The sequence below is a fragment of the Paracoccidioides lutzii genome (assembly GCF_000150705.2).
Source record: "Paracoccidioides lutzii Pb01 unplaced genomic scaffold supercont2.11, whole genome shotgun sequence".
Lineage (NCBI taxonomy): Eukaryota > Fungi > Ascomycota > Eurotiomycetes > Onygenales > Ajellomycetaceae > Paracoccidioides > Paracoccidioides lutzii.
This window is the reverse complement of record NW_015440957.1, coordinates 1-119,662: the sequence shown is the minus strand read 5'-3', so window position 1 is coordinate 119,662 and position 119,662 is coordinate 1. Positions and strand designations below refer to the sequence as shown.

General features: G+C 38.7%; 27 protein-coding genes across 27 annotated transcripts; 15 read left to right on the top strand and 12 right to left on the bottom strand.

Moving 5' to 3' along the window:
• Positions 1-2,169: 2,169 nt before the first annotated feature.
• On the top strand, positions 2,170-3,774 carry PAAG_04370 (hypothetical protein; the record flags this gene model as incomplete). Its single annotated transcript, XM_015845258.1, has 1 exon — positions 2,170-3,774. One exon carries the CDS (start codon positions 2,170-2,172, stop codon positions 3,772-3,774), a length of 1,605 nt encoding a protein of 534 aa, XP_015699484.1.
• A 441-nt stretch (positions 3,775-4,215) lies between these two features.
• Positions 4,216-5,736, bottom strand: PAAG_04369 (hypothetical protein; the record flags this gene model as incomplete). Its single annotated transcript, XM_015845257.1, has 6 exons — positions 4,216-4,368; positions 4,464-4,593; positions 4,674-4,912; positions 4,985-5,047; positions 5,120-5,285; positions 5,360-5,736. 6 exons carry the CDS (start codon positions 5,734-5,736, stop codon positions 4,216-4,218), a joined length of 1,128 nt encoding a protein of 375 aa, XP_015699483.1.
• A 1,593-nt stretch (positions 5,737-7,329) lies between these two features.
• On the top strand, positions 7,330-8,678 carry PAAG_04367 (DUF974 domain-containing protein; the record flags this gene model as incomplete). The annotated part of the gene is made up of 5 exons (XM_015845256.1): positions 7,330-7,396; positions 7,471-7,477; positions 7,561-7,684; positions 7,750-8,292; positions 8,388-8,678. 5 exons carry the CDS (start codon positions 7,330-7,332, stop codon positions 8,676-8,678), a joined length of 1,032 nt encoding a protein of 343 aa, XP_015699482.1.
• A 1,142-nt stretch (positions 8,679-9,820) lies between these two features.
• PAAG_04366 (UDP-glucoronosyl and UDP-glucosyl transferase family protein) lies at positions 9,821-11,562 on the top strand (the record flags this gene model as incomplete). The annotated part of the gene is made up of 3 exons (XM_002793410.2): positions 9,821-10,389; positions 10,505-11,122; positions 11,220-11,562. 3 exons carry the CDS (start codon positions 9,821-9,823, stop codon positions 11,560-11,562), a joined length of 1,530 nt encoding a protein of 509 aa, XP_002793456.1.
• Positions 11,563-21,248: 9,686 nt separating this feature from the next.
• Positions 21,249-22,421, bottom strand: PAAG_04364 (hypothetical protein; the record flags this gene model as incomplete). The annotated part of the gene is made up of 1 exon (XM_002793408.1): positions 21,249-22,421. The coding sequence occupies one exon, from the start codon at positions 22,419-22,421 to the stop codon at positions 21,249-21,251; it is 1,173 nt and encodes a 390-aa protein (XP_002793454.1).
• Positions 22,422-28,438: 6,017 nt separating this feature from the next.
• On the bottom strand, positions 28,439-28,946 carry PAAG_11855 (hypothetical protein; the record flags this gene model as incomplete). Its single annotated transcript, XM_015847431.1, has 2 exons — positions 28,439-28,625; positions 28,678-28,946. The coding sequence occupies 2 exons, from the start codon at positions 28,944-28,946 to the stop codon at positions 28,439-28,441; spliced, it is 456 nt and encodes a 151-aa protein (XP_015702919.1).
• Positions 28,947-28,988: 42 nt separating this feature from the next.
• PAAG_11854 (hypothetical protein) lies at positions 28,989-29,292 on the bottom strand (the record flags this gene model as incomplete). Its single annotated transcript, XM_002793407.2, has 2 exons — positions 28,989-29,162; positions 29,221-29,292. 2 exons carry the CDS (start codon positions 29,290-29,292, stop codon positions 28,989-28,991), a joined length of 246 nt encoding a protein of 81 aa, XP_002793453.2.
• Positions 29,293-37,034: 7,742 nt separating this feature from the next.
• On the top strand, positions 37,035-40,700 carry PAAG_04361 (dDENN domain-containing protein; the record flags this gene model as incomplete). Its single annotated transcript, XM_002793405.1, has 6 exons — positions 37,035-37,641; positions 37,726-38,639; positions 38,701-38,760; positions 38,829-40,164; positions 40,256-40,507; positions 40,579-40,700. The coding sequence occupies 6 exons, from the start codon at positions 37,035-37,037 to the stop codon at positions 40,698-40,700; spliced, it is 3,291 nt and encodes a 1,096-aa protein (XP_002793451.1).
• A 1,622-nt stretch (positions 40,701-42,322) lies between these two features.
• On the bottom strand, positions 42,323-42,788 carry PAAG_04360 (hypothetical protein; the record flags this gene model as incomplete). Its single annotated transcript, XM_015845255.1, has 2 exons — positions 42,323-42,494; positions 42,676-42,788. The coding sequence occupies 2 exons, from the start codon at positions 42,786-42,788 to the stop codon at positions 42,323-42,325; spliced, it is 285 nt and encodes a 94-aa protein (XP_015699481.1).
• Positions 42,789-43,831: 1,043 nt separating this feature from the next.
• On the bottom strand, positions 43,832-44,352 carry PAAG_04359 (hypothetical protein; the record flags this gene model as incomplete). Its single annotated transcript, XM_015845254.1, has 2 exons — positions 43,832-44,132; positions 44,252-44,352. 2 exons carry the CDS (start codon positions 44,350-44,352, stop codon positions 43,832-43,834), a joined length of 402 nt encoding a protein of 133 aa, XP_015699480.1.
• Positions 44,353-45,748: 1,396 nt separating this feature from the next.
• Positions 45,749-47,125, bottom strand: PAAG_04358 (hypothetical protein; the record flags this gene model as incomplete). Its single annotated transcript, XM_002793402.1, has 2 exons — positions 45,749-46,992; positions 47,092-47,125. 2 exons carry the CDS (start codon positions 47,123-47,125, stop codon positions 45,749-45,751), a joined length of 1,278 nt encoding a protein of 425 aa, XP_002793448.1.
• A 1,007-nt stretch (positions 47,126-48,132) lies between these two features.
• Positions 48,133-51,248, top strand: PAAG_04357 (DNA mismatch repair protein; the record flags this gene model as incomplete). Its single annotated transcript, XM_002793401.1, has 2 exons — positions 48,133-48,379; positions 48,457-51,248. The coding sequence occupies 2 exons, from the start codon at positions 48,133-48,135 to the stop codon at positions 51,246-51,248; spliced, it is 3,039 nt and encodes a 1,012-aa protein (XP_002793447.1).
• A 932-nt stretch (positions 51,249-52,180) lies between these two features.
• Positions 52,181-52,413, bottom strand: PAAG_11853 (hypothetical protein; the record flags this gene model as incomplete). The annotated part of the gene is made up of 2 exons (XM_015847430.1): positions 52,181-52,227; positions 52,296-52,413. 2 exons carry the CDS (start codon positions 52,411-52,413, stop codon positions 52,181-52,183), a joined length of 165 nt encoding a protein of 54 aa, XP_015702918.1.
• Positions 52,414-52,520: 107 nt separating this feature from the next.
• On the top strand, positions 52,521-53,337 carry PAAG_04356 (hypothetical protein; the record flags this gene model as incomplete). The annotated part of the gene is made up of 3 exons (XM_015845253.1): positions 52,521-52,829; positions 52,937-53,102; positions 53,159-53,337. 3 exons carry the CDS (start codon positions 52,521-52,523, stop codon positions 53,335-53,337), a joined length of 654 nt encoding a protein of 217 aa, XP_015699479.1.
• A 2,960-nt stretch (positions 53,338-56,297) lies between these two features.
• Positions 56,298-59,938, bottom strand: PAAG_11852 (hypothetical protein; the record flags this gene model as incomplete). The annotated part of the gene is made up of 2 exons (XM_015847429.1): positions 56,298-59,342; positions 59,399-59,938. 2 exons carry the CDS (start codon positions 59,936-59,938, stop codon positions 56,298-56,300), a joined length of 3,585 nt encoding a protein of 1,194 aa, XP_015702917.1.
• Positions 59,939-60,024: 86 nt separating this feature from the next.
• PAAG_11851 (hypothetical protein) lies at positions 60,025-61,236 on the bottom strand (the record flags this gene model as incomplete). The annotated part of the gene is made up of 3 exons (XM_015847428.1): positions 60,025-60,111; positions 60,273-60,426; positions 61,142-61,236. The coding sequence occupies 3 exons, from the start codon at positions 61,234-61,236 to the stop codon at positions 60,025-60,027; spliced, it is 336 nt and encodes a 111-aa protein (XP_015702916.1).
• Positions 61,237-67,921: 6,685 nt separating this feature from the next.
• PAAG_11850 (hypothetical protein) lies at positions 67,922-68,256 on the top strand (the record flags this gene model as incomplete). The annotated part of the gene is made up of 2 exons (XM_015847427.1): positions 67,922-68,068; positions 68,095-68,256. 2 exons carry the CDS (start codon positions 67,922-67,924, stop codon positions 68,254-68,256), a joined length of 309 nt encoding a protein of 102 aa, XP_015702915.1.
• A 386-nt stretch (positions 68,257-68,642) lies between these two features.
• Positions 68,643-68,909, top strand: PAAG_11849 (hypothetical protein; the record flags this gene model as incomplete). The annotated part of the gene is made up of 1 exon (XM_015847426.1): positions 68,643-68,909. One exon carries the CDS (start codon positions 68,643-68,645, stop codon positions 68,907-68,909), a length of 267 nt encoding a protein of 88 aa, XP_015702914.1.
• Positions 68,910-71,684: 2,775 nt separating this feature from the next.
• On the top strand, positions 71,685-71,954 carry PAAG_04351 (hypothetical protein; the record flags this gene model as incomplete). Its single annotated transcript, XM_002793395.1, has 1 exon — positions 71,685-71,954. One exon carries the CDS (start codon positions 71,685-71,687, stop codon positions 71,952-71,954), a length of 270 nt encoding a protein of 89 aa, XP_002793441.1.
• A 1,298-nt stretch (positions 71,955-73,252) lies between these two features.
• PAAG_04350 (hypothetical protein) lies at positions 73,253-75,354 on the top strand (the record flags this gene model as incomplete). The annotated part of the gene is made up of 3 exons (XM_015845252.1): positions 73,253-73,916; positions 73,994-74,535; positions 74,635-75,354. 3 exons carry the CDS (start codon positions 73,253-73,255, stop codon positions 75,352-75,354), a joined length of 1,926 nt encoding a protein of 641 aa, XP_015699478.1.
• A 2,539-nt stretch (positions 75,355-77,893) lies between these two features.
• On the top strand, positions 77,894-79,031 carry PAAG_04349 (hypothetical protein; the record flags this gene model as incomplete). Its single annotated transcript, XM_015845251.1, has 4 exons — positions 77,894-77,988; positions 78,046-78,332; positions 78,461-78,603; positions 78,690-79,031. The coding sequence occupies 4 exons, from the start codon at positions 77,894-77,896 to the stop codon at positions 79,029-79,031; spliced, it is 867 nt and encodes a 288-aa protein (XP_015699477.1).
• Positions 79,032-87,815: 8,784 nt separating this feature from the next.
• PAAG_04348 (homoserine kinase) lies at positions 87,816-89,205 on the top strand (the record flags this gene model as incomplete). The annotated part of the gene is made up of 4 exons (XM_015845250.1): positions 87,816-87,879; positions 88,016-88,294; positions 88,425-88,723; positions 88,816-89,205. 4 exons carry the CDS (start codon positions 87,816-87,818, stop codon positions 89,203-89,205), a joined length of 1,032 nt encoding a protein of 343 aa, XP_015699476.1.
• A 722-nt stretch (positions 89,206-89,927) lies between these two features.
• PAAG_04347 (mediator of RNA polymerase II transcription subunit 5) lies at positions 89,928-93,402 on the bottom strand (the record flags this gene model as incomplete). Its single annotated transcript, XM_015845249.1, has 7 exons — positions 89,928-91,045; positions 91,132-91,491; positions 91,544-91,715; positions 91,773-92,279; positions 92,335-92,397; positions 92,451-92,701; positions 92,775-93,402. 7 exons carry the CDS (start codon positions 93,400-93,402, stop codon positions 89,928-89,930), a joined length of 3,099 nt encoding a protein of 1,032 aa, XP_015699475.1.
• An 11,634-nt stretch (positions 93,403-105,036) lies between these two features.
• On the top strand, positions 105,037-105,564 carry PAAG_04346 (hypothetical protein; the record flags this gene model as incomplete). The annotated part of the gene is made up of 2 exons (XM_002793390.2): positions 105,037-105,336; positions 105,502-105,564. 2 exons carry the CDS (start codon positions 105,037-105,039, stop codon positions 105,562-105,564), a joined length of 363 nt encoding a protein of 120 aa, XP_002793436.2.
• A 519-nt stretch (positions 105,565-106,083) lies between these two features.
• On the top strand, positions 106,084-106,290 carry PAAG_11848 (hypothetical protein; the record flags this gene model as incomplete). The annotated part of the gene is made up of 1 exon (XM_015847425.1): positions 106,084-106,290. One exon carries the CDS (start codon positions 106,084-106,086, stop codon positions 106,288-106,290), a length of 207 nt encoding a protein of 68 aa, XP_015702913.1.
• Positions 106,291-107,927: 1,637 nt separating this feature from the next.
• Positions 107,928-108,362, top strand: PAAG_11847 (hypothetical protein; the record flags this gene model as incomplete). Its single annotated transcript, XM_015847424.1, has 2 exons — positions 107,928-108,110; positions 108,186-108,362. The coding sequence occupies 2 exons, from the start codon at positions 107,928-107,930 to the stop codon at positions 108,360-108,362; spliced, it is 360 nt and encodes a 119-aa protein (XP_015702912.1).
• Positions 108,363-111,769: 3,407 nt separating this feature from the next.
• PAAG_04344 (hypothetical protein) lies at positions 111,770-112,342 on the bottom strand (the record flags this gene model as incomplete). The annotated part of the gene is made up of 2 exons (XM_002793388.2): positions 111,770-112,117; positions 112,250-112,342. Coding segments are annotated over 2 exons (441 nt in total), but the record flags the coding sequence as incomplete, so codon positions are not given.
• Between the last annotated feature and the right edge of the window lie 7,320 nt (positions 112,343-119,662).

The window sequence follows — 119,662 nt, the reverse complement described above, 5'->3', positions numbered from 1 at the left end:
TTAAAATAATATTTAATAATATATTTACTATAAAAATTATAAAAATTTAATATTTATATAATTTTTATAATTTTTTAAAAGTAATATTTTAAAAAAAATTATTTATTATTTTAATATTAAATAAAAAGTTTTTAAATTATTTAATTATTAATTTATTATTAATTTTTTATATTTAAAATTTATTAAATATTTAGTAAATTAATTAATAATATTAATAATTTTAATTAAAACTTAATTTTTATTTTTTAAAGTTTTTATAAAAATCAATTTTTTTTTAAATTAATACTTTAATATTTAAATAGATTTTTTATACTATTTTATACTTATTCATATTTTATATAGTTTTTGTATAAATATTATACTAAGTTTATATCTTATTAAATAGAGAATTTACTCTTAAGTTCTTTTAATTTTTTTTGACATTTATTCTTCTGTTAACCCAAAAAAAAATTCTAGAATTACACTCATTTCTCATAAATGTGAGCGAGAGGGAGGATTAGCTTTGAAATCTTCAATCAGCATTCAGACAACTAGACATTTCTCTTGTTCAGAGCTTAGTCTCTGCTGTTGCGGATGAAATTGTGGTCAGACTGGGCTTTTCCGCCAGTCAATCATTGTAGGATAGAGGTTGGCGAGCTGGGGATTTTCCCATTTGGGGCACGCTAGCCTCATTTAGACCTAGCTCATAAGTCGGGTATTACGCTTGCGCTCTCTCAATTTCATACGAATAATCTAGCTAATTAATTAATCAATTCGCTCGTACGCACTCAAACTATTACAAAATGATACAGCCAAGGTTTACTAGCACAGGAAAGAGGTGGCCGGAACTTGGACCCACACCCTTGTATGGAAACGCGAATACCCCATATGAAAAATGATGATGAGCATTGAGTCGGTTAAAACTTACCGCGTGCGCTGATACTTTGTAAGCCAATCCTTTCAAATGCAGGGGAGGACGGCTGATGAGTTGCACAAGGGATTATTGTGGGATGAAGTTGTTGCGTCTTTTGTGCAGGTTTGCATGAATAGCTCGGTGTACAAGATTGTGAGGTTGCATCTGTGCGGTGCTTTCGCTGTGTAAATGCGTAAACCATACATAACCTTGGAGTGATATGAGCGTGAGCGAAACTGCCCGTATCAGTTTCTGTCCAATTCCCTCCTACTCGAGCTGTGGGGTGCGGACGAACCGGACATCCGCCGCAAAGACAGAATTGGTTTGTCAGCCAGCTGCTCCGCAAGCTTTAACTATTGCATTAGCTTCACCCATGTCTAGCTCCTATTCGATGCGAAGATTGAAACACTTCAGTTCTTTCCCTTCAAATCACCCCACGCTGTTCTTTTTCTCCGCCCTTGGCGCGCCGAATATTCATGGTTTCATTATGACAACAACATTGGTAGCTGTCAAAACATTTACCTACCAAGAGAGCCTCGTTGATGGTGATCTTGTTAAGCCAGTCAAGTAACTTTGGAGGAACAAAAGAGCTCCCGCTGAATTACAGCCTGAATGACGGCGGATGGTTCACACACGAATTTGGCCCGCGTTCAAAACGCAAAATTCAAAACCCATTGTTGTTATCTGATCTGATGTTCCTTCAATTCGAGAGCGAATGACTGAGATACTGCACGTATTATTAGCGGCATTCAACGACTGGAGAATGGATTGTCCAGAGGTAACATAAGTGTACGGTAACAACTAGTGCTCCATCCCTTCCTCAAAGGGGGATGGGGGTACAGTAGGAGTTGAAATACCACTAAGCTGGGGCTTGAATCTTGAGTCTGAGGCCCGAGTCCCGAGTACCTTATCTTTAACGACTAGGATCGGTGGAAGCGGCAGCAGTTGTAAAGAGTCAATGGATGTTCTCGGAGTCCGTACGGAGTATTCCGAGGGTTTGAAAAGCAGAACTCAGCTCAGCTCAGCTCCGATGCTGCACTCATGATCTATCACGGAAGAAATTGTTCATTATGTTAGATTAAAGACAATGATAACGGCACGTGACCTTATCTGATCGCCGACAAACAAAAACAAACTCGGGCTTCCGCTTCAATCGCGTTGAGTATGGAAAGTATGGGACAATGAATATTCAATAGAGGCATTACTCACTACATGGCATCCAGTCTCCCAATAACTCTCCTCTGGATGTGTATATATAGGTAGTATAACTACACCAGATGGCCCGACGCGCAGCCGTTCGCGCCCCAACTGCTGCAAGCCTCCACGACAGTCTCCTTATTCCCTCCACAACCCTTTCGCTCGTAAAGACACTTGGAAGGCTATCCCGATCCTCGTTGCTCGACCTGGTCCTCCAATGGCTACATGACAAGAATGTCAAGTCATTTCCCCCGTACCTTGGCCCACACAGCGTGGCCAATTTCCAAGTGCACGAGGAAGAGTTCAACTCCTACCCTCCAGCCAACTCTGTTGAGGAATTGAGGGGTATATATGAGGATCTTCGGGACCGAAAGGGCGGGAAGAGGGAAGTGATTGACCGCATACTTGAGGGGGATTGGAGACATGGTATATCGCTCCGTCAGCTTGCTATGGTGGACATGCGATATATTGAGGATCACCCTGTCGGACAACGATGGACAGCCCTGCAATTAGTCCCCGTCAATGCTGAATCTCCTCAGTCAATACCAGGTGGAGATATTTCAACATCTCTCCCCCAATTCCACGCGTCGACGTTCCTCAGATCCATACAGCGCGAAATATCCCCGCTAGTAAAAGCTCATTACCATCTATACCGTTCAAAGACACTTCCATTGACATTCGTGCGCATTTTCGTCATCGACTCCCCATACCAACGACCACGACAGTCCCCATATGTCTTCACGGACTCGTCGAGAATAATATATCTCGCGTTCCCTGATAGTACTCCGTATATATATTCTTCCCATCTCTCCTACTCATCCCTTGCGGACACCAAGACTCCTTCCGCGACATTATCTAATACCTTGACTACGGATACACGCACCCTTCGCAGATTCGTCAAGGATGCGATACCAAATGCACTCTCTCGACCCCAGCAACGGTATAACCTCAAACCAACTTCCCTGACCTCCAAGAGCCTTCACACCCTTCTCTCCCTGCGTGGGCCAGGTAGAACGAACGCTGCCAACGGCGCATTTACCGTCTTTGCCGATGCGGTGATTGAGGGCCGTCCGCTTGATCCACGTCTGCCGCAATCTCTTGCTCCAGGAAACTATGACAATGTCCAAGAATACGCTGAAAGCAGGAAGGAAAATATACCGTTTCCACAGCTTGGTAAATTGGATAATGCACATACTCCCCCCGGAAAGAAAAAGACACCATTCCAAGAATCAACAACAACAGATCCAGAGGCCGAACAGATAGCAAAGAAGAGGAAATTGGCTGTCAATTCTCGATTCGGGACCGCTGGTAAACAACAAATGACAATACTCCCCATCCCCCAAATTACGAAACCAAATAGCGAACCTCAAATACCTGTTTCTGTCCTACTCCCAGTCCCAGCTCTTGACCGTCTAGAAATTCATCTCCAAGATCCTCCCGTCCCTTCCAACTCGCATGACGAGGATGGCGAAGGAGACGACGAGGAAGACGGCGGCATTGAGGATAAGCCGTCAACCCTCTCTCTGACCTTTTCTGGTTCCAATGTCATCGCCGGCCTCCGTCAACTGGCGGAGCTAGACGTGGTTGACCCCGCGCGAATGCCGAGTTGGATGACGGGTGAGGACGCTGTGAGCGTGGCGGTTGTGAAGGCGGGTAGGAGGTGTAGGAGTAGGGAAGGGGGTTAGGGGTATTTTGAGGGGTGGGGTTTTGTGAACTATAAAACTGTACAATATGGGTTGCCTTTTCTCTTTAATTTTGGGGGTTGGCAATATGATTCCTATGCCCGGAGTCTGGTTGGGGATGGGTTTTCTAATTACAAGTGGGTGCGGGGTGATATTTTTATGTTTGTTTTTAAGACTTATTTATTGAGGAGTTTTTTTTTACGGGCGTGGGGAAGGGTTTATATATGTCCTTAACTTTGCGAAGGACGGCTTTGATTGGCACTGAGGATCGCACTTGTAATACTTAAGGTGATCAAAACTTATTACAGGTATGTCTTTGTGTATAAGAACTTTGAACATTGTTTGTGAAACGGTCGATATTGAGAAGAGCTCAGGTATGTTCTCCTTATAATGTGGCAAGAATAGAGCCAGTTTGATATTCATAGCCTTTGGCCATCATTTTCTTCACGGGTCGTGGTGTGGATCCTGCCAGATGATGGCGTGGCAGATCTTTGCATGTATCGTCTTAGTAGTCGTCGTCATAGTTGTAATCGTAGTTTTAGTTGTAGTTGGATGAATAGCGCCGTCGGCGAGACCAGTGATATGACGGATAATAATCTAACAAAGCATAGACTAGTCAGAATATCTATTCAACAGATAAACTGTAGGGCAAGAGATGAAACCAATATTTATAAAAAAAGTGGCAAAAGAACGAGAAGAGTATTCATACCCCGAACACCCGACAATCCAACTTGCCGAGCCACATTGACATATCCCTCGTCGTTGACTGTGCCTTGGCTTAAAAGCTGCTCTAATGAAGTATCAGCTGCCCACGCGGAGCGGCTGGAGGTTCGGAACAAGGAATCGTCAGATAGGCTGCGGACAAGCTTGAACAGTCCTTGGAAGGTAAACCCGTAACATACCAATAAACGCAGCGAACTCCATTGCCCTGCTGAGTCGCTGCCCACTTCTCGAAACAAGACTTGTGAATATTGTTTCCGCACGCAGCTTTACACCAAACGACCTCCTCAGTCGAGTGCTCAAATTCCATAAAACAGATTGGACAATCTCCATCGACTGGTTTTCTTTTGCCAGGCTTATTTTCCCCTGACGAGTTGTCTTGAGGGTTCAGTGGAGCATTCGCAAAAATCACACGGAGTTCCTTGGATGATTCGAAGTTAGAGATGGTTAATAAATTCCCCCCTCGAAGACCTTAGATCGACCGATTTCTCACCGATGATAGGAATGCCCTTTGATATGCAAGGTAACCTGTCATTTTAAGGACATTGCATAGGACCTGTAGTTCCAATTAGACGAGTCCCTGTTATCTAATAGGAAATAATATACAAATTCGCCAGTGAAAGCGTACATAAATTATATGCTTGCATTGGTTTCCCTTCTCCGCGTCAGGACACGTACACGAAGGCTCCAAGGCGATCTCGACTTGATAGATGTTACCGGTTGTCCCTACAATATGGACCCTCTCCGTAGGCACATCTTCCGTTGCTTCTCTCGTGCGACTAACGACAAACATCCTGGCAAGATAGATATCGTTAGAAAACAATACCACGATGCGCACGCTGCAGACATGCCAAAATATGCCACGTACCTCTGCGTCCTCGCTCTCTCTAGCTTCTGCAAATAGCTCTGGGGTGCATGGTTTCGGAACATGCGTAGCCTGCGCTCCTCTTTCTCAACCACGGGGGATTTTTCAACCTTCTTCCGCTTGTTGGGGTTTGGAGGTTGAGCTTGAGGGGTGGTGCCTCGACATGTTAAATCGATGACGGGCCTATTCCCACTCGCGATTGCATTTTGGACTTGCTTCCGTCTCACTGAACGTGGTGTAGGAGATGCATACTCATCGTCTTGGGTCTCCTCATGGCGGCGTTTCCTACCAGACCTCTGCTGAGTACTAGGAGCTCGGGATATAGCAGCGTATAGTGGCTGGCATCCGGGGTTGCTTGCCATATTGTTGGGTGTGGTCATTGAGGGGAAGAAGTCAGAGTCCGAATCTCGTTAAGTTAAAACTCGGAAGCTTTTATGCAGAATTGTGATTCAAAGGTTTTAGGAGAGTGTCTGGTTTTGATAGAACTATACGGAGTGGATGTATAACTAGTTGAATAGTTCAACATTTACGGATGTTAGTTAACTACCCTTAAAATTTGATAATGACACAACCCCTCAAAATTCAACTTGGTCAGAGTCTAGCATGCTTTTGTTCTGCACATGCGCAAACTTATGTAACAAAATAAAGCTCAATTCGAAAATTCAAATAAATAGCAGTTCTCCTATTATTTTCTTGAAGATCATTCCTGGCTATAGCCTTCAGAATATAGAAGCTAGCTGAGTAGAGTTGAATGTAGGGATCTCGTAGACCTGCTGATATTTTTGTTTGACTGCTGCGACCGATTAAGATTGAAATGATTCCATGCTTTGGCTATGTAAAAACGTCGAAACCCACTCCTGATCTTCTGGCTTATATAGCATATTTTGATTTTAAGCATGGGTAAGCTCCATTTGAGCATCCTTCTCCGTTCCTTTCAGAAAACCCATGATCAACGGCCACTTACCGCCACTTGTAGGTATTTGTATATAACAAGAAGCACTTCCCCATTTCATAAGACCTTACTGGGAGACCGGTTTCTTCACCGACGGGGTGGTGTCAGCGGCTGGGAGGCCGGTGGAGGAGGAGCAGAAGCAGCAGCAGGAGCAGCAGATGTATCGAATCACTCTTTTCCGCACCTCATGCATTCCCCGTCAAAAGCCCGGTTTGGAAGATACCGGCGTTTGCTCGTCAAGAGGACACGGCTCAAGAAGTTCCGTTATCCGGACAACCTTGTGTTTTCAGAAATTATATATTGGTCATTTGGGGAGTTGAGAAACACCCTCATCCCGGCACACTCCTACTGTGTCAACCACTTTAGCAGTATCCATGCGTCTGTGTAGTATGCAAACTCATCGATGAAATGCCGATTGCTGACTGTTGTTAGAAATTGAAGAAACCCTTGACCTATTTCTTCTCATTGGCGCGGTCATTAAAATAATATTAATTTAGAAAAACAAAGCTCAATCCACTGAAGCACACAGATTAAAACACAAGTGTCCTGGAGGTGGGTAATTGGAGTATTTTCTTCCCTATATTTCCCCACTCCCAGTTCGTTCGGGGTGGCCTGGCTCCCCGACCGGGCCCTGACCAATAAAAAGAAAATCATTTCAGTGTAGAGTTCTTTGAGATGGCTGCAAAACTATGCATGTTGTGGTTACAGCCCATAGTTTCAGCAAATCCTTGTGAAAATTCAGATTATTTAACTTGCTCAGGGTTTAGTTATGTTTTAACGATTTACTGAAATATTTCAAAAAGCCAAGACCATACATAGTTTTCGTAGTTTGTAGGGTCAGCGGCGGGGACCAACGTTACCTCCGCTGCTCTGTCTGAACATCCGTAGGTAACCAACAACCTCCGCCCAACAACTGGTAGAGCTTGATGGTTAATGTGCAAAATAGTTATCTGGTGGTTTCTTTGATCTTACCTCTTAATCCAGAATCTATTTCCCAGGCCGATTGGCATGAATACTCCGCATGGCTCGCCCTCGCGCTCTCTCCGGGGCTGATATGGCCAAGGAGCCCCATTCAGTTTCATTAAAAGGTGTGTGCATACATGCACTTTGATTATGCATGCTTGTCGGGTTTGCGCAATTACTGGCTGATATGATAACCTAGTTCTACGGTGAGGTCTTTTGGCCCTGTCCTGTGCAACCAAAACAGCCATTTTCTCGATGCTTATACCACCTCCATTCCCAATTCAAACAGACTGTCACGACCATCCCTATCCTTCCAATATCCACTTCCAAGTGAAAACGAAAATATCCCCGTCAAAGCCTCGCTCAGTTTCCCATCCGATAGTTCAGACAATCAATTCATCCTCAGCCCAAATGTAAGCTGCACAATGCTGCGATATCTTGTCTATTCAGAACCTCCAACCCTAATATCAGATTAAAGGTCACCCTCCCTCCAGCATTCGGCTCTGCCTACGTCGGCGAAACGTTCTCCTGCTCATTATGTGCAAATAGTGAGCTTCTTCCCGACTCCGAAAACCGGATCGTCAGCTCCGTTCGCATCATTGCAGAAATGCAAACACCCTCTCAGAACGTCGTGTTGGAGCTCTTCCCTTCCGGAGAAGATTCGAATTCTGGCGGGTTAACAAAATCACAATCGTTGCAGAAGATAGTCCGGTTTGATTTGAAGGAGGAAGGAAACCATGTTCTTGCTGTCAGTGTCAGTTATACGGAAACGATCATGGCGCAGGCTAGGGAAATGCCAAGTAGTGGCGACACACAGGCAGCAAGTTGGCGAGTACGGACGTTCCGGAAACTCTACCAATTCATTGCCCAGCCATGTTTGAATGTGCGGACAAAGGTGACGGAACTGGCCCCTCTCGAAGCGGATAATAGGGCTTTTGATCCTTATGGAAAGACACGGTTGCTGAGATACGTGCTTGAGGCCCAGCTGGAGAACATTGGAGACGGTGCGATATCTCTTGGAGTATGTTTTCATAACGTTCTGTTTTACCCATATTTAACTCCGTTCTTTCCATACATACTTCCTTTTCAATATCAGTTAACGGTTTGCACGTTTAGTCCACCACACTCAATCCAAAACCACCCTTCCAGTCAAGGTCGCTGAACTGGGACTTGGAACAGCCCAATTCCTTGGAAATGCGTCCACTCACCCTAAGCCCCCGCGATGTTCTCCAGGTTGCTTTTCTTGTAGAACGGGAGCCAGGACAACAAGAAGGCCTTGAAGGCTTGCAGAAGGATATGAGTCGGGATGGGCGGACAACCCTTGGACAGCTATCTATTGAATGGCGAGGTAGTATGGGGGATAGAGGATTTTTAACCACCGGAAATTTAATGACGAAGAGACGGTGATTTCATCATATTGATAGGAATATTCAACGGAATAGAACATACGCGAGCGGATATACCGCCGAAGCTATCCATTGTTTGTTTGTATCTCTATTGACAGAACGTCGCTGTGTTTCGTGGACCAGATTTCATGGCGATTTTTTGGAGTTAGAGAACCCGAGGAGTCAGTTCTTATATTGCTGAGCACAGCCTGGCGATGCATTGAGAATTTTAATCTATCGTTTACTCCGCATTTCGGGTTTCAACTATTGCTTGTCATCCCGTCTGGAAAAGTCATGAACCCGGTACGATTTATGTAACAGCTTCTCTCGTTGGGTTAGGTGTTCCGAAACCGGATGACCTGCTATTTGGTCGCTTCTCCAGATAATAGTCAATGCCGAATATTCCTATCTCGGCATCTCAAGCAGCAGGGCCGAATGAGCAAATGCCACAACCCGGGTTGACGGCTTCGATGATATTCATAGACGGCAATGGTTCTAACTCTAGGCGATATTTTATCTTCAGTCACGATATGCAAATTCTCAGCCGAACATGTTACCATGCCTTCTTAATTTTATTTACATTACGGAGCATTTCTAGCCCTACGATCTCTCTACGGCACAATATTTTCTCGCTGATCGACAAGAGTAACTTAGATAAATTTTAAACTAATCAAATGACCTCAGGACTGGCCTCCAACTGAATCTTTTTGAGTTCTCTCCACAGCGGGGAGATTCAGGGGGATTTATCGCAGCCATTACCAGCCACCACAAGCAGCTCCAAGCCTCTAACTGGGAATAGTGGATGGAGATCGCAGATTTTTGAGATCACGCAAGCGCAAGTCTGAGACATTTTCAAGCTTCTGCGATCATAATTAATTAGCATCTAGTCACTCCCCGCTCAGTCGATTCCTATTGCAATGCAGATCCATCACCTAACTATCGTGGATGGACGCGGTTTGTCCGCAGCTAAGGACTTTTGTTTTCAGGAGTGCTGTGTCCCACTGCTACTTTTGAGAAGGCTGCTGAGAAGCCAGATGCTGCAAAGAAAATCTATTTATTAAGGATGTTATTAAATAAATGTCTGAGGTCATTCCTTTACTATAAGATTTTGACATGCATTTTCATATCTCACGCGGATGGTGTCCCGTCCCCCAGTACGGCAACATGAAAATAAATAACCGGGTCCTGTTCCTCACAAACTGCGAGTCCGGCCTGGCAAACGTTCATTTGGCAACTGCCCACTCTATTCTGACAAGTTATCCAGACATCGAAGTCCACTTCGTATCTTTCCCCAGAATCGCGCCGTTCGTGGAGAATGTCAATAAATATGCGACACGGCAGTCCCCATCAACCGGCCTTAACAATGTCAATCATATAATTCTCCATGAGCTTTCCGGTCCATCATACGGGAAAGCTCTCGTTTCAGGGTGGACGAAAACCCATGACGATGTGATACATGGTCCGGGGCTCTCGGGCTTGTCACATTTGACTCGGTTTGTGGAGAGAGCTGCTGTACCCTGGAATGGGTCTGAATATGTCGGGCTGTACCGTGAAATTTTTCAGTTGATTAACGAGATAGACCCAGCCGTCACCGTTATTGACACGCTTTTTGCTCCTGGCGCGGATGCTGTCACGTCTTTGACACGGAAATATATTCTTATGTCCGCGAATGCTTTGTCGGACAATTTTGCAGGGAGTCAGCCTAGAGCTGCAATGCTTTGGAAGTTTCCCGCGTGAGAAATACCTGATCCTCTTTCCCCTCTTCACAACTTTTGCTTTTAGTACAAAACTTATGGAAGATTCCCCAATTGTTGTAAATGGTACTGAGAAGCTATTAAAACCATGTAGATTTTCCTCAGGTTACCCCTTTCCCGTTCCATGGTATCTCATTCCAGCAAATATCCTCTACAACCTTCGGCTCTTGAAAACTATAGCGTTCGGACCTCTGCAGCGGGAATTGACTGCCCATACCAAAAGCCAAGGTCTTGGTAAACCTCGAGATGTCTTCAACATATATGACAAAAACGTCCCATGGCTTAGCCCGTCCCTGGTGGAGAGTGACTACCCACTTGTAATTCCATCAAACGTAACTCCATGCGGACCTATATTCCTTTCTCTGGGCTCGATACCTGAAAGGGACCCTGAATTGGCAGCATGGCTAGAACGCGCACCCACCGTTCTAGTAAATCTTGGTAGCATGACCACATACAGCCAAACGGATGCCGAGGAGATGGTTGGCGCCATCCGGATTCTCCTTGACAACACCGGAGTGCAGGTGCTGTGGAAATTTTTTAAACGACACGAGTACGGTGACGACTTTTTAATGCCTCTTGCTGACGATCTAGCTTCGGGCCGTGTGAGGATTGAAGGGTGGATTAGCGTAGAGCCAGCATCTTTATTGGAAAGCGGGCATATAGTGCTTTCGGTCCATCATGGTGGATCGAACTCATTCCATGAGGCTATTGGGTAAGTTACATACACCTCTCTCTTCTCTGCATCCATGGCCCTTCATATTTGGGTATTTTCTGCATGTACTGCACGTTCCTGGCTAATTGAGATCAAGTACTGGAATACCACAGATAGCTTTGCCTTTATGGGTTGATTGCTATGGGTATGCGGTTCGGGCTGAGTGGCTGGAAGTAGGGATTTGGGGGAGCCGCAAGACGGCTCCAAGCTGGACAGCGAAAGAGCTGGGCCAGGCGTTTTTGACTGCAGTCGGTGATAGTGCAGAAGCCAAATTCATGGCCGAGAAGGCAAGGAAGCTGGGTGAATTGGCGAAAAAAGCGCCTGGTCGTGTGGTGGCTGCGAGAAAGATCGTCGAGTACATGAAAATGAAGCTAGGAGAGAATGAAGAGAGTGAGGTTCCTTCACATAACGGGACTGGCCATGTTGTAAAGGAACTGTAGGCAATTATTATCCTGCCTCCATTTGATATCTGCTAATATAGAAAAATAGATTACTAATAATTAATGTAGCAACTACAAATTATAGAGAGAGGTGTTCTTAAGATCTTGTGCTCATTCATGATTCATGAAAGATCAAGCTCTTTATGCAAGTTCTTCGTGGCCATTTGAGAAGAACATACTCAATATGCGCTTTTCGTATGGGCATCTCTATCAGGCGTCCTGTATGTAATGCACATGCTCACCTTGCCTACCTCAACATTTGATAAATCAGAGAACTGATTGGGTTTCTATGGACCGTGAATCGAATATGGAACCGCTGTCTAGCTAAATCTTTGTTGCACTTGGGCAAATTCTGAGTGCATCTGACTAGAAGCCCATCAGCATATTGGCAGCATCCGCTTTGCTTGTAGTGGTGCTAGTCCAATTAATGTCGTCAAATCGAGGGGACAATATTTGAATGTTAGGAGGTTGCAGTTTGAATCCTTCCAGTTCCGAAATACTTAGGCATAGCCCCAATCACGGAGAGATGGAGGTTCAGCCCCAGGGCTTACAGGGCGCAGCGACTTGTCAAGCTATATATATATATGTCATAATTGCAATCCAGATGATAATTTCCCTCAACCATTGGGGCCTTCGATGATGGATATTGGCACACCAAGAACTTCCTGCGACGACAGTTGCTGTAACTAAAAGATCTCGGCTGCTTTGGTAAAGGACGGAAAATGCTGCCGCCAACAACCCTGGGAGCAATTTCAAGAAAACGCTTTGAAACAGGATTCTTCCTGAATAAACCACGTTCCTTCTTGCATTGCGGGAGATAGAGGTACATATACTCGCGCCACGCCCTTACTGAAGTTGTATGGGTTTTGGCAAACCCTTTGTCGTTACCTCTCGCTGAAGATACCACTCAGCTAGATGTTTCCCATGAAGGAGGTCAAACATGTTATACCCTCTCATCATGCTATTCGAAAATAGATGTTAGAAATAATGGTCCTTGACATAAACCCTGCGGACATAGCCCCTAACAGTAAATCCGCTTGAATTCCAAATTTATTAGTGCAAAGCGACGATGAAGGCTACCCTGCCTAGCAAGGGGGTTAGGCGAGGACAGGGAGGAGGACAAAAGGCAGGCAGGGAAGGGGAAAAAGATATGTTGGGAGCACGGAAGATTAGAAGCTTTCTGCTTCTAGAACATTTCATCCTGATATTATTCAGGATTATATGACATGAACCAGCTGGTTTCGGAACATGGGGGTTTGGAAGGCACTCTATCTCAGGATAGTGCTGTCCCACGAACTATACTCATAGAATAGATTGAATTCCTGTCGAGAAATATTGTCCATCAGTGAGATGCGGGGACATATGGAGCTGTTAAGTTTAGTTTGCTGCTTGGGAGTAATACTCCCACGATGAGTTGGGATGAGATGCTGAGTCTCACAGGGTTTGTCAGCCTCCCATTTACGCTTGTGATTTAATGAGGTGAGAATATAGTTATTCAACCAATTGATGATTCCATCCATCCATACATAGTTACATCTAAAGTTCTGGAAACCTTACTATTGCACCAAATCTTAAAGTAGCACACAGGACATCCCGGTATTACAAACTCCTAGTTAACTGGTTAGTTAACTTAGTTTGGTTTATTTTATGTCAACCAAACACTCACAAGAAGTCGTTATATAGGGTGTACAGTTGAAGATGGCTTTAAAAGAGTTGAATGTGATTCAGGCCACAAATCATGATACCTCCTCATTAAAACTACATACACTAGACATATCTCAACATATATCTCGCCTCATCTCTATTTGCTCTTGATAATAGTGATTTTTATCATATTTCTCAGACTCTTATCATTATCTTTAAATTCTCTTAATATATCTCTAACTTTGATGTTCAGGAAAAGTGAGCTTTATTTTTAAATTATATTAAATTTTTAAAATTTATGTTCAATTATAACTACTATATAATAAATTAATATGAGAAAATTTGCTAATTACTTAAAAGATCTTGTAATAACTTATAAAATTCTGCAATGTAAATTTCAATCTGAAGTTTATTAATAGTATTCATTATATTTGATAAGAGTTAAATAATATGAGTTAATATGAGATAACTATATAAGTTGTTGCTTACAATAAGACAGATTAATCAGCAGATAAAATAAATTTATTCTGTATTTTTACTATTTAAATATATTACTTATAATATTTAATATATATATATATATATATAATTTTTTTATCTAAATACTTTTATTTTAACAATAACTTATAAATTGTTTAAAATTTTCTTTTTATTTTATTTATAGTAAGATAAAATTATTTATTTTTATAAAATTTTCTTTTATAAAAATTTTTTTTTAAAAAATTTATCAAATAAAAATTATAATTAAAAAAGTTAAAATATCTATATATTAATATATTGAATATTTTTATTTAATAATTTAAAAACTCTAATTGTATCTATATAACTCTTCAGTATTAAATTATTAAATTTTATATTTAACAAAATTTAAAAAATAACTAAAAGAGCTTGATATTGATAAAATAAAAAAACTGAATTACTCTATTCAGAAATTGAAATAATCTTTCTTTTAAAAATTTATTCAATCTCTCTTTTTAATCTGAGTTGTAAAAAATTAATATAAAAGTTGATATGAAAGGATATATTATATCAGAAGTCAATATTATTTTGTCAGTTCAAAGAAAAGTTAAGTTTAATTTGAGATGTCATTCATATGTTTTAATAAAAATTCAGAATATATTAAAGAGTAAATTTGAAAGTATGAATATCAAGTGATGGAGGATTAAGCTGTCAAACTCATTATTATTATATACAGAAAGCTTCATCTCAATGAAAAAGCAGTTTATTATACCTAGCAATTATTATATCTAGAGAACATCTTGTGAAGGGCTACGGCCTAGCCGCAGCCGACCGTAGCTCATTATATAAGCACGTAGCTTGCAGCTAATGTAATTTCACATTAAGTGGACCATTAAAATCAGCACATTTTAACTGATTAAATTTTAATTCCAATATCTCTATACCACAACACTCAATTAAATTAAATTAAATTATATGTAATTGAAAACATCTTAATCTTGTATGTCTGAGAGTATTGCAATTGCTGCAGTGTGATGAAGCTCATATATATGATATAGACTTAGAAAATAATTATTTATAGAGTTAAATAACTTTTTATTCAATAGGTATAGCAGAGAGAATAATAAAATTCTGAGCTTTATTTCTAGTTTGATTCTCTGCATGTTGAATTTGATGTCAAGATCTATTTTATTTTTCATTCTCTATTTTATTTACATTAAATATATTCTAATATTATTTTTTTATAATAGTGATACTAATTATATCATATTCATAAGTTTTAATAATTTAATTAAAACTTTTTATTAAGTTTTAAAGCTGTTAACATTTCTTTATAAGACTTTTAATCTTATTTATCTACTTCTGCAGTTGTTGCAGATTACTAGATATTTAAAGCACTCAGAATGATATATTATATCTGCTAGATAATGATATAAAGTTATGAAGTTAAAAATTCAACTGCTGAATAATATAATCAGACTGAAATAATACTATTCTAGTAGTTCTGAAGTCACTTTAAATAGTCTAAGCTTTAAAGACTTCTATATATATTATAGAATAAATATATAAAAAGTTAAACTTTTTAATAATATTAATTTTAATCTATATTTATTGTTAAATTAAACTTTTATATACTAACTTTAAAACTGCAAAAACACTCACATCTAGTGATTGTAAAAAATATAATAAGTGAAATTATAAGGGGCTAAACCCTTAGATTCACTCTGGCTGGCTGACTCAGCCTAGTCATTGTTTGTATGTACGCATATAATCATGCTACGCAAGCTTGCTTAAGCTTGTGTTCTCATCTTATTCTTTTCTTCCCTTTCTCAAGCAATTTATTCTTGTTATATAGGAGGACTAGCCTCTAGTTCTTAGAGCTTAATCCTCTACATTACAAATTACTTCACTCCTTTCATTGATAGGTCACTGGGAGTCTTAATTCTGTATCATGAAGCTCAGCAAACATGCTAACATATGATAGACTATTGAAAGCCTTAAATCCTGCATTACAAAGTTCAGTGATAGCACTGATATATGAATAGACTGGGTTAGCAATCATGCTAACAAATAAACAAGCAATATTGAAAATGTCTAGCTGAATAAGATAAAGTAGCAGACTTGTACAATAAATACACAAATGAATCAATGTGAAGCAATGAGCAGAGATGCTCTCAGCAGCTTTGAACAATAATGAATGATCTTTCTTTAACAGCAGAAACAGGTTCAGTGTGAGAACAGAAATTTAATAGCAGCTCAGCAAGCTGAAATAGCTAATATATAACAAGTTTTGAACATTTCAACATCAATTCTCTCTCAATTGAACTCACAACTACTCATTGCAGTCAGAAGACCAAAGATCAAGCTATTAGACTGTGAGAAATATGATGATTCTAATCTGAAGCACTACTCTCAGTGAGAGCTAAAGCTTCAATCAAAACTTAAGATCAATAGAAAAGCTTTAGATAATAATGAGGAATATGCTTGATATATGTACTCAAGACTGAAAGAAATGACAGCAGTTTGAGTTTATCTCTGAATTGAGAATAATAAGAACAAGATCAAATTCACAATAGAGAGCTTACTAAAGCAGACACACATGCTCTTTAGTGATTCTGCATGACAGGAAAAGACTATGCAAAAGCTCAACAATCTACAACAGAGTAGAAGAGCTCTCTTTGACTTTCTGCCTGAATTTAATCAGCTACTGCTGGAAGCTGGTGGTCACAGATGAGATGATCATATTAAAAAGAGGTATTTGAAATTCACTCTAAGCATGGAGCTGAGAAAAGACATAGTGGGTGTAAGAGAACTGTCTCTCTATGAGAATTACTGCAGGGAGCTTAGATTAGTTGATTATCAACTCTCTGAGCTTAAGACTTTAAGACAGTGATCTAAACATTGTGAGAACAGATCTTCTTCAGATCATATGACATCTAATTCACACTTTCTACTTTGTCATGCTATTCTTGACTGATGAAACTAGTCTTAAGCTTTCACTGATGATCTGATGAATCTCTCTCCTGGTGCTGTGACTCCAAGTGCCTGCCACATCAAATTGATAAATCAAACAGAGATTAATTGATGAAGAGAGCAAGGCCTGTGCTTGAGATGCAGAGCTGAAGGTCATATGATTAAGAGCTGTCTGTTCAAATCTCTCAGACACTCTGTCATTCTCATGATAGCTAAGGTGATCCCCAAGCTGGTACTGGACAACAATGATGTGAATATGAGTAAGGATTTGAGAAAAGAGTAGCTCCAATCAAAAGACACTGAAAGAAGTGAAATAAGAAGCTTATGAGAAAGCAATGAAGAAGATTTAAATCTAAGATGATATTCAAACCCTTCACTGTCAATGCTCTAGTAGATAATGCCTTTTCAACTAGAGCAATGATAGACAGTGAATGTAATGTCTATGATTGTTAGGGAGCGAATGCGAGCTGCATAAGAAGAAAGACTCTCTGCGTTGCTAACTGCTATATAACGAAATACTAAGCTTGATGGGATGAAAGGGGGTGCTGGGGGCCTGCGTGGATTATAACCACCTGCATGGTCGTGTGGTCACGTGATATGGATTAGGCCTAATCGGGCGCCGAGCTTAATCCGACGTCGAGTCTAACCGGGCACCGGCCTTCGGTCGGGCTCGGTCGGACGCTGAGCCTAACATCACCCCCCGGTCTAGGGGCAGGCATGTCCTCATGCCGGTAGGTCGTCATCAACCTCGTCCTTCAGGTAGCTGTCTGTCTCCCATGCCTTCAGCCACTCATCTAGTCGCCTTGGGGGTCCAGCTTTTGTAGGGTTAGCCTCATGGAAGTCGCGTATGGCGTGTGGTGATCCTTTGAAGTCGCGAGCGGGGTACCATGAAGAATCCTCATCAAACCCCTTCCAGCGCACCCGATACTGCAGCTTGCTCCGGCTTATTCTACTGGCCAGTATACGATCTATTTCCCATTCATTCTCACCATCTATTTCAATTGGGTCTGGTGGTCTGATAGTCTGGCCAGGTAGAGGGTCTCTGGAGTCCTTGCGTAGCTTGTCTGGGGAGAAGATTGAATGAATTTTCATTGTTATGGGGAGGTCCAGTTTGTAGGCATTGCCCACCTTTTCCAGGATTCTGAAGGGGCCGGCATTCTGCTCTGCCAGTTTACGGCTTGGTTGATCCATCTTGTATGATTTCAATGTTAGATAAACAAAATCTCCTACTGCAAAGTCAGGCTCTCGATGGTGCTTGTCAGTCTGCCTCTTCATCTGTTCCTGTGCTGTCTTTATGCCTTTACTCGCCTGGTTCCAGATCTCTCTCATTCGGTGAATGAAGCTCCTTGCTGCTTCTCGATTTCTTTTCTCATTCATGTCCAATTTCTCCGCCAGTGGTTGCCAGTCAAATGACATTCGGGGTTCATATCCATTTGCTGCGAGGAAGGGGGAGATCCCTGTGGAAGCGTTTGGGGTAGCTGCGGAGGCATGGTCTATAATGGGCAGCCACTCATCCCAGTCGTCTTGGTAGTAACTGACATAGGGGCGAAGACGGGTGGCAATGTATTGATTCACCACTTCTGTCTGTCCATCAGTTTGTGCATGATGCGCCGTTGAGAGTTTCAGTTTTATGCCCAGGATCTGTGTAAACTCATCCCAAAAGCTTGATATGAACTGGGGGCCTCGGTCAGAGACAATTGAGTCAGGCGCCCCATTGTATGAATAGTAGAATCAAATGAATAGTCGGGCCAGCTCCTGGGCTGTAACTCCCCGGGTGGTTGGAATGGAGATTGTCTTCTTGCTTAGCCGGCATACTATGACCAAAATGGCATCATAACCTGTTTTGCTTTTCGGCACGTCCATGAAGTCCATTGCAATATGCTGCCATGCCCGTTCTGGTATTGGTAATGGCTTTAGCAAACCAGGAGTCTTATCTCTTGGAATTTTACTGATCCGGCACACATGGCAGTTCCGAATATAGCGTAGGACGTCTGTCCGCCAGGTGGCCCACCAATAGCGTGATTGCACCAGGGCCAGGGTCTTTCGTCCTCCAGGGTGTGCTGTTGAAGCTTGATCATGAATTTCCTGCAGTAGCTTGGCTATCAGGGTTTCCTTTTCCTGAACAGGCACCACTAGTCTTCCATTGTACCGTAGCACATTGTCCTCCATTGTATAGGGACTATTCTCATCATCTGCCTGCTGCCGCAGGGGCTCAATTGAGGTGGCTGTCTTGTTTAGAGACACTATGCATTCAGCAATGCTCTCTTTCTCTGAGGAGTTGATGCTAGCAATGTCTGTAGAGGGAGTGATCTGGGGGTCGAGGGTCTCTGGTCCTAGGAGGATCTGCATACGGCCGTCCTGTTGCCTTCTAACCTGCTCAGGCCTGCTCAGTGCGTCTGCTAGCAGGTTGGCCTTGCCTGGTCGATACTTGATCTCAAAGTAGAAACGGGAGAGGAACTCTGCCCAGCGGGCTTGACGTGCATTCAGCTTCTTGGTAGTCATGAAGTATTCCAGTGCACGATGATCAGTGAGGATCTTGAATCGTTCCTCCCGTTGTAGTCCCTCAAGCTCTGCCCGCCATTCTTGTAAGGCCCAGACTACTGCCAGCATTTCCTTATCATGAACTTCATAATTAAGCTCTGCACCATTCATTGTCTTTGAATAGAAGGCTACTGGGTGCCAAAGGTCATTTTCAAATCTTTGACTTAGTACCCCAGCCACTACTCCGTCAGAGGCGTCAGTCTCAATACGAGTCTCCCGCTCAGGGTCATAGTAACGCAGTGTTGGAGCCTCCACCAGCTGCCTCTTCAGTTTTTCAAAGGCTGATTTGCATTCTGATGTCCACACAAATGGGGTAGTCTTCTTTGTCAATTGGTACAGTGGCTTTGCGATTCGGCTGTAGTTCCTTATGAATCGTCGGTAGAAATTGCCAAATCCTAGGAATGACTGGACTCCTTTGACTGTGGTGGGGGCCTGCCATCTCACAATGGCAGCTGTCTTCTCTGGGTCTGCCTCAATCCCTTCTGTACTGATGATGAACCCTAGGTATTTTGTCCTCTGGACTGCAAACTCACATTTCTGGATGCTGGCTTGCAAACCCGCTGTCTTTAGTCGGTCTAGCACTGAGTTTACCTGCTGCTTGTGCTCCTCCAGATTCTTGCTATAGATTAGAAGATCATCCATGAATGCTGTCATAAACTTGTCCAGGTAGTCAAAGAAGATACTGTTAACAAACCGTTGAAAGCAGGCAGGGGCGTTTGTAAGGCCAAAGGGGACCACCCGATATTTATAGGTCCCGTAGCGGGTTCTAAAGGTGGTCAGGTCCTCAGACTCAGGGTCCATTCGGATGCAATGGAACCCCTGCCGAATGTCCAACTTTGTAAAGTATTTCGCCCCATTGAGTCGGTCCATCAGCTCATCTATCAGGGGCAAGGGATACTGATCTCGTTTGGTTATAGCATTCAGCTTGCGAAAGTCAACACAGAATCGTAGCTTCTTCCCACTACGGGCAATCAGGATTGGGGAGGCGTAGGGGGCTGAACTTGGGGTGATGAAACCCTTTGCTAGGTTGGCTTCAAGGTAGGTCTTCACTGCCTCTAGTTCCTCTAGATTCATCTTATATAGAGGCGCATGTCCAATGCCCTGGGTGAGGTCAACATCAGGCTGGAGCTCTATTTTAAAATCAACATTCTTCCGTAGGGGGGGCAGTTCATCTGATGCTTTCTTTGAGAAGCAGTCCTCCCGGCCTTTCAACCATTCTGGTAAGTTGCTGATCAGCTCCTCATCAGACTCATCCTCAGCTCCCACTAAACCCCGCTTCTCCTCAAGCTGTTTATCAATTTCATACAGACTGGTTATGAAGACTGTTGACTTCTTGTTCTTCATATAACCATGGAAGGAAGCAGCCCCAATGAAGTTCATATCCATCATCTGTGGTGCTGTCTCCTCCCAGGTCAGCCCCTGCCTCGTCTCAGGCATCACGACTGAGCTGGTCCCTTTCAATCTGCGGAGCTGAGCCTGATGCTCCTGTCTGATCTCCTCATCCAGCTTGATCTCTCTTCGTTCCACATCCGCCTGATGCTCAGGCTTGGGGTCTGGGCGCTTCAGTACTGACCAGGGTACTATCTTCAACATCAGCTCCGCCACCTGTTCAGGGATAGACCGTTCACTCGGCCAAACCAGGCGTTGGTTTTTAACATCAAGCCATATATCCTGTGCTGCCAACCACTTCCGTCCCAGGATGACAGGGTGCTGGCCTAGGTCTGTTACCAGCAGAGGGACATTCTGAAATCTCCGGCCATCCACCCAGAGGTTTAGGGTCAATGTGCGGTCTATCACCCCGCCGGGGGCGCCATTGTATCCCTTCATGCGGCATTTGAATGGGAGTTCTTGAAACTTCCTATCAAAGAATCTTGCCAATTCTATGGCATATCGGGTATCAATAAAATTCGCTCCATTTGCTCCAGTATCAGCAAGAGAATTTGTAGAAGTAGCAATTCCATTGTAGGCTAATTTGATTGGCACATTAAAGCTTTTCCCCCCAATCAAGTCCTTCATCTCAAACCTCTCACAGACTATTGAACTACCTGAGGTGGAGTCTTCTCTCAGGCTCACTCTTTTCCCGAATCTGCTGAAGGCTCAGGGGCATCATTCCCTGTGAGCTCAGCAATCACCTGCTGGGACTTCTGCTTTGCGGGGCAGTTCCTGGCAATGTGGCCTTTTTCCTTACAGTAGTAGCACTGAATATCCGGACGAGAGCTCAAGGCCTCCTTCACAGTAGGGGATTTTGTTGTAGAGATGCTGGGGGGTGTTTGACTGTTGGCGGTCCGCAGGGTGTTCTGCTTGAAGGTATTAGGCCCATTTCCCCGCGAGCTCTTTGATTTCTGGGTGGCATTGATTGTCTGGAGGGTGTGAGCTGCCTGCGCACAGATTTTCTGAAACTCAGCATATGTATCAGTGGTCGCATTGGCTACTGCTACCATCTTCTGGAGGTCAAAGGACAGCTTGTCATTGAAGTCTGTCTTGTAGTCCCCCCTGGCAATCTTGGCCTCACCTGCCAGGTGTAAGAATTTTGTGACAAATTCATGATAATTGTCCCCATTGCGCATAATCAGCTTGCGATAATCACTCTTGGCATTTTGCAGCTTGTTAGCATCCTCATATATTGACTTGAGGTGCTCAAATATCTCTTCTGCAGTCTGATATCGCTCGGGGTGGTCCTCTTCCATACGGGGCGCAATGTGACGTGCCGCGTCCCCATCAGTCCGGTTTTCGATGTATGCAATCCTCATGCGTTCAGTAGGGTAGTGGTCAGCGTTCTCCCGGAGCTTGTTCTTCATCCGGGAGAGCCAGTGTTCAAATTTTGGCTCCTTGCCGTCAGTGAGGTGTTTTGGGTCATCAATCTTGACAGACCTCCGGGTAGTCTCAGAGGGGGTGACACCTCGACTTGCTGCTTGGTTGCTGACTGTCATGCGGACCAGGGTGTGGCTAAGTTCATCGCGTTCAGCAATTAGCTCATCAATCTGGCTTTGCTTGACAGCGGCCTGGTCAGTGGCGTTGTTCCGTTCCATCCTCAGACGTGTGATTGTATCCCTTAGTGTTTTTTCATCGTCAAAGATGCCATCGAAGATCGCCGCCAACTCATTATAAACACGGTCGCTGTCCGAGTGGATTGCCTCTCTGAATTCCTCAATTGAGACGCGTGGTTGGTCAGTTGGTCTTGTTAGGAGGTATCGCCAGTCCTTTCGGCCCCTTCCAGGGGGTTGGGAGCCTGTGGTGGCCATCTGATGTTGGATTGAGCCGTTGTCTTCAACAGTGCTGTTGTCTTAGCAGTTGATCTGACGCGTTGTCAGGCTCTGAACTAGCAGGTTCTAATTCAACTGAGGCACTCAAGTTTTCTGCTGAAACCTGAGTGAGAAGGTAGAAGGGAAGCTTAGTATTGTGTTAGGGAGCGAATGCGAGCTGCATAAGAAGAAAGACTCTCTGCGTTGCTAACTGCTATATAACGAAATACTAAGCTTGATGGGATGAAAGGGGGTGCTGGGGGCCTGCGTGGATTATAACCACCTGCATGGTCGTGTGGTCACGTGATATGGATTAGGCCTAATCGGGCGCCGAGCTTAATCCGACGTCGAGTCTAACCGGGCACCGGCCTTCGGTCGGGCTCGGTCGGACGCTGAGCCTAACAATGATCTTATTTCTCAATTCTATATTAATAAGCATAAGCTTCCATGCATTAAAATTCCTTCTGTTAAAATGATCAGCTTTGAAGACTCCATGAGACTCTCTACAAGTATAGTGACTAGCATTTGAATTGATATAGATGATCACATAACTGAATGAGTCTTTCTCTACATAGTGAATGAGTTACATGATCATGATATGTATCTAGGCAACCCCTGACTGGCCCAGCAAAAGGTGACTGTGATCCCTCATCAAAGAATTGTGAGATTTGAAGAGAGTAGCATAGAGATAGAGTCTAGTTCAAATGCAAAAGCTGATGTGATTTCCATCTTTGCTGTAAGCTTCTCTAGACTTGCAAGCACTTGAGAGAAGTGAAACATTGAGATCTTCACTGTCAGTTTAACTGACATTCAAAAGACTTTAGAAGTGAAATCAAAGATTGACTCTAGAGAAAAGCTGCCTGAACATTATCATGAGTTTTTGGATGTATTTGATAAGGAAGCTGCTGACACTCTACCCCTACTTCATGACTCAGATAGAGATCATGAGATTGAACTGATTAAAAAGGCTGATGGTAGTACAGAACAATCTCCTTAAGGCTCATTATATAATATGTCTTGAGAGGAACTACTGACTTTGTGAAAGACTCTTACAGATTATCTGGATAAGAGTTTTATTAAAGTGAGCAACTCACCTGTGGCTGCCTCTGTACTATTCACAAAGAAGTCTGAGAGTGGATTAAGATTCTGTGTAGACTATTAAGCTCTTAACAAAATCATCTGAAAGGATTGATATTCTCTATCATTAATCAGTGAGACTCTACAGTGAATTAGACAGGCTAAATGATTCACTAAGCTGAACATTATTGCAGCTTTTCACAAGATTCAAATCACAGAAGATGATGAGTGGATGATAGTCTTTAGAATCAGATACAGGCTATTTGAGTGGCTGATTACACTCTTTGATTTGGTCAATGCTCTGAGCACATTTCAAAAATATATCAACTGAGCATTACATGAATATCTGGACAACTTCTGCTCAGTCTATTTAGATGACATCTTGATATTTTCTTCAAGAAGCTTACAGAAGCATCACAAGCATGTACAAAAGATGCTTATGCATCTATGAGAAGCAGGCCTGCAGGCAGACATCAGAAAGAGTGAGTTTGAGATGAACAGCACAAAATATCTTGAATTTATCATTGAAGCAGGCAAGGGTATACAAATGAATTCAAAGAAGATTAAAGCTGTTTTGAAATGAGCAACACCTACTACTCTTAAAGGTGTATGAGGATTTTTAGACTTTGTCAATTTCTATAGACAATTTATCAGAGATTTCTAAAAGATTGTGATCTCACTGACAATTCTTACATGCAAGAATGTTCCTTTTTTGTGAATAAGCAAAACTGAGAAAGCTTTTAAGTATCTAAAATCAATGTTTATCTCTGCTTCAATTCTGCTTCAATTTGACTCTGACTGTGAGACTATATTGAAAATGGACTTCTCAGATTACATCTTAGGAGAAGTGCTGCTACAATATGATGAGCAGAGCATTCTACACTCATATACCTTCTTCTCTTGCAAGCATTCACCTGCAGAATGCAACTATAAGATTCATAATAAGAAGTTATTAGTAATAATTGAGTGTTTAAAGAAATAAGATGCTGAGCTATGAAGTGTAAAGGAATTCAAGATTCTCACAGATCATAAGAATCTAGAATACTTCATGACTACACACAGACTAAATGAAAGACAGCTACATTGAATGGATATTCTCTATTGATTCAACTTCAGAATTGATTATCAGTCAGAAAAGTTGAACACTGAACTAAACACTCTATTGTGAAGAGAGCAGAACATGTCACAGAGTGCTGATGATGAGAGAATCAAGCAGAGACAAGCTCAACTACTTAAGTTTAATGTACTAGCATCTGAAATAGAATCAAGAGTGACTGCTGCCAGTGTGAAACCTGAGATGTCTTTTCAAGCTCAGTGAAATGAGGCTCACAAAAATGACAAGATTCTGCAGTGTCTGGAGCAGACTCTTCATGAGAAAAAATTCAGATTTTCTTCTGAACTCAGCATTAAGACCTCTGTCTCTGAGTGCTCTTTAAATGAGAATAAGAAGCTTCTCTTTTGAAATTGTAAGTGAGTGTCAGACTTCAGACCTCTTCAAATCAGATTAGTATATGAGACTTATAACTCATCTCTTACTGATCATTCTGGGTGATAGCAAACAGCAGAAGTTCTAAAACATGAGTTCTACTGACCAGGCTATGTCACCAATGTGAGAAGAATGATCAGGAACTGCTATCTTTACAGATTAAACATCACATAAAGAGATCAACATCAGAAACTGCTTAAGCCTCTTCTCATTCCTGAACACATGTGACAGGAGCTTTTCATGAACTTTATTATAAACTTATCAAGCTCTAAAGAATATATAAACATCATGATTATAACAGATAGACTGATCAAAAGAGTTATATTAAAAGCAGTTAAGAAAACTGATGCAGAGATAGTGACTAGAGTATTTCTTCATAACATTATTCTTTGATATAGCATTTCTAAGGTGATAGTATCAGATCAAGAGTCAGCTTTTACAAGCATGTTTTGAACTTGAGTGTGTGAGAAATTAGACATTAAGAGATGACTCTTCACAGTCTATCACTCAGAGATTGACAGAGCTACAGAGTGAATGAATTAGACTCTGAAAATCTACCTATGCAAGTACATTAGCTTTCAACAGAATGACTGATGTAAATGACTCTCTCTGACAGAGCTGATTATCAATAATAGAGATACTGCCTCAACAGACATGAGCTCATTTTTTTTAACACATCTTTTTCATGTCTTCTTTATTGATATAGCTGATGCACCTTCTGTTGAAATGCCACATAATTTCATTGAGTTTGCAGATGATTATATGAGAAAGATCTGTGAAATATTGAAGTGAACTCAAGTAAAAATGACAGATGCTCAGCAATTTCAAGAGAACTATGTGAATAGATGAAGAGACCCAGCTTCAAGCTTTTAACCTGAAGATAAGATCTGGTTGAGCTTAGAGAACATGAGAACTAATCACCTGTGCAAGAAGCTGAATGTGAAATACAATCAATATACTGTGCTAGAAAAGATAGAATTTCATGCTTACTGACTGAATGTCTTATCTGACATTCATAATGTCTTTAATGTAAAGCTTCTATATGCTGTAGTGATGAATCTCCTGCCTAGTCAGAGGTAAACTGACTGATAGTCATCCACTATAAAGACCCTGGAAGAACCTGAGTTTGAGATTGAGGAAATTTGAGGTGAACAAATCTATTAGAGGAAAAAGTAATACTTTGTTAAATGAATAGGTTGAGCTAAGCCTACATGAAATGATGTGAGTTTCCTACAAGAAGTGAAGACTTTGAACACTTGGGAGGCCTCTCAGCAGGCAAAATTAGATGTAAAGAGAGCTTTAAATAGTCATAAAGGCCTACAACAAAGAGAGAGAAGGGGGGTATTACAAGGAGCTGAACCTCTAGATTCACTCTGACTGGCTGAATCAGCTTAACTATCATTTGCATATGCGCACATGATCATGCTATGTGAGCTTGCTTAAGCTCATGTTCTCATCTCATTCTTTTCTTCCCTTTCTCAAACAATTCATCCTTGTTATATAGAAGGACTAGTCTCTAGTTCTTAAAGCTTAATCCTCTACAGAAATAATATATAAAATATAATAATTTTATTATTTTTATAGATTTAATCAAATTTTGAGATAAAATTACTATTATATCCGTTTAAAATAAGAAGAATATGAGAGTTAATTTGATACAATTTTACTTCTGAAATAAATATCTATATAAATTATTTAAAATATATTTTATCTGTAGTTCAGTTATTAAAACTAATATCAAGTTTTCAATCTGCAAAAAGATCTTCAAATCACTTTTTCAGCAGATTCTAATCTTTAAAAATGATGTATGATAATAGAGCTTATTTTGATATATTGATTGACTTTATCACAATAATTTATTTTTAATTTTCAGATTATAGCAGCTTAGCTCAGTCATAACAGTTACTACTAGTAATAATGTTAATAGTAGTACAAACTCTTATAGCAAATTGAGTCTTATCAAAGTTGTATATATCTTTTGACAGAATATTATATTCAGCAATTATATTTCTTAAGATTTTAAATCAATCATTTATAATTTACTAATCTTCATACTTGATTCATTCATGATTATAGTGTCTGAAATAACAACTTTGAAAATCTAGACAATGTGTCACTAGATTTAACACTTAGTTCTTGTCAATATAGAGAGGGGAAGTGATAGTGATGATTGAATTCTGCATAGTAAGAAGATAATTAACTGTATCCTCAATTAATACTGATTGTGAGAGAAATTCTTATTTAGCCTGGTTCAGCACTTATTCAACTAGCTTATATTCTTCAGCAGGAGATAATTTATATGAATTTGCATATAAATTCATCCACGATTGCTGGTCATTCAGTCAATAGATTAAAGTAGAATAAAAGATATTAAATAAATGAGCAGCTTCGTGAATTGAAGCAATTTCTTGATTTTTAAAAGCTTTTATTGTGAGTTCAAGTCTTCCCTCTCTTTCTAGAGAATCTGAAGCATTTTTATTGTGAATTGATGACATAATTGCACGTTGAAGTGGAAAGGTAGTTGAATTAAAAGATATTTTGAATTGGTGTTGCGCTCACTTGGAAAATACATTAGTTAGTAGGTGATTAATCACGTAAGCGCGCAGCTCACAGCTTACTACAAAAGCCCACGAAAGCACCGTTGCCCGTTCTCTTCCTCTTTCCTTTTCCCCTCAACGAAACCTTTTGCATTTAACGATATTCAATATAATCTTATATTCTCAGGGATATGGGCCTAGCCTATTACACATCTTTATCATTCATGGTGCTTATTGAAATAGAGGAATTCTAATAGATTGCTTCAGCATCAAGGTCAACTGCAGATATACCTGTTTATTTTTTAATCATATTTTAGCAGCTCCCTTTCTGCTACCATTTTATTTCCATTTCTTGAAGGAAAACCACCCCTGGCATTATTAGAATGACACCCAATATAAGATAGTGCCCTCCACAATGCAAAAAACAAACGGTAGAGCCGCAATCAGCCTGGGAAAATGGAACCATACAAAGATCCAGACTATGGCAAGCCATATGATGCTTAGAGTAGTCCTGTTGATCTATTGCAGCCACAGAAAACAGTCAGAAAGCGTCCCAATGCTAAGGAAAACTTCAATGCCAATCAACCAACCAAAGCACCAGCAACCCATCTGAGCCGACCAATCAATGTTGGTGAAGATTTAGGCACAAAATAAATGCTTGTTTTCTCTTGCTCTTACAGCTCGCTGAAATTGAGATATGTATACTGTACATGCAAGGTCGTATGACTATTTAGTGGTAGCTGAGAGCTCCTGGCCTGTAATTTAAGAGGGCAGGTTAAACATTTGTGGTAGACCAGTGTGACTTTATTCTTATTCGATAACTGTGATGATGTTCAGATCGTCATCCACAAAGATATTAGGAGGTTGAAGATCCCATGCATGAGAATGAACGGGCCCTGTTTGTCTTTTTGGTCTTCTCATTCCATCACAATGCCCCGGGACGCAGAAATGTTATTTAGATAGTTCCATGCATCCTTCTCATTGAAATCACTATCCTTCCCGCGGTAAAAGTCGTTGAAAATCAATATCAGGGCGGCGTAGTTGTAACCAACAGTGGAGCCGTAGGTCTGGTGAACAGATATAATCTTAGAGCTCTTTATCCCACTGAGTTCCTGGTCATTTAGCTTAATGGTGAGCGGCCGTTATGTTTAAACACCCAGTTTTCATTATAGCTGTCGAGCGTGAGAGCGCCGACATGGCCGAACTGCTGGCGGCAGAGTTGAATATAGATATCGAACAGATATGACCACTACTCGTCGTGAAGGCGCGGCACATCAGTTCCATGGAGAGTTTTGCCTGTAACGTACTCCAGGACCACAAAGGGAAGGCCAAGAAGATTATCTCAGCTGATAGAGTATCCGAGTTGACGTGGGATAGGAATGGTGGTCTTTTCAGCAATGTACCTACAGCATGGTAATGTGGCATTGTTAGAGAGTTTAACTACAAAGTAGAACTCTCTGGAGCTTCTTACTTCATCGTTGCAATCTCGCCGCGCGTCTTCTCCTCAGGAAATGCGAGACGCCGTAGTAAAGGGATCCGAACCATCCATTGTTCAACTCTCTCAGTTGACTCGACATCGGGGCTCTCGCCAGATGCGCTCGTAAAGAGGGAAACAGATATTGTAGCTGCCCTATTTTGGGTCTGAGAAGACCTGGCACGGCTTCTTCCCAGGGTGTAAGGAGGAGGCCAATTTACAAACCAAAGCCGACTCATTCAAGTCAATGAACTCCTTGGCTTCTTTGTCTAGCAGATGACGGGCGAGTTGGTCCATTCCAGCAAAGCAAATTCAAAGCTTCCCGGAACCAACTGCTGTCTCTCAAGATCTGTTTGCTCTCAAGAGCGGTCAGTGCTGGGCAGATTCCAAAGACACTGCATTTCTCATTATGAGAAATCAGTGCAACAACACGGTGAAGGTCGTCTCGATGGCTACCTGTCAGCCGCCGGTTGCTCAACGCAGGGGTGCTATAGGCCAAGTTTCTGTGGTAGTTGGGAGCAAGGGGGAGCTTGCGACGATAGGGCTGAATTAGACAAAGCTGATTATCATTGTCAAACACAGCATAAAATTTGTTACTTTTGCCTTGTTGCATCATGAAGCAATGATGATATCCCCCATTCTGATTTTTTCCAATTACTGATGATCCTTTTTCCAGAGGAGTTTATACAGAGACTTTAATCAGTGGCTGTTCACGATGAGGGGAAGTCAGGGTTGAAATAGTGGGTATGGGTTTATTTCTCGGCCTGCACCAGGCAACGGGAAAACAATTAAACAAATAACTAGACACGGTATTCTGCTTTGGTTTGAGGTGGGCCCGCTCTCAAAAGCTAAACCAGCTTGTGGGTTCAAAACGGCTCCACTATGATAGTATTGGGGTGAAGTTATCATCAGAATGGGAGAAAAGCTACCAACTAACCGTGTCACACGCACTCACTACCTCCCATTAGTGAGTGCGCCCCACTGTAAAGAAAATATCACCATAATGAAAATCTTCTAGGATCACCAATTTTCAAAAAATTAATTAATGGTCAACACCATGCCTATCTATAATATAAAGATTATCTATATACTCATTAGACTATGTAGAATCTCCAAAAGATTGAGATTCATTGATAACATCATATTGTGATTAGTTGGCATTTAATTTGAGAACTTTAATCCCAACTGACTATAGAGCTCTTTTCCTCTCTTTTATTGATTCCTCTTTCTTACAATGCTTGATCTTGTGATTGACATCCTTGATAGTGAGGACCTCCTCTACCTGCATTTGTCTGTGGCTGTTTTTGACAATTCAATATCTATTCATCAAATAATAAGCAGATAACTCATTCTCTTAATACATATTCAATTTTATTTGTATCAGACTTTCCTTGAAGATTTTATCCAATTACTGAGTCAAATCAAATATCATAGTATTTTTTATATATTGTATAATTTTATCTATTGCCTTAATTTGACAATGTAGTTTTATGACTGTATCTGAAGATGTCAACTAAGAAGATATAGTGAAGAATCAAATCTCAAAAATGAAGTAAAACTGAAGTATTCATCATCATCATCATCATTATAAATAAGTAACTTTAGACTATCATCTATATTATGTTATCTCAAGTATTAAAGGATTATTTTTTGTTTGATTGAATAGATTCTATAGTCAGCAAATTCAGCTTTAATAATAGCAGATTTGAAGATTTAATAATGAACACTTTTTAAATTAGTAAGAAATTATCTCTCATCATATTATTCATATTCATATTAAGTAGCCTCATTAAATGCTTTTGTATAATAATTCTTATATTACTGAAAAGATATATTATCAAAAGATTATAGTAGATAACTTGTTATAAAAGTCAAAATATAGAAAAAATTTTTCAGTAAAATGAAATTTATGATTGTCAAGTAGTAATAATTGATAACTGTCAATCTGACATTTATTAGTGATAATATTAAAATATTTTATTTATTCAAATTTAATTTTATCATTTGTAAAGCCAGTAGCAGATATGATAATAATATAATCATCAGATAAATTGAAGTGTATATATCAATCATTTAAAAAAAATTTTAATTTTATTATAATTAACAGCTTTAATATTATATCATATGTACTAATACATTTTATCACTATTATTAATCTGTAAGAATATAATGATTATATAATAGAATTGATACTTTGATAGACAGTTATAACTCATTATTCATACTCATCTTCTTAAAATTCAATCTCATTGAAATTATAAATATCACTAGTATAAAACTTATACTGATTGAAAATAAATTTATAGCAGTTGAATCAGTTGATAACAATGCTTATATTCTCATTTGACACTTATTTTAAATTTATAGATTTCTGCTTAATCCTCTTATAATCTGACAGATGTTTGATGAATTGATATACTCACATCTTGCCTACAATAGAAGGAGAAGTGTTTGAATTGATATTATAATAACTCAGTATTTGATTTGCAGCAGCTTTGATATGTTCAACTGTAGAAAAGCAAAGATTTTTATTCAGTTGATGAATTCACTTCTTGATTGCTTTCTCCTGACTGTCACTCAACATTCAATTGATTGAAGTCCTCATATTTCTTGATCTCTTTCTTTAACATGTTTATATAAAATTTTATATGAAATTTTGAATTCTCACATCACATTCATGATTTTTAAATTTGAATTTGATTTTATAATATCTAATGCCATCTGAATCTGATATTCCGAATATTTAATATTTTTAGGCATGGTGGTGGTGGTTATTAAATTTTGAAGATTGGTGATATATATACAAAAAAGAGATTTTCATTACAGTGATATTTTCTTTACGGTGGGGCGCAATCACTAATGGTGAGTGCGTGTGGCACTGTTAGTTACGTTAACTAGTTAGTTATTAGGATAAGACGGATAAAAAAGAGTCCATAATCTTAGTCATCATCAACGAAAACCGTGAACATTACAAGAATCAGCATGAGACTTTCAATTCATCAGCTTTGAAACTACTGCACTGTGGGAAGATTATCTTTCTTTTACACACCAATTGTGCTGTTTTGTACCAGTAAGGCAGAATCATCCAGATGAAATGGCTATCATCAAGAAAAATCTGTTGACCAACTTATCAATGACTTACGTGACTTGCTTCAAAAAGGCAGAGAAAAATCCATGAATCACATTGCATTTCTTATGGTGCTTTTGATAGCCTTTATCAAGTTTATTAAAATCTATCAAAATTCCTCTCTGTTTTACAGGGAACGGACACAGCAGTCAGTCTTCACTCACGAATGAGTGATGGGGATGTGGCATCTGATCTGGCTCGTTTGTTTAAGCTTCTCTGACAGGGCAACTTTAGGTACAGCCAATATTGGTGCTGGTTCGCCTAGTCATCAACAGCCCTCCCGCAGTCGAAATCCAGGACATTGAGATCTGGAAAGTTGTCCTTAATCTTACCACCATCATCTCATGAGCAACCCTGCCACACTGCCCTGTATTGTCAATTCAACAGACTCCCTGCCTGCGCAATACAAGCAGCTTTGCCAACTCAACAGAGTACCGGAAACACATCGACAGAGTACTGAAAGAGGGGCTGAAAAGGCTACATATCAACATTTCCAGTTACTTCAACACGTATTTTGAAGAACATCACAACTCAACTTGAGGTGTGAGTGATGTTTGAAGAGTGCAAGAAGACTGACAACTCTCTTCACAATGATAAAGACAGCTAGCGGGACTGGTCAGAACACACACAGTAAAAAAAAGGACTTTGAAATGATTGACTGAGATTTTCAAAAGTTTATATAACTGGTAAAGATATAGAATTCAATTTAAAAGATTAATCAGGGATTTTTCATACAATTAAATCAGATATTGCAAAGATTATATATAGAAAATAATAAATATTAATATTATTAAAAGTTGTATATATTATTAATTATAAAATAAAATAAAAAAATAAAAAAATTTAATAATATTTAATTTTATATAATTTATATAATTTAATTTATTACTTTTTATTTATTTAATTAAAATTTTAAATTAATTTTTATTTTAATAATTTAATTTTATAATTAAATTAAAATATTATATATATATTAATTAATAAATTTATTAATTTTTTTAATATTAATATTTAAAAAATAAATTTATTAATTTTTTAAAATTAATATTTAAAAAATAAATTATTAAAATTTTAATTAAATTATAAACTTTTTTATTTTTTAATATTTTAAAATTTAAATATTAATAATTTTTTAATTTTAAATTTATTTAATATTTTTATTTTTTATTTTAAATTTTTTATTTATATTTTAAATTAATTTAAAATTAATTTAATTTTTATAAATTTTATAATTTAAAGTTTTTTAATATTATTTAACTATTTTATATAATTAATTAATTAATTAATTATATAATATATATAATATTAATTTTTATATACTTATTATATTTTTTATAATAATAATTTATAAAATCAAATTTTATTATATAAAAATAAAATAAATTTATAAAAAAATATATTAATTAATTAATTAGTTATTATTACTATTACTATTATTATTATTTATTTTAAATGTATATAGTTATAATTATAATATTTATCTAATTAAATTAAAATTTAAATATTATAAATTTAATTTATAAATATAAAATAATATATATAATTATAAAATTTTATTTTAGAATAAAATAGAATTTAAATATTTAATTAATTATGAAAGAAAATATTTATTATTTAAATATTATTTAAATATGATTTTAAATATTTAATTATCTGATATAGATTTTCTAGTTTAATTTATTATTAATTAAAATAAATAACTGCTTATAGTTTTTAAAATAAAATTTAAAAAAATCTTTATTTTAAACTTAATTTAAAATAAATAATTTATTTAAATTATATATTCATAAATTAAGAAAATAAAGTATTCTTTATTTTATAATTATAATAAAATTTTTATAAATTTAAAATATAGATTTTAAAGTTTTATATTTTAGAAATTTCTTTTTTTGTTATTTTAAACTTTGATTTTAAATTTTAAAATAAACTTTATATAAATTTCTTAGCACTTAATATATGAATTAAGTTTATATTAATTATTTTAAATGTTATTGATTTTTCTTCTAGATTAGGCTAGTGAAACTATATAAATACTTTAAAGTATTAACTTTTAGTTTAATTATTTATTAGATTTAAAAATTAAACTATATATTTTAAAAAAATCTTGTAAAGTAATTTTGATTTTTAAAATAAATTAAAAATTTTTATATATTTTTTTTATAAATTACAGTAAAGAGAAGAAAATTAATTTTTAATAAATATAAAAATTCAAATGAAATAATAAATTTATAAAAAAAATTAATAAAGTAATTAAATATTATATATATTAAGTTTTATATATATAATAAGTATATATTTTAATTATTAATTTTTTTAATTAATAAAATATTTTCAACTATTTAATAAGATTTAAATAATGTAAATTTATATATAATTTTTAAGAAAAATTAATAACTTAAAGTTAAATTAAGAAAAATATTTTATTTTTTTAAAATCTTGCTTTTTAAAAAGCTTCTTAAGATCTCTACTTAATCTAGATCTTATTTACTTTTAGATGATATTTGTGAATATCAAAAAGTTTAATTTTAAATAAATATTTTTATTCAATTAAATTTTTTATTTTTTTAAATAAATCTTAAAAATTTGTATTATATATATATAAATATAACAATTTAAATTTTTAATATTTTTTATAAAATATATATAAATGAGAGAAGTAAAAAGAAAGATAAAGAGAGAGAAATTTCATTTCATTTAAAGAAGATTTATATGCAATGAATATTATATATAATTCAATTTAAAAAACTTTTTATCACTTTATGCCTAAACGCGAACTTGGTTTGAATAGTGGTACGTGTGTGAGACTTGATGCATATAATTATAAACACTAAAATTAATAAAGTTTTCTCTTCAATTTGAAGGAATAAGTAACAGTAAAATAATATTTAAAAAGGTATTAAATAAAGTCAATTAATTTTAACAATTAGATAGAGCTTGCAGATAACTTTTATATGATTTATAGTAAGTTATAAATAAAATATTGTTTTTTCATAATTCTTAAAGATTTTGATCAAATTTTCTTGAATAACTAAATTATTATTTGTTTAAATTTATTGAAAATTGAATAATATGCTTAGTTATCTATTAGCTTTTAATTATATATATATTTATTCTTTAATTAAAGAGCTTATTTAAGATTTAATTACTTAGAAATATAAATCATATATAGAAAGAAAATAAATGAAAAAAGAAATAATTTTATAATTCAATAAATATTTATAAAAGTAAATCATATTATAACATAATAAATATGATATTAAAGAGTATATATATATTTAATATATAGAAAATAATTTATAATATAATTTAATAAAATAATTTTATAAATTACATAATTTAGATTATATTGTAATTATATAATAATAAATTAATTGATAAAATACATTTAATATTTTTTATTAAAGAATTTTTACTTTAAAGTGTTTATTTTCAAACTTATATTATTGTTTAATTAAGTTAATATATAAGATCTCATATAAGATTTAATATTATATCAAATACATAGAAATTAGCTTTAGCTAAAAGAGTGTTTGATAAGTATGTACATTTCAGCTGGCGCCTCGGCAATTGAGTAGATCTATATAGTAGCTTAGATAACTTTTAAAAATTGACTTTTTTCAATGTTTAAACGACTAATTATATTTTTTCTTTTAGATAGGTAAAAGGTATAGTTAACTAATTGTCTTTTAGTATTAATATTTTAAAATTTAAAATGATAAATGTGTTGAATGATGAATAGATGTACAAGTAAATATTTTATGCAAATAAATATTTGACTATATTATTACAGTCAATCAAGCTTTCAGACCAGCACATTAAAGATTGTCAAATAATCATCCGTAAAATGACACGTTTAAAGAAGGAAAACAACGGATTAAGGGCTGCAAAGCAAAATAAAAAAGAAAGCAGGAAAAAGACTGTACATATGTAGCCCAGAAAGGAGTTTTAAAGCTAAGGAGGAGGTGAATCATCTAACTATGAAGTGTGATTCAATGAGAAAAGGGCAGCTGGTGAAGACAAAGTGTTCAGCACCACAATGCAGCATATGTTGGGATTATTGGACATACTGTCCATACATGCCCCTCAGCGTACAGGAAATTACTTCTATAATATAATATGATAATTTTCCCTAATAGTTGGGGTTTAAAGGCAAGGCATATCTAATCTCAACTCAAGTCGAAAAAAGTGGCCGACTGGCTTATGTGGCCAACTCACTTCTGGATTAAGTTACGTTCTGCTGTAAGCGCCTGTAAGAAAATACCACCTTAACTGTTATTGTCTAGAGAGGAAAGGTCCCAGAGGCGAGACTAAACAAACAAAACATTAGTCTCCTGCGTCTCCCTTCTTTTTACTCTTCCATATTTCGCCTTTGAGTTTTTTACTTTTTCAAGACAACAACCATCCTCCAGCTTGTTTGAATCATTCGGCAGGCTACTATTTGATAGCAGCTGCTAGTGTCTTTGGTGCGCGTGGTTAGTTGGCGGGACAGCCTGCCCTCTTAACTAACTGTTGGCAGGCCGTTCAATTTTCTTGGGGCTGAACCAACCTGCAGCGACAACCAAAACCAAACGACACTCACCCCCAAGGGAGATACTAACCCAAACACTCACTGTTCTCCCGACTCTCCTCTCTTCTATCTACCCGCCCTGTCGTTTCCTTCTTGTTTGTTATTTTATTTCCTTCTCTTTCCTCGTCGGCACGGTTGCTTCGTTGGCTTCATATTTCACCTGCTCAAATGACTCCAGACCCATCCGTTCATTCAGTAAGGTTATGATCTCGCGGTGCGGGGGCTCGATCGACTGAGAACACTACCTCTTCGAAAGCGAAAGGAATATTAAAAATAAAAATAAATAGACCACAAGAGCAATTAGGGGGGAGAAGCATCGGGAACGACATTGATACTGTACGAATCATGGCTCCATTACCTGCTGCAGAACTGCACGCGAGTCCTCTGGCCGACTTTTTCTGGATCGCTGGTGTCGATGGAGCGGAGATATTCGACATCTTCTCGAAATTGGGGGAGGAATACCACGCCAGTCATGCCCAGCCATTGCCGGTAACGGACACAATCCAGGAAGATGCAGATGCGGAGGAGGAAAGCCTCCCGTCTGGGGAATTCTCACAACCAACCTCGAAGCGGAATTCGTGCCTTTGGCTCCCAAAACCCTCGGATGAGGCGAGATTGTCCTTACGCTCCGTGTCTTCGGAAACACCGAGTAATTGGAGCAGCATGACTATCAAGGGCTCGCAATCTCCGAATGGCGTGTCCTTACTCAGTGATGGTGACTTTGATAGAGCATTGTTGAAGTTTGCTGCTGAGAGAGACTCCTTTTTGTCAGATCTGTCACTCAGTGCAGGCGCTTCTGTATCCAACAATCGGCCAAAACCTAGACCAAAGACGCAAAGGATTGTGGCAGAGGAGATCAATACTTTGAAATCAGGCATTGGTAGTGTTCGCAGACACATGTCCTTCAGAGACATGAACAGCATGAAAAGGCAGCCCTCCATTGCGCGTCAAGGTAAGTGTTGCAATGATCTGTGAACGCTCTGTTTAATCTAAATTTATTTTGTTTTGTGCTTCTAACTATATTATATTATTGCAGCTTCTATTCGCACTTCTAGACGACTAAGCAACTATAATTCAGTTATCCCAGTGCCTCAGCCGCTTGACGTATCTCCTAATATGCACCCGCTGAAGCGGAAGTTCGAACCTGTCCTCCTCGATAGATACCCGCCGAAAGGGGTCCCTGATGACACCAAACGGAGAGGCAGTTTCCCTGATTACGTCCCTATGTTCGCATTTCCTAACGATATCAATATTGTATCTTCGGACCAGAGACCCCGCTCGAGCTGGCATGGTTTCGCAATGACATCAGGAGATGGATCTAAACTGTATGGTGTCTGCGTTACGATTTGGATCCCTCTCAGCCACAAAGCTGCAGAGGAATTGGAGAAACGGTGTGAGGAGTGGAGACGGGACAACATGACAGATGAGGAGCGGGAGCTAGCCGCTAGCCTTGGTGAGCGTCTTGCGATGGAAAGAGCAAGGCTGTCCAGGTTACTTGCTCAACTCCCTTCGGTCCCGTCAGGCTCAGCTTCCAGAGACCAACTTGAAGATGAGATAAGTTCGGTGGAGGAGAAGATTGGGTTGATGGCCGACCTCCTTCGCCCAGTTCGACTGGGTGCTGCAACCAAAATCGACGGTCTAACCGACGGGGATACCGGGTTTTGGATACCCAGAGCATACGGGATATTAGGAAAGGATGGATCCATGACAAGTTTCTGGAAGGAATGGCTACGAGCCGTTGTCGTCCCCATGACAGATGGTGCGATCCAAAGGGTCCCTGCCAGTTCTCCTCGGGTTGGTAGGTGGCAACCGTTGGAGCGTTATATTGTCAACCTGTGCACAGAAGCCTTCAGCCCTCTATCTTCGAAAACTCAGGTTGAGCTTTCAGTGCGGGAACTACGACTTTTCGCAAGGAAAGAAGCCGATAATGAATTGCCCGGCTCTCGAAATGTATGTGAAACTGCCTCCCCTCCAGCTTGTACCGAAAGCTTTAATTAACTGAGAAGAATAGACCGACCTATATGCGCTCTTCCGGTGTCTTTCAATCTCGAACATAATTATTTTGTTTGAAGTAAGTCTGTATTTGCAGCTTTAATATACCCATCCTAAACAGCTAGCTAATGTAACAACCATTATCAGTACGTTCTTGCTGAATCTCGAATCATTCTTCTGTCATCCCATGCTGCTATGTTGCACCTTGCTAGTAAAGCTCTCGTTGATCTCCTATTCCCATTCCAGTGGACAGGTGTTTTTATCCCCATTCTCCCTGCTCGGCTTATCCAAGTCCTTGAGGCACCTTGCCCCTATATTGTGGGAATTGAACGCAGATACGAAAAGGCCGAACTTCCTTCTGATGACTTTGTGCTCGTGGACCTCGACCAGAACGAGATCGAGAGCACCGCACGACCCACTCCACTACCCCGCCATCATCGTCGAAAACTCCAGTCGCTTCTCCAACTAGCAGCGCCTCTGCATCATCGATACGGAATTCATCCTGGGCCACCGTGTTACGCAATTGAAACATATCCGTTCGACTCGTTTCCTGGAGAAAACCAATCGATATTTTCACCCAGAGCGATGTCCACTCAACTCGATAAATACGTCAGCCTTAATTCCACGGCGTTCGGACAAGACGCTACCGTCATTCCGCCTCCACCAAATTTTAATGTGTTTTTGAACGCCCGCAATGATGTGGCCCTCTCCAGGGGTCAAGGCCGATCAATGACAAGCTCAACCTCCAAAGTTTGCACTCCACCCTCCCCTAAGAACTCAGGTGGTTCTCCGACCTCGACTAAATTTTCCCCATTACCCCCAACCCCTGTATCTCGCAACGACTCGGGATTTGCTCTTCAATCCTCCTTGCGGGAGAAAAGGTCTGGCCATTTCGATGCCGTCTCCCGAAGAAGCTATTCTTTTGGAGACAGAAGGCCAGGATTACCCAGAAGACCTAGCGCTCCATTCCTCGGGCACACCTCCAATTTATCTGTCTCAACACTAAATACTGACACGGGAACTTCTGTTTATGCAGCATCCATATATGCCCAGTCCACGTTAGCTGCGTCGACTATAATGCCACAATCGTCTCAACAAGCGCTGCGAAATCCAGTGGGCAGTACTCTGGTCGAAGGGCACTGTCTACAGCTACAACCATGGGATGACAAAACTTCCTGTTCGATATGCGATGAGAAAGCAGAAGAAGGCATGTACAAATGTTCAGCTTGTGGGACAATTGTTCATACTCGTTGCGCATCCCAGATTTCATTGGTGTGTCCTGTCGCATTCTACCCTGAACAAGTTCGGGCAGCATTTGTTCGGTGCTTCGCGAGCCTGTTGTATACATATAAGAAGTTTCTCCAACCTGCATCTGGTGATAAGAAGAAGGCCGGCTTGACTTACGATTTCAACATGGATGCATTTCTCAAAAGCTTGCCTCACGAGCACGCAGAATACATGACAGTACTACAGCAGACGCAAGGTATGTTCTATGCAATTTGCTTACCACCAATATATTATATCCCTTGAAGCAAGTAGAAGCTGCTGAAATTTACAATACTAATCTCTTGTAGCCTTTAACGAGTTTATCAGTGAACGGGAGCGAGCAACCCCTTCATCCAAAGATCCCCGAATTACCCTGTTCGACGAGATTATCCTATCGAAGCGCAATCGGGGGCGGACATCAGTATTCTCGGGGCGCATGACGACAAATTTCTTATCGGACACGTCAGATCATCTCTGGTGGTCAGCAAGTGCAACTGCTCCACCCAGCAGCCGACATCAACCCACCTATCCAAGCGATTGGAAGAACATCGTTACAAGAAGTTAGCACAAACCCCTCTAACTCTCAATTTTTTCCTTGTTTGAAAGAGCATATTTTAATCGTTCTCAATAGCTCCTGCAAAACTAGATCCGAACTACATGAAAGAACCGCGCATGATCCAAGGAGAGCCTCGAATAAATAAAACCGCAAACAATGCGAGAAGAAAACCAGTCGCTACGGTTCCAAATGCGTAGCTATTCAGCTAATTGCTCACATATGGAATTCGCCTGATCAGTCCTTCTGTTTCTTATTGCTTTGAAGTTCTCCATTTGATACCACCCCTCTTTTTTGCCCTACTTTCATTTTCAGATTTGACGATATCCAAATACCCTCTTTTCCTAGTTTGCGCTTGCATTTACCCTTGGCCTTTTAGTGCTTCAGCGCATATATGACAACAATTTGCTTCCAATCTCCATGTCCATCTGTTTTCATTGGTTGGAGGATTACTGATTCTTCAAACCAGCAGTGTCTGTATTATGTGTGCTCTCATTTATTTGCTTCGGTTTTTGATTGGGGTGGTGGATCGGAAATGTTGTTTTGCTTTTAGCCCTTTTATGCACTTGGTCTTTTTGTTCTGTTATTTTGAATCCCTCTCTTGATTTCTTATGGACTGTCCTGGCCTGATGTTGGTTAATATCAGCATATCCAGATTGGCTTTACTATATCTCTCACTACTTTGTTTCCCATCCTTTTTGCTCTCTTTATTGATTTACATCTTCTAATGGATAAATCTTTTTCTTCTCCCCACTTTGCTCTCTTCCCTCAACCTTCTTCACCTCACCCAATACACGTGTGACCGGGCACTTTTGTATATACACTTTTCCTCACTTTATCCATCACTATTCTAGTGCTATTATCTTTCATGTTCCTCTCATTTTCAACATGATGTTTGTAGAAATATATATACCTCCATACGATGTATGATGTAATACACATGATGTGTATGTAACTAACTAGTTCATGAATCTTATGATTTTGTGATGAGAAATAATGAGAGAAGATTTTTTGTTTCTGAAAGAATTTGAATGACTGGCTGGTATGCATGACAGCTGCTGAATAATTAGGATTCTTCATATTTCAATACAATAATGAAAAACTCACACTGATATGAAGTATCAGTGATCATTATGTATTAATTTCCTTCAATTTTCTTGCTTTTTTATTTTCTCTTTCATTTACTATCTATTTGTATATTATATGAAAATCATGTGCAATATCATTTCCTTGTTTATACAGCCATCTATTTATCAATTCTGCAGAGAGAAAAATGAAACTACAACCACAAAAAAAAAAAAAAAAAAAAAAAGGAAGAATGAAAGAAAAATTGGGGAGTAAAGGGAAAAACTTAGCTATACAATATGAAAACAACCCCAGCTGTATTCTCCAGATAGCATGATGGCATCATTTTCCCCTCCTGGTTATTTCACCGTCCGGGAGCATATATAAAGGTCGAGCACAGCATTGAACCATGTTTGTCAACGCTGTCAATCAATGATATCGTCGGAAATGACTTGGAGAAATTGGTTCTCCGTAGGGCAAACCCCCAAATTAACCGACCCTCCCTTGAAAGACTGCCATAGACTATCATCATTTCCGGCAATTAAATAAAATGGAAATTGCGAAGCACTTGCGTGTGGTATGTAGCGACTCTAACACCAGTCATCCTCCCGAACTCTCGGAATAGGGGTATCTTTGCGGCAGAAGAGGAGCAGACTATCTTTAAATCTTCCCTTGTGATAGAAATCACTGTATGCGAGAATCGCTAGGTTTGGTAGAACCACCGGGTCCAAACGCCCAACTTGTAAATTTGATTGAGCTAGAGTGAGGAAATTTTCACCAATGGCCAGGTAAGGCGATAGTCTCCTTGAATGTGGGCTTCGTCGGAATCAGGTAAAGACCGATCACCCTCGCCAGCATCCACGCCACCATCGTTGTCGTCGTTCCCATCCTGAACATCGGTACCAGCAACCCCAGAATCAAACTCGCAACTGAGACCACGTTTTAATACACAGAATCTCCTGCTTTAGCGTCTCTTCAAACGTCAGCTTTGATGTTGACGTTTATTTCGTCCACCCTGAAACCAGAGACGCAGGGGTTTCCATCTCATGCGCGTAGAGATATGCTTCAATTGCTCCTTCTGTTGGATGCCAAATGTTTGTTAGCAATTACTTTTCTCTTAGAATATCGCACAGGCTACATGCCAAATCCGCGGGCTGAACACGGAGTCCAATTGTTTCAAGATCGCAATATGCACGGACATCGACGTGGCCAGTTCCCGGCATCAATGAAAAATCGCGCTCCTAGCTGAAATAGTCACTGGAATTGTCATGAACTAATGTATCTTTCGTGCTGCACCAATCACATAAGCGTTGCTTTATAATGGACGATCGCTCCTAGAAATGGGATGAGCGCGTTTCAAAGATATATGCCCAGTTTTTCCAGACCAGCGAAAGACATTAAAACCCTTTGAAAGAGAGGGGGTGGGGGGGGGGGGGGGGGGGGGGCCTCCGTCCTTGACTGGTTTCAGGTTTGGCAGCCCACCAAGCACTATCTCAAAAGTTTTGATTTTGATTTCCTTTTAGAATCGACAGCTGCTTGGATGAATGGTACCACAAATGTGTATGCATTGTATGAGCTTCAATGAAAGCAACTGCGAGAAATTGAAAGCTTTAGCTAGTTCCTCATAGGCCAACCGAAATGATATATGGCACAGCGATTGACTTCGAAGAGATCGAGACAGGTTAGGGAATCGGGTAGTTACTCCTTTAAGAACGTGTGATATAAACCTGTTCTACCTATTGACAAGTTCGACTTCATCCTTGAGCTGTTCCCTCATGTTCCTCCTTTTGCACAGAATAAAGCTCCAATGCCCCCAGATGCCAGAGGTTACTTCGTAGAACTCTGCTAAGAACATCGCAATCACCTTTTATGTTTATGCCCTTCCAGGAGAATCTCTTGATCCGTTGAAGCAGGGGAAGAGGGCAGAGGCCATACCCGCCTCGAATACAGGTGCCATTGGTAATAAGTGGTAGATCTTCGAGGAAAGGTTTGATGGTTTGCAATATATCCCGCTGGTCCAAACACACGGGAGGGAATGCATGTTCCTAGCTGCCAGCTGAAAGCAATTTAATAAAGACATTCCACAAAATCCAAAATATGGGCGAACATACCTGAATCTTCTTAACTTGTTCTCTTCAAGCCGTAAAAATACCTCCCGGACATTATCCTCTACTGCCTTTAAACTCTTTTTCCGGGAGGCTGATAGTTGGATACTTGCATCTACTGTGGAAGATTTTAAGGATGGGAGCACGGAACCGAAGGCCTCTCACGAGTTTAAACGGTTCCATGTTGCTAGAATGCCCAACCGAATAAAATCAGGTGTAACGGCACGAAGGCATTCGTAAAGGGCACAATCTATTTTCCGCCAGCGAAGGGAGACAACAGTGTTTGTATATCCCCGGGATTCCCGCGCGCTGAAATAGCTTCGACACTCGGGACAAGTTCGACCTCTCTCTTGAATCAGAGACCTAGCGGGAGAACCGTTAGGTGCCGATGATAATTTTTGGCTTGGAAGCAGTTGTGGACAAACCTCATTGATGGTCATTTGGAATATTTCTGGTGGGACCCTGTCCAACATAGTGGTTATAATTATACCGTGATTAACAATGCAGAGTTAAATCTTAGAAAAGGGGGAGTAAACACCAAAATATCCACCAAGAAAGACGTTAAAAATAATGACGCATACGAAGAGAGGATGGAAATACTTTTCATCATGTCATGAAGAGGAATTAATATCTTGTGCATGTTTGTCCACTGATAGTTATCAGACTCTCCTTCCAGAGTCATAATCAGAAAAAGTCATTCTTTCATTGTACAAATACAAGCGGATTCGGTAGTTATCCTCCTTCGTGAATCAAAAACTATATACGAATGTCACTTTCCACTTCAGCCATGCGATGTTCTCATTCTCAGTTTTGCGCAGACGATTTACGCGACATCATATTGAGCGCCATGACGATCCGCTCGCTCTATTCCCTCCCAACTCCCGGGCGCATCAAGAAGTCATGCATAGGAAAACGAATCATAAGAATCAAAGAATGCACAATCCCGTGGGGAATGTTATACAGACAAGGAAAATCAAAAAGGGAGATTTGCTGCGGAGTAACAGCCCGGTGGTTTCTCCGCCTCCCAAGACAGTTGCGAGATGTTTACAAGCACCGAGGACACAGCGTTTCTGATATGCGTGATGAACCATGGCAACATTCTAAAACCAATTTAAACTATGAATAAAGTTAGGTTGAGTCCGTGCTCCGGCCTAACAATGCAGAGATGTTGATTGGCTGCAGGGGAGATACTCTCAACCTTGGATGGACATTTCTTTCAAGCAACCTTGGGTAGAGTTCTTCGGATCTAGGATTCTCACCAGACGTTGAGACATGGATGAATGCCTCCGCCCATCATGTGGTGCGCAGATATTGTCCTTGTCGAGGTGGCTCGGTTTGCCTAGGATAATCCCCCCCCAACAACTCGAATCCCCCGTTTGGGGTATCAGATATCACGGTTGTGAGGTAAAGGCATTCAGGAGAGAAAATAGGTTTATCCAACTAAATGGATAGTTGGTCTCCGCATAATGGTCATTCTTTTAACTTCTGACTTCGTTAATTAAATAATTTAATTAATCAAGTAATTAATGAAAAACTAAAAATTAAAAAGTAGATACAAAAAGCAGAGCAATGGGAAAATGGCGGTAGGGGCAGCCATCCTGTAACGGTAAAATCAATCTAAAGAGCAAGTTCGTTGATGTGTAAAGATATTCAGAGGAAAAGAAACACAGAAAAGGTCTTGTCATAAGAGAAATGCAACTGGAAAATATAAAATAAGAAAAGAATTGGGGTATGAAGTGCCGAAAGGATTAGCAAACGGAACAGAACTGGGATAAAATCAAGTAAAATAAATACGTTGTACAAAAGGGGGTAAGAGCAAAAAAGACAGAAGAAGCATATAACTAAGCATGCAAACGAAAATGGAGCCAAGATGGGAGAAATTGGCGAAAATCGGAGGCCGTATACTTGACAAAGAAAACCAGTCGTCAGGTAAAGGAGGAGAACCAATGGGGAATGGTATGGGATACAAAACATGTTCATCTGGGGTAAAATAGAAAAAAAAAAAAAAAAAAAAATTCCTGGCAAAAACGGTCGATGGCTTAAAATAGGCGAAGAATAAGCTCAATTTCCAACTCATGCTAATTCGCTTTTGCCTTCCCCTTATTGCTAACATTTCTATTTAGTTCGTCTGCTCCGGTTGACAGGGCCTCATCCTCACTATCGTCGGCCCCTGGGACTTCTGCCCACCCAGAACTCCGCCGGCTTACTCGCCCAGGAGCGCCGGAGACAGAATGGTTGCCTACAACGTTGCCGATAATGCTGCCAGCTGTACTATCATTCCTCCCGTGGTGCGAGTTGTTCCCACTTCTAACACTGCCAGTATCACCAAGCTGCAGTCTGCCCGGCTGATAGCTGCTCCGTTCCCCCGAAGTAACTCCAGCATATGAGTATATACTGCCTCGTTCGGTGTTGGCTAGGCTCGGACGATTTAGAACACCCGGCGCATTGGTGATTGAAGCATTGGATGGCTCTCCGGCAGCTCCCGGATATCCCATATTGCCACTGAGAACGCTTAAGGGCAAACTTTCGCGGCTTCCGCTGAAGATTGATGAAGGAGCCAAAGCGCGAACCGAAGCATTGGTGTCCAGAGAGTTACGGCGCCGGCGTTTGGAGGAAGATGCTAACGTCAGCACAGACGCGTTATCAGTCAGGAGGTTATTTGCCGTTGCTGAGATGTAATTGGTTGGGTTAGGAGAGAGATGGGCAGGAACCGCGGTAGCAGGAGATATGGGATATTGATGACTGAATTGAAGGCCAGTTTGCTGACTAGCACTGTGAGAAACGTGATGACCGAAAAGCCCTCCATGGATCTGGTTCGACGGAGCAGTGGATTGGACAGTTGTAAGTGTTGTCGTAAGTGAACGCACAGACGGTGCTGGTGAGGAAAATGTACTACCTTCCCCACCTCCTTGCGAACCAAGTGCACCACCAGTGGTTATGGCAGTTCCGGCTTTGGAATTCGCAGCGTCTGATAAGGTAGTATCCGCATTTGTAGAGAGCGTGGGCGCAGCAGATTTTGTGCCCACTGCTGATGCATTCTGGTCCAAACCTGATTCTGACAATGACGGTACTGAGCGGGACAGTTGGCTGGGTCGCTCACTAGCAGGGGGTTCAGAGAAAGAGAGGTGGCCATTTCCCAAATTGCTGATATTACCTGACAGGGCGTATGGGTTGTTTTTGATATTGGCGCCCTTTTTGCTCTTTGAAGAGCTAGGAGAACCATTCTGCTTGTTCGAAGAGCCAGGGTGGGAGACAGAAGTGTTCTTGAGATTGGCAAGGCGCTTCATCCAATTCGAGAAAGGAAGTCGACGACCGTGTCGATCTTACAAAGGCTTTTAGTAAGCAGATATATTCAAATAGTCATCTGCAATGCAGCTGACGGGTAGAGAACAAATGGAGGGGGAGGATGAGTAAAACATACCGTGGGGTCGAGCTGTGACTTCAGTCGAAGCCATCTTTGCGAAAACTGCACCTCAGCGCACCCAAGGCCCCGTCTAAACAAACCGTGACGCCAGACAAGCGAAGAAAGAGTGGCTAAATAATAATAAAGCACTTGGCCTGAGTTGACTGGCTATGGTGGCGGTAAGTCCCGCGTCGCGGTATCGCTGAAGTCCTCTAGGAGTATTCGGCAGGGCTGGCAGGACCCGAATTGCGCCAAATAACAGATGCTCCAACGCAGGTCAAATTCAGCTATCAAATCCTTGTCCGTGAGCCGCCCCAAGAATCAATCACCTCTTGCCTAGTTATCGCGGAGTGACGTTGTATGCTTTGCGTAAACTACGGTTGTTGAAGTCATTCGACGATGCTGTAAGATGATAGCAGCCTGTCGTCATGGAAGTGACCACATCTGTCCACGTTTTACTAACGTAATTTATCGACGGGTGCTTAGCATATTGTGAAACGTTTCAATCTAATTGGCCAAAGACGCCAAAACATTTGTTCCAAGCTTCAGCCACAGCACCCAAAAGGGGATAAATTACGGATACTTTGGCTTAAATTCTTGTTTCTACATAAAAAAAAAAAAGGAAGTCTGCTTGGTCAGGTGAACACGAGGGGATGAAAACAGTCACGTGATTCGAGGTTGGCCGATGTTGCCTCAACGTCCACACTAATTCATCCAAAAATGCTCCGTCCCCCAAGGCAAGGCAATGCATACCCCGTACATGAGAAGAAGAATGAAACGTCTCGTCGATGTCAATGCCGGATCATAACTGATTTCGGCAATTTTGAACTCTTTGGAGTTGTGTTTGTAAGGCTCTATAAAACAATGGGAGACAGATGCCCGGACGAACTTGCAGCTTCCAACGCTGCTCCCAGGGCAGGTTCTATCTAGCAACGGCAGCAGAAAGCTTGCAGTCTTTGTCATATATATATATACACCTTGAGTCATTGTTGAGAGAGCCCTGCAATCGCGTCAAAGGCCTGTACGCTGTTTCTTCGGCGTATTTACTGTCTTGTTGTCATGGACGTGCAGATTCCATCCATCCAACCCCTGCCCCTGGACGTGGTCGCGCAATTGAAGTCTTCAATATCGATATCACATCTCAACGGGGTAGTTTTGGAACTTCTCAAAAATTCATTAGATGCCGGTGCGGGAACCGTATCAATCAATGTGGACTTCCGAAAGGGCGGCTGTGTGGTGGAAGACGACGGGCACGGGATAATGCCGATTGAGTTCCTCGATGGAGGCAAGCTTGCGAAACTGCATCGTATGTCGTTCATTTGATGGAGGCTTTGGACATATTTTATTTTATTTTATTTTATTTTGGCTGACTGGGATGTGTAGATACGTCGAAATTCAACAGTTTGGGTGAAGTTTATGGCCGGAAGGGCTTGTTTCTTGCTTCCCTTGTGTCGCTGGCTTTGGTGACTATCACTTCCCGTCACAAGTCTGACCCAACAACCAATACCTTGATATATCACCGCTCAAAGCCGATTTCCAGACTGACGCCTGCTCCATTACACCACGAGCTGGACTCTCGTGATCATGGGACTAGAGTTACTGTGACTGATCTATTTGGGAATCTGCCTGTTCGTGTTAAACATCGGGCGCTGTCCCTACGAACTACCCAGGATCTCGATAGGGAATGGGACGACTTGAAAAGTATTCTAACCGCTATACTTCTCGCTTTCCAGAAGCAGGTGAAGGTTGTGATGTCGGATGCGACAAAGACAAGAAAACTAGTTATTCGAGCTGGTTCTCCGAATGATGAAAGATCCTCTGGCACTCTTCAAATGAGTCGAATTCGCCCTATCCTTATGCAGGCTGGGTATCTATACCCAGGCGACTTCGATTATTGGGTCACCGCTTCCGCACGTACCTCCGGAATTGAGGTTCAAGCTGCACTATCCCTTCAACCCTCTCCCACGAAACAGGTCCAGTTTATTTCATTTGGAATAAATCCTGTTTTTTCCCAGTCGAATGCGAATGTGCTATATTGCGAGGTTAATAGCTTATTCTCTTTATCGAGCTTTGGTGTTATTGACGGCCCTCCAGCTATTACGGATGAACTAGGAGAACTTAATTTGAAAGATAATGATCAACCAGTTGAGAAGGACGGATCTAGCCGGCGAAAGCGATGTTTAGGTAAAGGTATTAACAAATGGCCAATGTTTTACATTAGAATAGACCTGCAAGGACATAGCAAAAGTGTCAGCGACGAAGATGGTTCTCTCGAATCTAGAAAGACCCTTCAATCAGTTGTGGACGTTTTGGTTACCATGATACGGCAGTTTCTGGAGGATTACCATTTTCGACCTCGATCAAGACCAAATTTCAAAAGAAACATCCGATCAAAGTCTCCTGAGAATCTGGCAGAGAGACGACTTGTTAAGCGTCCGAAGAACTCTGCACACCCATTAGCCACATCCATTGCTTCTTCTGGGGTTTCTAGAGATATGGAGGGTACGGAAGAGTTATTGAACCCTCAAATCAAGCTTCCGAACTTTACCCAATCTCCTAGTGCTCAGTCACATCCCAAGTTGAGAGATTTCGGACGTTGGTCACGGATCAAAAGCGGTCACCAAACTGGATTTGAGGATATTTGGTCTGGCTTACCCCGCGGAAAAGTCGCATCCATCGCAAATAACCCTAAAGACGGTCAACTAGGGCATGACGAAATATGCTCCCACTCGTCTCCCGCAACCCCCGCACCAGATGTTCAATACCATGGAACCCCGAGTAACCTCAGAACCGGCGAAAATTCTACGAAATCTGCTAGTCTAGTTGGCATTGGAGATCAGGGCCTACAAGATGTAGGAGCGAAAAATCAAGATGAGCAGACAGAAGAGATTATCCAGTGGACGGATCCGATTACCAAAAATTCTGTGCTAATCAACGGCAGGACGGGCCAGACTCTTCCCCCGACAAACAAAATGTCTACCGCTTTACGAGGAAAAAATGATTGGACAAAGCTAGCGTTCGCCGGTCGCCACTTGTATTCCAGAAACCTAGAGTCCCATCGGAATTTTTGGATCGATACATTTCTCAAAGACTGGGAAAATCCAACATTCCAACAGTCGGAACAGCCAGTTGTGACAAAGTTTAATACTTCAGGGCTTTCTTTCGGCGGTGCAGTCAAATCATCCCTATCGGGAACCGGAGATAGCGGGTTTATACCGTCTTCTTCTAGATTCAGTGGTCGGTTAACAAAGCAAGGTTTGCAGAGTGCCCAACTGATAGCTCAAGTGGACAACAAATTTCTATTGTTGAAACTGCCAACGTTAGGCGAACCGAGAAATGGCAATCAGCAAAATTTGGTTCTTGTGGATCAGCATGCCGCTGATGAAAGATGTCGGGTTGAGCAACTCTTCGACGATCTATTCGCCCCGTCTGCGGAATCGGATTCATTTCCAACCTGTGGAGTCAATGTGTCGACCCTATCCAAGCCAATTGTTTTCAAGGTATCGCTGCAAGAGGGTGAATTGCTCCAATCTCATTCCGACTATTTTGCAACTTGGGGTTGTTGCTATACGCTGTCGCGTGGCGAAAGAAACTATCGTACAGTTACGGTAAACAAGCTTCCTACACTTATTGCGGAGCGTTGTAGATTAGAGCCAAAACTTGTCAAAGACCTTCTTCGCGGCGAAATCTGGGACCGAAAAGACCACGGGAGAAGATGTTGTACAGCCGGCTCTCAAATGCTGTCGAAAGTCCCATCAGAGGCTGGTGATCCAAAAGAGCCACCAAAAGAGAATGTCCAGCCTGCTGCTGCCCGTCATTCTTGGCTAGAGCGCATTGGCGATTGCCCCAAGGCTATTATTGATCTCCTCAACTCACGTGCATGCAGAAGCTCTGTAATGTTCAACGACGCTTTGAGTCGGGATGAATGCGAAAACTTGGTCTCGAGACTTGCACGCTGTGCTTTTCCATTTCAGTGTGCTCATGGACGCCCTTCCATGATTCCAATCGTGAGTTTTGGTTCTATGTCACCTACGGGCGATGGATGTGCGTTAGAAACCCAGTCAGGGTTTGATTATGTTGGCCTCAACGGAGACCATAGTGATAAATCTACAGCAACCGACAACGATTTGCTCTTCATGCAAGCTTTCAAAGCGTGGAAGCCTTATATTATATGAGAGATAGATCTTTTTGATCCATTATGTTTTTCTTATATTTTGGGGCATTGGTGTTGCCTTGTATCCAGGTGCTTTTATTGGTATAATTTGTACCTTTGTTTTCATTGTTTTTGGGATATCTTCGGAATCCAAACTGGGTAATCTGTGATTAGGGTCTTATAGTTACATTCTAACTCCTGTTAAATTGTCATTACAGATATCGATAAACTGCTACAATATGCTCAGAGACATTCGGGAAATGCCAACACCTATTAGCTGGTGATATGCACTAAGCTTTTGCTTAAATCCTGAGGGGGCCTAACATCCACATGTTCAAAACCAACCCTGTCTGTGCCAAAAAGTGATATCTATTTCCTTGGGCTATATACGTCCAGCCCTGAGGTCTCCTCATCCAATTTTCTCAAAACATTTGAACCCGCTGGGCTTCAGGGAGGCGTGGATGTCAGCAATTCTTATGTCCGGTAGAAATGAAAATTGCAGAGAGGATTGAAGTATGGTGAATGAAGGATGAGATAGGAGGCACATACAAGAACATATTCGCACTTAAGATTTTGGCAACAGGGGACTTTATCGCAATCTTCCCCAACCTGTGTACAACCTCCTCCACGTGGGAAAACTCTCAAGTTCCTGAGGAAAGGAGAGCTGTAGGAATGAGTCTCTAGCCAGGGTTTTGAAAGCGCGAGCGCGTTCGGGGTATTGGCGATGAGGAGAACGAGCACAAGGTACCCAAATTTCACTTTCGTTGGAATTTTCATAGGGTTAGAAGGTGTCCAGGATTGAATGGTAATCAGCGGTGTCATTTAAGCTTTTTCACGTCCTTCGTCTACGTTCTGGAACAATTTCCAGTATAAAGCACGGAGGAGGGAACGAAAATAAACAAGGAGATTGATCTAGAGACGAAGGAATATCCCAAGACTATTTTAGTTACCCCCTTACTCGTACGAAGGTATGCGGAAGCGGGTTTTGATGAACGACGGCCCTTTATACATATGGATATACTAAGAGTGGTACAGGGATCATTCAATGGACCATCGGGCATGTGCTTACGTGCAGGGCCGGAGAGGTGGGCAAGACCCTGGTAATTGCCGTCAATTCTGGGCTTCGTACATGGCGAGGGAGGCGAGGAGATGAATAGCACGCCATTGAATCTTAGTCCGAGTTTCATAGTGATTCATATAAATTTTCCACTCTCTCCAGTGGATGCCCAGGTGGGCTTCACCGAGAGACATAGAGCGAATATGTCCAAGCAACTGCATATCTTTGAAGAGCGGAATGGGCGGTAATGCTCAGTGTAACCTTAACAACAAGAATTTAGGGTTCCCCTCGCCTCCCCTCCCCTCTACTGGTTCACGAGGAAAGGGAATTTTGAAGCTTGAACGGGATAATGCGAGGCATCCACAAAAAATCGAGCACGTTGCATCTCCATATCACGCGCTGGGCTGTGGTGGGATGTTCAAAGCCAACAGAAGCCTACCTTTGCCCGGGCTGAATGGTGTGGACGTTTACCGCTGTGGTAGGAGTCCAACATCCGATTGTAGCGAAACAGGCGGATTGGGCTCCCATAATTCGAAAACCAATACCGTCTATCCAAGGATATGCACAGCGATTCATGAGAATCTATGGCACCCATATGACATTCTGGATCAAAATAATGGTCTTGTTGCAATACCGTCTCTCTATTGTCGTAGATTATCGAGATCAACCTCAGGGTTGATAGCCCCACGGGGAATACCAAACATACCCTTGCAAATGGAGACCCCCTGTGCTACACTCCGAACAATGACAAGATGGATATCCTCTATATTCAAACCTGGAAATCTGCGGTTTCCAATAACATGAAAATATGCATATGTTGTGCGCTTCGACGCTACCAAGCCTATGGATAGGAGGAAACGCATTTCTTTCTGAAGGCTTATTCCAACTCTTATTGGTGGAGGTGGGGGTTCCGGTATTGGTGATACTGCTACAACGGGGTCACTATGGAACTCTTACGGAGTCGTCGGGCCCCCTGGCTTTAAGGCAACCTCATGTCCCTTCTTATCGACCAAGTGGAGCCCTCAAGACGCATGCTTCTTCGAATTCTGCTTAGCAGGGGGCACTCGAGGTTTGGTCTTTGCTTGCCGGTCCTTATTATTAAGCCTCAAATCCATAATTCGGCATCCCAGATGTGACGGGAACCACTCTCTATGACTTGTCATCTGTGATCACTGTAGCCGCACGAAACCCAATATCAACCATTCCTTGGTACGTCCTATGAGAATGCGAAAGGTATTTGGATGGTGCGGTCTTGCTATGCAATGGTGTCGCAACAGCAGAAAGGTAGGGTTCATTTCTACATTTCCTATTTCCAAACCCCTGAATGTAACTTACTTGCGGGGTCTAGTTTTCCTAGGTCTTTGAACCTTGCGGGAGTAAACTGAAACAGGAGAAGTTACTAGTGGACTGAGATATGAATTTTTTAAAAAAAAGAAAAGACATCCCATGGGCAGTCACTTGGTCACTGGTCACATTGCTTTGACGTGCTGGGTGGACAAATAAATGGCGGTCTTTCGCTCAGGTTGCACCAATTCCTTTGGGACTTTTCTGTTGGGCGTCACGGATTAACCGTTGCCCCTATATAACTAGCTAGTTGAGCCAGCCTCTCATCCAATAAGACATTAACCATCCCACATTTTAACTCTCACCGGGTTCTCAAACAAGATATATTGAATTTTCAACTTCATTAAGATATAACAGCCTCTACCCTGGCTGCCTTGGGTTAGAGAGTAAATGCACATCATGCTAGAACTTGCAACAAACCGGGGCATGATCTGGTTATATCCAGAATCCTTTTGAGTGCCAGCTTTATAGGGATGTGTATATTAGCACTTTCTGTGGGCTTGAGAATCTACAGTGAATGAGTTAAAAAGCTCTGTTGATACATGAATTGATGAATTCTGAAAATATTATCTACTTCTGTGACAAAAGAGTATAAACTAATAATTTACAACTTATGGTAATGACAGTTAGATCAATCATGATTTCAAGAGAGTCATAAGTGAGGGAAAAGAGGTGAACATCAGCTCTGCTTCTGGCAGACAAAACATAAAAGAACAGTTTCTTGAGTTTTCAGTATTACTCTTTTCTCAGCCTATTCCTCATCAACTGACCCTTAAACGCCTCAAATTCAATGACATTTTTGTATGTATTATTCTGCTGTCTCCTGAATACCTTCACTATCAATGATATAGTTGCCTCTGCTCATCATGAAAGTGAAAAAGCAGACAGTTCTGATCACCTTTGCACCCATGAAAATGTGAGTTACTTGACCTACCTTGCCTGCTAGCATGCATCAACCAAAGGTTGTAACAGTTAAAGGTTCTCAGTCAGCATTAAATTTGATGCTTTTCAACTCAGTCTAACTGTGGAGACATTATAGAGACCTAGTTTGAAGGGCTCACAGCTCTTGGAATCAAAACTAATCATTTGTCAAACCACACCCCCTGTACTGGGACTGTGCAGTTTCAGGTTTGCAGAGAACTCCATGGCATTGTCTGTCATGCGTAGAAGCGGGGTTGTGAGCTTTAGTTGACCTTCCATGAGGGAAAAGTGTCTGTGTGTCTGCCAGCACCCTTGCTGGAAAGAGCCCGCCATGTTTATGTTGAAAATGATGCGTCCTCTTCAACTTTAATGATGGACCAGATCATTCAGTGAGGCCCACAACTAAGAATTATTGGAAATATTTAAGGGATAATTAGCGACCAAAGTGAGGTCATCATGGCACCGAAACCGTAGTAGGTATTTGGATTTGGAATTGGAACTCAGTCGATTCCTTGCTGATCGCGTAGTTAGCTGCTAACTCCAGGCATTGTGGAGTTCCGCTGCGGGCCAAATTGCAACGGTCCATAAGCAACAGCCCCTGTTGACTACCTACCTAGGAATCTACCGCGGCAGGCAGACATTCTGGTATGCAGTTTAATCCCGATACAAGTAGTTGAAATCCGGGGAAATAAGGCCCCCCCTGTTCCCAAAGGCGAGCCGAAAGCCTCCCATCAATCTTAAAGAATAATAAAAATAAAAGTGGACACTACCAGGAGCAAGAAAGGGCTGAACGCTTCTCACAGGATATGGTTGATGAGATAACACTTAAAAAAAGGGCAGACAGTTCAAAGCATTTATACTTCAGAGAGCCAATTCAATACGTTGCAAACATATCAAAGTACTAACTGATTAATGTGTATGTATAACTGAATCTATTCCAGAGATTCAAACCTGAAACAGTGTATACCAAATCACGCACGCTAGCAGGATATTATGTCAACTCTAATCCCCAGAAAGGTCATCTTTTAACCTAGTGTTTGACTGGACGAAAAGTAAAACGAGGCATGATGGTTACAGAGGACACTGGCGCACCAGGTGAGGAACAGGAGAAAAATAAATTGGAAATCCAAAGAGACACAAAGCTAGAATATTAATTGCAGGAATTAAAAATTCAGCGTAAAATACCCGCATCGTTGAAAACTTCAAGAATAAGCCTAACAAGACTACAAACAAAATTTGTTCTACAACATTTCTTCTTATCCAGGTTGGCGTGAGAAACGTCTTAAATGGTAAAATGAAAATATATATAAAAAGCCAAGAAGCGCACTCGCATGCTGGGTTTCTCTCTTAAGTTATTCTGTATGATTTCCCAAACTCAAGTTGTACACATTTTTTCTCCTAGATTTACATCCCTAAACCAAAACAAAGATGTTACAGCCACTAGTGCAAAGAACAAAGAGAAGATTACTTATTGCATCTAGGGGACATCCGAAACGAACAAAACATACGACACAGGGGGTACACATTTAAAAATCAAACAAAAATGTATAAGGACAGTACCTTTTTTTTTTTTTTAAAAAAAAAAAAAAAAAAAAAAAAAAAAAAAAAAAAAAAAAAAAACAAAAGAGAGTATCATGATCGTCAAATCGTAGCACGTAAGAGGCTGGTTGGAAAGCTTAGGATATCGAAAATGCTGATGCGGCTCAGCTGCCCCATTTATATCGAGTTAAGACGTTTCCGGCCAAGATATTATCCATGAGAAGACACTGCTTTGAATTTGGAACTGTGAGTCCACGAAAGGAAATCAAACTTCTCTCTGGAAGTTTCACGAGTTAACGACGGACTGGTCTCTGGGGGATTGCCGCGCTGTAGGTGTCGTTCTCTGGGCTCCAAAATTAAGGAACGTCGATAGTAATTATGAAAGCTTTTCTCTCCTGCAGAACGGACACGAATGAGTTGATCCTGTATCCATGTCTGTAGCTCCGAGACTTCAGCAAGCCGGTAAGGTATCTGAAAGCGTTGGAGCTCACTGATGATTTTCGCTGTTTTCATGTGCTTATCGAAATTGATAACCGATTTGCTACCATCTCCAGTTGGTAGGGATCGTGTGTCTTGATTACCATGATCGACGAAAGTGAGGTCGGTTAAATAGGTTCCCACAAATGGTAGACATGGAGGTACATGGCCCTGCAACCGTTGACGAAGTACAGCGTAGTTTTTTGAAACGTCAACGATTTTCCTCAATTGTTCCAGCAAATTTTTCATCCTCTGCGAAACCAGCTCCCAAGTACGTCTCAAACGGGAAATGGTAGAGGAGTTAAGAGAACAAATAATGGCCATCAGAGAATCGTAGTTATTCAATTCCAGGCATTTAGACGCGACCTTGATCCATTGTTTGATAATCACAGCTCTCTTTTTTGGTTCCTCTTGTTGCAAGATACAATCAGCCACAAGATTAGCCAGATCCGTTGATAACGTCGACATGGCTCGGACGTTTACAGCTAGTGAGCCGGTTTTTTTCATCCATTCAGTGGCTAATAGCTCCTCGGGCAGGATAGAGCAAAATATCCTAGACTCTTTGAGCGTGAACTGCCGTGCCAATTCCAGGGAATCGAAGTCCAGTATGCTAACAGATTGACCTCCAGCTTTCCATTGTTTCAATAAGTTTAGCTGGCTTTTGGATATTATTGGGCTTGGGAGGGGAACATCAGGGCTAACGTATTGGGATACAGCAGTATTGGTCTTTCCCATGGAAGACACAAGTCTTGGAACCACCGGTCCATGCATTGTCGATACCTTCTCTGCAAGTTCCACAAGGCGATTTCCAGCAGAGGGCAGGGCAATCATTAGCTTTGTTCGAGCAAACTTCAGTATTGACGGGAGAGCAACGTCATCGCAGTCATGTCGCCAATGAGACTCTAGCCACCCCTTGAAGATGTTATAGACTCGCAGACGGACGGGGCCAGCAGCTTCAGTGTGGTCTCCAATGTAATCATAACGATCCATCAGTGTTACCGCAAAGTCAATAGGTGTTGCAAAGTGCCGGAAGGTGAGATAAAATGTAGAAACGAAAAGGGCATCGGGGGTGGATTGGTGGGCGGTAAGTTTCTCGATGAGAGCCCGAAGGCTTCCTCCAATTACTTGACCATCCTTTAACATAAGCTCCTGAGCATATGTCTTCTCTAACAAATTCTCACCCTCATCAGCTTCCTCAATCAGAGTAGTCTGTGAGCCTTGGAAGCTGCTGTGGGCAACGACATGGGGAAAGGGCTTGTTGAAGTCAGGAGTGGTAGCACGAGTTGATGCCTGTGAAACGGCACTTGTCTCTGAGTTTCGAATACTATTCACGAACGTGGTTTCGCTCGTTGCCCTTGTCAAATCGGTAGTCGATTCTACATGGTATATGTCAGTGGGATGATCGTCTTCCGACGAAGTAGCATGGTACGTTTCATTGGTATCGCACTGTTCAGATGGGGTAGGGTGTTCGACAACGTCATGATATGAAGAAAAGTTTAGGTTTAGATGGATGTCTAGGGTTGAGGTTGGCGTTGAGACCATTGCACTTGTGCACTCGGAGGATGGGGTAGCACCATCAGTTAGATCTGGCGTGAACGGTAACTGCTTATTTGGTATTAAGATGGGTGGTAGGGGTGATCGCACAATCGACGTCTCGTTTCCACTGTCTACCTTTTCGAACTGGTCATCTGGACTTTCTTGCACTTCAGACTCGTCAATATACTGATTATTGTTAGGGGTTTCGTGCTCGTCTGTGTCCAAGCCCGCTATCCCAAGCCCGATACCTTCCAACTCAAAATCACCACTCTGTTCAAATATATATCTGGCTTTGGCAACGCAGTCGCCAGCCCCCCTAACACATCCAGTAGCCGCATCAACTAACCTTTTACCCTCACCTGGCATGAACACCACTTCGTCATCAGTTGCATGTGCCGGCCGAAAGACATCACGGGTGGCATGGACAAGTTCAGTGATCCTATCATATAACATATTTTTAGACTGCTCCAGAAGGTCAGAACGATGAAGATCACGCTCGCATATCGTTCCAACTATCGTAAGCAAAGCTCGACAAGACTGCGCAGCTTTTTGTGTAGTTAGGAGGAGTTCAGTCGACGAACGAGATTGTAGATGCAGTCCAATAAATGAGCCTAGAACACCAAGAAACTCGTCGTAGGCTGATGTAAGGAGTGCGGACGCAAGATTTGGATTATGTGTTGAGGAAGGGCCGTTGTAAGATATGCGGTGCGAAATAGATATCCTCTTAGGTTGAATGGATTGCCGCCTGAGCTGATTATGAGGATTATAGAGTTCTGCTTGCCCAATGGAAGTATGGGCATAACCCGAATAGTCTCCCTGACATGCCTGATTGCGGCTCGAGCCACTTATACTGAAGGATGGAGTAGAGGAAATAGTAGATCCAAAGACCGGTCCAGAGAATGAGGCGTCCACAGGGGGTGTTAGAGGGGTGTCATAGATATCATGTCTGGGGCTCATGGGAGAGACGTCAAGCTCTGCCATCGCTCTACTCAGGCCGACTTCCTCGTTCCAGACGTCTAAAAACCTCACACCTCGAATAACAATCTTAAATGCTTTAAAAAGCATCTGGTCGAAAATGGTGTCCAGCGATCCATCAAGCTCTCCCCCATTGACAACATCCTGCAAGCGCTTTGCTAGCTTCACTAAAGACGAGAGATCTGAAAGAAGCGCTTTTCTGTTTCTCCTTAAGGCATCAAATTTCTGGACCAGGTGGCAATCTCGCGTGAGGCATTCAGATTTTTCCTTGTGGTTCGAGTCAGCGTGCGTTAATGTGAGTTTTGTGACAAAAGATTACGAACCAGCAAAAATCTCACACCAGCAATAAGACCTCTCATGTAATCCTGATTGCTAAACTGATAAAGGGTGGATGCTGATCCTCCACGGATGGTATCCCAAAAGTCAGTTAATGATTTAAGTATCGGTCGCATAGGCAATTGGTCGTATGCTTCACAATAGTTTGTCGGCAGCCAACCCCGAGCACCCGTTTCCAGCAAAGTACCATCAGCCCAGCCATTGGTGTGAATAGAATGAACCAGGATTATATCCCCTTGGTCCAAAGGCAACGTAACAGTAGAAGACGAGACGCCCGCATTAGGTTGAAAGGGGTAAAAGGCCCGCAGGTAATTGTGAAATATGGCTACTTCATGGCTATTCCTTTCAATCATGGCTTCTCGCGAGTTATGTGGCGTCAAAGGGGGGGTCACCTGCATTTGCGATGCTAATGAAGACAACATGTTGTTCGAAATCATCCCATCGGGGAGAGCTGCGGTCTGCATATGTGCATGAGGTTTGCCTTTTAGAACATGCAGTGGAGCAATATGGTCGTTCCGGATATCCATGGATGATACACCAGAAGCCTGAATTACTCCCAATATTGGGACGTCCTCAAAACAAACATTCATATATTGTTTGTGAGCAGGAACAGTCATTCATCGTCAATCCAGCATGGGTATCCAATTAAGTGGCAGGACACTGTGGGAATATGTTCGTAATTGACATATACGTTTAACGACTATGAAGACCCATGTCAGTATCTTCCAAACCAACAGTAGTTTTTAACCAGAGGAACGGTTCCTTGTTGAAAATAGAATTCCTTCATGACGGTTACAAATATAGGTGTGTCTTAAAGGAAAGAAGGCATGAATTGGTAACGAGGTGGGAATTAGAACTTACCAACAGCCAGATAATTATAGCAAAATAGTCTCCATGCACCAGGTGGCGAATGGATGAAATAAAGTCAGTCTTGCGATCCGGATCACTGCTCAAAATTGACAGGCCTCCAGGAGGTGAGGTGTTGTCACAACATTCGACAACAAACAAGACTGTGCTAGTATCAAAGGCAGTCCCGTCAACCAGAGAGCGTTGTGTGTAGGTCAAAAAGGGGTAAGCTCGCAGAGGGTTAGGTCAAAACACAGCGCTCAACACGCCCAATGCACACAACAACTCGCAAAGATGATAGGATATGCAACTACCAGAGAGTGCACCAGGCTGCTTCCTTCAAAGAGGAAGGAATAAGGATTTCTTTTTCTCCCAGGAAAACCAGAACGGACAGTGTAAAATTGATAAGAAATCAGGGTTGGTGGCTATACGCGCGAGAACGAAGAACCCACGGCTCAAACAGAGAGAGTAAACGAAAGCAAGACAAGAGAGGAGTAGAATAGGAAAGGAGAAGAGGAGAAATTGAAACTGAAGCAGAAGCAGAAGTAGAAGCATCCGCTGACATGCTCAAGAGGGTGAGGGATGAGCTTCGTGAAGAAGCCAAGACAAAGGGGAACCAGCCCGAATAGAAAACCAAAACACGGGATATGGAGCTTGATTAGACTTGGACTAAGGCAAAAGCTACATAGTTTAGCCTGCCCTTAGTCGAAGGTCGACCCGTTCCAACGTTCGTGGTAGCGTGTCTGAATGGGTTAGATTTATTAGTTTTTGCATCAGAATTGTTATTCTTCCCACTCGACTCCACCACAGGGGATGATTGACGGGGGCAAGTGGCTTGCTCTCCCGGTACCCGTCCCAATGAATGGATGACTAGCTACACTAACTTAGCGGCAAACTTCTCCCCTAAGTTCCAGAGGCCTTCTCTATCACCCGAGTTGACAAGTCCGGCATGCTCCTCCTCCGCCCACTGATGAGCCATGCTGCCTCGGGGGGATTCCAACTGGCCGCGAGGCCTTCCCTCCATCACGATGGTAACTGACATGAATCACCTTTTCTGTTCAAAAGAGGCTCCAACGTGAGTTTCCGACCAGCTATGTGGAGGAGGAGAATAAAATGGCCATGTCGGTCGCGGTCGAGTGTTCGATGGGTAGGCTGACAGAAAGATGAGGTTAATCGATGGCATCCATGTCTAGTATCATGCTGACCTTCGTCACAAGTTCGCAGCTGCATATACGGAAAATTCGTCATCTGTCTGTGGGTTCCCTCAAGCTAGTATGACGGAGAACTGTGAGTGGTAGGATGCGCTTTTCGACATCCCTGTCTGTATCACTTTCTAAGCCCGCCCGGTACAGTAACTTGAGACCCTAAACTCGAGTGGACGAACCTAAAGTTAGGTTCTTAACTAAAAAAATAAATAGAAAGTGGAGAGACATTTTATTTTATTTTATTTTATTTTATTTATTTTATTCTTGGAACATGCCTGTGTCTCACGGTCTTATCGAGGATTAATTACCCCGTCGAGCCAAATATAAAGTCCTTGTTCCGTTCGGAGCTCCAGGAGGCAGGCAAGAGTTAAGATTGATTGCAAACCGAGTCAAGAATTGGTAACGGTTGGCAACAATAATGCCTGAGCGACTGATATGTTGCTCAGTAAAGAATAACTTAATGAGCATTCTGAGGATATAGAGTGCTCTGCCGTGAATCCAGTTTTGTTTTCTTACCATTGTTATTATGACAGGTTTTATGCAACGCACCACTCTGCGACCCACTCGCTGGCCTCGCTCATCACTGATATTCTGGTCTATAAAGATCTTGAGCTGTACGGAGTATCTGCACTGCACAATGCATTCCTTCTCCTCATGGAATTCAAAACCCGAGCAGTCTCCCCCGCATGTATATTGCATTCCTTCCCACTAACATACGGCTCTGTTGTAGTTATATACTGTGTAGGAGATGTGTGGTGGCCGAAAGAGCCCGACTCGGCGACTGCAGCCCCTACCAAACAAGAAATTCGAAACCTATTTGGAGGCAGGTCTACTCAGGTTTCTTCTTTGTGACAGCATTCCTATTGCATTCCAAAAAAAAAAAAGAGTCCAGAGCTTTCTCAACGTTGATACCTGTTATGCCGGGGGGTTTGAGAATCATTTCGGACCCCAGAAACTCTAATCCTCAAACAGTTCAGGCTTTGCTTTTGGGACGGATTGGCTTTGTTTTGGTTTTCTGAGGGGTCAGAAAAGCCCGAAGGAAAAGGTTCCCATGCATTTCTTTTTCCTTCATTTCCCCGGTAACAATTCGCATTCTTTGATGAATCAAAGAAAATTGAAATAACAAAAAATAGATATCCCACGGCAATTGACATATTATTATTATTATTTAAAGAAAATTAATGATTAAGATGCGGACGTAGGATATCTCCATCTGCTATACAATGTCCTCCACGGTGGCGTTCAAACCACCCGCCCACAACTGTCTGGAGACGATAATCATTGAACATCAAACAAGATCCTATCTCCTGCCAGGTAAGCATGTAGTGATCAAAATTCTTCAAAACAGGATTTGAAGAAAAGTCTGAGGGGTGGACGCATCGCCACGGTGATAAGGTCTCCGACTGATATCAATGAATAAAAACCTCAAACTCTCAAGGTGTCTGAACTATTTTACATTCCGTAAGAGGGTCCTGGAACCTCAAACATATTTGCTTTCGCATCAAAAGGACCTATCTTGTTGTTTTCAGAGTGTTCCAGAGCTCCAACTTGCATACACTCAAACGTGAACAGTCTCGTCTCAGCCAGTTTCACGAATGGCAGGAGTCGGAACCAACCACGACCTCGATCAACTGTCTGTCATCTTCTGTCCACTATTCAGTGAGTTGCAAGTTCGCACAGCTTTTGTGGGGGTACAGTGACGTCTTAAAGGAGACTACGCAGCGTATATCTTCCATCTTATGCTGGTAGACAGGATGCATTCCTAACGTCCAATCAGACCTATCATAAGCTGGTATTATGCAGTCTGCAAGCCTAGTCCCTGAGTACACCCGCGGTTCTTGCGTTCGTCTTCTCTCTGTAAGCGGTTCGCCGAGCATCAATATTTCTTCCCCAAAAATATTTTTACTAAAAAAAGAATTAAAAATAACCTTTATAGTGTGGTTTATGTCATAGTTATTGGCAACAAAAAAGGATCTGTATTACTATCCATGGAGGCTCTCACTAAGTGCTAGTATATCGATGTTCATGGAACCATGATGAGTATAGAGCGCACTGCTGAGTTCTGAGCTGCAAGTCAGATCTAAATGATACTAAGAAGTTAACATCCTGCACATTCTGCATCATAGCCCTCTGGGAAAAACTAGATTCCTGGATCTGAAAATGGTGTTTGCCTTTCTCAGTGGCTGCAGCTATGAACATTCATTATTCATGAGAACATTCTCACATTTTCCCGACTCAGAACAGCTCTCCATCGATAACTGGGGAAGATGTGCATCCGTTTTGATCATACAGATTCCCAAGTCACTGGAAACTCCACCAAGACTAGGCTTAATCATATATTAGTTAGTCAACTAGTTGGCTAGTGTCATGTTTGGTTATCTTACTAATTTAGGGCAATGGAACCAGATGTGTTCATTCATTCAGGAGTTGGCGACTACTGAGCCCCATAGGAACAAACGCTGAAAAACTAAACTTCAACCCGCTCCATAAACTACTGAATCCATCTGATGGTTTGAAACCAGTCTTTTTCTGTTTTCTAATTGCGAACGGTTCCAGACCCAGACCTTCAAAGTCCTGTCTTCATGATGCAGGAAATTCTGAGAAAGAGGCCCAGGTTCCCCCTATCTGAAGTGAGACTATTACTATTAGTTATCCACCGTTAGCGGAGAGTAAGGTATCATCCGCTACGGTCTACTCCTCAGTTCGGATGAACATGGCTTTTAGGAGCATCGTACGGAGTCCTCCGTGCGATGATGTTCTATTTCTAGTTCATTTCTTCTACAACCACTCGAACAAGAGCGGAAATATATCGGCTCCTCAGCCGGAAAGACATTTTCATAGGCCTGCCGATGCTCCCTCACGCAACCAATTTAACCAATCCAAATCCCACTATTGAGGGAGCATTTCAGATAAGTTACGTAGCGGGACAGAATTTCGTCCTCCATCTGTGCATACCGTTGTAATTTTTCAACACGCGCATATTCGGGAATTCATAACGAGGAGCAGAGCAAAGTGTGTCCTTCTCTGTTCCTCAGCACCCACTACGCAACACCCATCATGGACTTTTCTTAACAGGCCATTCCCTGCTCCGATCCCACCTCCCAGACTTTATGGGTTCCAATTAGACTACAGAATATCATCTCAACCAGGAGGCAACATTGGGACAAGGTCTCTCGTCCCCTTTGAATTGCCGCACAGACAATCCGGAGCTGACGGAGGAGAAAAAGAAAGGAAAGGAAAAGGAACTAAAAATGGCTTATTATGAACGACAGCAAGTGGGCAGCTGCGAAGAGTTTCCGGCTCCGCTGATCGTCCTTCAGCATTCAGGGGTGACTTTGAGTGTGGTGTTTAAGTGGAATTTGAAGACTGGTCGATATCAATGGCAACTTGGCTCTTTTGAACCAAGAAACTATTGAAAAATGGCATGGGACAATGTAGAGTTATTGCAATTGATTCCAGAACCGTTCCTGAGTTCGCCAGTGGGACTTTTGTGGTCTTTCACCTTTTTGGACAGTGGAAGAAATTTCGTTTGACAATTTTATTGGAGAATGACCGTTGGCAATGTATGTATTCACAATATTGCAATCTTGACTGAGTGGTATTTATGATCACCATAACCCCCACGAAAACAAGTGGGTCTGATCTCTGATGGATGGGATTCTTCCAGCGCAAGAGTGATTTGCAACCCAGTCAGGGGAACCAACGACTCACAGGGTGACGGGAATTTGGGTCTTGTACAGAAAGGGTCAACTAGATCTCACTTGCCTATCATGCTTCCCTGCAAGCTCATCACGGCAGTGCTGAAAGGCTGGCATTATTGCAAGCGATGATACTGCCTTGCGCAGTTGGAGAATTTATGAGACAGGCGAGATGGCACATGGTTCAATGATGACGCAGGGTGCAAGGACGAGAGTGATCAATTCGAGCAGAAAAGGTGATTTGCATGTATACTTGCTCTGCCTCAGCAGATGTCGTCACCATCTAGAGCCTTGAAGATACATTTCTACAAGGTGTTGCTGTGTTGCTTTAGCTTGCCTAATGATTTCTCTGGATTCTGTTGCCTTTGCACTGCTGCAAACTCAGATATGTAGATGTGAGATGTACATGTCATGACAAAATTTTAGTGAGCAGCAGGTGAGTAGATGACTTGCTAATAAAATTCATGAGATCCTGCAGCCAGGCAAGGCACTTTTAGCTTTTAGTTTGACTGACAACCCCACTTTTCTTTAGAGAGTTAATGAGAACTAATTGTCACGGAAGTCGGATTGTGGGGTGGTGAGTCTAATTGCTGCGGTATCCAACTAGACACACTAGATTAAATCCTTTGAGATGCAACCAGTATCGGGAGAGCAAGACTGTATTCCAAAATGATATGGTTGCTATTGAAAACAATTCAGCATTTAACATGCTGTTCATTCTCAAGATCCACCATCAGTGCTGAAGAGTGATAGTATTGTAGGGTGAAATTCTTTCTATTAATTCTTCAAGTCAACACATCTCCAAAAGATCAAAGAAGCAAAGGTTGATAATAAGATGTCATAAAATTCATAAGAATATGGTTCAACGTGGGGGAAAGACACCAGTAACTATATGTCCCAGAGAATGCAGTAAATATATATTACATTTATGCACAGTACATAATTAAATGTGCTGCGTGTGGATCACGCCGTGCTGGAAGCAAGTTGCAACTGAGAAACATATGGGTTTGTTGGACTTGTTCTGGTGTGCAAATCCCCGTCAAACACGGAAAATTTGCTCCAGGAAACATCTCCTCACAGCTTAATGCCATTGTCCTTATGGGCGGTCTTAATCTATTCTTCTGAACACCATGCAATTGTGAGCATCACGGGCCCCCATAATTTTTGAGTGTCCCTCGGGATTTTGCTGTGATGTGATTCGTCTAGATTTCTGTACATTTTCTTTCCAAACCTATCGTGTGCTCAAAAGGCAAGTTTACTGAGCACTTGGAAGAAAATACTTGTGCAGGGAAGAGATGGTCCAATTGAAATAGGAATCACAAGTTATCCGTTGAATTTCCGGGTACATTTCTGGATACAGAAAAGCAGCCCTGCTCCAACAGCCAGAGGGTTGATCAGGAAGGCCAGATTATCCCTGGCGTTGTTTCAGTCCAGAACGCACTCGAAACATCCAAACAATGAGCCGGCCCGTGCCAAGCTCACCCAAACTCACAAGGGCAGATTAAGCTAGCAAATCAAAAATGCAGCCAAGGCCGACCGACGTCGACAAACTTTTGATCTTGCATAAATTTGGGTGCTGAAAATTAATCGTCTTTTCTAGCGCAAAGATCTCCTCCGACATTCTTGGGTTTGCATTAGCGCTCGTTGGGGTGAATGGCAAATAAGAATGGGCCAGGAAAGCTCAATGTTGCCAGCACGCTCCCGACTTTTTTTGTAGAAGTTTCCCCTATCAACAAAAGTCCACCCGGAGCAGTCAGCAGCATACGCAAGCAAAAGCCCATGGAACGTAATGTGGCTTGCCGGATGAGGATTTAGTACAACACGCCAAAGCCAGAGAGCTGGATTTGGAACCTGGGGGAGATCGAAACCGTTGATTCAATGAGATGTATCCACCCAGATTTACCACTCAGTCGTGGTAAGAAGCCTCGAAAAAACGGTTTCCTGTTATTTCCTGTCAGTGTTTGGATACTGCGAAATCAATAAAATCATGGAGGGACATGGACGAAGCAAACAGATTGCTATTTGATCTGCACTTGGACTCGATTAAACCTTCTGTCTCTGATGCATAACGCTAATGCATGGTGACGGAATTCGACAACATCCATGATCAACCCTGAACTATGGTTTATTATTGTCGTTGTTTATCTGACTTTCTCTTGTGCTCATACTACAAACCCACCCCACTGCTGAATGAATCCTCTTAATCTATCCATGAAAATGCACAATGTCAACTGGGGAAGAATCTTCACAATTGCAGCGCAACGTTCTACCAAACTGCTCACAAAAACCTCGAATGGGCTATCTCTGTTTGCTGCAGGCACATAGCCGGGATTTTGCATATTGGTACTGATGAATTTTCAGGGACGCATTTACGGCTGCAATGTTACAAATATTTACTTGGAAAAAGGGATGCAGGAGCCTGGGCTTTTCTCATCCATTTCCTTTATTGGTTGCACACCGCAGATGAAGAAGCGCAAGATGAGTCCAAGGTTCCAAAGTCTGGTTGGTGGCAGCACCAATAACAATGTTGAAAAACTGATGATCACTTGCTCCTGAATCAAGGATGAACAGTGTTCCAAACATTTCACCTTGAACCAACCAATTTTGTTATATATTATCAAACAAGAATAGTGTTGAATATCATGTCCGAAAAGGGAAATCATTATATTGATATTCTGATCTCTGATCTCTACTAAATCTCTGTGGATTTCACCCGGCTTTCTATAACTGTGGAATATCTGATTTTACCCTATTTTCTTATATGGCTGATGCCGTCAAAATTATCCAGCTGGTGGAGGAGGATACGGAGCGGGATTGGCCAGCGGATATAGTTGACATTATGGAGGAATTGGAAAATGAAAGGCCGATGGGTTTTGAGTTTAAAAACCTTTCATGGTATGATCTGCACGTGTATGCCAGCATTTGGCTGACTAGCGAGCAGCAATGATCTCCCAACGTATGGACCGAAGCCGTCAAAGCAGAGAAGACTCTTTCCGGTCCATGCCTGAGGGTGGGCAGTTGATACAAGTGACCAGCGGATCGGCTTCTCAGCCTATAGCCGACCAATACAATTCCGCAAAAGGGAGTCTGTGGTAATCATCCCCTCCAAATCGGCGATACTGACTCTAACATAGATCAACTGCCAAGTCTACGACAGATGGGATTTATCGCACCATTCTGCAATCCCTGTATGATGCCTATTCCTCTCCCTGGGCTTAGCTGATCAGGGGACAGATCAAACACGAGATGGTAACGGGCATGGCTCAAATATTAATAGGGGGTATGGTAGACCTCTTGCTGGAGGGAACCAATCACACCTCCATGCACATTATTCCTCAACAAGACATAATCAAGAGAGACCAGCTGGAATGAATCCACGACCGCACCATCCACGGAAAATAGGGGTGAGACTGTCTCTGTCTTTAATCATACACTTGGTATTGCTAAGTCTACCGATAAGAGTGTGAAGGATATGTTCACTAATGCACCGGCCCGACAGCATCTTGGAATTACCCGAGATATTTAGAACAGCAGCCCAGAATAGCCGGCTCTGGAAATGGGAAAGAAGTCAAGAACTGGAGACGACAGGATGTTTAGCTAAGGGTGATGCTCAGGACCGTTTCCCTCACGATCTGGTGTGGTCACAACGAGGTATACCGTCTCATCAGTATCTCTGGAATGGAGCTTACTATGTCATCCTAGACCTGGAAATATACGCTAGCAACTCTGACGTATACCTCTCTGTATAGACAATATGTTAGCTAAAACTATTGAAGGGAAGAATAATGCAATAATGAGCCTGCTCACCTCCATGGCCCAAAAAAAAGCCTATAATGGAGGACCTCCCTTGTTGTGGATGAGATCCGAAAATCTCGTGAGCTTTCCAGCTGGATGACTAATTGTATTAGTTAGTTAACTAGGTTAGTTAACTAACTAACCAACTACTAACTAGTTAGTTATCAGAGGTTGATCTCTAAAAAGCCACACCTCAAGCATCAGAACAACAACACTGACTGCCCTTCAAATTTGGAAAAGTCCACAGCCCAAACCCTGTATTTTCTGTGTAGAATATACCCCCTTTTTCAACCTGCAGGTCGGGAAAGACAAGATAGGAAAACTGCAATGAAGAAAGGTTTGAGTGGTAACTAATCGTCACTTAGAGGATGGATTCGCTTACAGCTTGTCGCTCATAATACTCATATATATACTTAGGGAACTATACAATAGGGCGGAATATTGTCATCTGTGGCACGTATACTGGCAGAGGAGATCTAAAGTTTATTTTCCAGAAACTGGGTAATTGTAATCTTGCCATATAAAATAGGAATGTTTTAGCTGCCGTCTCGCTACACAGTCATTCAGTGGATGAAGCATGTAGAGGACATGGAACATACCTGGTGTATTAATCATCGGATCTTCACCAAGTGTTGGCAATGAGGCCAAGAGTTCGGTTTCCAGAAACTGAAGTTGTGTAAAGGAGTTCACTTGTCTTATCATAGATCCGGAGAATATGATAACTCGACATGGTGGTGACTTTTGCTTCGTGAACATTAGTTACACTCAACTCCAACCTTCCCTACAAGGTCTCATTTCAAGTCCAAACATCTCCTCTACTCAGGCAGCCAAACCAAGATCGGGTGCATATCAGTGCGTCGAGCCCCCTTCAGCACACCTCAACGCTGAACAACTGTGCAGCGGCTGAGAACCGTTACTCAGTCTGGTCAGAGTTCTGGTTTAACAGAAAGCCCTGAGCTTCTCTCATTTCCCCTATCGCGACCCAAACCTCGAAACAGTCCTGTCCGCGGAGGGGCAGAAGAGATCCATCTATTATCGGAGGGTATAAAACGGATTAGATAAGCCGATATATTAGGGCAGATAATGTACGAAATAGGAAGACGGTGAATCCAAAATAGGTAACGTGATCAACCACCCAACGCCCGTTTACACCCAACGCCCGCTCAAATCTTCATTTTTCATTCATCTTTAACCACCCACAACATGCACCATGAAGCAGTTATACAAGCCGCGATTGATGATTTGAATGCGCAATTAATGTCTAATTACACTGAGACTGCTAAAAAAATATGGAATCAGCTGATATACATTGTCAAGGCGTTATAGAGGTGTTCAAATGTCAAGAAAGGAAGCAAGCTCTATCCACTGCAAAGCCCTCACTGATTCACAAGAAAAATGGCTCCTTTTTCATATCAATCAATTGGCAGATCGTGGTTTCCTTTGTATGCCCCAAATCCTTCATAATCTTGTTGTTGAGATTCTAAAAGCACCTATTGGAGTCAACTGGGTGGCTCAGTTCTGCAAGCACCACAAGGATGTGATCAAGTCACTCTACCTGTGAAATATCAATCAAAAACACAAGATTGCAGACAATTCTGCATACTTCAAGCATTATTTTGATCTTGTAATAGATTTCTTTCTTATACTATATTTTAAATTCTCATCTTGCTAATTTATCTTAATTTTTCAGCTGCAGGCAAAAATCATGAAATGCAACCTTGAATCTGCAAATATCTACAACTTTGATGAGAAAGAATTTCTATTAGGATTCATTCACACCCTCAAATGTATTGTATTGATTAATTCACTCAAATCAGGCTGTATGATAGGTGCCAGCCAGGATGGCAGTTGAGAATTCATAACACTACTTGCCTCAATTTGTGCAGATGGAACTTCACTCCCACCTGCTCTCATATATCAAGGAGAATCAAGAGATATGCAAGATACTTGACTTGAAGATTTTGATAGTGAAAAGGATCAGACCTACTTCACTGCTTCAGAAAATGAGTGAAGCAATGATGAATATGAGTTAATGTGATTAAAGAAGATCTTTGAACCTCTTACAAAAAAGAAGGCAGGTCACAGATATAGACTTCTTATATTGAATGACCACTCATCCCATGTTAATATGGCATTCATCAATTACACAGATCAGAATCAAATTCTACTCACTGTCTTTTCTCCCCATTCTACACACTGATTACAGTCACTAGATGTTGGGATATTTGGACCATTGAGTAAATCATATTTCAAACAACTGAATGAATGAATGAGAACTGGAATGGGATTCATACACACTACAAAGAGGTCTTTTTGACAGCTTTTTGACACTGTGTGGAAGGAGGCAGTTACATCTTCAAATATTGAAGCTGCATTTGCTGCTACTGGCCTACATCCATTCAATCCAGAACACATTCTTAAAAAGCTTCAAATACAACCTTGCATCCCCCCAGATGCAATATATCAATCAAGAACATCTACTTCTATTGTTGGTCTGTGAAAATTGATGAAGCAAGTCAAGCAACAGCAGCATCAAATATCTAATGATCTCAACCAGATGATCTGTGCAGGGGAAAATCTTGCTCTTGATAAAGAGATTCTTCTAATAGAGAACAGGCAACTACAGCAAGCTCTTAATCAAGAGAGAAGATGTTGCAAGTGTGGCAGGGCAATGAGGTTGCTAGATTCTTCAAATCCATCATTGGCACAGTTCTTTTTCACTGGCAAAGATGCAGAGCATCCGCGAGCAGATGACTGCCGCAGAGGCCACCAAAAAGGATGAACAGGCCTGTAAGGAGGATGCCAAGTTGCAACACACTATTCTTAAGAAGCAGAAGAAGGCAGATATCATGTCACAGCAGATGGAGTGGAAGACAGCTCACCAGGCAGCAAAGAAGCAAAAGAAGATGGATAAGGCCACAAGAGCCGCTCAACAACAGATTGACAAGGAGCTTAGAGATGAGAAAAAGACTCAGGAGCAAAAAGAAAAGAAAGAATGAGCTGCTGTACAGCTACAATCATGATTGAATAAGAAGATGATTGAAGAATTCAAAAATCACCTTTCTAATCAGGAAAGTAGACCCTTGATTTCACAAAGAGTGGCTAAATCACATTTTCAGAACCCTGCCAGAGTGCCTGTGAATCCACTGCCTGAGTGATCTGGCAATATTGCAATCTCTACTGATTTAATGACTGCTTGCTCACTGAATCTGCCTCCATCCAGGATTTCACATTCCAGGCAAGTTATTAAGCCAAACAAACGTCTACAGAATTAGCTATATATTTTTATATGTAATTTTCTATATATATTTTCATCATATAATATATCATCTTGAAATCTAATTGCGTTGTTGAAATAACGTTGAAAATATTTCATCATAGTGATGGCGAAATGGCGGGCGTTGGGTGTAAACGGGCGTTGGGTGGTGGATTACGTTAATCCTCCGTGAGGCAGAATAATCGTAACGAATTTCTTCCTCTATCCGAGAACAGAGGATTTCCACCCCCTTTTTATAGAGGTGGGAGATGACTGATATCCTTATGCTCATGCCGCTCATTTTATATACAAATCTAGCCCAAAAGGGCAAACAAAGACATAGCAATAGGAAAAATATCCCTTAATAGGAGAACTATCGATAACATGCATATTTTTGAGGTGGAAGCAGCTGGTAAGCCGCATGCAAACGCAGCACGTTGGAACCAATGATACGGTCCGCCACAGGCGCTAGATATCTGCCGCGCGCGGTATGTCTCACCCGTCTTACAGAGGGTGTTTTGACTGAGCCCTCTCAGTCCCTCATTTCTCCCTCTCCCTCTCTCTCACAGAGGAAGACTCGGATCAAGAGTTAGGTGAGGTCAAGAACTCAACCTCTGAATTCGCTCTCCTACGTAGTAAGCGCAATAGAAGTCGTTGGTTCCCGCTTCAGCCTTTCTTCTTGGCGTTAACTAACTAGTTACAACGTGAGACCAAGGCGACCCACAACCAACATCAATCGGCACCAATGCCCAATCTCCCTTCGTAACATGACCGGTCCTCCCGCCCCTACAGTCTTCACCTAACAAGATAACAAGAGTATCCCTTTTTTTTTTTTTTTTTTTTGGGGGGGGGGGGGAATTTACAGATTATCGCCGGTGAGAGTGACACCAGTTTGGGAATTGCCAATAATGCCATTGGCTGAGACCAGAGCTCATGGGAATTGTTGAGAACGACAGCGACAGCGACGGAATCAGAACCAGAATCATAACCCACTATAGTTGTGCTGAGGTATTGACATACGACTCTACATTTGTCATCATCATGGAGAAAGAGATTGCAAAATTGAGACAGCAACTTCAAGAAGAGCATCGCCGACGCGAGCTGGCCGAATCGGCTGCAGAATCATCACGGCGGCAAGCTTTACAGGATTATTTGCAAGCTTGCCACTCGCTCAGCCTTGCCATTCAGGTGGTCACTGACCGTTCAATGACCACACAAGGTGATACTACCAAACCAGCCGGCAGGCTCTTCCCGCAGCGAACTATCCCATGGGACAGCTCCGCGACCCAACAGGAAGAAATCTGGAACCAAGTCTCGATTAGTAGTGATTTTCACTCTCGAGGCGTCTTTCCATCTGCACACCAGCTTGAATACGAGCGATCATTGATCGCTCCAATCAGTGGAGAGATTGAACTTCGGAATTACGAACGGGACACGGTGGAGAATACTGTTCAGAAGCTGGTGAATGCAGTATACGACGACGAGCTGCTGCGAAACCAACTTGGACTTCGAGGAACGGTGACATTTGGGAGCCACACGAACCTTGGGCAGACTAACAATAGCTCGATTAACGAATCGATGGAGCAGATGTCGATCAGTGAAGACAATTCAGACGATGCTGATACGGTAGCGCAAAAAAGGCGCAAGGGAAAAATCTCAGCACATGATCGACACCATATGCAGTCACGAAGTCCCAAAGGCCCCCGTAAAGCAAGAGGAAGGGCTATCGAGCAGACCAATTTTGCATATACAGGACTTCTGACGGCCGAAACATTCCTACAGTCGCAATAGAGTACAAAGCGCCACACAAGCTGAGCCGGGATGAGATTGTGACAGGGTTGGACTCCGAGATCCAACCGGAGCGGGACGTGATAAACAAAGAAGGTGATAACTTTGCATTTACATCGAAATCTTTAGTTGCTGCGGTCATTACCCAGCTCTTCTCATACATGATCGGCAAGGGAATCCAATATGGATATGTGTGTACTGGAGAAGTCTTTATCTTCCTCCATATATCGGATGATCCTACTGTCGTCTACTATTCTGTGTCGGTGCCAAATATTGACTTCCAAGAGGATGATGAGAATCGGTTCCATCGCTCGGCTGTTGCACAAGTCTTCGCCTTCATCATCCGCGCCCTTCTCAAGGAACCACCGCCCCAGTCATGGCATGAGAAGACCTTGACCTTGGACATATGGGAGGTGGAATATATTAACGTTTTGAAGAATATCCCCAGACAGTTCGCAAACATCACTCTCCTTCCCCTTATAAACCTCAACATTGGCGGGGCTTTAAACGCTCGCCGATTCGAACGCGCTCTCGCTGTCAGCCATTAGTCACCAGTATTGTGCAGGACGGCGACGACGAAAGAGGACGGCACTCCTCCCTCTCCAACCCTAAGCCGAGCTCTCTGCTCTCATAAGTGCTCAGCAGCATCCGCAGGCAACACAGAGGGAAATTCAAAAAGCAAGCGCGGACAATGCAAGGAAGGCGGTCAGAAGACACAGCGCCCGCTGCAGAGTATAGATGACCGGTCGTTTTGCACTCAACAATGCCTCTTAGGATTGGCGTATGGTGGTGCAATGGATTCTGAATGTCCCAATTCCGATGATCATGGAATGGAGCATATCAGCCGAACAGACTTCCTCCATCTTGTTCGTTCACAGCTGGCCCAGGACCGTGGACCAGAGGCGGATTGCAGGCCGCTTTACTTATCTGGTTCACGTGGGGCATTATTTAAAGTACGATTATCCTCGCATGGTTATACGCTAGTTGCCAAGGATGTAGAGAGATGTGACCGTAGTCTTCTGCAACGCGAAAACAAATTGTACAATCGACTTCGCACCATCCAGGGAGGCCACATCCCAGTATGCCTCGGCCTCACAGATCTGGATATACCATACTACTACGACTCTGGCATATATGTTTCCATTCTATTGCTAGGCTGGGCTGGACAGCCGTTGTTGGAGTGCATCGACCAGGATAACAAGGAGCGCCTCCAAAACAAAGTGGCTATAGCCTTCACTGCGTTACACCGTTTGCATGTCCTACATCATGACGCAGAGCTGCGTAACATTGTATACGAACTGAAAGATCGTCTTATGATAGTTGATTTCGAACGAGCAGAGTTCCGAGGTCGTTAGCCTCTACAATCGGTCGATTTAAATCCGTCAAGCAGAAAGAGAAACCGTATGGGGACCAAGATAGAGGGACATGGGATAAATAATGTTGAAAGAGAGCTGCAATCGGTCATCAAATGCGTCTCAAGATATGTTGGATAATTAGTCTATAGCACTAAGCATCAGATTAGAAAGAGAGGTATGTCTGAGCAGGATACAACACAATTTTAAAATTGTGGAGCTGGCGTGCTGTCAGTTCATGGTTTTTCCGCTCATATCTCCGCCTTTCCTCTTTAATACGTTGAATAAATGTGTCAACCTGTAATGGTTCCACTGCCATCGTTCTTGTTAACCAACAGTGGGCGTTGCAAAATGAGCAAAAATGGGAGGGCGTGGGCAAATATATAACACAATGTGACCTATCTTTTTGATACGAGAAACCAATCAGGCTAGTGTCCATTTGCTCATCTTTGCTCATCTCTGCCCATTTTTGTCCAACATTCCCAGGATAATTAAACTGCATATTTAGCGCCGATCAAAATATAATCCTGCTACGGCACGTTAAGAAGAGAGACGTTTACGCAATGTGAGTCCACACGAACCACCCTCTGCGGCGACTACCAGCTGGCTGGCGACCAGTCTTGCCGCCGCAGTGAGAAGTTCTTTGCAATTCCAGGACTGCATCTGTTGAATCTAGCAGTGTTATAGTTCCTCTCTATAGCATGTCAAGATGTCAAGATATAAAATGCATCCTCGTTGCTCCTTGCCGACTTTTGACCGATCGTGTCAATCCTTAGCTCTGTTTTACTGTGTTTTATTTGCGATTCCTGCAAGACAGCCTTATATTAGCTTAGCAAACTTTTCTTAGGAGGTGAGAACGCCCTCCCTATCGTTGGTCCTGACAGTCATTTATTCTATCGATCTTCATTTTATTGAACTAGTACTTGTTGAAACAGCTTTTCTTATCTGGACATATCCAAATCCAGGAAAGGGAAGAAGTTCAACTGTCAAAAAGTTAGTCAGTGCTTTCTGGGCTGTCCCGGTCACTAATGCACATAAGTGAGATACACCATGGGATCATATTTCTTTCATGGTAAGGCAAGATGAGGCAGCAATTTTACTTCTATGTCAAGCTTTCTCACAGTCTTGTGCGGCTCCCTCACAGTCAAGGAATAAAACTATTGTAATTATTATAATCTGATTCATGACAGGTCAACCATTATAGTGGAAACTTGCTACAAACTAAAGTACATACAATTCATTAGTCACCAATGCAGATGCCCCTGCAGCATGAATATGCTAGGGCGAAAAGTGTACAATTGTCAAGTTATGGTCATCTAGAAAGCAACGCTTAAAAAAAAGAAAAAAGAAAAAAAAAGACCAACAAAATAGATCAATCAAGTCGAACACACAGGACAGAAAATGAAATTCAGATAAATTAATATTCAATCCAAGAGACACACGAGTCCTAAGTCTTCAATTAGGCAATGGAGCTGGGATTGAAGGGGAGCTTTGCTTGCTCCACACCGCTCCCGCCGGTCCGAAGTACGAGAGTGACTGGAGGTTATATTAGGGGTCTAACATTCAACCATATAGGTGATGCTCACATCGAGAAACTGAAGGCTCGAGCAACTCATTTCTTCACTGGGAAATGCACGCTCTTTCCCACGCCCTGCGAGTTAAGACAGACTCCATTGAAGTGATCTCTTGGGTCATCGCTCGGGTGTTCACCCGCTCAGTTTTGGAAAGTGAATGAGTTGAGGCTCACAACCTAGCACAGATCTCATTTGTATCGTCAGGCAAAGGGCCTGCGTATTCCATGACACGGAGAAAGTGAAGGCAAATTCAAAGGAAGGTTGACCGTGGATCTACAAGTGATTGCTGATGGCAAGAGGGCACTCGAATATCATCGCAAAATGGGCACAGCCAGCCTTATATATAACTCTTATATATAATTTCTGGCTTCGCCTCCTTTTCCTAAAGCTTGCTGTGGAGAAACGCCGCAGAGGTACAAAGGCGCCAAGTAGTTTCACCTCCAGAGCACTTGGTAGGCTTGGGAGGTGGTGAGATACTTGCTCATGGAGACATTTTTTTTGTCTCATCCGAGTGTACCCTGTTCCAATTTGGAAGACCGACCAGGGAATGCCAATCATGTAGTTAATGCAAAAAAAAAAAAAAGAGTGCAGCTGGTGCGTCTAACTGCCTCGCCTGGAAAATGGAAACAACCACTTCATATACACATATTTAACTAAACATCAATGTTAGCTGGGCGCTAGGGAAAGATCCCGGTGCAATAGGACCGTCTTCCTCCATACGCAACCGTGTGTGCCCCAAGAAATGGATCTCGGTACCTCCTCGTCAGCAAGGTTAGTTGCCGTCAACCTAAATACCTACCAAAATAACCGAACAAGGCACTGTCGATATTTTGTCCGATGAATTGTAGCTTTGGGAATCTGCACTTTTATTAAGTTTCCCAGAGCAGTAACAACATCTTACTATAGTGATATCTGCTTATTGTTGCCGGAGGATCTCTATTTCCCTTATATCTTGGTGTCTGCTAACCATGTCTGCCCTCTTTCAACTCGGTCAGATCCTTAGGGGCCAGATCGGTTCGTATACCATTATCAAACGGCTTCAAGAATCTGTTTGGCTCGCGACGTATGAGGCTCCTCCAGGGTTCTCCCGATAATAGTTACACTAATTCTGTCAGCATAGATCTCAAAGCAAGCAAACGGTGATAGTTAAAAGCGTTTGTCACTTTCGCCTTCAGAATGAACGCGATGTGCTCAAAAGTTTCCAATCTCGCTCTCCCTTTGTACGCCCGTTGATAGATGAGATTGCGGACCCCTCAGACCCACCGGCTATTGTTCTAAAATACGCAGCCGACCATCTTCTGAATGCTTCAGTCTCAAGAAAACTCACGAGCCCAGAGATCAAGTATGTTGCCAGAAGAATCCTAGAGGCGTTCAGAATGTTACATGAAGATGGCTTTGTGCATACAGGTAGGTGGTATATATGCTGAATCAGCAGGAACCGTGCTTCCGTAGTCTGCTAATTGCACATCAGAGAAGCGGATATCTCCAGGCCCATAGTTGACAAGAACATTGTCTGGTTTTACATCTGGGATAAGTTTTAAAGCCAATAGCGCATTTTTCACACGGAGGATATGCTAAGGACGGTGATCTCATAGGTGCACCTATCTGGCGAAGCCCTGAACCACAGCTGCAAATCGGCTGGGGAACACCTACAGACATATGGTCTTTTGGTAGCTTGGTATGTACAATCCCTACTTTTATTTCTGAAGGCACAAGCGGTGTCTGCTATTTACCCGACGCTGATGGGATTTATTCATACCCCAGATCATCACTCTGGTCTACGGCGACAATTTCTTCCTGTTCGAACCAGATGTTCCTGCCGGCCATGAAGACTACGAACTGAGAATTCTAACAAGACAATGCCAATTCTTTGGCCCGTTCCCTGTGACATATCAAGGCATTTCGAGCCTTGAAACCCTAGCGATCCTGACATACATAATGCGGAGTTTACCGCCTGAAAAGTATAAACCCTTCAAGCGAATTACAGAAAAGGAAGTTTCGAAGGTAGACAGAGATTTTATTCTCAAAATCATGAAACTTGATCCAAGGGACAGGCCTTCAGCTAGAGAGCTCCTGGAAGATGAATGGTTCAATATTGAAACTTGAATAGAAACATTTCCCCTGCTTGAATTTTAATATCACATTTGAAAAAGATCTTGGGTTTCGACCATGGATGCCATATTCAGGCTGGTGCAGGTAAAATAATAGCTAGAGCTGAGCAATATTGTGGACATTGTCTCTTCTACATCGCCAGAGCACTCCATTCTGAACTTTTGATTTGAAAACCGTGTCTTCCAAGTTTTCTCTCGCCGCCCGCGGCTTCGATCATCCAGAGCCTATGAGGAGCCTGTCGAGATATTACTATCTACAGTGGAATTTGCATGTTAATCCGAGCAATCGCTTTATCGACATAACCATAGAAGGCTGGACAAAATGAATGCATCGACACTCTAGTCCAAACCAGCACGGCTCGCGGTCAACTGTTGGTCGGGATATGGTGCTCGGAGTTTGTAGCCGATAGTGGGTCCTTCGATGGTCTTTTGCGCTTATTCCATGGCTGAGGAAGACCTCTATGTTGAAAGAAAATTGTTGAGAGGGAAGCAGGGTGAGCGATATGTTGTCAGCTCAATGGGAAATTGAAGGAACTGAGTCAAAAGATGCTAGCATATATAAAAAAAATTTAGTATATGAATGAAAGTAAGATGTTTGGGAGATTTTATAATAAAGTCACTCCTATAAGCATGGGTTGTCTCCAATATCGATTCATCCTTACATCTCAAACACATACAGATTGTTTTTCAAACCCTAATCACATAAACACACTAAACCATATATGGATAGTTGTAAAAGAAACCGTTTTGTATGAAACGAGTAAACCTCTATTAATGCCCAGTGTTGTATAGTACAGGCATTTCTAGAAGGTTTCAGTGCAAACTCATCAAAGAGAGTAACAAGCCTGTTAATTTTGCAAGTTGCCGTCTGTATCCTGCAGTTGGTCGCTGTTGAGAGTCAAGGTAAACCCAGATCAACCAAGCTCTACGGTACCAGTCCTGGTCACGCAGAGCCCACCCCTTACGATATCAACCCGGATCCCAAGGACACCCCATGCTCCTTGTTTCAACGGAACTGAGACGCTGCTACGCTTGATATCTAGGTATCCTGCCGTTGAATATAGGGTTCCAACTTAATAGTACATTCTGTCATTGGACAATCAAAACAAAGGAATTATTCAAGCTATATGCGGAAGTAATACATCCACTGTGGCTGATGAAAGACAATATCGGATAGATATGCAAAAGAGAGAAAACATTCAACAACTAGAAAAACCTCTTGCAAAAATATAAGAGTTTACAAGGTCGAAGGCACAAGTATCAACAAGATACTCCCTCTGAGTGCTTCAAAATGCTTTGGTTCTCGAGGCGGTCCACAGCTGGAGTGTTGACGTTTAGCACGGCAAACGCGGGCTCCTGATGCAGCTACCGCAAGAGCAGAAATTCGCCAAAGCACGATCTCAGCGCCCCGAGGTAAATGGAGAAATCCAGGCAAGCAGATGAAAAGCACCATAGGCGAGTGTCCCAGCGAAACTGAACGGAAAAAATACGGCCAGACTGTCCTTGTTACGGGTGAAAAAAGGAACTACTAGTCTGATCTCCCAATGCGGAAAACAAACAGTGTTAGTACTGGAAATAGTAACCATAGACAAAGACGAGAAACTAGAAGTATCATTCAATCTCACAGATAATCACTTTATGTTGTCAAAGAGTTTATTTTATTTTTTATATATTTTTAATTATTATTATATATTTTGAATACTAAAATTTAATTTTTTACAAAATATTAAATAAATTATTATTAAATCAATTATAAAAATTAAATATATTATTATGATTAAAGTTTTAAATAAATAAATTAAAAAAATAAAATTATATAATATTTAAATATTTTATAATTATATTTTATATATAATAATTTTAATTGTATTTAATATTATAATTTTATTACTATTAATTTAATTATAATTATTATAAATTTAATTAAAATAATTAATTAATTATTTTATTTTTATTTTAATATCTTTATTTTCTCTATTATTTATAACTTTAATTATTATTTCAATCATTAATTCATTAAGGTAAAGACTTAAAAAATTTAATTATAAATTAAAAATATTTTTAAATATATAGTTATAAGGGGCTGAACCCCTAGATTCGCTCTGGCTGGCTGACTCAGCCTAGCCATTGTTTGCATGTGCGCATGTGATCATGCTATGTGAGCTTGCTTAAGCTTGTGTTCTCATCTCATTCTTTTCTTCCCTTTCTCAAGCAATTCATCCTTGTTATATAGGAGGACTAGTCTCTAGTTCTTAGAGCTTAATCCTCTACATTACAAATTGCTTCACTTCTTTCATTGATAGGTCACTGGGAGCCTTAATTCTGTATCACAAAGCTCAGCAAACATGCTGACTTGCATCATGAAGTTCAGTGATAATACTGATATATAAATAGACTAAGTTAGCAATTGTGCTAACAAATGAATGAGCAACATTGAAAATGTCTAGCTGAATGAGATAAAAGTGACAGACTTGTATGACAAATACACAAATGAATCAACACAAAGCAATAAGCAGGGATGCTGTCAGCAGCTTTGAACAACAATGAATAATCTTTCTTCAACAGCAGGAACAGGTCTAGTGTGAGAACAGAGATTTAATAGCAGCTCAGCAAGCTGAAATAGCTAATTTATGACAAGCTTTGAACATTTCAACATTAATTCTCTCTCAATTGAACTCACAATCACTTATTGCAGTCAGAAGATTAAAGATCAAACTATCAGACTGCAAGAAGTATGATGATTCTAATCTGAAGCACTATTCTTAGTGATAGCTAAAGCTTCAATCAAAACTTAAGATCAATGGGAAAGCTTTAAGTAATAATGAGGAATGTACTTAGTATGTGTACTTGAGATTGAAAGAAATAGCAGCAGCTTAAGTTTATCTCTGAGTTGAGAATAATAAGAACAAGATCAACTTCATAGTAGAGAGCTTACTGAAGCAGACACATATGTTATTTAGTGATTCTGCACAATAGAAAAAGACTATACAAAAGCTTAACAATCTACAACAGGATAAAAGAGCTCTCTTTGACTTTCTGTATGAATTTAATCAGCTATTGCTGGAAGCTGATGATCATGAATGAGATGATCACATTAAAAAGAGATATTTGAAATCCACCCTAAGCATAGAGCTGAGGAAAGGCATGATGAGTGTAAGAGAATCATCTCTCTATGAGAATTACTGCAAGAAGCTTAGATTAGTTGATCATCAACTCTCTAAGCTTAAAACTTTAAGACAGTGATTTAAATATTGTGAAAGCAGATCTTCTTCAGATCATACAACATCTAATTCACACTCTTCACTTCATCATACTGTTTTTGATTAATGAAATCAGTCTCAAGCTTCTGCTGATAATCTGATGAATCTTTCTCCTGGTGCTGTGACCCCAAGTATCTACCACATCAAATTGATAAATCAGACAGAGATTAATTAATGAAGAGAGCAAGGCCTGTGCTTGAGATGTGAAGCTGAAGATTATATGATTAAGAGCTGCCTGTTCAAACCTCTCAAATGCTCTGCTACCCCTATGATAAGTAAAGTGATTCTCAAGCTGGTACTGAACAATGACAATGTGGATATGAGCAAGGATTCAGAAAAAGAGTAGCTTCAATCAAAAGACACTGAAAAAAGTAAAATAATAAGCTTATGAAGAAGTAATAGAGAAGATTTAAATCTAAAATGATATTCAAACCCTTCACTGTTGATGCTTTAGTAGATAATGCCTTTTCAACTAAAGCAATAATAGACAGTGAATGTAATATCTATGATCTTATTTCTCAATTCTATATTAATAAGCATAAGCTTCTGTGCATTGAAATTCTCCCTGTTAAAATGATCAGCTTTGAAGACTCTATGAGACTCTCTATGAGCATGGTGACTGGCATTCAAATTGATATAGATAGTCATGTAACTGAATGAGCATTTCTCTACATGGTGAATAGATTATATGATCATGATATATATTTAAGCAACTCCTGGCTGGCCCAGCAAAAGATGATCATAATTTCTTATCAAAGAATTGTGAGATTTGAAGAGAGTGGTATAGAGGTAGAACCTAGTTCAAATGCAAAAGCTGATGTGATTCTCATCTCTGTCATAAGCTTCTCTATGTTTGTGAGCACTTGAGAGAAGTGAAATATTGAGATCTTCACTGTCAGTTTGACCAACATTCAAATAACTTTAGAAGTGAAATCAAAGATTGACTTTAGAGAAAAGCTGCCTGAACATTATCATGAGTTTTTGAATATATTTGATAAGAAAGTTGCTGACACTCTACCCTCACTTCATGACTCAGATAGAGATCATGAGATTGAACTGATTAAAAAGACTGATGATAGTGCAGAACAATCTCTTTGAGACTCACTATATAATATGTCTCAAGAAGAACTACTGACTTTGTGAAAAACTCTTACAGATTATTTAGATAAGAGTTTTATTAGAGTGAGCAACTCTCTTGCAGCCACTCTCATACTATTTATGAAGAAGTCTGATAGTAGGCTAAGATTCTGTGTGGACTATCAAGCTCTTAATAAAATCATTTAAAAGGATTGATATTCTCTACCATTAATCAGTAAGACTCTACAGTGAATTAAATGAGCTAAATGATTCACTAAGCTGGACATTATTGCAGCTTTTCACAAGATTCAAATCACAGAAGGTGATGAGTGGATGATGATCTTTAGAATCAGATATGAGCTATTTGAGTGACTGGTTACACCCTTTGATTTGGCCAATAGTCTGAGCACATTTTAAAAATATATCAACTGGGCATTATGTAGATATCTGGATGACTTCTGCTCAGTCTATTTAGATGACATCTTGATAATTTCCTCAAGAAGCTTATAAGAGCATCATGAGCATATACAAAAGATGTTTATGCATCTACAGAAAGCAGGCCTGCAGGCAGACATCAGAAAAAGTGAGTTTGAGATAAACAGTACAAAATATCTTGAATTCATCATTAAAGCAGACAAGGGTATACAAATGAATTCAGAGAAGATTAAAGCTGTTTTGAAATGAGCAACACCTACTACTTTTAAGAGTATACAAGGATTTTTAAGCTTTGTCAATTTCTATAGACAATTTATCAGAGATTTCTCAAAGATTGTGACCTTACTGATGATTTTTACATGTAAGAATGTTTCTTTTTTATGAATGAGCAAGGCTGAGAAAGCTTTTAAGTGTATAAAATCAATATTTATCTCTACTCCAATTCTGCTTCAATTTGACCCTGACTGTGAGACTATATTGGAAACAGACTTCTCAGGTTATATCTCAGGAGAAGTGCTGCTACAATATGATGAGCAGAGCATTCTATACTTATGTGCCTTCTTTTCTTGCAAGTATTCACCTGTAGAATACAACTATGAGATTCATGATAAGAAGTTATTAGCAATAATTGAGTGTTTAAAGAAATGAAATACTGAGCTACAAAGTGTAAAAGAATTTAAGATTCTCATAAATCATAAGAATCTAGAATACTTTATGACTACACATAGACTAAATGAAAGACAGCTACATTAAATGAATATTCTCTATTGATTCAACTTCAGAATTGATTATTGGTCAGAGAAGTTGAATGCTGAATCAGATGCTCTATCATGAAGAGAGCAGGACATGTCACAGAGTGCTGATAATGAGAAAATCAAGCAGAGATAAACTCAACTACTTAAGTTTAATATACTAGTACCTGGAATGAAATCAAGAGTGACTGCTACCAGTGTGGAACCTGAGATGTCTCTACAAGCTCAGTGAAATGAGACTCATAAAAATGACAAGATTCTGCAGTGTCTGAAGTAGACTCTTCATGAAAGAAGATTCAGATTTTCTTCTGAACTCAGCATTAAGATCTCCATCTCTGAGTGCTCTTTAAATGAGAATATAGAGCTTTTCTTTTGAGGTTGTAAATAAGTGCTAGACTCTGAACTTCTTTGAATCAGATTAGTGCACAAAGCTCATGACTCACCTCTTACTGATCATCCCAGGTAAGAGCAAACAGCAGAAGTTCTAATATATGAGTTCTACTGATCAGACTATGCTATTGATGTAAGAAGAATGATCAGAAACTATCATCTTTGCAGATCAAACATCACATGAAGAGATTGACATCAGAGACTACTTAAGCCTCTTCTCATTTCTGAATGTATGTAGCAGGAGCTTTTTATGAACTTTATTATGAACTTATCAAACTCTAAAGAATATATAAACATCATGATTATAACAGACATACTGATCAAGGAAATTATATTAAAAGCAGTTAAAAAAACTGATGTGAAGATAGTGACTAGAGTATTTCTTCACAACATCATCTCTCAACATGACATCTCTAATGCAGTAGTGTCAGATCAAGAATCAGCTTTCATAAGCATATTTTGAACTTGAGTGTATGAGAAATTAAACATTAAGAGATGACTTTTCACAGTCTATCACTCAGAAACTGACAGAGCTACAGAGTGAATGAATCAGACTCTAAAAATCTATCTATGCAAGTACATTAGCTTTCAACAGGATGACTGATGTGAATGACTCTCTCTGACAGAGCTGATCATCAATAATAGAGATGCTGTTTCAATAGATATGAGCTTATTCTTTTTATTACATCTTTTTCATGTCTTCTTCATTGATATAGCTGATGCACCTCCTGTCAAAACATCACATAATCTCATTGAGTTTGCAGATAATTATATGAAAAAGGCCTGCAAAGTGCTGAAGTGAGCTCAAGTAAAAATGACAGATGCTCAGCAATCTCAAGAGAACTATATGAATAGATGAAGAAACTCAGCTTCAAGCTTTCAACCTGAAGATAAGATCTGATTGAGCTTAGAGAACATGAGAACTAATCATCTGTGCAAGAAGCTCAATGTAAAATACAATCAATATACTGTACTAGAAAAGATAAAATCTCATGCTTACTGACTGAATGTCTCACTCAGCATTCACAATGTCTTTAATGTAAAGCTTCTACATGCTGCAGTGACAGATCCCCTGCTTAGTTAAAGGCAAACTGACTAGCAGTCACTCACTATAGAGATTTTAGAAAAATCTGAGTTTGAGATTGAGGAAATTTGATATGAATGAATCTATCAGAGAAAAAAGCAATACTTTATTAAATGAATAGATTGAGCTGAGCCTACATGAAATGAAGACTTTATACACTTGAAAGGCCTCTCAGCAAGCAAAATTAGGTAAAAAGAGAATTTTAAATAGTTATAAAGGCCTACAACAAAGAGGGAGAAGAGAGATATTATAAAAGACTGAATTTATAGATTCACTCTGACTGGCTAACTTAGCCTAGTCATCATTTACACATATACACTAGTCATCATTTGCATGTGTGCATATGATCATGCTATGTGAGCTTGCTTAAGCTCATGTTCTCATCTCATTCTTTTCTTCCCTTTCCCAAGCAATTCATTCTTGTTATATAGGAGGACTAGCCTCTAGTTCTTAGAGCTTAATCCTATACAATAGTTAATTATTTTAGAAAATACTTATTTTATATATAAATATATTCAAACTTAATCTTAAACAGCTATTTAATTATAAATTATCAATAATTTAACTTAAAATTACAGCTATTTATAAAGTTCTATTTATTATTATTTAATTAGTTAGCTAGTTAATATTATAAAAAATAATTATCTTATCTATTGACTGTCATAGCTTCAATCTAGACATAGATGAACAGGTGTTTGATTGCTAATTAAATAAACTATCTGAGTAAATACTAAGATGATTTCTAAGAGATGAATTTGAGAAAGGCTCTGTTTATATAGCTTTTTTCATTAGCACTGTTTTCCACATTTATATGTTATTTGTATGCAGGGTAATTGTGAGGTTGACTGCTATGCTGTTGTCTAGACAGTTGCAATTCTCAATTATTTCAGTTTGTATGATAATCAATCACCTTAGTCTGTTTTATATCATCACAGTAACTATCAATATAAATAATTTTAATATAACTCATAAATCTGAAAAACTTGAGATTCAAATTGAAATATAATTAATATATATGATAAAATACAATAATTGCGGATTGTCAATCATATTTAAAAAAGTATAAAAAAGTAAATCAATATATAAATTTATAACAAAATATATAATAAAAAAATAAAATATATACAAGGCAAAAAAACAAATATATAATTAAAATAACATGTTAAAAATAGAAATAAATGTATGCTGCAACAGAACTAAAATAATAATACAGCTGAAAATTTTGATAAGATATCATATGAGATGTAAAACATATGCTCAAAAAACATTTCTCAATTATATTGAAAGAGAAGAATTTGATTAGGGTGTGAAAATTTTGGTGATGTGTCACATGATATGTAAAACATTACGCAAAATTGGTTTTCAATTATAGAGAAGATGAATATTTTGATGGGGTGTCACATGATGATTAGATATTGAGAGATTGGGGATATAAACGATTTGGACTTAGCTGGCAAGGCGCAGTGGCAGCGCTTAGAGGCGCCGCAGGTAGGGGGGTAGTCAGTTGATACTGCGGCTACCCGACGATGTATTATATAGTTTAGATTTCGGCTATTAGCTAGTATTTAGTTCTCGCACACAAACAACTTTGTAGGAGATTGACCACGTGATTATTTTTGATGACTCATCTGGACTGAACCCGCTCAAATTATCTGTTGCGTCTCCATTTGGGATTGAGGGAGAGGGGCGGCAAAATAATAGCAGTCAGGGCCTTGAACAGTCGTCTCCATTGAACTGATTGGCATGGTAGTGAGGGCCAATCGATATACCAATCGACAATCATGGCTTTCACAATCAAGGTCCCCTGCTCATCGGCGAACATAGGTCCAGGATTTGATGTGATCGGTAAGTTCAGCTCCTGCGCCATACAATCGAGAAGAGGCATGCATGTCCGGTTTGTTTGTATTGGCGGCACTGCTGTCTGCTTGCTCCCCTTCAACCGGTTTCTCAGCGACTGGAGCTAACGGAGGCATTCACACAGGCCTGGCGCTTTCCATCTATCTCGAGCTGCACGTTACGACGACAAATACCACAGCTAAGATCCCGCTCAATTGCGCCATCACATATGAAGGCGAAAGTGAAGGGGAGGTTGACTTGGACCCAGAAGTCAATCTTATAACGCGCGTTGCTCTTTATGTTCTTCGGTGCCATAATCAACGCGCTTTTCCCGTTGAAACTCATGTTCACATCAAAAATCCGATCCCACTAGGACGAGGGTTAGGTTCCAGCGGGGCAGCGGTTACTGCAGGAGTTATGCTAGGTAATGAAATAGGGAGATTAAATTTAAGCAAAGCTCGAATGCTAGATTATTGCTTAATGATAGGTATATAGACTGGAGCATCAGCAACATCCAAAGATGCACATGTCCCTCGCTAAGCGTGTAAATACAGAACGTCATCCTGATAATGTTACGGCAGCGCTTTATGGGGGTTTCGTGGGAACCTATCTGAACGTGCTCAAACCTGAGGATTTAGCTTGGAAAGAAATCCCGTTGAGTGAAGTTCTACCAGCACCAGCTGGAGGAATTGACACAGGCGCGAAACCGCCGGAACCACCCATCGGTATTGGACATTACAAGAAATTCCCTTGGTCCCCACGGATCAAGGCCGTAGTGATTATACCTAATTTCGAGCTTTCCACGGCGAAAGCCCGTGAGGTTCTTCCAGAGATGTACTCAAGAGCGGATGTCGTATGTAGCTATCAAACTGTGTCCCATTGACGCTTTTCACTTTATGTTGCAACGCAGCTAACCTCTTAACTGTCCTGCTCAAAATCAATTAGGTATTTAACCTCCAACGAGCCACTCTTCTCCCTTCGGTCCTCAGTCAATCTCCATTAGATCCAGACATGATCTACCTTGCAATGCAGGACAAAGTTCACCAACACTACCGAAAACATCTAGTACCGGGACTCACTGAAATCCTCAACTCAATGAATCCTTCCACCCAACCCGGACTGTTAGGGATATGTCTCTCTGGGGCAGGCCCCACGATATTGGCCCTTGCTACTACCAATTTCAATCAGATCGCGGAGCGCATTATGTCGAAATTTAAACAACATGGTATCACGTGTCGATGGGAGGTGTTAGAGCCAGCCGAAGATGGGGCGATTGTTGAAAGAAAGAAAGAATGTATAGAGTGTGAGACTAACGAGCGGAACCCGACCGTATAAAAATATATCGTATCCCCTAAGCTTTAAATGAATCAGAAAGACGTTGCGGGATGGAGATTCCTCATATACGGGAAAGCTGGTTGTCACGCATGTTTATGGTCCTGAAATGGACTGTCCTAATACCCATCCAACATCAAGCCAGGTTTAGTCAAGTTAGACAAACAAGGATATCAGGACAAGGTTTACCTAACGTTCTGATACTGAAAGTTTTTTGACGATTTGACGCACTTTTATGTATGACTTAACGGTTTTGGTTCTCTTTCTTCCATTTTCCATTTATAGAAAGGGGAACGGTAAAGGAACATTAAAGGATAAATAAAGATTTGAGGGTATAAATTTTAATCTCAATCTATGATCGTGTCGTCTTTCTGTCATAGAAAATGTGGGCGGGGCTGCGATGTCAATTTGGCAACCCTACGAACTAATCGCGATGGTATGGAGTACGTCGACCCATAATTGTATGTGAATGAGGTTTTGTCGCCTTCCTACACCGTAATTTGTCACGCGTGCCTTGATTTTATATCACATATGACAGAGTAGGGAAATCGACTCTCAAGATGAATCAACTTGTGGAAAAAAGAGTCTCTCCCAATCAGAAGAGCAACACCCTAAGTTAGACAGGCCGCAAAACAGCACTGATATCCAGAAGAACCAAGAGAAAAGAACACTCTCTTCAATGAGCTCTTCAAAACAAAGGGATGGATACGGATAAGAGACCAAATCTAAAACATGCCCTCCATGTCCAAATCCAGAAATTCAGGATTATCAACCCCCATATCCGCTCCGTTCAACACATCATCGATACTAGTATCCATGCCACCATCCATGCCCATATCGATCCCAATTCCCATTCCCTGTCCATTTCCGGTACCAAGTTCCCCCGCTCTAGAAGCTACCGCCACTGTAGCGTCAAGAATTTGACTAAGGCTCCCCGCATCCTCGCCACGCTGATCCGGTTGGCCCGTCTGCTTTCCACCCTGGTCGGTGTCATGAGCCTGGCCCTGGCCGCCTATTCCCATCTGCTCCTCGTCTAAATTGATATCTTGCATGATGTTGCTAACATCGATGTTTGAAACTTCCTGCGTTATCTGGGGGATAGCAGTAAGGGAATCAACTCGCCGGTTTAGCCGTACAATTAGCTCTGCGCGGAGGGTATCGGTGTCAATCATTTTAGAAATAGAATCGCGCTCAAAGGCAAGTGCATCGCGGAGAGTTAGGATTGGACGGCGGGATATGGCGTCTTTAGAAGAATTTAGTGGATGAAATTCAGCCTGTTCCGCAGCAAAGGATTCTGACAGTGGAGCGCAGATAAGAGTGGCGGCTATATCAAGGGCTAAATCTCCGCTTCCTGTTTCAGCCTGAAGTCTGAGTTCATCAACTATGCCCCGCAAAACACGGACGGCGCCTACAAGCTTTATTCCGGCCACAAGCTGTCGGTGGGTGTAGCTGGGAGGAGTCATACTTATATCTGGGTCCGTGCTCCAGAGTACGAGGGACGAGAATGCGTTGCGTATGCTGGCGACAATTCCCCCACCTGCTGGGTTCGCGGCCCACCCTTCTACTTCGCCACAACGAGCTGTGCCGCGTTGCTGGAAGGAGTGGTATGGCTCCAAAGCTTCAAGGATAGTCTTTAAGTCGTTTCTGGATGGGTGTCGCGTGCGAACGCCCTTCAGTTGGTCTTCCAACGACTTAGCAGTTATTAATAGAACTGTGCGATGGATTTCCTGTCCTTCTCCTGATATAGAACTGGGCTTAACAAGTGCAAGTAGAATTTTTAACGACGCGGATATATCACTTTCCGATTCCAAAATATGATGCCCAAGCCAGGTCAATGCCATAACTAGAGAGGGCAAGAGAAAGGGTTCCAAGAGATCTACAGAGGTTAGCTACTGTTTTTCCACGTTTATTTGTAATGGACATACGTACATTCGAATCCGCCTTTCAACGTCTCGAACTCCAACTTCCCAGCCTCACAGGCAGCCAAACTCTGACTGAAAAGCGTCGCAACGAGGGTATAAAACTCTTGTGGGCTACATGATGACATTGATTCGTCACTTATACCTTCCGCAATAAATAGAGCGGTAATCCATGCACCAAGGTTATTCTTTTGCTTTTCATCCAAGTCTTCGAGTCTCTGGCTGGACGAACCATGCTGCAAAAGTCGCAAAACAAACGAGTCGGGGTTAGAAATTCCTAAATCTTGATGAGATAATCCGTATTTGTGCTTGAAGGCAAGAACCAGCAATAATATGCCGCCGAATTCATCATAGACAGGTTGGTTTTCGCCTGTGATGCCATCAGTACAAGTGATATTCTAAGATATTGTGATTCTGTATACCTTGTTCTTCATCCCATTTCCAGGCATCGAGTAATGAACACAGAGGCTGTAGAATAGTCGATGAACTGATAAAAAGTAACATGACGTCCAACGACTGAGGCCTTCGTGAGAGAGCATTGCAGATATTTTTCAGGGTCATTGTGTCTTTCCTCGAGCATAAACTATGCATTACCTAGCAAGGAAAATATTGTTAGAGTTGGAAAGTTTATAGCAGTAAGAACGTTCATACTTCTGTTATAGCTGCAGCTATGGCACCAGCATTACCTTCCATGGACTCGAGTTCATTTATCAGTTGTTCCGCGCGTTCAGGATTGTTGTTGATCTGGGAGACTAGATATTCTCTCCGAAGCTGTCCTCCAACAGGTAAGGTTTGCATGGGGTTTTCTCCTAATAGCCGCTCGATGCTTGCCTCGGGTATCAATTTGTGCAAAGCGCAGGCGAATAAAAATTCTTGCCGGACGTCCGAAAGAATAGAATTGCCTTGCATAGTAAACATTTCTGAAAACGACGGGAATGCATTTGGGTCAATGCGGCTGAGTGCACGAGTGATACAAAGTTCCATTGGGATGGGATCAATAGAGGAAGCACACATTTCCGCAAAAAATGGAGGGAGTTTGTTAACTAGAAAGGAGCGGAAGATAAACATGGTTCGATTTGGCTCATTGCGATACATCCCATTTGACAAAACATCAAAGGTTGCGGTGATGAGGTCTTCAATGAGTGTCATGCGATCGTGCTAGAGAATATCGTCAGATTCCAAGAGTAATTTGCACTGATTTTCAAAAACTTACTCCATATCGATTATTTAAGTAGTTGATAAACATACTATCGTCAATAAGAGGCCTCCCAAAGAGCTTTAGGCTGGTTAACACAAGCATAGAAAAAACCCGGAAGGCACAAAACATACCAGGGCATTAATGTAAATATAGGGACCTGCTCTCGAGTTCATTATAGACCCATCGAGCACGTTGGACTCGAATTCTAGAGCTGAAATATTAACATTCTCCATCATAGTGTCCTCAAGAGACTTCTGGCCATCGTGGACATAGAGATTGAAATCTTTTCGCAAAACCTCGAGCCTGTCCCTTAATGGAATGGATACACCGCTGCAGAGCGGAATATATGCAGAGAGAGCCCGAGATAGTTTATTTCTCCACCCTTATGGTTAAAAGCAAATCAGCACTTAAAATACATCACACACAGTTAGTGGGTGTTGGGAGGATAAAAGTACCTTTAGACTCTGAGGACGAAAAGGCATTTACTGACTTCTCCGTACCCACAAGAGCGGCAAGTAGAATTCCAAGCGATTCGAACACTGCTAGAGTGTCGGGAGAATTTGCCAACAAGTCAGCAGGTTCACGTCCCGCTTCATTACTCGACATCCATGAAAGCAATGTGATAATCCAGTGTGCAAGCGCGGCAAATATATTTGCTGCGTCGGTTGTTGTGTTGGGTGCGTGTCCTGATGTTGCCGCAATCGTAGCATTGTGGATAATGCAGTAGTCACTCATCAGCGTGCTGACTGATGTTTTTGGCCTCGATATGCTCTGCACAGACTCTTGCTTCTGAGAGACCGTTGAATGTGAGAGAAGGGATTTCAATATTTCTTCGATTTTAACCCTCTCGATTCTGTGCAGAGAGTCCACATAGAGTGGTATTAAGGGGTCCCAGGGTACATTCGTAACCGATCTTGACTCCAGAATAGCATCTACGAGCTTTTTCCCTGGCATGGGATAGCGATTTAACATAAGCTTCGCAAAACCCCTAAATTCAGAAGCATCGGTCCTTTGAGAAAGACATTGATGAAGAAACTTCTTCCACTGCAACCAAGGGTTCCTGACGGTCTTCATCGCGTCCATCGTGGCTGGAAAAGCTTCATTCAATGATGTGCAACCAATTCACTTCATTCACAAACAGGAAAATGACCATTGGTCAGCAAGACGCTGGGCCATTCATTACATTTGGGGATAAACCCATGTGCACAAATTCCCAGGCAATTATTTCATCGAAGGGGTCATAAATATAGTTCTAAGACGTGGAAAGCTGAAGATAAGACAGGGAGGCGGGATTGTGTTTACGTAATCTTGCTTTTGTTCCAGGCAAACCTTGGAATATTTGACCAGCTAGAGCTATTATTTTATATTTTTTATTAAAAAAATTAATTAATTAATTAAAAGTTTATAAATAAGATATTTTTATTTTTTTTAATATTTATATTAATTAATTTTTTTATTATAAATAAATTTATTATTTACTTTATTTAATTAATATTAAATTTTTTATTTATTTTATTTTATAATTATATTTATTATATATTAATAATAATTTTTAATTTAATTTTAAATTTAATTTTATTCAAAATAATTTTTAATTTATATATATTAATGAAATTATAAATATTTTATTATTTTAAATTAATTTTTTAATTATTTAAACTTTGATATTTATATTAAAAAATAAATTTAAACTAAAACTTTTTAATAAATTAATTAATTTTAATTTTATATTTTTTTTAAATAAGTAATAAAAAATATTTAATTAAATATATAATATAAGCAAATTTATTAATATAAAATATATAATAGAAACTTTTAATTTATATTTTTTTAATATTAATAGTATTATTTTATTTTAAAATAATTAATTTAAATTTAAATTTATATTATTTTAACTACTTCAATATAATATACTTTATTTAAAATATACTACTTAACTACTATTATATTTTTAAAATTTTAAAAATAAATTAAAAATTTTTAATATTAAATTATATATAATTTAAAAAATATTTATACTTATTTATAAAACTGTTTTTAAAAATTTTATTATTTAAAAAATATAATTTTTTTTAAATAATCAAGTAATAGTTAAAAAATACTTAAAATTTTAATTTAATTTAAAAAAATAGTAAATATATTAATTTAAAAGATAAATATATTTAAATTTATTTATTTTAAATATTAGTTTATATATATATATTAAAAATGAAAGAAGTAGATATAGTAATAAAAAATAATATTAAAATTTAAGAAATAATATAGAGAATTTTCCAATATTATATTTAAAAAAAAATAAGATGAGAATTTCCAATTGTATCAGCGCCGCCAGTTCGGGTGTGGTGCATCGACCCGCTGCCATCGCCCCGCAAATCGCGACTATTTTAGACGCTTGCCTTCTTTCCTCTCTCATGCACGCACTTCTTCATTCATTTCCTTTCAGTTCAGTTATCCTTTCCTCCCGCTCTCTCTCCTGCTCTTCTGATCTCTGTCGACGATTGCCAGGTCCTGGCAGGTGTATTACCCCTCCTGACAGATGTTGGCTGGCTCAATGCCACTGATGTTGCTGCTGGATGCAGTTACTGCTGAATCTATCATGACTCATTGCCTGCTTCTACAGTTAACTCTGATTGATCAGCTTCTCTGATTTACTGTTTTTCCTGTTTACTCTCTTTATTGGCTGCTCTGATTGTCACTCTTCATGCTCTTAAAATTCAACTCTTTTATTTTGACTGTGAGGCTTTTGATTATTTTTTCTTCTTTTTTTCTGTTCCCTTTTCAACCCGACATTGAGGCAAGGAGCTTGCTGTGTTTTGAGTCAATGTCAAAAAGATCTCAACTCTCTCTCTAAAGCTGTATATGTTGATCTACATTTGAAATTGTGACATGTCACATATGTTATTTTATAATCTGATTCTGCAGCAGATTTTCATAGCATTTTATTTTTTTGAGAAAAAACAATGATATGATCTTCAAACCTGGCCCTGACATTACTGATGACTAGTTCTTTAAATGTTTCATATAGATAAGTTGAAATCAAAATTAATAACAGTTATTAATTCTTTTTTTTTATATTTTTTAGATCTTTTGCATATATGTATCTCTCACTTATGCAGAAATGACATATTCAATTTTCTCTAGTTCAACTAATTAGAAATAAAATATAAGAAAATAAGATGATAGTGAGTTATATAAGCTGAAAAATCACAGTTGATATAATTTATAATATCATTCTCTGCTGATTATTGCATCTTGTTTTAAAATTCATATGTGATTTGATTCTGTTTTCATATTTATTATATAATAAATTATTGCATCTAATTTGAACAGTATTTTTAAATACTAATTTAATAAATTTAAAATTATTATAGTTTTTTTCTCAGAATATATTCTGATATTTTATGAGATCAATTTATGATATGAGATTAAAAACTTCTGAGATAAGCTTAGTGCTAATTTTCAAATATAATTGAGAAGAAAACTTTTTATATTAAAAAAGATGAAAAGATATAATAACTATATCTAGTTTATTTAGATTAGAAAATAATATTAGCTTTTTGAATATAGTAAAACTCTAATAATCTAATTGAGTTTTTAAGTTAATATATGCTATACTTCTAAATTCTTTACAAATATAATCTTTTTTCTTCTATGAAATTTATTTATAAATTAAAATAAAATAGTTTATAAATGCAAATAAATATTATTTAAATAATATAATTTTTATTAATTATATATTTTTTTATTTATTTTAATTACTTTCACTCTATATACTATATATTTATAATACACTTTTTCAAAGTTATTAGTTTTTTTCAATCTCTTTTTTTTTTATATATATTAAATTTATTAACTTTTTTTTATACTTTATTATATTATATCAAATATAGTCTATATATTTTTTTTATTAAAGTTATATTTTTTATTTAATTATTTCTTTTACAGTATCTTTCTTCTGCATTTTACTTTGAAATAGCTGCATATAAGGGGCTGAACCTCTAGATTCACTCTGGCTGGCTGACTCAGCCTAGCCATCATTTGCATGTGTGCATGTGATCATGCTATGTGAGCTTGCTTAGGCTTGTATTCTCATCTCATTCTTTTCTTCCCTTTCTCAAGCAATTCATCCTTGTTATATAGGAGGACTAGTCTTTAGTTCTTAGAGCTTAATCCTCTACATTACAAATTGCTTCACTCCTTTCATTGATAGGCCACTAAGAGTCTTAATTCTGTATCATGAAGCTCAGCAAACATGCTGACCTGCATCATGAAGTTCAATGATAATACTGATATATGAATAGACTGAGTTAGCAATTGTGCTAATAAATAAACAAGCAACATTGAAAACATCTAGCTGAATGAGATAAAGTAGCAGATTTGTACAACATATACATAAATGAATCAATATAAAGCAATGAGCAGGGATGCTCTCAGCAGCTTTAAACAACAATAAATAGTCTTTCTTCAACAGCAGAAACAGATTCAGTATGAGAACAGAAATTTAATAGCAGCTCAGCAAGCTGAAATAGCTAATCTATGACAAGCTTTGAACATTTCAACATTAATTCTCTCTCAATTGAACTCACAATCACTTATTGCAGTCAGAAGATCAAAGATCAAGCTATCAGACTGCAAGAAGTATGATGATTCTAATCTGAAGCACTATTCTCAGTGATAGCTAAAGCTTCAATCAAAACTTAAGATCAATGGGAAAGCTTTAGGTAATAATGAGGAATGTACTTAGTATGTGTACTTGAGATTGAAAGAAATAGCAGTAGCTCAAGTTTATCTCTGAGTTGAGAATAATAAGAACAAGATTAACTTTATAGTAGAGAGCTTACTGAAGCAGACACATATGCTATTTAATGATTCTGCATGACAGGAAAAGGTTATACAAAAGCTCAACAATCTACAACAGAATAGAAGAGCTTTTTTTGACTTTCTGTTTGAATTTAATCAGCTACTGCTTGGAAGCTGATGGTCATGAATGAGATGATCATGTTAAAAAGAAGTATTTAAAATTTGCTCTAAGCATGAAGCTGAGGGAAGGCATGATGAATGTAAGAGAATCATCTTCCTACAAGAATTACTGTAAGGAGCTTAGATTAGTTGATCATCAACTCTCTGAGCTTAAAACTTTAAGGCAGTAGTCTAATCATCATGAGAGCAGATCTTCTTCAGATCATACAATATCTAATTCACACTTTCTACTTCATCATGCTATTCTTGATCAATGAAACTGATCTCAAGCTTTCACTGATGATCTGATGAATCTCTCTACTGATGCTGTGACCTCAAGTGCTCATCATGTCAAATTGATAAATCAGACAGAAATTAATCAATGAAGAGAGCAAGGCCTGTACCTGAGATGCAGAGCTAAAGATCATATGATTAAGAGCTACTTATTCAAACCTTCTAGACACTCTGCCACTCTCATGATAGCTAAGGTGATCTTCAAGCTGGTACTGAATGACAATAATGTGGATATGAGTGAGGATTCAGAAAAAGAGTAGCTTCAATCAAAAGACATTGAAAGAAGTGAAATAAGAAGCTTGTAAAGAAGTAATAAAGAAGATTTAAATCTAAAATGATATTCAAATCCTTCACTGTTGATGCTATAGTAGATAATGCCTTTTCAACTAGAGCAATAATAGACAATAAATGTAATATCTATGATCTTATTTCTCAATTCTATATTAACAAGCATAAGCTTCTGTGTATTGAAATTTCCTCTGTTAAAATGACTGGCTTTGAAGACTTCATGAGACTCTCCACAAGTATAGTGACTGACATTTGAATTGATATAGATGATCATGTAACTGAACAGGCCTTTTTTTATATAGTGAATAAGTTACATGATCATGATATATATCTAGATGACCCTTGGCTGGCCCAGCAAAAGGTGACTGTGATCTCTCATCAAAGAATTATGAGATTTGAAGAGAGTGGCATAGAGGTAAAGTCTAGTTCAAATGCAAAAGCTGACATGATTTCCATCTCTGTCATAAGCTTCTCTAGGCTTGTGAGTACTTGAGAGAAGTAAAACATTGAGATCTTTGCTGTCAGTTTGACTGATATTCAAAAGACTCTAGAAGTGAAATCAAAAATTGACTATAGAGAAAAGCTGTCTGAACATTATCATGAGTTTTTAAACATATTTGATAAGAAAGCCACTGACACTCTATCCCTACTTCATGGCCCAGGTAGAGATCATGAGATTAAACTGATTAAAAAAACTGATGATAATGCAGAACAATCTCCTTGAGGCCCACTATATAATATGTATTGAGAGGAACTACTGACTTTATGAAAGACTCTTACAAATTATATAGATAAGGGTTTTATTAGAGTGAGCAACTCTCTCACAGCCACTTCTATACTATTCACAAAGAAGCTTAGGAGTAAGCTAAGATTCTGTATAGACTATCAAGCTCTTAACAAAATTATCTGAAAGAATTAATATTCTCTACCATTAATCAGTGAGACTCTACAGTGAATTGAACAGGCTAAATGATTCACTAAACTGGACATTATCGCAGCTTTTCACAAGATTTGAATCATGGAAGGTGATGAGTGGATGACAGCTTTTAAAACCAGATATAGGCTATTTGAGTGGCTGATTACACCTTTTGGTTTGGCCAATGCTATAAGCACATTTCAAAAATATATCAACTGGGCATTATGTGAATATCTGGACGACTTCTGCTCAGTCTATTTAGATGATGACATCTTGATATTTTCCTCAAGAAGCTTATGAGAGCATTGTGAGTATGTACAAAAGGTGCTTATGTATCTATGATAAGCAGGCCTACAGGCAGATATCAGAAAGAGTGAATTTAAAGTAAACAGTACAAAATATCTTGAATTTATCATTGAAGCAGGCAAGGGTATATGAATGAATTCAGAGAAGGTTAAAGCTGTTTTGGAATGAGTGACATCTACTACTCTTAAGAGTGTATGAGGGTTTTTAGACTTTGCTAATTTCTATAGACAATTTATCAGAAATTTCTCAAAGATCATGACCTTACTGATGATTCTTATACACAAGAATGTTTCTTTTTTATGAACAAGTAAGGCTGAGGAAGCTTTTAAGCATCTAAAATCAATGTTTATCTCTGCTCTGATTCTGCTTCAATTTGACCCTGACTGTGAGACTATATTGAAAACAGACTTCTCAGATTATATCTCAGAAGGAGTGCTGCTACAATATGATAAGCAGAGCATTCTATGCTCATGTGTCTTCTTCTCTTACAAGCATTTACCTGCAGAATACAACTATAAGATTCATGATAAGAAGTTATTAGCAATAATTGAGTGTTTAAAGAAATGAAATACTGAGCTATGAAGTGTAAAGAAATTCAAGATCCTCACAGATCATAAGAATCTAGAATACTTCATGACTACACACAGACTAAATGAAAGACAGCTATGTTGGATGAATATTCTCTATTAATTCAACTTTAGAATTGATTATCAGTTAAGGAAGTTGAATGCTGAATCAGATACTCTATCACAAAGAGAGCAGAACATGTCACAGAGTGCTGATGATGAGAGAATCAAACAGAGACAAGCTCAACTACTTAAGTTTAATGTACTGACATCTGAAATAGAATCAAGAGTGGCTGCTGTCAGTGTGAAACCTGAGATGTCTCTTCAAGCTCAGTGAAATGAGACTTACAAAAATGACAAGATTCTACAGCATCTGGAGCAGACTCTTTGTGAGAAAAGATTCAGATTTTCTTCTGAACTCAGCATTAAGGCCTCTGTCTCTGAGTGCTCTTTAAATAAGAATGAGAAGCTTCTCTTTTGAGGTCATAAGTGAGTGTCAGACTTCAAATCTCTTTGAATCAGATTAGTGCATGAGGCTCATAACTCACCTCTTACTGATCATCTTGGGTGAGAGCAAATGACAGAAGTTCTAAGACATGAGTTCTACTGGTCAGACTATGCTGCTGATGTGAGAAGAATGATCAGAAACTGTCATCTTTGCAGATCAAACACTGCATGAAGAGATTGACATCAAAGACTGCTTAAGCCTTTTCTTATTCCTGAACACATGTGGCAGGAGCTTTTCATGAACTTTATTGTAAACTTATCAAGCTCTAAAGAATACACAAACATCATAATTATAACAGATAGACTGATCAAGAGGATTATATTAAAAGCAGTTAAGAAAACTGATACAGAGACAGTGACTATAGTGTTTCTTTGCAATATTATTCCTCAGTATGACATCTTTAAGACAGTAGTGTCAGATTGAGAATCAGCTTTCACAAGCATATTTTGAACTCAGATGTGTGAGAAATTAGACATTAAGAGATAACTCTCCATAGTCTATCACTCAGAGACTGACAGAGCTACAGAGTGAATAAATCAAACTCTGAAAACTTATCTATGTAAGTACATTAGCTTTTAACAGAATGACTGGTATGAATGACTCTCTCTGATAGAGCTGATTATCAATAATAGAGATGCTGTCTTAACAGATGTAAGCTCATTCTTTTTAACATATCTTTTTCATATTTTCTTTATTGATATAGCTGATGCACCCCCTGTTGAAATGACATATAATCTCATTGAGTTTGCAGATGATTATATGAAAAAGGCTCATGAAGTGTTGAAGTGAGCTCAAGTAAAAATGACAGATGCTCAGCAATCTCAAGAGAACTATGTGAATAGACAAAAAGACTTAGCTTCAAGCTTTCAATCTAGAGATAAGATTTGATTGAACTTAGAGAACATGAGAACTAATCACCTGTGCAAAAAGCTAAATGCAAAATACAATCAATATACTATGCTAGAAAAGATAGAATTTCATACTTACTGACTAAATATCTCACTCAGCATTCATAATATCTTTAATGTAAAGCTTCTACATGCTGTGATAACAGATCACCTGCCTAGTCAGAGGCAAACTGACTGACAGCTACTCACTATAAAGACCTCAGAAGGACCTAAGTTTGAGATTGAGGAAATTTGAAATGAATAAATCTATCAGAGAAAAAAGCAATACCTTGTTAAATGGATAGGTTGAGCTAAGCCTATATGAAATGATGCAAGTCTCCTACAAGAAGTGAAGACTTTGAACACTTAGAAGACCTCTCAGCAGGCAAAATTAGATGTAAAAAGAACTTTAAATAGTTGTAAAGGCCTGCAACAAAGAGGGAGAAGAAGAGTATTATAAGAGACTGAATCTTTAAATTCACTCTGGCTAGCTGACTCAGCCTAGTTATCATTTACACATGCGCATATGATTATGCTATGTGAGCTTGCTTAAGCTCATGTTCTCATCTCATTCTTTTCTTTCCTTTCCCAAGCAATTCATTCTTGTTATATAGAAGGACTAGTCTCTAGTTCTTAGAGCTTAATCCTCTACACTGCAGTAATCAAAATCAGATAAATTTTATTTTACTGAATAATTTTAACGAAATATTTCTAGAAAATAAAATTATAAAAATTTAAAAAATAAGATTATTATGAGTTTAATTATCAATATAATTTTTTATCATGATATTATTTCATAGAATTTATAATAGTACTATTATGATATAAAACTCAGTTTTAAAAATAAATGATATTATATTTTATATTTTTCTCTTTCAAAAATGTTTATCATAGCTCAATTGAAATTAGAATGATAATAAAATAATAGCTTCAATTTATCTATTTAACTAAGTAACTGCGGTGAGAATATTAAACTAAAAATTAAAATATAAAATAAATAAACAGCTGAATATATAGAGGTTAATTAAGAATTGAAGAAAATTAATCTTTAGAGCAGATATAATTAGAAATTAAAATAGATCAATTTTAATTTATATACAAACAGCTGCATTATAATAGTATAAGTGTTTTAAACTTTTTATATTTTTAATTTGAATCATGTTCTAGATATTTATAAGAGAAATAAGAATTAAGATTAGAAATAGAATAATGAAATTTTAACTATAATAAAATCATTCTCAAACTCTATTATAATTTAATTTAATTTGCTATTGAAGTCTTTCACTAATGATAATGAATCAAATCTATTGTTGACTTCAAAGCAGTTGATATATTTGCTAAAGTTGAATTTTTTTTATAAATTTTGCATTCTCATCTGTGGATTCAATGAGCTGATAATTGAACCTCTGTCTAAACTTCAAAAGATATCAATAAACTGTTATCTTTGCAGTTAAAAATCTTTATTAATATAGAGAATATATTTATTAATATTACAGCTACCTGTATTGCTTCATCTCAAAGTTCTCTGATAAGCTCACTATCAAATAGTAAACTTCTTGTCTTATTCACCACTAATCAGTTCACACATTCTGTAGAGTCATTTGATTGAGATGTATTTGAAGTTGTCACTTTATACACTATTCTTTTATTCTTGCAAAATACTTTGAGATCATCACTTTTGAACTCTCTGTTATCATCTCAATATATAGTCTTTACAGACTGTTGAGATATTGTCTTAATCATGTCAATAAAGTTCATAAGCACTGATGTGATCTCTACTTTTGTGACAATCAGAATAATTCATCTAAAGCAAATGACATCATTTGTAATTCTCATTCAGTATTGTAGAGGGTTAAGCTCTAAGAACTAGAGGCTAGTCTTCCTATATAACTAGGACAAATTGCTTGAGAAAGGGAAGAAAAGAATGAGATGAGAATACGAGCTTAAGCAAGCTCGCGTAGCATGATCATGTGCACACATGCAAACGATGGCTAGGCTGAGTCAGCTAGCCAGAGCGAATCTAGAGGTTCAGCCCCTTATAAGTATCTTGTATTTTCTTCAGTGAGTAAGTTATCTTTATCATATAATATTTTTTCTTCTTCTGTAAGATTTACAAAAAATCTTATTGCTGATTTGACAGCTCTGCTCATTGAGATAAAGAACAAACAGATTATTTTTTCTTGTATATATATTTTGCAGAATGACAAAGTTCTTTGATCTTTTATTTATATTTCTAGTCTAGAATCTACAGTTATTCTTGATATATTCACTGAGTTTAAATGACTTAGTTTTTGATATCACTATGTTATTATGTATTCTAAAGTCTTAACGTTTCTCTTGAACAGCTTTATTAAAGAATCATCATTTGATTGCAAGACACATACAGATTTAAAATCATTATTTGATATTATAAAATGAATCAAATCTCTTAATGCTGATGTTTTCTTCATTATATAGATATTTTTTTCATTCAAATATGCTGTGAAGTCTGTTATTCTGTCAGAAAATATTATCAAAATTGAATAATTATTATATTATGTTAAATGTTTAAAAATACAATCTTTATGTACAAGTTTTCTAAGACTTATTAAATTGATCTTCAGCTTTGAGACATAACAAATGTCATTCAGTTCAATACTAAATTTCTCAGTTGAAATGCACATTCTCTCTATATCTGCTATTGATATTATAGATTCATCTATCATCTTCAGCATAATATTTATTCTCTGAGATATAATCTCAATAATATTCTTCAAAGATGTGATGTGAGCTTCTGATTCAGAGTCTAGAACTTAGATATTCTTCATCACTTTATCACTGAAATAAATTATCTTTTTTGCAGAGAATATTTACTTCATAACATTATGAACTGAAGTAGTGCTGTCTTTATTTTTATTTTTATATTTATTTTTTTCTTTATGATCTGTAGAATATTTTTTCAGATATTTTATTCAATAATCAGTTTTGAGATGCTCTGTCTTCTGATAATAATAGTATATCTTTTTCATGTTATTACTATTCTGCTTAAACTTTTTATCTTTGTCTTTATCTTTAGTTTTTAAATTCTTATTCTTATTTTTATTCTTTTTTTATGAATTTTGAATATTTTTTGCAGAATTTCTTATATTTATCAAGACAGTAATATGTTCAGCAGCTGATAAATATAATAGAATATTTTGACACAATCTCATAAAATTTGTCTCAATATTACAAGTATTGATATCTTTTTTAGTATAATTTATTCTATCTTTAATGAATGATGCTCATTCAGTACTGACATTAGTTAACAAGTAGTTAAAAAGAACAAAATTTTCAATTTTATATTTTAAACAAGTATATTCAATCTGAATAATAATCAGACATTCTATAAAAGCTCTATCTAAGTCTTTCATCTTAGCTGTCAAGTTAATCAGTTTTTCAAAAAAAATATGTCAGGCCTATCCGCCTTCTTATATAATTCACACTGTATATAACTTCCGCGTAGCTAGTGATTGCTATATAATCAATCAAGCAATCTATCCTTCACAGGTTATGAGACCTGTTTTGCGTAAATAACTACTAATTTGAAGAATTTTTGCCAAATATAGTGTATATTAATCACTGCTCACTTCATTCAATATAATATTGTCTTATTTTATATCAATTGATTGATTTGATGCACTCTTACATTATTATTTTTTTTTTTTTTTTTCTGTGTTCAATCTGTTCACTTAGTGGGTGAAAAGAAAAATCTGCAACTTGCTAATTTTTTAGCAACTGATCACACAAGAACATGTCAATCTGCTTAATCAAGCTTATAGGTAAGAATCTCACTGAATAAAATTACTCTGTTATAAAGAAGATTAATATGATATGATGAAATATATGATGACTCACTCATGGTCATGATCAAGTCAATTCAGCCAATCTGACTAATCTGAAAATGATCAAAGGGCCCTGAGCTCACTAACCCCCCTAGGGCTGTTCAAGAGTTCCAATATTGAACCTCCTGAAATGCCTGATCAGCAAGCCAAGCTGATTACAGCCCATACCACAGTGAGATCAGTCTGTCTACATTGTGTTGAATATGCTAATTCAACTCCTTTAAAAGATGAAGTGGAGATGCCTGCAGCAACCTCTAGCCCATCATCAGCAACTGACTCTAAAGAATTGCAACTGAAAAGATTAGATCTTGAACATCAAAAGATTGATTTAGAACTTCAAAAAGAGAGGAGCAAAGAATTACAGCTTCAACTTCAATTGAAGAGGCTCTGCACTCAGAATGACAAGGCTATGATGCCTGCAAATCTGCTGGTAAGTTGATCATTAGCATGAGATCTGAACTTGAGGTTCTGAATGCAATATAATCTCAATGATCTGAATAGCCATGTCAGCAAGGTGATCAGCCAGTTTAAACAGAATACTAAGTATGCTATTAAGCTGAACACTCTGGTCAGATCTTTGAATTACCTCTCCTAGCATGTGAATATGAAGGCCAAGCTAATTGATGCTCAATGCTGGGTTATATTAGAGGACAAGTAAGTCAAAAGTGCTGATGAGAACTGTAAATAGGCTCCTTTTTGAGAGATCAAAAATCACTAGCTTTACACATTTATTTCAAATGCAATAGTAGCCAGCATTAGGCTCTATTTTAATAAGTATAATGAGGATAGGATTGCTTATTCTCTTTGATGTATAGTTAAGAAGAAGTTCTCTATCCTGAGAACACAGCTCTACAGGGAAGCAGTCCTGGTATTTACATCAATGAGTGATGTCCAAGTCACTGACATATATATATTTTTCAATAAGTTCAATGATGTTATTATGAAATTGAAAATACTTGATATTTTACTGTCAAATGATGTAGTATTTCATATGTTCTATTCTGCACTTCTTGATATATGATGAAACTACATGCAAAAGAAAATTGAGGAGGTACAAGAGTTCAAATCAAAGTCTGTCATATTAGATGTTCAGTTGATCATGGAGGAAATACACTCTTGATTGAATCCTCTCAAAGAGGTCAAGAAGGCTGCTCAGGCAGCTAATTTTTCAGCCAACATGGCTCAGGCTGAAAACACAGCTGCAGGTTCCAATAATAGCAGTAACATCCAAAATATTTTAGCCTGTGAGGGCCAATCCAAGGGACACAGAGGTTATCAAATGAGTGAACATTCAAATTCTGACCTTTCAATTTGCCTAGAATGTGAGCATCATCATAGCAGGCTCTACTGGACAGTCAGTTCAAATAGCACTTCTGAAGAATGAAGAATCACCAACATAGTGAGAATAGAGAAATATAATAATAAATGAGTAGTGAAGATAAAAAGATCTCATCAACTGCAAATGACAGCTCTGAGATATTCTAAATGATGAATCTAGTGCAGGTTATTGAGGTGCCTGTGTACTCTGCCAAATCAATTATCAACCTACTAATCATATGAGATAGCAGGGCTGGATGTCATATTGCAGATGATTGATTGTGATTTTCTCAAATAACAGAGATTAGCAGTCCTATAATTCAAATGGCCAATAAGGCTACTTTGAAGGTTCAAAGGATTAAGGTCGCCTCTATCCCAGTCAAAGAAAGATTAATCAAATTTGACCATGTCTATTTGATATCAGACTTATCTGTCAATTTCATATCTACTGATCTATTAGAGCATCAGAGCTATATTCACTATGATCTGCAGGTGAATGCTGAAAATTACTTTGAGATAATAGCATCTATAGAAAACAACATCTTCTATGTGAATTTGAATTCTAATAATATATATATTCTATCTGATACTCTCTTTATGTTCAGGGGTATTATGAATGATCTGGAGCTTGAATCACTGACATACTTGATGATCTCAAGACTTAGGGTGATTTCAACAGATTATGATCTGAACACTGCATCACTGAGTCTTTTCAACCATGATGATGTGGAGCAGCTAATTAACCTGAAGGATCTGAATACTGATATCTTCACTTTGTTCTCATCAATCTGACTACCCACCATTATGCTGAAGCAGCTACTGATTGATGAGTGACACTGATGATTGAGTTATATTGATAAGAAGAATCTAATTAAAATATCATGATAGCTCTGTTTCAGAATTGCTATCATCAGTCTAAAGAAGCTCTCATTCTGCACCATGTGCATTAAAGTCAAGTATAAATATACAAGTTATAAAAATGCTCTACTACACTATGCTATCTGCAAAGATATTAAGATCTGGATAGACCTATTTGAAGGTAGAAAAATGCTTGATAATGAAGAAGATACACCATCTTATGCAGATAAGAAGCTTATGATGATGATCACTGATGATGTCATATGAATGTGATGAATCTTCCTATTGGAGTGCTATAATAAGACTCTAAAATATATACAGATCTTCAACCAATTTATGAAGAATCTACTCAATCATGATGTTGCAATTATTCACTCTAACTGTGATGAGTTGAATTCAAACACTGCAACCACCTATATGATGAATGAGGATATTAAATGAGAACTAACCTTATCTCATACTTCACAGTAAAATAGTGTGTTCAAATATTCTATTGGTCTAATTATCAAAAAAGCTCAAACATTCTTAATAGATTCCTTCTCCCTTTCTCAGATGTAGAGTGAGGTGGTAATTGCAGTGACTGAAATGCTTAATCTTATACCAATGTCAGTCAAGCTCTATAACAATATAGAGAATCTGAATTTAAAGCCAGTTACCTCATATAAAGCTTAGCTCAGGGCCCTGCCTTCTGCACATAGGATTTGCTGATAGGAGTGCAAGACTTATTTAAAAATAGTATCTAAACTGAATATGAAGATAGCCTTGTGATTGCAGAAGCTTATATTTACAGGCTATAATAACTTTACTAATTATAAATTAGTTAATCTTTCTAATGATTGTCTTTACATGTCAAAAGATATGATATTTCAAGAAGATCTTCATTTGATGGATTCTCTAACCCTGTCTGAGCAAGGTATCAAGAACCTGTCTTCCACTGCCTGTGTGACTGCAGTTGCAATCCTCTCCACTCAATGCAATTTATCAACAGACAATTTTATGATGAACAGAGAGTTTCTATCTATCTCACTGGTATTTCTACACTCTATAAATAATTAATAGATAGACTATAAGATTACTGTATGAATTCTAACATTTTTGATGTAGAATACTACTGTACTCTCAGGGTCTACTTTTGAGACAGAGAATTCTTCAATGCTTACTGAGAATATTACTTCAGTGAGAGAGGCCTCAGTGAGAAATTTCACTGACAATTTGACTGATGTCTCTGCAGACTCTGAGATCACTGACTTGTCAGTTTCAAAGAATCTCACCCAGGCTTAAGTGTCTATATATTAGAAATATTACTTCTATATCTATGTTAAAAAAATTAATCACCTCAAGCAGATTGGTGCATGGTGACTAGTTGAAAGGATCTCAGATATGATGATTCTATATAATCAATGAGTGTTTGACAAAAAGATTAATAATACAGATAGAATCAAATGATATAAGATTCACTGAGTAGTCTGTAGCAATTATCAAGAAAAGAATGTCAACTATTCAAAGATATTCACATCAGTTATATTAGCCTCCATCTTCTAAGTGCTTATGATGATCTCAATATCCTGAGGATGGCATGTTCTGCAGATTGACATGATTATGATATTCTTAAATGTCTGGCTTTCCATCAATGAATATATATATATATATATCAACTCATCAAGTTTCATGAGGGATGTGGTAATCTGGTATGTGAATTGATGCAGAGACTATATGACCTGAAGCAAGCAGCACTATTATGATATAAGAAGCTGTGAAAAATGCTATTGAAAACAGACTTCCATATCAGTTCTCATGACACTTGTTTTTTTATAAATGATGTCTACAAGATATATATAATCATCTTTGTGGACAATGTTCACCTATACAGCCTGAATATATCAGATATTGAATGGATAAAAGCCTAGATTGCTGCTAATTATGAGATCAAGAATGTGAATAAATCAAATCAGTATTTGAGAATGAAGATTGATTGAGATGTCAAATCATTATCACTATCCCAGTCACTGTTCATAAAGAACCTGCTTGAGGAATTCTCAATGAATGACTGCCACTCAACATCCTCCCCTATGAAGAAGAATGTTGATTTCATGAGTGATAATGAAGAATCAATTGCTTATGCAGTGAAATTTACATTATGTTCCTATCAATCAGGGATTGACTCTCTGTAATATCTTGCTATCAACATATACTCTGATATAAGCTTTGTCACTAGCTTTCTAAAGAGATTCAGCTCTTACTCTACCTTGAAGAATTGAATGACATTCAAGCAAATTCTTAGATATCTACAAGATACATCTGATAGATGTGTCTTACTGAAAAGATGCAGATATATAATCTGTGATGTTCACTGATATTGATTGAGTGAGCTATGATCTGAGTTCTCACTTCATCATTGAATATATCATTTATATGACAGAAGGTCCTGTTGCTTGGTAAAGCAGCAAGCAGACAGGCATTTCAAAATCATCTATTGAGGCTGAATATATCACATTCTCAGAGACTGCCTATGAGCTTGTCTGCCTCTAGGAATTGCTGAAGGATGCTGGCTTTATGCTGTCCCAGCTCAATAATCTTGATGATAATGACAGTCTGATCAAATCACCAGTTAATAAGCTGATGCATACAATTTAGGCAGATAATAAATCAGTGATTGAACTGGTCAAAAGTGAGGCTATTCCATGCTGATCTAAGCATATAGAGGTCCACTTCCATACTCTTCAGAATCTTGTCCGCAAGAACAAGATCTTGATTGATTACATCCTGTCCGCCAAGAACACGGCAGACAGGCTGACCAAGCCGCTTGACTAGATACACCCTATGGCGGCAGATATTAGAAGACACAGTAAGCAGGCAGAAATGATTATATGAAGGAAATGACTGATTTTTCAACAATATGGGTTTTCCAGTCAAATTATGTATTGATACCTAGCTACAAGCTATTTTTTGTATATAATCTCGAGTATAATTACATCAGTGAGTAGGGGTGTCAGGCCTATTCACCTTTTTATATAATTCACACTGTATATAACTTCCGCATAGCTAGTGATCACTACATAATCAATCAAGCAATCTATTCTTCATAAAATGAGTATGACAGACTGCAGATCTCTCTGAGAAGTTCTCTTCTATAATTATTTATAGAATATATGCTGATAATTAATGATCTGAGAGTATTGTAAAATGAGATTTTACTTGCAAAGAGATTGAAAACAATATATGATTATAGAGTTATATATTTCTTTTAGTTTAAAAATATTGTATATTCATACTGACATCATTCTTCAAAGCAAATTGTTTCTTATTGAGAATATCATTGATTTCAAATTATTTAGTAGTTAGTATCATCTCTTTTATTCATATTGAATAATTAATAAAAATAATCAGAATAATAAATTTCTTAATGTGCTTCACTTAATTTCTAAATTCAGTCAAGATCTTTATTATGACAGTAGTTCTGTCTTTTCTTTGTATATAATTTATAAGATCTTCATTATGACAGTAGTTCTGTCTTTTCTCTATATATAATTTACAAGATCTTCACTCATTTCATTGCTGCTAATATTGATAATAAGTATCTTTTTGCTAACTTTTATCATTGCAACTTCTCATTGAAGTTTTGCAATTTCTAATCTCATCAGAGTTTCTTCACTAACTCCTGACATCTGATCACTAGGATCAACTGTATTCTCTGATATTTCATCAACCAGGTCTTCATATGTGTTATTAAACTTGTCTGATTCCTTCAGAATTGTCTTGTCTATTTCAAATACTTCAGAGGCACTTCTACAAACTGTAATAGATGTAGACAGTGAATCTGCAAACTTTGAAGTTCTATTCTCCAGGATTCTATTCTCAGATCCTCAATTTTGTCTCCTTTTTGACATGTATTCTTCTGTCAAATCTGGTGTTCCACCTGAGTGTAGATTGACCATTGATGTCATCCAATTGTTGTTTGTGTTTTTCCTCATGTTGTTCATAGCTGTTCATTCACAGCTGTTCATATGCACGTTGTTCGCAGCAAAAGACCTCTAATTTAGGGTCTCAAAACCTCTTAGAGGACCGTTATCAACCTTGTTGTTCTGTGGGACTCTAAGCGAGCTAGCTAGCTACTAATAATTACATGGGTGCACGTGACCTCGGGTAGCCGGGGAATCCTCTAACATGTAATTCTATTAGTTGACTAATGATTACCAGCGACGGCAAAGGATGACTGCAAGGAATAGAGAACAGGATTTAGTGGATTAGGGATGGATATTCAATGTTTTGAGCTCTGCGTTAAAAGCCTAAGTAGCATGGCCAACGACTTGTTCTTTGGGATTTAGTTATATATTACAATGGTTGTATTGCCTGTCATTCTGTCATAAAACCTGTCTGATGATTCCGCGTATAAATAGGTTCTCCAGATATTCTTCTGTTGGCTACTCTAGGGAATTATCGCGAGTGAATTTCACCGACAATAGGGCCTTCGGTCCACAAGCATGTTTATTTGCCACTAGAGGTGTCGGCAAAATGCAGTGCATGTAGAGTGAGACGTTACCTTTGGATTTGGCAGGTGTTTTGGTGGATCATAAAGTCTGCAATTTTACACTGCACATGTGGTGCGCTAGAGCTCGAGGTGAGGAACATTGCTTTGCTTCAAGTCTCTGCTGTCATTCCCCACGAGCATCCTTGGCCCACCATTTCTCTCAATATTTCTCCCATGTGCTGGTAACGTTGTTATGAGAACTGCCACCAAGGTCCCTAACCCTTTTCAGCGCATCGGCTTCAATGCGTGCAATCGAAAACCATACATCAGGCGACAATCCAACGTCTTTTACCAAAACAATGCCTTCTCCACTGTCAGAATGGCCAAGTTGTCGGAGATAGTACGGCCTATTTGATGGCCAGGACCGATTCCACGCCCATAGTAGAATTAGTTCAATGACATTTGGGGGTCTCAAGTATTGCAGAGTGAACATTGCGAAAAAGTCCCAGTTATGGCTTTGAGACTCATTATCATCCTCAAAGAAATCTGTTCCTTCTTCTCTCTGGATCTAAGATGAGAAGTCTGGGATATCAGCAAATATTTTTCGACCTAAAAATCCCCAGGCAAAATCATAGATTTCCAATATGTCCAAGCACTCAGATATCGTTCTCCCGGGATTATCTTGTCAAATTCCTGTTACACGACGGAATACTTTCAGTTGTTCTGACGCTGTTGGGTATACCAACACCTGTGCCAGGCACAGCAAGATTTCAATAGCAATCGCTGAGTCTGTCTGGAACCGAAAGGAGCCAGGGACGGTAGAGTCATCCCCGGGTCAATGCTACTAGTCCGTTGCCAGTAGATCACATGTCGCCTCAGAGGCGTTGTCATCGCACGAAGGGAAAACTGAGCGGCAAAATGAGGTAGAGACTGATGGTTGCAAGTAGAGATCCTGCAGAACTCATAGTCCCTTCCAGTGACAAGCAATGCACCATATAAACTCATCTGTCAAAGCATCCACGGAGACTTCACATAACCTTGAAAAGATGAAGCTTTGCGATCCCTGGCAATCACCCAATCAATTATTACATCTGAGCTACATAGGCAGAACAACGCGGTGGTAAAATTCCTACCATTATTCTTGACAATATACCCATCGCTGCGAACGGGTGGCCTGGAAGGAATCATATGGTATGAGGCGAAATGGGCTTGATTTCGGCAATGCTACGCAAGGACCTTAATTGCCGCAGTCTTCGAACCAAGTCAACTTCCGCCGCGGGATGCAGCACTATGAATGACAGATTCAGCAGGGACACTTTGGGTAGCATTTCAGAAAAGGAGGAGAGAGTTGAGGAGAGAGTTGAAGATGCTTGAAAAAAAGTTTGCCGGGAGAAGTGACTCGGAGTTTCGCAGCTGCCACCGCGCTCGTTTTCGCATTCCCGTCATGGAGTCGGAATTACAATTTCCCCGTAACTAACTAGCCACGCAAGATTCTTCGAAAAGCCTTTAACGTCTCAGCATCACCCACTTCGCTGGCCGATGTGGTCTACTCCATGGCATTTTATCTCTGCATTTTCAAGGAGCATTGTTCGTCCTTTCCAATATAGGCTCGATGGGTTGGCCGAGCCAGGAGTTGAAGGATGTTGAGCAGTGCACAAACATAGAAAAGGAGATACAGCAAGTAAGATACAACACCAAACTGTAGTATGCCTTTTGCTAAACTTTTATCGTCTAGCACGTGAAATCAACTCCACCGAAAGATTCACTGTTGCACATTGAAGAAAATAGTTAAGTTGCAAGCTCGGAACTGGTAGCCTATGACCCTCTTGTCAGAGAAGTTCTGGATCATGGCTCAACCTCCATCATTACACAGATCAAACCTGGGGTTGTTCTCAAATCGCCTCACTATTCATGGGGGCATTCTTCAACCGCAGAATCCCATGATTCGGTCAAACATATCAAACATAGTTTCAATGTTAAAATGCAAATTCTTGGGATCTTAGGGGACCACCATAGAATAATAAGGTATGGATACTCAGAATTTTATTTCCTGTTTCAGCATTAATGTATGCTCAGGTTCCTTGGCCTCTCTGAAAGCCCTTGAGGCTTACTTTTTGTTGAGGCCAATGCTGGCAATTTGCAAACATACTTTGACCACTGCAGTGGTGTGATTAGTCTAATCTTGCATCTTCAATAATGCTCTCAAGTTGCAGAAGATATACAATACATCCACCAGAAAAGTATCATTCACTCTGATCTGCACTTTGAAAACTATTTGCTGCACAGGAATTCTGATGGTATTCTTAATCTATTTCTTACTAATTTTGAAAGCTCAACTAGCAGTGTCATAGAAGATGGACATCTCTCAGATTCTAATTTTTTTAACTTATAGAAATCTTGGATGTTAACAAAAGCAAAAGATATATTCAGCTTTGAATCAATGTTTTATATAACTATGACTGGTCACTGGTCATATAGGTCTACAGGGTCATTCAGATCATTGAAAGAGAAATTGAATTATGAAGAAAAAGTGAATAAACTTTTCTTCTTGAGTATGTTTTCTCTAATTAGAGATCTAATTGATAAAGATATTATATAATGTTGCTGGATGAAACAGTATGAAAAAGTAGATATAATTGTTCATGATCAGAGCATTATGTTCAAAGAAATTTTATTATAAGCTGAGAAGCATAAGAGTATTTGAGTTCTAATTGCTATTTGAAATAACACAGCAGAAATTAAAACATCATCTATTATTCATTTATAATTTCTCTGAAGTTGTAAAAATTTATAAAATATACCTTTATTATTAAAAATATACCTTTAGTTAACTAATATAGCTGAAGGCAAATTATGATATTTCTTATCTAGAAATTAATACAGTTATATTTTCTATATTTTTCTTTTATTCTGTTTGAATTCAAAGTATTCTTCTTATAATCAGAACAGGAAAGAGTATCATGATCAGAGCAAGAAGTAAATTTGACATCTTCTGTGACTCTATCACCACATTTATAAATTTTTATAGAAATGTTAATAGTACATATGCTAAGAAAGATTGTAAATAACAGTAATTCAAATTCACTCACTTTTAACTTTTTTGATAAAATTCAGATCAATTATTTGATAATTATTTATTATTTTTAGAGTATTTTTTCTTAAATGCTATAGTCATTTATCTGAAGTATTATTTTTCATTCTTTAAACTAAAAATTATATATCTACAAGATTATTTATTTTCTTATAATATTTTTCTTCTACTAAATATGATTATGATATTGATAAAGCTCTTAGAATTGAACTATTATAATTTTAGAAATTATTATACTTATAATTTTCAAGATATATTTAATTCTTAAAAAAAATTTTAAATTTAAAAAAAATAATATTTTAAATTAAATATTATAATTCTTGAGATTATTTTAATATCAAGATATTTTTAATTCTTAGAATTTTTTTTAAACTTAAAAAAGATTATATTTTAATATTAATATTATATTTCTTAAAATATTTTATAGTTCAAAAGAGGTATTTATAGTTTTTAAAATACTTTTTAAACTTGAGAGAAATCATACTTCTCATGCGAAATACTATGATTTTTAGATATTTTTATAGTCTTAATATATTTTTATTTCTTAAAATACTTTTTAAACTTAAGAGAGATCTTTTTCTAAAACACTCTTCAACTTTAGAAAAAATCATATTTCAAATCTATAATATCATAATTTCAAAGACAATTCAAAATAAAAAATATTTTCACTCATCAAGAAAAGAAATTTCTCATATCAGTTCATACAATTACTTTATCAATCATGATTTTCTATCTATTCACAAGATATAATTATTTATTTAAATTCTAATCTTTAGATTTTTAATAAATAATTATAGTACTTTATTCTCAAAGTAATTTTAATGTATTTGAAATATAATTATGCTTTTGAGAAGTTTCTAAAACATAGTATTAGATGTAAAATGTGGTAGAGATACAAGAAAAATTATATTGTCTCTGATATCAAAAATAATCATGAATGATATTTTAAATTATGCCTTTGATGAATTGTTACTGATGCCAGTGGACAATTATGATTGAAGAAGAAAAGTGAAAATATCAAAGATTTGATCTGTATGGTCAGTGGCCAATGAAAAATGTGAAATGTTGATCAGCTAGTTTCCAGAGTTGGGAACTTATAAAGCCAGGTAGAGACTCCCCACGCTGATGTAGTTGTAAGAAAGACTAGAGGACAGTGTCTTGGTTCTATCCTGCAAAGAGCCATCTCCGCCGCACGTGATTAGTGCATATAGAATTAGCTAGCTGCTTCCTCCAAGAATCAACCATCCCACCGGAAGCGATGATACGTCGGTAAATCACGTGGCGCCAAGGCTAGGATTATGAATGGCCATCCGCAACCTGCTCTGTTCAGCATCAATGACATTCGGAAAACATGGCACCAAAAGAAGATCCTATTTTTGAGGATGGTGGCCACGTTTTTAGTGTGCCCACAACAAAATTAGCACCTCCTAGCCACCTGGTTAATCCGCAACTTCGACCTCGCTGACTCCTGGCATTATACAATGTGAAGCGGCGTCGTGTAATAGTCCAGAATTGCGTCGCCACACTGTTCAATTACGATGAAGGGAAATAAAAGGGGAGAAAACAATGTTTTCTTTGTTGAACTTGACTGAGTTGATTGCTGGTTGCCTTTCGCGCAGTAATCAGCGGGTCTTCAGCGGCTATTTTGGGTACGCTGTGGGGAGTTCATGAAGTTCCCAAATCTCACAAGGTTATTCTCTTGTTTTACTCTCTGAGATATGTAAGCCTTTTCAGTTGTATAGACTTAGATATCAGAACACATGGATATTTTCACAGCGATTGGATATTGTGAAATTTGGCCACTGAAGAGTATTTGCTTAGAAACTCTTTTCTGTGACAAGAATCCTCTTGAGAGAATCCTCTCGTGAAGAAATAGCGCATGGGAGCAAGTAGCTTTACTCACCACACACACACACACACACATATATATATATATACATTTGATGCGTGACTCGACCAAAGAGCATTCTTGAGACGCCCCTAAAGTCGTTTAATGAATCCTCCTCACGATGAGTAGATGTTTTGGAAGATGAGCCCTGGGTTACTGCGCAAGAACCTCGCATACAGCGCAGTTTCAATTGTATCCAAAGAATGTGGCATAGCAAGAGTATACTATCCGAGAACGAAAAGTATGCTCTCTCCTTTCCAATGCCAAGGCACATTGTACCATGCCGGTTCAAGTCCATGCTACATTGACGATCGTTTGTACGTTAGGGAATCGTAGGGGAAAATGTTGACATAGATGCAAATTAGAACAATCAACCAAGAAGAGTTGCTGGTTTGGGTGAGATTGAAGACGACTGAGGGAGTGAATACGCCCAGTAGCGAAGGTGTAAAGTTATTGTAAAAAAAACAAAGTTTATGTCCATGGGAGAGCGTTCATTTAGTCTAGCTACTCCGGTTGGATAAATCAGGTTGCACCATATCAGGTGCTATAATCTTAATGATAACAGCTTTTGGGATGCTAAACTGACTTGACAGCTTTCAAACTGTATCATTGATTCTTCTAAATCTTGTCAAACTTTCTGACATCACTAACACATCATCATTGCCTTCTAAGTTAGTGGGGGCTGAATGAAATAAGTAGTGTTTCCTCGTCAGACAATAAAAAATTAACTCATCAAAGCTGAACTTGTGACTTGATTTTTAAAAACACAAAGACAACAAAAAATAATAAGTGAATATAAATGAAATTAGTAAATAGTATTTCAATATCATCTGTTTATCAGTTTTATATATATTATTTATATTATTTAATATTTTTATTAATCTAACTTTTATTTTAAACTTCTTTAAATAATAATTTAAAAATAAAAATTTTTAATTTTATATTTAATATTTTTATAATTTTCTTTTATTAGTTTTTTTTTTAAATTATATAATATTTTATAAAAAATATAATAAAATATAAAATTTTTTAAAAATACTTTAATATAATAAAATATTATTAATTTTAAAAATATTTTAAATAATTAAAGTTAATAATTTTTTAATAATATAATATATTTATATTAAATAAATAAAATTTTATCAATTATTTATAATTGAAAATGAAAAAATATATTAATAAAAACTCTTTAATTATAGTTTTTAATATAAGTTATTTTTTTAAAAAAAATATAATTTTAATATATATATATATATATATATAAAATAAAGTATATTTTAAAATAAATATATAATTAAAATTTTTATAATTAAATAAAAATATTTATATTAATAATAAATTAATTATATTTATATTTTATATTTTATATTTTATTTTATTTCTAAATAATAAAAATATATTAAAGTATATTTTCAAAAATTAAAATATTAAAATAAACTATATTAAATTATTTAATTTTATTATTAATTATTATAAATAATCTTAAAGTAAATTATTTAAAGTAAAATTCTATTAAATTTTTATATATAAATTAATATATATAAAATAAGATTTAATATATATTTATATATTAATTTTAAACTTAATATAATATAAAAACTAAATATTTAAAATAATTTTTTAATAATTTTTCTAATATTATAGTATATTTTATATAATTTTAATAATATATAATTATTTTAAATATAAATTTAATAAAGTATATAATTTTTATTAATAATAAATTTAAAAAAAAATATTATTTAAATATTTTTATAAAAATTTTATAATAAATAAAAATTAATTTATATTTTAATTTATATTTATAGTTATAATATAATATTTAAATAAATTTAAAAAATAATTTTAATTTATTAAATTATTAAATATTTTAAATAAAGTTTTAGTTTTTAATATAAAAATCTATAATAATATAATAAATATTTTTAAACAATAAATTATTATAATTTTTTTTCTTTTATTAAAATAAATAAAGTAATATAATATAAAATATTAATATAAATTATGATTATTTTAAAAAATAAAAAATATATATTATAATAATATTTAATATAATAAAATTTTTATTTTATAATATATAATAATTTAATTATTTAAAAAATAAAAAATTTTATATTTTATTATATTTTAAATAATTATTAATATAAATTAAATAAAATTAAAATTTTAAATTATTAATAAATAATTAATTTTTAATAATATTTAATTTTAAATAAATATTTATAATAATTTATATTTTAAAATATAAAATTTTAATAATAATAATATAGCAAAATAATTTTTTAAAATTAAATAAATATAATAATATAATATTAAAATAATTATAATTAAAATTAAAAAAAAACTTTTATTATAATTATTTTTAAATATTATTTATTATTTAAATTAATATATTATTATTATTATTATTATTTTTAAAAAATATTTTTAATAAGTAGTTATTTTTTAATAATATATTAATTAAATATATATTATATAAAAGTTACAAATAAATATATAAGTTAATAAATTTAAAAAAATTAAAAAATTATATAATTATATATTTTTAAATAATAAAATATTTTTAATAAATATTTAAGAATAATTAAAGTAATAAAGTAAATATTATCTATCAATAAATATTAATTTTAAATAAAATTAAAATTAAAAATTAAACTTATTTATAATTTTTTATACAAAATAATATTTATATTTACTGATTTTATTTTTAATAATATTTTTTTCAATCATATAATATTTATGATTATATAAAAAATAAAGTAAATTTATTAATTTAAAATAAAAAAATAAGTTAATTTTTTAAAAGTTAAATAAAAATCTCTCATAAATAAATATAGTTAAAATTTTTAAAATTAATATACTTTAAAAATTTAAAAAATTAAAATTAAAATATTTTACTATAAATAAATTATTATTATATATAATATTTTTAATTTTTGATTTATATAATAGTTTACTTATATATTTATTATTCATAAAATTAAAATATATATATAAATATTTAAATCTTTACATCTTTATAAATTTATTATTATTATTATTTATAATAATTAAAATTTTTTTAAAATATTTAATAAACTATATTATAATAATAATATAATTTATAATATTAAAAAAATTATATTTAAAAAAAA